Source organism: Sminthopsis crassicaudata, chromosome 1, assembly GCF_048593235.1.
Source record: "Sminthopsis crassicaudata isolate SCR6 chromosome 1, ASM4859323v1, whole genome shotgun sequence".
Classification (NCBI taxonomy): Eukaryota; Metazoa; Chordata; class Mammalia; order Dasyuromorphia; family Dasyuridae; genus Sminthopsis; species Sminthopsis crassicaudata.
In genome coordinates this window covers 461271658-461415836 of record NC_133617.1, presented here as the reverse complement: position 1 = coordinate 461415836, position 144179 = coordinate 461271658, and positions in this window count along the sequence as shown.

The following is a 144179-nucleotide window of genomic DNA, read 5'->3' as shown; positions in this document are numbered from 1 at the left end:
TGCCCCTTTATATATATATATATATATATATGTGTGTGTGTGTGTGTGTGTGTGTGTGTGTAAAATTATCAAATTTTTATCTCTCCCATTCCATCTCTCCACAGAAAAGGAAAAAGAAATATGCACAATCAAAAAAACCCTGCCTTGACCATATCCAAAAATGTATGTTTTGTTCCACATTTTAAGCACATTTTCATGACCTTTCTTCTCCCATTAAGCAAAGTTAGCAATTTGATTTTACAGGTATCAAGAGAAAGAGTATAATTGTTGCTTAGTATCATAGTCAATGTTAATATATGTAATGGACAATATAAAAATCTCTCCTCTGCTTTCACGCACATACACACACACACATACACACACACAGACAATTTAACTAAAACAACATATATAAGAAAATGGAAGGGTTGAAATTTTCCAAGAAGCTAAGTGATATAATACTGATTTTGGAAAAATGTATTTCTCTAAGGAAGGCCCAAGTTAAAATCTAATCACTTTCAGATTTACACACTTTCTAGTTCTGTGATGCTGGACAAGTCATTTGACTTCTGTTTCCTTCAGTTTTCTCCTCTGTAAAATGTGAAAATAAATTGAAGAGGGATAATTTAAGAATTATTATATTCCCCAAAGCAATAATCAAAGAAAGAGCCTAGGCACTATGTTTCAATGAAATCATAAAGGAGAAGAGCTCCAATTAGAAGCAGAAGGAAAAATAGAAACAGAAAGAATTCACTGAACATCTCATAAAAGAAATAAAAAAATGAAAACTTCCAGAAATATTATAGCCAAATTCCAGAACTCCCAAATCAAAGAGAAAATATTTTGAGTAGCCAGAAATATTTCAAATAGTATGGAGCCACATTCAGTATTATACAAGTAAAGGGCTTGGCTATTCCAGGAGGAAATAGCATTACAATCAAGAATCACCTACCCAGGAAAACCCATAATCATATGGGAAGGAAAATGAATATTTAATAAAATAGAGGACTTTTAAGTATTGCTAATGAAAAGACCTCTGACAAATATAAATTTGCATTTTAAGTACAAAATTAAAAAAAATACAAAAATTAAACATGAAAGAGAAAGCATAACAGACTCAATAAGATTAAAATGTTTATATTCTTGTATGGGAAGATGATACATGTAACTCCTAAAATTTTTATTATTATTAGGGAAGTTAGAAGGGCTCTACAAATAGACTAAAAGCACAGAAATAAGTTGATTATGTTAGGATGATATTAAAAAATGGATGGGTAAGAAAGAGGGATTACCAGGTAGAATGGGAAAGAGAAAGGAAGAATGGGGAAATAATCCCACATAAAAGAGAAATATCAGGAAGAGATTTTATAGTGGAGAGGAAAATAGGGGGAAGGGCAGGAAATGTATCAACTTCATGTTCACCTGAATTGGTTCCAAGAGATGAGAATCAATCTCTCCCTCTCTCTCCCTCTCTCTCCCTCTCTCTCTCTCTCTCTCTCTCTCTCTCTCTCTCTCTCTCTCTCTCTCTCTCTCTCTCTCTCTCTCTCTCTCTCTCTCTCTCTCTCTCTCTCTGTCTTTCTCTCTCTCTTACACACACACACTCAATTGGATATAAAAAAACAGGAGGTGAAGAAATAACAAGAGGGTCACTAAAAGAAAAGGAAGATTAGGGAGGGAATATTAAAAGCAAAACAGAGTTCTGAAGAAGGACAAGGTTTAAAAAAAGAAAAAAGATGAACAGAAAAAATAAGATGGAGAGAAAGGCAGTTAATAATCACAACTGTTAATGTGAATAGTATGAATTCATCCATAAAATGGAAGTGGATAAAAGAATAGATTAGAAATTGGAACAGATTAATTGTGCATGCCACTAAAAAAGCTAGAAAATCATTAAGCTAAAAATCCTCAATTAAACATCAAAGTGGAAATCCTGAAAATCAAAGGAGAGACAAATGAAATTGATAGTATAAAAATAAGAGTGAATCTATGAATGAAGATAAAATTAAAGCAATTATTAGAAATTAAAACCAATAAAACCAATAATCTGAATGAAATGGATGAATATTTTAAAAATATCAATTTCCCAGATTAACAGAAGAGAAAATGGAATACTTAAATAACCTGATCTTAGAAAAAGAAATTGAATAAGGCATAAATGAGATTCCTAAAAAATATCTGAGGATCAGATAGATTTATAAGTGAACTCATCCAAAGAATTAAGGATAATTAATAATAAGGACAATCCTGATACTATATAAACTGTTTTGGAAAAAAAAATAAGTGGAGTCCTATCAAATTTCTGTTATGCTGGAACTCTGCCTTCCCAGAAATCAGCCGGAGTCAGGATAATCAAAAGTCTTTATTCTTGGTCTTTTGCAGTTGAGGTCAGGGGATTAGATATTTCTTCTCTCTCCACCACCAGGAGAATGTCTCAATTTCCTTCTCCTACTCCACCCATTCATGTCACTTCCCCTCCTTTGTCCATACCCAATGATCCAGCCAGCACAGAATAGCTGGGGAGGGTCATTCTTCAAACATGTTAATAGAGAATTGTCCAATTGGCAATTAGTCTCATGTGCTCCATTATCCAAATGCATTTGCTCAGTTCTAGCCCTTTACATCTCCTGCTTTCTTTTGTTTTAGAACACAGGTGGTCACACCATCCCTGACTTCTCAGGGAGGTGAGAACCCCAAAAAGGAGGTGATCACGCCCCCCCCCCCCCGACATCTCAGGAAGGGAGGTGCAAAGCACCAAAGGGAAGTAGAGACAAGTATGCACAAACCCATCAGCATGGGAGGTATTACACAAGCACATAGCAATAACGCAGAGGCTATTAGTGATGACTCTCCCCACAGTCAGTGCAGGCTCGAAGTGGTGTAACAAACATGAATTATACATGCAGGTAGTGATATAACAAATAATATAAATCAACACGGTCTTGTAAAAGTTTTCCAGAAGTCCTAGAAGGAGGGTATGTAAACATCAGTCACACATACGCTTTCTTCAGCAACCAGGAGATAGTCCAAAACCAATCTACTGTCCATTGCTTCATGTGTCAGGGAATCCAATGATCCCCACAAGTTTTTGAAGTCCTACAACAGTCTTTTTATATGTTAGGGAATCCAATGATTCATACAGGTTTTAAAGTCCTACAACAGTCTTATGATGCCTCAGAGAATCCAATGATTCCTAAGGACTTTCAAGTCCTACAATAGTCTTATCACATCTCAGAGAATCCAATGATTCCTGAGGGTTTTCAAGTCCTACAATAGTCTTATCATGTCTCAGAGAATCCAATGATTCCTGAGGGTTTTCAAGTCCTACAATAGTCTTATCACATATCAGAGAATCCAATGATTCCTGAGGGTTTTCAAGCAACAATTTTTGATGTCCATGGGTCAAACTCCATAACTGCCAGGTTCTTTCAGTGGTGGGCACAGTCAGCAATGGAACCACCCAATGTTTCTTGAGTCTTCTCCTTCATTTCATGGGTCTGATCCATCTCTCTCCAATGGACAAGATGAATATGGCTCATTGGCACCCATCTGATTCTTTCTCCATTTGTAGAGATACAAGTAAACCCTCTCCCCCAAGCAGTTAACCTATCTGGTCCCTTCCATTCACCACTTTCTGGGTCTCTCCACATCACTTGGCGATTATCTAAAGACAGTGGAGCTGCTCACACTGGACACTGCCCTTCCGGTGAGTTATAAAACCTGTCTGCTGGAGCCAGTTCATCTTTGTCAAAAATTAAAAAATTAATGGTATAGAGAACTAAATTTAGAAGTTCTCTAGGGTTACCCGTGGCTCCCCCTTTCTTTTGTTTTTGGAGGAGTGTCTTAATATCTCTGTTTCTTCTCTCTACTATTGCCTGCCCTTGAGGATTAAAGGGTATGCCCGTGGTGTGTAAAATCTTATACTGTGCACAAAAGTGTGCAAAATGTTTAGAAGTATATGCAGGTCCATTGTCTGTTTTTATTGCTTGTGGCACACCCATAATTGCAAATGCTTGTATAAGGAATTCAGTGACCATTCAGGCTATCTCTTTTGCTGCTGGCATTGCAAAAGTGAATCCTGAAAAGGTATCTACCAAAATGTGGATAAAGGATAGACAACTAAAAGATTTATAATGGGTTGCATCCATTTGCCAAATTTCATTAGGTCTCAAACCATGTGGGTTCTTCCCTGGAGGGAGTGTAGGAGCATGGAAAGGAAGGCAAGCTGTACAGGCTTTTACTATGCTCCTAGCTTCTTCTCTTGTTATTCCAAACTGCAAACGTAAAGCTCGGGCAGCCTGATGATATTTAGAATGAGACTCTTGTGCTTCTTGAAATAAAGGAGTACTGGCCAGCATGGTTAGAAGGCTATCTGCCTTTGAATTACCATCAAAAATAGGACCTGGAAGTCCACTATGGGAATGGACATGCAAAATATAAATCTTACCTGGATGCTTTCTCACTCACTCTTGAAGTTCCTTAAAGAACTGATATATATTGGAGGCTACAAATTTTATTTGGGCTGTGGCAATTCTTTGTACCACACTTACTGAATAGGCCAAATCATTTATGTCTCCCAGATAATAAGCAAGAGCTAGAATGATTGCAAACAATTCATTCTGCTGAGTAGACTGAAAAGGAGTTCTGATTACTCTATAGTTAAGTCATGAGAGTATACAGCACAAATATTATGTTTGGATTCATCTATAAAGATAGTTGGTCCTTTAAGAGGAACTTTAGAAACCTTTTCTTCAAGAATCCATTGCCAATTATCTACCAGTCTGGTTATCTTTAATGGAGACCCGTGTGTAAAATTTGGAGCCATGGCTAATAAAATTTGCCACTCTGGGATGGTTTCACAGCACACATTATCTTGTGCATTAGTATAAAAGGTGTATATTTTGTCAGGTCTTATCCCAGATAATTGTACTGCTCTCTTAATGGCCTTTAATAAAATTCTAGCCACAAACACTGGGTAAGGAATAAGGCTTTGTTCTGGTTGTGCTGGGAGGTTCACCCACTCTATCACACTGTCTCCTTGATGAAGGACTGCTGTGGGTGCCTCTTGTGTAGCAAAAACTGATATTTCCAAGGGTTTTTGAGTGACTCTTTCAACCACATTGGATAAAGCCAGTTCAACTTGTCTCAAAGCCTCTTGAGCCTCTTTTGTAAGCTGGTGTGGTGAATTTAAAGCACTGTCTGCCCTTAAAATGTCATATAATGATTGCAATTGACAGGTAGTCAAGCCTAGCACAGGCTGTATCCATTGGATATCTCCTCAGTTTCTGGAAGTCATTTAAGGTGTTTAGTTTCTCTGTTCTTAAAGAGAGTTTTTGTACTGTAAGCACCTTAGGATATAGTTCATATCCTAAATATTGAAAAGGAGCTATGTGCAATTTATAATTCCTTAGTGTTTCTATGGTTTTTTGTAGACATGCTTCTAACATTTGTTCCTCAGGTGCACATCCCAATATATCATCCATGTAATGTAATAACATTACTTTTGGAAATGCTTTTCTTACTGGAGTAAGAGCAGCAGCAACATACATGTGACACATAGTGGGACTGTTTTTCATTCCCTGTGGCAAAACTGTCCATTCATATCTTTTATAAGGCTTAGCTAAGTTAACTCTGGGCACTGTTATGATATAACTATCATTTTAACAATTACACCAAGGTGAACAAAAACAGAAAAAAGAAAATTATACGCCAATTTCTTTAATGAATATTGATGAAAACATTTAAAATAAAATACAATCAAGGTGATAATAGTAATATACCATAAAGCTCATATACTATGGCCAGAATGGATTTATAGTAGGAATGCATTGTTGGTTCAATATTATGAAAACTATCAATGTAATCAATCATATCAATAATGAAAAAAACAAAATCATGTGATTATATCAATAAATGCAGAAAAAGCCTTTGGCAAAATGTAATATCCATTCCTATTAAAATAACAGAAAGCAAAAATATAAATTGAGTCTTTGCTGAAATGATAAATTATGTCTATCTAACCAAGAATAATATATAATAGAAATAAAATAAAAGCCTTCCAAGTAAGATCAGAGATGATGTTAGGATGTTTATCATTACCACTACTATTTAATATTGTATTAGAAATGTCAACTACAGCAAGAAGACAAGAAAAATTAATTAATAAAAATAGGTAATGAGGAAACAAAACTTATATTTTGAAGATATGATATTCTTAGAGAACCCTACCTAAATAATTAATTAAAAATTAGTTAAAAGAACAAATATATATATATATATAGCCAGCAAAACTGAACAAGAAGAGATTGAAAGAGAAATTCCATTTTAAATAACTGTAAGCATTATAAAATACTTGAGTCTACCTGTGAAGACAAACCTAGGGACTACATAAACAGAATTATAAAATACTTTCAAACAAATAAAGACAAATCTTAACAATGGAAGAAAAATTAATTGGATAAAGTTATCAATATAATAAATATAGTAAAAATTATAATCCACCTAAATTAATTTGCTTATTCAGTGTTATACTAATCAACTACCAAAGAATAAATTACAGAACTAGAAAAATATTATAAAAATTAATCTTAAAGAATAAAATTTCATAAATATCAAAGGAATTGGTGGGAAAAAATTTAAAAGAAGGTAGTAGTATCAGATTTCAAACTCCATTACAAGGCGATAATCAATAAAACAATCTGATACTGGCTAAAGACATAGAGCAGTGGAATAATGGAATGCATTAAGTACCCAACACAGTAATAAATGATCATAGTAATCTAGTGTTTGATAAACTTTAATATCCAAGTTACTGAGGCAAGAATTCACCAACTGACAAAAATGGCTAAGAACACTGGGAAGCAGTTGTCAGAAACTATGCATAAACCAAAATCTCATGTCATATACCAAAATAATGTAAAATAATGTTAAAATGAATAGTGATTTAGATATAAAGGGCGATATCATAAATAAGTTAGGAGAATAACAACAAAAATAACCTGTCAGATATATGAACAAAAGAAAACTTTATTACCAAAAACAGAGAGGATCATAAAATTTAAAATGAATAATTTTGGTTATGTGAAATTAATTTTTTTGCACAAACAAAGCCAAAGCAAAAAAAAAAAAGCAGGAAACTAGGAAAAAATTATAGAAAGTTTCTCTGATAAAAACTTTATTTCTCAAATATTTGGGGAATTGAACCAAATTTAGACAAATAAGAGCTATTTCCCAACTGATAAATGTTCAGATGATGATAATCAAACAGCTTTCAGAACAGATGAAAGCTATTAACAGTAATATGAAAAAGTTCTCTAAATCACTATTGATGAAAGAAATTCAAATTACAGTAACTCTCATTTGTTAACTCAGTTATATCAGATTATCTAACATGAAAGAAAAGGAACATGATAAATGCTGGAGGGAGAATATGAAAAAATAGGTAGAATAATGCAGTTTGTAAATTTGTAAACTTATCCAGTCATTCTAGACCTATGCCCAAAGGCTATTTGATTCAACTATTAGGTCTGTATCCCATATAGGTCAATAAAAAGGGAAAAGAACATACACAGACATATGTATATATATATATATATGTGCGTATGTGTGCATGTATAGCAACTCTTTTTGTGATGAAAAAGAATTGGAAATTGAAAGGATGTCACCTATGGGGAATGTCTGAACAAGCTGTGATATATGATTGTGATAGAATAATATTGTTCCATAAGAAATGATGATGGAATGTTTTCAGAAAAAATTGGAAAGACAAGAACTGATGCAAAGTGAAGTAAGCAGAATCAGAATATTGAAAATAGTAGCAGCAATATTTAATGATGATCAACTGTGAAAAATTTAGCTAGATCCAAAAGAATTCTAAACGACCCATGATAAAAAATGCTATCTACCTCTAGAGGAAAAATTGATTAACTCTGAGTTTAGATCATGCATGATTTCCCCTATTTTGTTTCATGCTTTTTATTATTTTTATTCAATATTGCTAATATGTAAATATCTTTTGCATGACTTTACATGCATAAATAATATCTTGTTTGCCTTTTTAATAGGTGAGTGAGGAGTGGGAGGAGGAAAAAGAATTTGTATTTCAAAATAAAAAAATGTTTAAAATAGAAAAAAGCATTCTACCATCTCTAGGGTAACTTGGAGCTAAATTGTTGATAGTCTGATATAGAAGAAATTAAGAGTGTCCAGATTTTTAAAATGCTTTAAAGTTAATTTTCATTCATATTTCACACGAGTATAATTTATGTCACTGGTCTTAGGTTTAAAAGTTGCTTGTGATGCCTACGTTTCCTCAAATTCTCATTCTTCACAGTTTTTCAAACATCATTGGATATGTCATTAATTATGTGTTAATTAGTTTTATATTCTAATATGTAATTTGGCTGAACATGGTGATTTTAACTCAACCAGAGCAGTCAGTGCACTTCTCTGATCTTCCCATTTATCTTTTATATCAATTATTAGTTACTTTATCCATCTTTTCTAGTCAAAAGATAATTATTTGTGGCAGGAAAATAAACAACATTATGGCTGAATATTTCCCTTTTCTTTTTATTATTAGCTATAATCATCACAATGACATTGATCAGTAATCTTATCCCCACTGTGTTCTCTATCCTTTCAATAAGCTCAATTTTTTTTCTTCTTATCTTTCCTTGAAAACATTAGTTTCCTCTGAGCTTGGGATCTTTTGTTCATTTGTTTTTATTTAGAAAAATCAAGCCATGCTTGTGTGCTGCTCTTCTTTTTGTTTCCATCTTTATATATTTATATATATATATATATATAATATATAATATATAAATATATATAATATATAATAATATATATAATATATATTATTATATATAATATATATATATTATATATTATATAATATTAATTTATTATATAATATATAATTATATATTATATAATTAATTATATATATTATATAATATATAATTATATATTATATAATATTAATTAATTATATATATTATATAATATATAATATATATATAATATATATATAATATATAATAATATATATAATATATATATAATATATAATATATATATATATAATATATAAATATATTTTATATATATATTCTGATGATTCATAATTATTTTTAAGTCGATATGATGTGAATTCTCATAATGGACTAGGAACTGTAAGATCATAGAATTAGAATTTCAAGGGACTCCAGAAACCATTGAGCCTAACCTTTCATCTAATAATTGAGGAAACTGAGACAAAGAGCAGCCAAAATTGGTGTAAAAAAAAAAAAACTATACTCCTAAATTAATTATTCTCCAATCCCAACTCTGTGTCCTAGCTCCCCTCCATCTTTTATGTAATATTATCTTCACTTGTGAGTGTATTATCAGGTTTGGCTGTAACTATTTTATATATGGATTGCTTAGTTGTGATTCTCTGAAAGCCTGAATATATAATCTTTTAGGATTTCAGAGAAGTCCATAGATGCCATTTCAAAATAACTAGTAGAGAAGGTAAAAGGCTTTAATGTACTTAATAGCCTATCATATTAAATAGCATTGCTGTTATGTGTTCTAAATGCCAAACAACAAATTACATCTTAGTATATTTGCTCTAGTCTAAGTATGATAAATTCATGCCTTTGATGTGTGAAAGAAAATGCAGCTAATGCACTGTACATAAAGAATTTAAACTAAAGAATCACTTTGCCTATTAGGATAGAAATAGAAATTAGTATAGCTAATTATGTTATTTGCCAGTGAAAGTTTTTGAACAGTGTAGATTAGAAAGCAGATTAAACCCAGTTAGAAATGGGCTGTTTTGGACATATGTAAAAGTCATCTTTGGAGAGGAATACCTGAACATGATACATTGTCTGATACCTGCGCAAACTGAATGTCTTGTGGCATCCCACATTTTTTTACCTCAAATGTTAAAAGAAAAGATTAGAAATTCATTTCTTCTGACTCTGCAACATGTTTTATGCAAAGAATTTATAATTCATTTCAGAATTAGAAAGATCCTTAGAATTTGCTAAGTCCAATATCACCATATTATAAATGACTAAACTGTCACCTGAGTGAATAGGCTTGTTCCAGATCATACATGTTTAAGTAGCAGTTTCAGAATGGGAATTCAGATTCTATGACCCCAAGTTCAGCAATTTTTCTATCACATCAAAGAGGCTAAGAAATATATGTGTGTGTGTGTGTATGTGTGTGTGTGTATATATATATATATATATATATATATATATATATATATATATATATATGCACATATACATATACAGGGTCTCTCAAATCTTTAATAGCTTAAAAACACATATAAAGTGTTCAATTCTTTGTCAATATTAAAGTGCTATGTAAATGTGAGATTATTATTATTGATAACAATGACAGTAATAATAACTGTTATTATTGGTATTATTATTGGATTATCCAGAGATACATAAAGGGCTACACTTGTAGTGTGTCTAATATAACTGAAGATTTTTGTCCTACCTATACCCTCTTTAGCTTTGTTTTCTATTAGTCTGTCCAAACTTAATCTTTGAAAAAGGCAATCACATTCTATTTTCTTAGTTCCATGGTTATAGCTGAACTTAAGTTGTCCTGTATTCAGATGCTTTTTAAATGACTTGCACAAGGTTACATGGATATTATAAACACAAATCAAAAAATAGAAGCCCAGCAAGAACTCCTATGTTTGGATCCATGATAACATCATTGAAGCAAAGTAAAGGAGTCTATTGCCATAGAAGAATGCGAAGACACTGATGAGCTAAACCATCATTTATCTTCTCCACAGTATTGATCAATCAGGCAATTGATTCTGTGATCTAGTAGTTCAGTGATACCACTATGAATCAGAAATTCTTGGGCTGTCATGGAAAAACATTGTAGAAACATTAAACTGATGATAAACTGGAAATAACATGAGTACATAGTGAACAGGAATAAATTGATCATTTTCTGAGGGTGAAATGCTTATTCCTCAAGAGAGTTAGCATATATCATACAGTGTAGCACTGAGCAGTGAAAATCATGTTGTACTTAGAGTAAAGGGACCTGAATTCAAATCCTGACTCTGTTACTTAACCTCAGAATCACCTTAGGAAGTCTCAGCTTCTTCAACTGTAAAATGAAGAATTTGAGCTAAATAACACTCAAAGTCCTTTTTTTTCTCTAAATCTATGATCTCATGATAATAGTTTGTCAAATTTCCAGACAAATTACTCATACTTAGCTGTCCCTACTAACCATTAAATGATCACAGAGGAACCCACCTTTTACTTTGTGTGATAGAAAGTACGTAAAGATGAATAGCTATTGTGGGTCTTCTAATTTTTATGTCTTCTTTTTTAACTACTGATTTGAAATTTACCAAAGTTCTAAGATAATCTCTGGGTGAAATCCAATTGGGATTTCCTGAGCCAGTCTTAGAACAGACTCCCTTGGATCTGCTTCTAGTAGAATCAATCCCTGGCCAGAATTAAGATGGTCTTGGATTATAGAGTGGTGTAATAATATATTTCCCCTTTTTAACCTCTAGCATAGGAATAACCATTCAGGTATACTGACTGCTAAGTGGATGGAGTAATGCTTAGTCTTCTTTTTTCAATTTATGTATGGTGCTAAATCATTTAAAAGTTCTTTTTACAGAACATGAAAGAAGCCTAAAAGTGACAGGTGTAAGGTGTTTCAGATTTACATTGATATTCTCCACAGAGTGGCAGATTTGGCCATTGATTTTCTGGCTATTTCTCAAGATAGTCATTATGATGACATGAATCCAGAGTGATTAGTCTGTTTTGCCACCTCCTTTAATTTACATAATTTGCTCTGTGGGCAGCATGCTTAGAATTTTCACAAATAAGATGAAAGATGATGATTGTAGTGCACATTTTCTTTAAGCCTGTGGTGCTTTTCATTTGACTGTAAGAAAAATGACTATTTCTGTGAACCAGCTCTCATTTTCTATCTCGATTGCCTACAGAGTTCTTAAGAAGAACTAGGGCAGCCCTCCAGAAAATTCAGGGAGAAAAAAATCCACAAAACATTTCCTCGATGATTTAGCTGTAACAGTAAAGGTGGAGTGTAGTGTGAAGAGCTGTTCAACCATTCCTATGTCTCCCTTAGTCTCTCCCCCCTGTAACTCATTATTGTCATATCTAGATGGGTTTCTCTGTTTTCTAATGTAAGTTGTCCTTCTTTACTATCAGAAGTTGTGTTAAAATGATCTACAATGTGATATTTTTTTAAGTTTTAAGAATTTAAACTTAAATACTACTCTGGTAACATCTATCTCTTTTCATAGTTCACACTGAAGTAATATCAGTAGTAAAATATATATGCATCAAATGTCATGAAACCATGAAAAGAAAAGTTAATTATAGGAGGAAATAAACAATAAAACTATATGAATAGAGTGTTTTTAATTTATCCATCAGACATAATTCTAACCATGAAATAATAAAAAAAATAAAGGAAATGAATAATAAGAAAAGTTAGATATGCCAGACCTCTAGGAAAATGAATGAGAATGGAAAGGAGTATTCCTTTTTCTCAGATGTAAATGGTACTTTTATAAAAGTTGATCATATCAAAGGATATGAACAGACAATTTTCAGATGATGAAATTAAAACTATTTCCACTCATATGAAAGAGTGTTCCAAATCACTATTGATCAGAGAAATGCAAATTAAGACAACTCTGAGGTATCATTACACACCTGTCAGATTGGCTAAGATGACAGGAACAAATAACGATGAATGTTGGAGGGGCTGTGGGAAAACTGGGACACTGATGCATTGTTGGTGGAGTTGTGAAAGAATCCAACCATTCTGGAGAGCAATCTGGAATTATGCCCAAAAAGTTATCAAAATGTGCATACCCTTTGACCCAGCCATACTACTACTGGGCTTATACCCCAAGGAACTACTAAAGAAGGGAAAGGGTCCTGTAAGTGCCAAAATGTTTGTGGCAGCCCTTTTCATAGTGGTTAGAAGCTGGAAGATGAATGGATGTCCATCAATTGGAGAATGGTTGGGTAAACTATGGTATATGAATGTTATGGAATATTATTGTTCTATAAGAAATGACCAACAGGAGAAATACAGAGAGGCTTGGAGAGACTTACATCAACTGATGCTGAGTGAAACGAGCAGAACCAGAAGATCATTATACACTTCAACAATTATACTGTATGAGGATGTATGCTGATGGAAGTGGATTTCTTCAACATAGAGAAGAGCTAATCCAATTCCAATTGATTAATGATGGACAGAACCAGCTACATCCAGAAAAGGAACACTGGGAAATGAATGTAAACTGTTATTTTTACCTTCTGAATCCAATTCTTCCTGTGCAACAAAAAATTCGGTTCTACACACATATATTGTATCTAGAATATACTGTAATATATTTAACATATATAAGACTGCTTGCCATCTGGGGGAGGGGGTTGGGGGAGGAAGGGAAAAAATCTGAATAGAAGTAAGTGCAAGGGATAATGTTGTAAAAAATTACCCATGCATATGTACTGTCAAAAAATGTTATAATTATAAAATAAAATAAAAATCAAAAAAAAAAAAGTTGATCATATATGTAGAGGCAAGAAACTGGAAACTGAGTGATGCCCAACAGTTGGAGAATGGCTAAATAAGTTATGGTATATGAATGTTATGGAATATTATTATTCTATAAGAAAAACTTAGCAGGATAATTTCAGAGAGGCCTGGAGAGACTTGCATGAACTGATGCTAAGTTAAATGAGCAGAACCAGAAGATCATTATACACGGCAACAGCAAGATTATACAATGATTAATTCTGATGGATGTGACTCTTCTCAACAATGAGATGATTCAAGCCAGTTTTAATGATTTTATGATAATGAGAGCCATCTACATCCTAAGAGAGGGCTGTAGGAACTGAGTATGGATCACAACATAGCATTTTCACTTCTTTTGTGGTTGTTTGCTTGAATTTAATTTCTTTCTCATTTTAACCCTTTTTGATCTGATTTTTCTTTTGCAGCAAGATAATTGTATAAATATGTATGCTTATACTGGATTTACATATGTTTTTACTATGCTTTAAAAAAAGTTTATCATATATCAGGGCATAAAAATACCACGAACAAATGCACAAAAATGCAGAACTATTTAATATATATTTTTCAGGCTACATACAATAAAAACTTATATATATAAGGATCTTTGAAGCATAGATGAAAATTAAGTACAAATAAAATAATCTAATGCTAAAAAAAATAAAACAAAGAACAAATTATAGGAAAAACTAATCATCTTATTGAAGTGAATATCAACAGTGAAACACCATACAAAAATTTATGGAATGCAGTTAAAACAGTATTTAAGGATAAAATGTTATCTCTAAATGTCTTTATCAATAGAAGATAAAAAAGCAAATCAAGGATTTGGATAGGCAACTAAAAAACAACAAACAAATCTAGAAAAACAACAAACTAAAGCCTCCAATTAAATACCAAAATAGAAAACTTTAAAATCATAAGAGGTCAATAAAATAGAAAGAAAAAAAATGAACTAATAAAACCAAAAGGTATTTTTATGAAATTGCAATAAAATAAATAAACCCTAGATTAATTTGATTTTAAAAAGAAAGAAAAGCAAATTACCAGTATCAAACAAAAGAAAACAGTTTATATGCCACCAATGAAGATGGAATTAAAACAATAATTAGCAGCCATTTCAATTGCATTCCAAAAAATCTGACAAATTAATGAATATTTATAAAACACAAATTAGCCTAATTAAAAGAATTATAAATATTTAAACCATTTTACCTTAAGAAAAGAAATTGAATGAGTCATAATGAGTTCCCTAAGAGGAAAAAAAAATCAAACCTGTGACCAAATGAATTTACAAGTGAATTCTACTAAACATTTGAAGAATAATTAACTGTATACAACACAAACTATTTGAAAATATAAGACAGGAAGTCTATCAAATTCCTTCTTTTACACAAATATGGTTTTGATACCTAAGCCAGAGAGAACAAAATCAAAGAAAGAAAACTAAAGACCAATTTCTCTAATGAACACTGAAGCAAAAAATTAAATAAAATGTTAGCAAGGAGATTACAGAAATATATTAGAAAGCTTATGCACAATGACCAAGTGGAATTTATACCAGAAACTCAAAATTGCTTCAATGACAGGAAAACTGCCTAAGCATAATTGATAACAAAAACAACAAATCACATGATTATATCAATAGATGTAGAACAAATATTTGATAAAATATACTATGCATTTTTTCTTTTTGTTTTTAAATAATAGCTTTTTATTTTCAAAATATGTGCAAAAATAGTTTTCAACATTCACCCTTGCAAAACCTTGTGTTCCAAATTTTTCTGCCTTCCTTACCCTCACTCCTCCCCTAAATAGCAAGTAATCTAATATATGTTAATCATGCTACTCATTTCTAAAAACACTAGGAAGCATAAGAGTAAATTAAGCCTTTCTCAAAATGATAAGTAGCATCTATTTATAACCAAGAGCTAGTATGATATGAAATTGTGATAAATTGGAAGACTTCTCAATAAGATTGGGGACGAAGTCAGGATGTACACTATCACCATTATTATTAATATTGTATTAGAAATGCTAACCAAAGTAGTAAGACAAGAAAAATAAATTAAAGAAAAAAGAAAAAGTAATGAGGAAACAAAACTATCACTTTTTATAGATAATATAATGGTAGACTTAGAGAACCCTAAAGAATCAACTAAAAACTATTTGAAACAATGTACAACTTTAGCAAAAGTGTCAGATGATAAATTAAATAAATATATTAAATTATTTAAATATTATTTAATATTAACATATTTAAATAAATATACTTTACATAAATATAAATGAATTATGGACATTTCTATATATTACTAGCAAAATTCATTAGGAAGGGAAAGAGAAATTCCATTTAAAATAACTGCAGAAAATATAAAATATTTGAGCTTCTGTATGCCAAGACAGATATAGGAACTATACAAACATGATAGCAAAACATTTTTCATATAAATAAAGGTATAAACAATTGAAAAAAATTTAATTCTTCAAGCATAGATCAATTTGGTATTTTTTGGTACCATACCAATAAAACTACCAAAGAATTGTTTATAGAGCTAGAAAAAAATTAACAAAAATACATTTGTAAGAATAAAAGGCCAAGAACATTAAGGGAATAAAAAAATTTGAAAGAAGGTACCTTATCTATCAGTACCAGATTTCAAACCCTACCAAGTGGTAATCAACAAAACAATCTAGTACTGTGTAAGAATGAAAATGTTTAATCAATAAAATAGAGTAAGTGCACAACATACATACCTGATCATATTAGCCTAATGTTTGATAAACCTCAAAATCTATGATAGTGGGGAAACGATTTCCCATTTGATAAAAATTGCTGGGGAAATTGGAAAGCAGTTTAGCAGAAACGAGGCATAAACCACCATCTCACATGATATGCCAAAGAAACTTCAAAATAGGTACATTATTAGACAAAGAGTTATAAGCAAATTAAAAGAACATGGAAAAAATATTGTCAGATCTGTGGATAAAAAAATTAAAAACAAAACAAGATATAAATAGGATCACAGGAAGCAAAAAAGATAATTTTGATTATAGCATATTAAAATATTTGCACAAATAAAACCAATGCAGCCAAAATCAGAAGTAAAGAAGGATGTTTTACAGAAATTTTCTCTAAAAATATATAAGGAATTGAGTCAAGTTTATAAAAATAAGAACCATCCCTTAAATGGTTAAGGGATAAAAACAGACAATATTTAGATGAATAAATGAAAGCTATCCAAAGTAACATAAGATAGTCTAAAAAACTAATAATTGGAGAAATGTAAATTAAAACAATTCTGAAGTACTACCTCATATGCATAATATTGACTAAGATGGTAAGAAGAAAAATGACAAATATTGGAGGGGAAATGGAAAAAATAGGTACATTACATCATGGTTGAGCTGTGAACTGATACAATCATTGGAAAACAATTTGGAACTGTGATCAAATAAGTATAAATATACACACACACATTCATACACACACACATATTCATTATCTGCAGAAATCCTTTACCCCAGAAATACAACAATTTGATCCATAAGATCAAAGAAGAAACCAAAGAAGAAGCAAAAGGGCTGATATAAATAAAAATATTTTATTATATTATATTTTTGTGGTGGTAAAGAATTGGAAACTGAGGAAATCCTGAAAGATTTAGGGACTCTGATCAATAAAATGATCAATGGCAATTCCAAAAGACCCATGATGAAAAACTGTCCATATGAAGAACTGATAAATATTGAATACACATCAAAGTGTATTTTTTTCTTTGTTTTTCTCTCATTTTTTTCCAACATGGCTAATGTAGAAATATATTGAATGATTTCATATACATAATGGACATTATATTTCTTTTCTTCTGAGGAAAAAGAGAATTGGAGCTTAAAACAATAATAAAAAGCAACAATAACAAAAAAACAAACACTGAACCATAGCTTTGGATGACTTTCAAAAGTCAGGAGATAAGACCTAAACAGAATTAATTTCCAAACTGGTTGAATATTAAAAAAAAAAAGCATAGATCTATAGCAAAAGAAACTGTAGTAAAAGAAGCTGAGAGAGAAACATAAAGCCTAATCAAACACCAAAAAGAAAGATCCAGCATTCAAGATTACTTGACTGATTAAGACATGCATGAGATGTGTTGGCTTAGAAATTACATTGCTGGAATCTCCACCATATACCTGAAGATGATATCTACTTTGTTCTCCTTAATTACTTTATGAAAAGCTAATATCTCTCTAGTGACTTGGGATGGGTGAGTTGATTATATTTTTAAAGTTTATTTCATCTATTTAAGCAATGGTAAGGAGCATTTACTAAATGCCAAATTTCGCAAGAAGCATCTGAGTGGGAAACATTGCCAGAGAAGCAGAGGAGTTAGATATAATATTGAAATGTTTTGCCAGAACTACTGTCTCTCAAAGTAAATACAAAGATGAAAAGAATTGATGTTGATATTTTGAAAAATAGAGAAGAGGCATTTATTCTGGGAAATCCATCTGGTAAAAAGTCACTAGTAGAATTTAGGGACAAAAAGAATGGCAAAACAATTCTGATCACTGTATTATCACTTTAATACTGTTACACAACTTTGGGGTCTGTAGTCTGTGAGAATGTCAGCAACACTGCATTTTTTCTAACACTTCATAACCAGTTAGACCATACAACATCACTCCTAATTCTTGTGGCAACTACTTCTCCACAAGTTTCACTCTCAAAATCTTTCTGTCTACTTGTGACCTTCATTTCTCCCCTTCAATATGTTTTCTGTATATGTCATAATGATTTTTATTCTTTCACTTTGAGTTTTGCCATGCTTAACTGAATTTATTTTTAAAGATCAACCATCTCAAAGTTTTAGTCTTTTTTTCATTTACTCTAGGGACTTATCAATACCCGTAAAGGATTATCTGGTGCAAATGCATCATTTTCAGTTTGTTATTTGTCTCCTCTCTGTGATTAGGATTGTTAATTTTAAAGACTAGTTCCTTTATGTAATATTGTCCATAGTTGGATATTGTCTCTAATAAAGTAACATTCAAGGAAGATATTTCCTTCCCTCTTTTAAAGATATAGTTAATTCACCTTGCAAAATAGGTTTACTGAACAAAATTTTGTCCATTCCTTTTTAATGGGGGTACTGACAAATCATGGGGAGGAGGAGATAGCTATAGATTATCTCTGGTATTAAAGATATTTTTTCTATGTGGCTAGATTTTATTGGCCAAAATTTTATGACCAGCCTTTCATGGGAATATATATACACACATAAAAGCAAGGGGTCTGGACTTTTCTTTTTTTATGAATCATGCTGACCATTTATCAATTTGGGAATGACTTGTATTCTTACAAATTTGACATGGTTCTTTATATATTTTAAAAATGAGAACCTGTAAAGATTTTCTCCAAGCTTTGTACTTCCTTTTAATCTTGTTTCTATTGGTTTTGTTTGTGCAAAACCTTTTTAATTTAAAGTAATCAAAGTTGTCCATTGTGCCTTTTATAATGCTCTCTAGTTCTTTGGTCCTAAATTCATCTCTTCTTTGGAGATCTGCTAGGTAAGTTATCCCTTGTTCTTCTAATTTGTTTATGGTATCATCCTGTATGTAATAGGATTGGTTGCTATATTTTGTCAAAAGTTTTTTTTATTTGAAATCATCATATGATTTTTGTTGGTTTTGTTATTGATATAGTTGATTATGGTAACAATTTTCTGAATATTGAACCAGTTCTGCATTGTTGGTATAGATCTCATTTGGTTAAAATGTCCACTGAGAAGTTGTTGTATTCTCTTTGCTAATATGTTATTTACATTTTTTTGCATCAATATTCATTAGGGAGATTGGTCTGTAATTTTCTTTCTCTGTTTTGGCTTTTCCTGGTTTAGGTATCAGTGCCATATTTGTATCATGGAAGGAATTTAGCAATTTATTCCTTTATATATTTTTCCAAATAGTTTACATAATATTGTAATTAATTGTTCTTTAAATGTTTGGTAGAGTTCATTATGAATCCATCTGGTCCTGGAGATGTTTTCTTAAGGAGTTCATTAATGACTTATTCAATTTCTTTTTCCATATAAGTATTTTATTTCCTCTTCTGTTAACCTGGGCAATTTATATTTTTGTAAATATACATCCATTTCAGTTAGCTTGTCAGACTTTCTGCCATAGAGTTGGGCAAAATAACTCTCTAATTATAGCCTTAATTTCTTTTTCATTTTTGATGCTGGTGATTTTTTTCTTTTCTTTTTCTGATCAAATTAACCAAAGTTTATTTATTTATTTTTTCATAAAACCAACTCTTAGTTTTATTTATTAGTTCAATAGTTTTCTTAGTTTCTATTTTATTAATCTCTCCTTTGAGTTTTAAATTTTCTAATTTGGTATTTAATTGAGGGTTTTAAATTTGTTCTTTTTATAGCTTTTTAGTTGCAGGCCTAATTTATTGATTTCTCTTTCTCTTATTGAAGCAGCTATTTAGAGATATAAAATTTCCCCTAAGAACTGCTTTGGCTATATCCCATAGGTTTGGATAAAATTATGCATTGTTTCTGTAGTTTGTTGTTTGACTTTTTGGAATTAGTTTACTTAATTTTCAGTTGGTTTTTAGTCTATTTTCCCTGGCTCTTTATTGAATATAATTTTTATTACATTGTGGTCTGAAAAGGAAGCATTTAGTATTTCTGCCTTTTTGCGTTTGTAGGTGTCATGTACTGCTGAGAAAAAGGTGTATTCTTTTTTGAACCTATTCTATTTTCTTTAGAGGTCTAGCATATCTAGCTTTTATAGGATTCTATTAACCTTCTTAGTTTCTTTGTTTATTTTGTAGTTAGAGTTGTCTGATTCTGAGAGGGGAAGGTTGAGGTCCTCCCTAATAGTCTGTTTTTGCTGTCTGTTTCTTCCTGTAACTGACTTGAAATTTATTTTTAGGAATTGGTCTGCTCTACTACTTGTTGGAAACACATTTAGTATCGTACTACTTCATTATGTATGGTACCCTTTATCAAGATGTACTTTCCCTCTTTATCTCTTTTAATAAGATCTATTTTTACTTTTGCTTTATCTGAGATTAGAATTGCTACCCTTGCTTTTTTCATTTCATCTGAATCATAATATATTCTGTTCCAGCCTTTTATCTTTACTTTGTATGTGTCTCTCTGTGTCAAATGTGTTTCTTATAACAATATATTATAGGATTCTGTTTTTTAATTCACTTTGCTGTTTGTTTCCATGTTATGGAAGAGTTCATCCTATTTACATTCACAGTTATGATTACTAGCTATGATTTTCCCTCCATCCTATTTTCTCCTCTGTCTATACTTTTGGTCTCTCTTTCTACACTGTCTTTAGCCCTGTCATCTGTTAGCTGACAGCCCTGTTAGCACTATCTTATTTTTTATCAATCTTTCCCCCCTTTTCTTACCTTTTCCCCCAGTGTTTCTGCCCTCCCTTCTATCCTGTCCCTCCCTTTCTTTTCCTCTTTCTTCTCCTACTCCTTTATAGAATTAGATAAATTTCTATACCCAACTGAATGATTGTTATTCCCTCTTAGAGCAAAAACTGTAAAATCAAGCTTCAGACAGTGCTCATCCTCCTCTCTTTTTTCTCCTCAATTGTAATAGGTCTTTTGCACCTGTTGTCCCATTATATCTTTCCTTTCCTCTTTTTCCAGTACAGACCTTTTCCCACCCCTTAATATCTTTCTCTTTCATGTCATCACATCAGCGTCCACTCACAACCACATCTTCAGTCCGTGTGATGCCTCCCTCTTTCTGCCCCAGTAACAGATACAGTTCTCAAGAGTTGTTTTCTATCTAGGGATGTAAACCGTTTTATATATATATATATATATATATATATATATATATATATATATATATATATATATATATATATATATATATATATATATATATATATATATACATATATATATATATATACATATATATACATATATGTATATGTATATATATATATGTATATATATATATATGTATATATATATATATTTTTTTTTTTCCCCTCTGTTTACTTTTCTATGCTTTTCTTGTTTGAAGATAAAATTTTCTGTTTAGTTCTGGTTTTTTCAATAGAAATGACTGAAAGTCTCTTACTTTACTGAGGCTCCCCATCTGCTCCTGTGAAAGATCATGCTGAGTTTGGTTGTGTAGTTAATTCTTGCTTGTAAATCCTGTTCCTTGGCCTTCTGGAATATGGTATTCTAGGCCCATGCCAGATCCTGGGAAATCCTGACTGTTGCTCCCTAATATTTGAATTGTTTTTGTCTGGCAGATTGCAGTATTTTTTCCTTGAGACTAGTTTTGGAGTTTTGCAACAATGTTCCTTGGACTTTTCCTTGTGGGATCTTTTCCCAGAGGTGATTGATGGATTATTTTAATGAGTATTTCCCCTTATGTTTCTAGATTATTGGGGCAGTTTTCCTTAGAATGCTATCCAGGCTCTTTTTTTTTTTGGTCATGACCTTCAGATAGTCCAGTAATTTTTAAATTGTCTCTTATGGCTCTAGTTTCCACATCAGCTCTTTTGCCAATGAGATATTTCACATTTTCTTCCATTTTAAAATTCTTTTTAGTTTGACTGATTCTTGCTGTCTCACAAGCTTAGCTTCCATTTGCTCTCTTTTAGTTTTTAAAAGTATAAGGATTTTTAAAAGATTTAAAAATTTAAAAAATGTTTAAAAGATCTTTTAAGAGTCAGTTCAATTAGTTAAGGCAAAAATCAAATTGGAAAAATACAAATCCTAATAAGATATATAGAAAGCCTCAAATTTGTCATTGCCTTTTACTTTCCTTAAGTGAAAATAGTTATCTCTTCTCAATGCCATGACAAAAGAACTCTATATTAGTGATTTATGGAAGGAGAATATTAGAATTGATAGCCCATTAGATTTGTATGTAAAATTATAGGCAGACATTTTTAGGAAAGGTAACTTTCCCTCTCAGTTTCATCAGTTCTTAAAGACTCTTAGTTATTAGGGTTTAGGGAATAGTTAGAGAAAGGATGGGGAATGTCATAATCTTTTAAATTCAAAATAAAGAAATAGAGCAAAAGGGACTTTGCAAATTTGCCAAACATAAGATAGCACATCAACCAAGTTAACTGTGAAGCCAGAGACAATACATTTTTTCTTTCCCTTTGGTGATAGTGCCCTACTCCTTTGTAATCCCGCTCTCTTCTTCTTTACTTTTAGATTGATCAATAATAAAACCAAAAATCTCTCCAAAACAAACCCAAATATGTCTGCCTTTTATTTTTCTTAAGTGAAATTAGTCATGCCAATTAGATATGGATCCACACTTAACACCATATATCAAGATAAGATCAAAATGGGTCCATGATTTAGGCATAAAGAGTGAGATAATAAATAGATTAGAGAAACAGAAAATAGTCTACCTCTCAGACCTGTGGAGAAGGAAGGAATTTATGACCAGAGGAGAACTAGAGATCATTATTGATCACAAAATAGAAGATTTTGATTACATCAAACTAAAAAGTTTCTGTACAAACAATACTAATGCAAACAAGATTAGAAGGGAAGTAACAAATTGGGAAAATATTTTTAAAAGTAAAGGTTCTGACAAAGGTCTCATTTCCAAAATATATAGAGAACTGACACTAATTTATAAGAAATCAAACCATTCTCCAATTGATAAATGGTCAAAGGATATGAACAGACAATTCTCAGATGATGAAATTGAAACTATATCCACTCATATGAAAGAGTGTTCCAAATCACTGCTGATCAGAGAAATGCAAATTAAGACCACTCTGAGATACCACTACACACCTGCCAGATTAGCTAGGATGACAGGAACAAATAATGATGAATGTTGGAGGGGATGTGGGAAAACTGGGACACTGATACATTGTTGGTGGAGTTGTGAAAGAATCCAGCCATTCTGGAGAGCAATTTGGAACTATGCCCAAAAAGTTATCAAACTTTGACCCAGCATTGCTGTTATTGGGATTATATCCCAAAGAAATACTAAAGAGCGGAAAGGGACCTGTATGTGCCAAAATGTTTGTGGCAGCTCTTTTTGTTGTATCTAGAAACTGGAAGATGAATGGATGTCCATCAATTGGAGAATGGTTGGGTAAATTATGGTATATGAAGGTTATGGAATATTATTGCTCTGTAAGAAATGACCAGCAGGAGGAATACAGAGAGGCTTGGAGAGACTTACATCAACTGATGCTGAGTAAAATGAACAGAACCAGAAGATCACTATACACTTCAACAACAATACTGTATGAGGATGTATTCTGATGGAAGTGGATATCTTCAACATAAAGAAGATCCAACTCACTTCCAGTTGATCAATGATTGACAGAAATAACTACACCCAGAGAAGGAACACTGGGAAGTGGATGTAAATTGTTAGCACTACTGTCTATCTACCCAGGTTACTTATACCTTCGAAAGCTAATACTTAATGTGCAACAAGAAAATGGTATTTACACATATATATTGTATCTAGGTTATATTGTAACATATGTAAAATGTATGGAATTACCTGTCATCGGGGGGAAGGAGTGGAGGGAGGGAGGGGATAATTTGGAAAAATGAATACAAGGGATAATGTTATAAAAAAAATTAGTCATGCCTTTAAAATGTCATGACAAAAGAGTTCTTAATGATTTATGGAAGGAAAATGTTGGAACTGATAGCCTTTAGATTTGTATATGAAATTATAGACAAATATTCTTAGGAAAGGACCTGCTATCCAGACATATAATCTGATAAGACAAAGTATATTGGCTTCAGGAGAATTTGGTTTTGATTTTGGTTCTTCCATTAACTAGATTTTTAGTTTTAGGCAAGTCTTGTCACTTTTGTGGGCCTTGATTTATGAAATGAAATCTAGTTAATGTCTAGGATTGAGCCATAATTCATAGTTTAATTGGAGAAGAACATAGTTTCACTACAGGCTCAATTGTACTAAGAAGAGATTTTCATATCTCCAAAAAGTCTATCCATTTTCTTCTCCCCTTTCCAGGGTTAAGGGAAGCAGGTAGGCCCTAGGAAAGGGGTGCCAACATGATGAGAATCTAGGGATTGTGATTGGGCTTCATTATGCTATGCAAGATAAAGTTGCAATGAATATAAGGTGACCTCTCTCCTTTTACCCCCTTCCACCTTTGGGAAAATTCCATTTACACTCTACTATTTGTAAATCATTTCTAAAATCATCTATCATGATGTAATCTAGTCCACACTCTTCATTTTGTAGATAAGAAAATTGAGCCCTAGTGAAAAGCCCAAAGTCTCAAGGTGAATTCATGTAGTAGTTCTAACATTTCAGGATTAAATGAAGCAGATAAGACAGGCATGCAACAAAATAGAAATAGAGTGTGATTTCAGCAATAGAAGACAATTGAGTCTAATAAATGTCTCAAGAAGTTGTTTGTTTCTCATCCCATGACACTCCAATGGTATTACACTCTACAGTGAAATGCTTCAAGTACAGCTCTTCCCAATCAACCATAAATGCAAAGGGGTTTTAACATGACAGGTATCAAGTGAGATCATTTTTCAGTGTCAGAGAATGTTTTTGATCAGAAAAATTCTATAGCATGCCAAGAGATTACCATGCCTCAGAGAGGCATTGAGAACAGAATGAAGCTTATGACCGGCTGTTTTATCAAATACTATCAATGTTTGTTTTGCTTTCCATAGGGTATTTCTTCACATGATGGACAACCTCTCTGTTGCCCGGTACATTGTTTTTTTCTGACAGACTTCTATCATCATCTCTTGCCATTTAAAGAAAAGAAAGAGTAAGTTAGTTGTTTTTGTTATTCACTGTTAAATACCATGCCCTAAAGAGAAGCAAAGAATACTTTGGACAAATGCATACACTTTTTAGTAGACAAAAAAATATGAGCTGACCTAAGGGATTATATTAAGTGGACCACACTAATTAGCTTGAATTGAAAAATTAAATCCGGACTTCCGGCTAAGATGGCGGCGTGGAGGCAGACAGCTGCTTGAGCTCCTCGCTTTCTCTCAGAACTTACTTCATGACAAGCCTCTGACTTAATGCTTGACCCAGAAAGAAATCCACAAATTATCACCAAGAGAAGACATCCTTGAAAGTCGCCAGAAAAGGTCTGTGTTTGTTCGGGGGAGGGTCAATCAGACTGGGCGCAGACTGAGGGCAGACAGCCAGAGCAAGACAGGCAGCTCACACAGCTCAGACCGGAGGGGGAGGGGTGTGATCTCTGCAGTTTCTGCGAAAGGGCTTTTACCCCAGTGTGGATGCTCCGTCTTGGCAGCAAGCCAGGAGCAGCAGAGAGGGTGTAAACACCGGAGGTGAAGATTAAAACCCCAGAAAGCCAGCGTCTCTCAGAGCCCGGCCACCCCCAACCCCCACCTGGACTGACTCGGTGCGTTCTCGGAGCCTCAGAGCGCAGACTCAGTACAGTCATTGCTGTTCTGTTAGTGGCTCTCTGCTGCCCTATCCCCAGTCTGTAGAGGAAGCCCATTAATAACATCCAGCCCTATCCCCCGCAAAACAGACCAATTGCTTCTCTTGTCAGTTTGTTTTCTTTGATTCTGACAAAATGAATAAAAAATTCAAAAGGGCTCTAACCATTGACAGCTTTTGTGTGGAGAGGGAGCAGACTTCAAATGCTGAGGAGACTAGGAACAGACTGTCCCCAGATGTATCCCCTGGGAGGGATATAAGCTGCTCCTCAATACAAAAGAACCTCATAGAGGAAATCAAAAAGGCTCTCACAAGAGAGCTGGAAGAGAAATGGGAAAAGGAAAGGGAAGCTTGGCAAGAGAGCCTGGAGAAGTCATCCCATGCATTCAAAGACAGAATGGATAAAGAAATCAAATCATTGAGAAACAAGATTAGTGAGCTGGAAAAGGTAAACAACTCCAAGGAAAACAGGATTAGTGAGCTGGAAAAAGAAATCAGCTCTCTAAAAAATAAAATGGATAAAATGGAAAAAAATTCCATAGAAGATAAAAACTCAATTGGACAATTACAAAGAGATATAAAAAAAGTGAGTGAAGAAAATACATCATTGAAAATTAGACTGGAACAAGTAGAAATGAATGACTCAAGGAGAAACCAAGAGGGAGTCAAGCAAAACCAGAGAAATGAAACAATTGAAAAGACTGTCAAGTACCTTACCAGAAAGACAACAGACCTGGAAAACAGATCCAGGAGAGACAATTTGAGAATAATCGGACTCCCTGAAAAATGGGAGGAAAAAAAGAGCTTGGACACCATTTTCGAGGAAATTATCAAAGAGAACTGCCCAGACGTTTTGGAAACAGAGGGTAAAATAGACATTGAGAAAATTCATCGATCACCTACTGAAAGGGACCCTAAAATCAAAACGCCAAGAAATATAGTGGCCAAGTTCAAGAACCATCAGACAAAGGAAAAGATATTGGAAGCTGCTAGAAAAAAACAATTCAGATATGGAGGATCCACAATAAGGATAACACAGGATCTAGCAGCGTCCACATTAAAAGAACGCAGGGCCTGGAACATGATATTCCGAAAGGCTAAGGAACTTGGTATGCAGCCAAGAATAACTTACCCAGCAAGAATGAGCATCGTTTTCCAGGGAAGAAGATGGACATTTAACGAAATAAATGAATTCCATCTATTTTTGCTGAAAAAACCAGACCTACATAAGAGGTTTGATCTTCAAATACAGAACTCAAGAGACTTCTAAAAAAGGTAAAAAGAAATCTTGAGAACTATACTTCTGTCAAAAAAATATGTAAAGAACATATGTACAATTTGTCTTAGAAAATAGAGGTGGAAAGGAGATTATATCATAAAAAAGTACAAAGTGGTGGTACTACATCTCATGAAGAGGCAAAGGTAACCTATTATATCTGAGAGAAAGAAAGGAGGGAGATGAACATAGCGTGTATCAATAGACATATTCGATTTATGGTGAAACTTCTTCCACTTCATTGAAAAGTGAAAGGGAAGGAGTAAGCTAAGGGGAAGGGAATACAGTAATTTCGAGGAAAAGGGGTAAAATAAGGGGAGGATCTTTAAGGTGGGGGAGGGATCCTAAAAAGAGAGGGCTGTGAAAAGCAAGTGGTGTTTACCAGTTTAATACTGGATAGGAGGGTAAAAGGGAAGGAAAGGGGAAAAGCATAAGCAGGGGTTAATAGGATGGCAAGCAATATAGAATTAGTCCTTCTAACCATAAATGTGAATGGGGCAAACTGCCTCATAAAGAGGAAGCAGTTAGCAGACTGGATTAAAAGTCAGAATCCTACTATATGTTGTTTACAGGAAACACACCTGAAACAGGATGAGACATTCAAACTAAAAGTAAAAGGGTGGAGCAGAATCTATTATGCTTCAGGCAAAACCAAAAAAGCAGGAGTAGCCATCCTCATCTCAGATCAAGCAAAAACAAAAATTGATCTAATTAAAAGAGATAAGGAAGGGCATTATATCCTGCTAAAGGGAAGCATCAATAGTGAAGCAGTATCAATATTAAACATGTATGCACCAAGTGGTGCAGCATCTAAATTCTTAAAAGAGAAATTAAGAGAGCTGCAAGAGGAAATAGATAGCAAAACTATAATAGCGGGAGATCTCAACCTTGCACTCTCAGAATTAGATAAATCAAACCACAAAATAAATAAGAAAGAAGTCAAAGAGGTAAATAGAATACTAGAAAAGTTTGATATGATAGATCTTTGGCGAAAGCTAAATGGAGACAGAAAGGAATATACTTTCTTCTCAGCAGTTCATGGAACCTATACAAAAATTGATCATATACTAGGGCATAAAAACCTCAAAATCAAATGCAGTAAGGCAGAAATAGTAAATGCATCCTTTTCAGACCATAATGCAATCAAAATAACATTTAATAAAAAGCCAGGGGAAAATAGACCAAAAAATAATTGGAAACTAAATAATCTTATACTAAAGAATGATTGGGTAAAACAGCAAATCATAGACATAATTAATAACTTCACCCAAGAAAATGACAATAATGAGACATCATACCAAAATGTGTGGGATACAGCCAAAGCAGTAATTAGGGGAAGTTTTATATCTCTACAGGCCTACCTGCATAAAATAGAGAAAGAGAGGGCCAACGAATTGGGTTTACAACTAAAATTGCTAGAAAAGGAACAAATTAAAAACCCCCAGACAAACACAAAACTTGAAATTCAAAAAATAAAAGGTGAGATTAATAAAATTGAAAGTAAAAAAACTATTGAATTAATTAATAAAACTAAGAGTTGGTTTTATGAAAAAACCAACAAAATAGACAAACCCTTAGTAAACCTGATTAAAAAAAGGAAAGAGAAAAAGCAAATTGATAGTCTTGAAAATGAAAAGGGTGAACTCACCACTAATGAAGAGGAAATTAGAACAATAGTTAGGAGCTACTTTGCTCAACTTTATGCCGATAAATTCGATAACTTAAATGAAATGGAAGAATACCTTCAAAAATATAGCTTGCCCAGATTAACAGAGGAAGAAGTAAGTAGTTTAAATAGTCCCATCTCAGAAAAAGAAATAGACCAAGCTATTAACCAACTTCCTAAGAAAAAGTCCCCAGGACCAGATGGATTTACAGGTGAATTCTACCAAACATTTAAAGAACAACTAACTCCAATGCTATGTAAACTATTTGAAAAAATAGGGATTGAAGGAGTCCTACCAAATTCCTTCTATGACACAGACATGGTACTGATACCTAAACCAGGTAGATCGAAAACTGAGAAAGAAAACTATAGACCAATTTCCTTAATGAATATTGATGCTAAAATCTTAAATAAGATATTAGCAAATAGACTTCAGAAAATCATCCCCAGGATAATACACTATGACCAAGTGGGATTTATACCAGGAATGCAGGGATGGTTTAATATTAGGAAAACTATTAGTATAATTGACCATATTAATAATCAAATTAATAAAAACCATATGATCATCTCAATAGATGCAGAAAAGGCATTTGATAAAATCCAACATCCATTCCTACTAAAAACACTTGAGAGTATAGGAATAAATGGACTATTCCTTAAAATAATAAGGAGCATATATTTAAAACCTTCAGTAAACATCATATGTAATGGTGATAAACTAGAACCTTTCCCTGTAAGATCAGGAGTGAAACAAGGTTGCCCACTATCACCATTACTATTCAATATAGTACTAGAAACTCTAGCCTTGGCAATAAGAGCCGAGAAAGAGATCCAAGGAATTAGAGTAGGAAATGAAGAAATCAAATTGTCACTTTTCGCAGATGACATGATGGTATACTTAGAGAACCCCAAAGACTCTGCTAAAAAGCTATTAGAAATAATTCAGAATTTTAGCAAAGTCGCAGGATACAAAATAAATCCACATAAATCCTCAGGATTTTTATACATTACCAACACAATCCAACAGCAAGAGATACAAAGAGAAATTCCATTCAAAATAACAGTCGATAGTATCAAATATTTGGGAATATATCTACCAAAGGAGAGTCAGGAATTATATGAGCAAAATTACAAAACACTTGCCACAAAAATAAAGTCAGATTTAAATAATTGGAAAGACATTCAATGTTCTTGGATAGGCCGAGCGAATATAATAAAGATGACAATACTCCCCAAACTAATCTATTTATTTAGTGCTATACCAATCAGACTCCCAAGAAACTATTTTAATGACCTAGAAAAAATAACAACAAAATTCATATGGAAGAATAAAAGGTCGAGAATTGCAAGGGAACTAATGAAAAAAAAGTCAGAGGAAGGTGGTCTAAGTGTACCTGATTTAAAGCTATATTATAAAGCAACAGTCACCAAAACCATTTGGTATTGGCTAAGAAATAGACTAGTTGATCAGTGGCATAGGTTAGGTTCACAGGACAAGATAGTGAATAAAAATAGCAATCTAATCTTTGACAAACCCAAAGATCCCAAATTTTGGGATAAGAATTCATTATTTAACAAAAACTGCTGGGAAAACTGGAAATTAGTATGGCAGAAACTAGGCATGGACCCACATTTAACACCACATACTAAGATTAGATCAAAATGGGTCCAAGATTTAGGCATAAAGAACGAAATCATAAATAAATTGGAGGAACATGGGATGGTTTACCTCTCAGACTTGTGGAGGAGGAAGGAGTTTGTGTCCAAGGGAGAACTAGAGACCATTATTGATCACAAAATAGAACATTTTGATTACACCAAATTAAAAAGTTTCTGCACAAACAAAACTAATGCAAACAAGATTAGAAGGGAAGTAACAAATTGGGAAAAAATTTTTACAGTTAAAGGTTCTGATAAAGGCCTCATCTCCAAAATATACAGAGAATTGACTTTAATCTATAAGAAATCAAGCCATTCTCCAATTGATAAATGGTCAAAGGATATGAACAGACAATTTTCAGATGATGAAATTAAAACTATTTCCACTCATATGAAAGAGTGTTCCAAATCACTATTGATCAGAGAAATGCAAATTAAGACAACTCTGAGGTATCATTACACACCTGTCAGATTGGCTAAAATGACAGGAACAAATAACGATGAATGTTGGAGGGGCTGTGGGAAAACTGGGACACTGATGCATTGTTGGTGGAGTTGTGAAAGAATCCAACCATTCTGGAGAGCAATCTGGAATTATGCCCAAAAAGTTATCAAAATGTGCATACCCTTTGACCCAGCCATACTACTACTGGGCTTATACCCCAAGGAACTACTAGAGAAGGGAAAGGGTCCTGTATGTGCCAAAATGTTTGTGGCAGCCCTTTTCATAGTGGCTAGAAGCTGGAAGATGAATGGATGTCCATCAATTGGAGAATGGTTGGGTAAACTATGGTATATGAATGTTATGGAATATTACTGTTCTATAAGAAATGACCAACAGGAGAAATACAGTGAGGCTTGGAGAGACTTACATCAACTGATGCTGAGTGAAACGAGCAGAACCAGAAGATCATTATACACTTCAACAATGATACTGTACGAGGATGTATGCTGATGGAAGTGGATTTCTTCAACATAGAGAAGAGCTAATCCAATTCCAATTGATTAATGATGGACAGAACCAGCTACATCCAGAAAAGGACTGGGAAATGAATGTAAACTGTTATTTTTACCTTCTGAATCCAATTCTTCCTGTGCAACAAAAAATTCGGTTCTACACACATATATTGTATCTAAATTATACTGTAATATATTTAACATATATAAGACTGCTTGCCATCAGGGGGAGGGGGTTGGGGGAGGAAGGGAAAAAATCTGAATAGAAGTAAGTGCAAGGGATAATGTTGTAAAAAATTACCCATGCATATGTACTGTCAAAAAATGTTATAATTATAAAATAAAATAAAAAATTAAAAAAAAAAAAAAAAAAAAAAAAAAAGAAAAATTAAATCCAGTTGTAGTATTAACCAGATTTCCAAAAAAGGAAAATGTATCAAACAATGCAAAATTTGACAATTTCAAATCCTTTATACGGTTGAGATCTCCTAAATAATATTCTTTAGCTGTTATGAAATCTTGCTGGACTTTAATTGTCTCATGCATAAAAAACAAAGAAAAGATAGAACTAGGGGATTTTTCAGATCCTTTTTGTGTGTACTTATGCACACACACACGTGTGTGTGTGTTTGTGTATGTTTGTGCATGCACTTACACAAGTAGATTCTGTCCCTGGATTCTTCTTCCATAGTCCTCTCTATCTGCTCAATGAATTGGTTCAGCCATTAGGGCTGGTAACTTGTGTAGAGGTCTTACAAAGTTGCCAGTGGTACTGAGAGGTTATGTGACTCATTCTGTGTCACACAGCTAGTGTATGTTAGATTAGATCTTGAACCTATATTTTTTTCTGATTCTATTGCTAGTGCTCTCTATCCACTAAACCACAATGCCTCTCATATTTAGTTTAGTCATCCGTAAAATGGAGTTAATAATACTTCAGTCTGTTATTCAAATAAGGAAAATCATGGGAAAAAAATCTTTGCAAATAACTGAAAAATAACTCACTTCTTTATTTTCAGTAATTTTTTTTACAAAATATTTAAATATAGTTTTCTTATTTGGTTTTCACTTTTTATAATCCTGTGAAGGAGGCACTACATATTTTATTATTCTACTTATACAGATAAGGAAACCCATGCATAGGGGAGTTGATGTAATCATACAAATGCCAGAGGCAGGTTTCAACTCAGGTTTTGCCTAACTCTAAGTTCTGTTTTTTACATTATATACCATGATATGAAAATTAAAGATACTGTTGTTTCTGCTGCTCCTATCTATATATCTATACTAATATATATATATATATATATATATATATATATATATATATATAATATAATATAATAATAGTATATATCTATACTAATATGATCAAAAGCTCTTGAACTAGATGGGAGGATAGATTTAGAAAAATATATTGTTGGGGCAGCTAGTTGGTGTAGTGGATAGAGCACCAGCCTTAAAATTAGGAGGACCCGAGTTCAAATCTGATCTCAGACACTTAACACCTCCTACTTGTGTGACCCTGGGCAGGTCACTTAATCCCAATAGCCTCAGTAAAAAAAAAAAAAAAATATATATATATATATATATATATATATATATATATATATATATATAGAGAGAGAGAGAGAGAGAGAGAGAGAGAGAGAGAGAGAGAGAGAGAGAGAGAGAGAGAGAGATCTTGAACCTCCCACAAGCTTTTGTGTGTCAACATATCCAAATAAGATTTTACAAATAACAACATTAAATAAACATTGTATATGTATTTCCACTCAGAGTGCTTTGTTGCTAGTAGAAGTTGAATTGGCCATGCCGTAAAATATGCTCAGAGTTGCCAAAATCCATTTCTAGTTGATCACAGGAGAGCTTTGGAACCTTCTTAAAGACCTTCTTAAAATCTTGTTTTACAGGTATCCCCTTATTGATTTCAGAACTGGAAGACTTGATGATTAAAAGGGAGAAATTCTTCCCCTAACACTCTTCTTTTTATATCAGGACTGGTTTCAAACCTTTTTCTGAGAGGATTTTATCTTCTATCCCAGTCTCCATGTGGCTTTGAATATATAGCATCTAATGCACATGATCTGTATAAGAAAGCTTGGCCCTTGTTTTGGGTTTTATCTCTTTTTTTGTTCTTTCCTGGTCTCAGATAAATTATTATCTAACCAAAGATGGACATATTGAGACTTGATGACTTTGTGAGTTCAGAAGGCTTAGAATTTCTAGGCTCCATCAAGTTAGCAGTGAATGGTGGTGTATAAGAAGATCTAGGCAATTAATCTTGTGCTTTTGGGGGAAGATATTGTCAAAAAGTTGAATGTTTATTAGCAGCTATGTAACTTGGAATTGTTTAGATAGTTCAGAGGTGAGGTAAAATGTAAAATATCTAATTAATGCTCCTGCAAAATAATTTACAGTATAAAGAGCTCCAGCATATCTTAGCTATTATATATATATATATATATATATATAGTTTGAATCCTCTTTATTTTCACTTATTATTTTTTTGCCAAATGTGTGCTTTGAGCTCCAGCATATCTTAGCTATTATATATATATATATATATATATATATATATATATATATATATATATATATATAGTTTGAATCCTCTTTATTTTCATTTATTATTTTTTTGCTAAATGTGTGCTTGTGGGAAGCTTTTAAGTTGAGTTTTTTTTTAGTATGTAGGAAATAAATATGTTTCTTACCTAATTCATATTATATATTAAATACTTTTTTACTGCTCTATTTTGTATAAACTCTAGATATGAGACATAAACATAAAGTCTAAGTAAATTTATCATGTAGCACTGGAATGTGGGTTTAACAAGTCTAAGAGAATGAGAAGAGGGAGCCTAGCCCATCTTAGGCTAGACATCCCAACACTAAAGTGGATTTAATACATTTGCTTGGGTCAAGTCATCAAGGACTTTTTAGTGAAAGGGGCAGGGTAGTACCATAACCCAATCTCTGTGAATCTACCAGCTGTTCTTTGTTAAATAAAATTAAATCATTTCAGGGGGGTTCCTATAATTGGTAACTTATTTGTGAATTAAGACAATTTCCCAAGAAAGAAGAAATCAGATAAAGGAAAAAAGAAGATGAACAAATCCTGATCCTTTGAAATAATCAGTCTGATTTGACATCAGATGACTTGTATGACCCAATGAGGCAGAGCTGCATTGATATTTATCATTATGAAAGTCTGTTTTCCAAATTGAGAAGAAGAGAAAAAGGTTTAATTTGAATTTGAAATGTTTTTTGGCCATACCTACTTAAGTATTAGAGCTGAACTGGACTGAGGAGTGGAATTGTAATGCTACTAGTTAAAAAATAGAGCCATATTGCCTTAGCTCTGTGCTATTGCATGAAGGCTGCTGAGAATGGTACCTTAATCAGGCAGAGAATGGAAAAGAAGAAGGAATTTCCCCATGAGGAAAGAAAAAGAATCAATAAATTCTTAAAACAGAAGGCTTTACAGTGCATATCAATGTCTAATTTTATAAAAAAAAACTTCAGTGTGAATAATCATGCTGAGACTATACCAAGTTGAACAATTCATTATTGGAAGAAATCAACTGAGTTTACTTTGCATTTATGATTATATTCTTGGGAGCATTATTGATTTTTAAACCACTGATAGGTGCAAAATAATATCAATTATTGGGTTTAAATGTCACACTTCAAACTGGTATCAATATGTACCCATAAAATCTGCATCATAAACAGTCAGGGAATTTCAAATTTCTCTTAACGAGACATTTATTTCTCAGTAGCATGTTTGTTGAAAAACATTAATGACTTTTTTATAGTTCTATGCACTTTGGAAGTTCATAGTTGGATAAACGGTAATGGATAATGCCAAGGGCACACTTATTTTCATACTAGGGCCCAGCAGGAAAAGTCAAGGTATACTTTTCCATTAGAAAGGACAGAAGGCCACCTTCCACATTCTTTCTCAGCACAGACACTCTATGTGGTACTACTTTGCAGGCTAATTGGCTGCTGTAAAATGCTGTGGCTCATTACCTTAATAAATGAGTATAGGGAGGACATGTGTTACACAGTCAGAACAAGAGCTATGGTAAAACTAGGAATAACTATTTACTTAATTTGTTATTGTTTGTACAGTTGTTCTGTGGATTTTAAAATGTGCGCTTCTAGAGGGCAGGGACTAAATCTGATTGTTGTTTTTTTGGGGGGCAGGGGATTTGGCCTGTAATATAAACACCTACAACTACACCATTTACATATGAATATTTTATTACTAAGAGAGAGTTGACATGTTGTATTGGTATCCTTGGGATGCCAATAAAACCTGAAGGCTATTTTGCATTGGATAGAATCACTGAGGTATAGATTTTGCATTGGATAGAATCACTTATGAGAAGACCTAGATGAGAATCAAATAGAAAAGACACAAATGAATGGATATGTGATATGCTGTAAGTTTGTGATCTTATAAATCATTGGAATAAATACCCACACTAATGGTATCACAGGTAAAGTGACATCTGAGAAAAGGATAAAAAAGTCTTCAGTCTTTTATATTTTTATCCATTAATTTAACTTGAGTACTCCATTTATTAAAGACTACCTCCATGCCTCTGTCATTTACTCTTTTTGAAGAAATTGTTTACATTTACAAAATAGTTATAACAAAATTTAAACTATATCCTTCCCAGGGTAATAATGAAATATAAGTAAGATCTTGTGCACATAAGAACTTTGCAATCATTAAGTATTGAGAGAAATAGTTATTAATAATTAATGATTTGAGGAGATCCATAGTCCCTTCCCCCCCTTAAAAAGTTGATTCTCTTGAAGGATATTATTGGTAATTGATAATGAGATTAGACTAACTTTCTTATTCAGATCCCATTCATGTGGAGGAGCCATTGTATTTTCTTCAGGTTTAGTTGGGGAAAAATTCTTTGACTAGATTGCTGAAGGCTGGAGGGTACTTAGAATTAAATGACAGTCTAGGTCCAATCCCTTATTGTAGTATTAATTCTGTCATTAATTGTTAACCAATCAGAGTTGATTGTCACTCTTGGGAACACTCATCTTCCTATGGACATATGAGCCATAAACTTGAAACTGTGATTGTTATTGGTCAAAGAGAGAAATAAATCACTATCCTTTTATCAGTAAAAATACAGATATGATTAATAAAATTATTAAATTACACAGAAAATGTCTTTCAATTATTTTTTAAATGACATAATATGATAACAAATATTGGTTTACTTCAATATAAACTTCTATTGGGACGATACCTCCTCCATGGGGGCAGATTAGAACCTTTCAATTATTTGGCAGATAGTTACCATTCTTGAAACATTCCTCAATTTGTGGCCAGTCTAGCAATAAGTCCCTCCAAATAAAGATGGCTTGGGTCTCAAATGGCCTAGAATCCATCTCTAGACCTGTCATTGAAACTTCTCCTGTATATTGGGATCTGTGAGAGCTTGTGTTCTATTAGCCTAGCCTATCACTTTTCTAATGCCTGGATAAAGAATTAAAGGATTTTAGTAAGGGGAAATTGTTAGAATTCTTACAAGGTGCTAAGACAGTGGAATTGATAGAGACAATAATTATATACTTAGTACTTACTAGAGTTCTGCAAGATTCACACCTTTAAGAGAGCACATATAAGGAGGAATTCCCACAATCCCACAGGGGCCCTGAAGCCTACTCTCAGAGGCAGAGTCAGATTCATTCCATTTTCTACCTTTGTGCTGGCTGGAGGCTTTGGATTCAGAGGGAGCTAGAGGCAGAAGCTGGAAGAGACAAAGGACTAGAGACAAGAGCTCTTGGAACCAAGGAGAGAGATAGGCCTCAAAGAAAGCTAACTGGGCTATTTTGAAGGAGACAATAAAAGATTTGGATTTTAACTCCTGGCAGAATTTGAGGTGATTATTGAACTGAACTGAAACTAAGGCTGCCCCCAGAACCTCCCCAAGAAACCTGGTCCCAGAGAACATTATATTTTAGAGAAGAACATTACATTTTGGCACCCAAACGTGGGGCAGACACAATCCTGATCTCAGTGGAAAAGCCTCTGATCCTGATTTCAGTGGAAAAGTCTCCTTGACCCAGAAATTAGGGTGAGTAAAAAAATAAACAAGGAAACTTTGTTAAAGGGCTAAAATAGTATTTCAGCTAAAATGGGACATATGTCCCATACCTGCTTTTCCTCTTTAAGGAAAATGTGTAGAGAGCATTGTCAGACTTATGAAAAGCCAAGGTTTGAGTATAATTTGGGAGCAGATCATTGAACTTTTAGAAATTGTACAGTACACATCTTGTTTCTCTATGGAAAAAGAATTGGATCTAGAGGAATGGAAATTAATAGGAGAGCAATTATGTTAATTCTACAATGAAAATGGACCTGACTCACTTTCCAAAGACACACTTAATACATATAATTTAATACAACTGGCTTTAGGAAATTATATAAGTTATAGACTAAGGAAAAAGAAGAAAGAGCAGGAGGGAGAGGATCCAACTAAACTAGATGAAAAGGATGAAGAATCAGATGAGAATTGAGTTAAGTACAATTCTGAGTGTGGCATTTCACAACAGGAGTATTTCCCATCCTCTGACCTCCCTCCCTCAATTAACCCTTCATAGGTGGAGGGAAAAGGAAGAGGGGGAGAGGAAGTAATGGATTCAGAACCTCCTATGAAGCAGCTTATGACAAGATTACAAAAGGCATTTGTTAAGGCAAAAAATGAAGGACATGATATATCTGATTTAAAAATAAATGCATACCCTGTGATTGAAGGACTTCACCTTTCAGGTCAAAAAAGGAGAAAATACACTCCTTTTGATTTGGAAAAAATTAAGGATTTCAAAAAGGGTTACACTCTTTATGTGGCTACATTGTCTTATGTTAAGATGTTGCTAGATAGTTTGGCTTATGAAATCCTAACCCCTAATGATTGGAAATTCATAGCAAGGACATGTTTAGAACCTGGACAAAACTTACTGTGGCTTTCGGAGTATGAATTATGTAGGATTCAAGCCAGATGCAATAGGCAAACAGGAGTTAATGTACAAGTCACTTTTGACCAACTAGCAGGTGAAGGTCAGTAAAAAGAGAATTCAGAACAGATTAATTACCACACAACAGCTTAGGAACAGATTCCAATTGCTGCTATAAAAGCTTGGGGTTTCTTCCCCAGACAAAAAGATTGAGGGGAAGCCTTTACAAAAATAGAACAAGGTGCCAATGAACCCTTTGCAGATTTTGTGTGTATCACAAGAACCATTGGAGAAAATGCAGCTACAGAAATCATGACCAGACATCCGACTAAGGAAAATGCTAATGAGGTTTGCAGAAGAATTGTATGGGGACTACACAAAGATGCTCCTTTAGAGGAGATTATAAAATGCTGTCCCACAGTGGGCACAAATGCTTATTATACTTAGACTATGATGAACATGGGAAGACAAGATCCCTCTTGGTAACAGACTTCTAGAGAAAGTCATTGATGTTTTCAGTGTGGGAAGATAAGACATCTGAGAGCCCATTGTAGATATAGAGATAGGCTGAGAGAAGACCTAAAACCCCATCTCCAAAATGCCACAAGGGCTTCCACTAGGTCTCAGAATGTAGATTGACCCAGGGAAATGAGAGGCAGGGCCCAGTGGGGCATGATGGCAGCTGAATTTACACCCAGCAAGTCTTTAGAAGCTCAGGAATCTGATGTGATCTATCAGTCAAAAAGCAATCAGATGGCAGAAAGGGATTACATGATCAACCAACAGAGAAGCAATCAAATGGCAGAAAGAGATTACAATTGGGGAGAATACAGCCTTTTTTAACCAACAGGGCAGTGTCCAGTGCAAACAGCTCCAATGTAATCGCCAGGTGAAAAGGAGAGATCTAAAAATGGTAAATAGAAGGGAATTAGATAGGTTAACTGCTTGGAAAAAAGGGTTTGCTTGTATTCCTACAGATGGAGAAGGAAACAGATGAAGAAGGAAACAGATGGATAGCCACAAGCACCTGGAGAGAGACAGAAAAAGAGAAAAATCTGGAAACAAAAGAGAAGACCTAAGAACAAAATCTGCAGGAATCATGGGATTCCCTAAAACAAGATGAAACTATTGAAGGACTTCAAAACTTTCAGGAATCATTGGATTCCTGGCACATGAACTAATGGATAATAGATTCCTTTAGGACTATTTCTAGGACTTATGGACATGTATAATTCCTCATGTTATTTGTTACATCACTATTAGCCGTGTGTTATGTTAATATGTGCTTAAATTTATGTAATTATATGTAATACCTCCCATATTGATGGATTTAAGTATACCTGTTTCAAGTGAGCCCCTTCAGAAATCCTCTAATCTGATTTGATTTCCTATTTCCTTTGGTGTTTTCATCTCCCTTCCTGAGATGTCAGGGAGGGTGTGATCACCTCTTTTTATTATATTTTCACTCCTTTTTTGAGCAGTCAGGGAAGGTGTGATTACCTTCTTCTTTGGGGTTCTTACCTCCTTGAGAAGTCAAGGAGGTTATGACCACCTATGTTCTAAATCAAAAGAAAGTGGGAGATGTTAGAATTCTTACAAGGTGCTAAGACAGTGGAATTGATAGAGACAATAATTATGTACTTAGTACTTACTAGAGTTCTGCTAGAGTTCTGCAAGATTCACACCTTTAAGAGAGCACATATAAGGAAGAGCTCCCATGAGCCCACAGAGGCCCACAAGCCCACTCTCGGAGGCAGAGTCAGATTCATTCCATTTTCCACCTTTATGCTGGCTGGAGGCTTTGGATTCAGAGGGAGCTAGAGGCAGAAGCTGGAAGAGACAAAGGACTAGAGACAAGAGCTCTCAGAACCAATGAGAGATATAAGCCTCAAAGAAAACTAACCAGGCTATTTTGAAGGAGACAACAAAGGATCTGGACTATAATTCCTGGCTGAATTTGAGGTGATTATTGAACTGAACTGAAACTAAGGCTGCCTCCAGAGGCTCCCCAAGAAACCTGCTCCCAGAGAACATTATATTTTAGAGAAGAACATTACAGGAAATGTCATATTATTATTATTATTTTGCTGAGGCAATTGGGCTTAAGTGACTTGCCTAGGGTCACACAGTTAGGATGTGTTAAGTGTCTGAGACCAGATTGAAATTCAGGTCCCCCTGACTCCAGGATTGATGCTCTATCTATTACACCACCTAGCTGCCCCTATTATTTAATCACATGGTATTTTAAGTCTGAAAATTTTGCTATCAAAAGTCATATATTGGGTTATTTTAAAGAAACTCAATATTCTTTTTAAAGAGCATTTATCTCTTGAATATCTTATCCTTATTGATCCAGCAATAAACTATCTTTCTGGGTAAGTTGCCTTTAAAAATAATAATAACAGGTATTGATTCTTTATGCTCTCATTATAATAAAGAAAACATTTCTTTAGTATTCACATGATACATGGCACTATAATGGGAATAGCAGTGGTTTTTGTTAGTCGTATCCTTATAACAATAGAATTTAAAACCTAATTAGGACATAGGTAGACAAAAGATTATGAAATAAAACTTCTACATATATGTCCAATAGAATGTACCTAGAATACAATTTTAATATTTTTGGGGTACTACTGGCAACTAATCTGGGTCTGTTCAATAAGAAGCAGACACAGGGCAAAATCTATGTTCACCCAGATAAGCTAAACATTGCATAGCTTGATACAATATTATGGTTCAGTAGAGTATGAATCTTCAATCTGTCATGGCCCCGAGAATCTCCATGTTCATGACCAGCCTTTCTGTGCCTCCACTGATGCTGCTGCTTCCCATAAAGATCTATCTATCTGCCATCAGGCTCACTCACACTGCCCCAATGCAGAATGCCTTCTGAATCAAACAGGAGGTGGCCCTGGGCATCAGTAGGTTGTGCCAGGGACTCTGGGGTAGTTCCCAGGATACTTATGCTGGTGATCAGGGCTCCAGCATTGGCAGCCAAAGCTTCAGCTATCAGGCACCTCTGGTGGCTTTTTGCTTTGGGGGCCACCACTCTGTACTTCTTCTCAAAGGTCTTGTGACAAATATTGCAAGAAATTTCTAGAAGGAATCTGTACCAGAAGCACAATGAAGAAACAATGCTGGTAAACAAATGGTTTGGGGTCGGAGATGGGGCAAAGAATTATTCACACAACACATTTTTCCCATAACTTTCTTAAGTTTAGACAATAAAATAAAAAGTCAAGTCTTGGTTTGTAACAATTGCTGTTTTATGGAGATAAAAATTCATACACTGAAAACTGAACAAAAAGTTCCTCTAATCTGGTTTGAATTTGCTCTATCATAACCCTGGTTGTTAACATCTCTTTCTCTTTGTGAGGGGTAATTTCCAGCTTGTTGGTCTAAGAATATAGTCAGAGTATGTTTATCCAAATAGAATCTTGTGATGTAGGCCTTGTTTTAGTGGGAAAAAACAAAAACAAAACAAAATACCCTTTTTTGTGCTGTGTTTCAATGAACCCTAATTATATGACTTATTGGAGTTAACCATATAAGCTTCACTGAATTATATATAATCTTAATTCATTGCCATTGATTCAATAGGAATAAAATAATAATATATATTTTAAAATATATATGATATGTATTACATTCCCATGTCTTTTCCCTGTCCATAATTACTCTGTAGACATGCCCCAAGTCCTAAAATTCTAGACTGAATTTGAGGTAATATTCAATCCATCATTTATATCTAGTTTCTCTTAGAAACTAAAAATATCCCCAATGCTGAAGTTAGCACATATCACCAATGCTAGAGTTTTGCAAGAAACCCCATCCAATAATTAGCAAACACATCACTTTTCCAATTTTTTTCCTCTTGGCTTTCTGAAGGATCAAAATTCACAAATCAGCGAGAGAACTTGGGAATTTAAGTTGGCTTCTGCTGCTGCTACTCTTTCCTTTGCAGTTCTTTTGCTTTTTGCAGCAACTTCTGTTCCTGCTCTCTGCTTCTTAGTTCCTTCCTTCCTTCCTTCCTTCCTTCCTTCCTTCCTTCCTTCCTTCCTTCCTTCCTTCCTTCCTTCCTTCCTTCCTTCCTTCCTTCCTTCCTTCCTTCCTTCCTTCCTTCCAATATTTATTTACTTAAAACTAAATACAAAATAAGAAAAAAAAATTGAAAAATAAAGACTAAAAGGAAAAAAAAAGAATCAAAACATTGTCTTATGCCCAGCAAAACATTGGGAGGATTAAAAATCTGTAGCAATAAATTTCCCTTCCAAGAAAGTACATATAATAGGAGAGATTATATTCATGACTGTTTAATTTTCTTTGCTTCTTTGTAGGTTATTCTTTTGTTCTCTGATGTGCATTTTTTACTTTATTCTTTTTTCCCCCTTTCATTTCTATCCCTCCACTTTGGCCCAAGCATGTGTGTATATATATATATATTCATACCCACCTACATATATCTATATACACACATACATATAACTACATGCATACATACACAAGAATAGACAAACATATTTACACATATCTAAATATGCGCCTAAATTAATATTAATAGGATTGACATATAATGCCAATTTTTCTCTTAATTGAATCCTTAAGTTTGATTTTGTTTGAAGACAATAATTACTAGTCCTATTTTTTTTCTAATAGATTCTGCTCCTAATTCTTATAATGTTTGTATAGATCTCTTATTTCCTATCCCTAATTATTCTACTTTAATTCTACTCCTGAACTTGCCTTGCTATTACTTAACCAGGCCCCACCCATGGATTCTACCCTTATTGTTTCCCTCTACCCTTTCCTTCCCTCTCTTTCCCATTAAATTACCCCACCTAGTCTTTAGTAGCAGCAGCAGAAGCCAACTTAAATTCCTAAGTTCTCTCGGTGATTTGTGAATTTTGATCCTTCAGAAAGCCAAGAGGAAACAAATTGGAAAAGAGATGTGTTTGCTAATCATTGGATGGGGTTTCTTGCAAAAACTCTAGCATTGGTGATATGTACTAACTTTAGCACTGGGGATATTTTTAGTTTCTAAGGGAAACTAGATGTAAATGTTGGACTGAATATAAACTCAAATTCAATTTAGAATTTTAGGATTTGGGGCATGTCTACAGAGTAATTATGGACTCCAGAGCTGGGAGAAGTTATAGGAATGTAATACATATAATGAATTTAAATATATATATATATACATATATATATATGTGTATATATATATATATATAATTATTTTATTCCTATTGAATCAATGGCAATATATATGTGTGTGTATGTGTATATATATATGTGTGTGTGTGTATATATATATATATATATATATATATATATATATATGTAATGTTCCCTATTTAACCCATTCCTGATGTGAGTAGGTTTTCAGATCTACAAGCCCTCCTCCTCTATTTGTTGATTCCATGTTGTTTTTTCCTGTGCACTTATTTGTATAGCATAGTTATTAAATTGCCTTTTTCCTAGTCTAGTTTTGCTTTTTAGAATCAGATCATACTCAGCTATGCCCCAATTTTCTTTTGAGCTACTCAGTTACCAATGTGCATCTTAAATATATGATATATATTTTTATGTAAAAACAAAAAGCAAAGCAATTTGCCCTTGGTGAATCCCTTGAAATTAATCTTTGATGTTGGCTCTTATGTATTAAATTTTCTATTAAGTTTGCATTTGGTTAAGACTAAGTACTGAAATTCTCTAAGTTTGTTGAATGTTCATTTTTTTTAAATTCAATATTGTGCTTAGTTTTGTTAGGTATGATATTTCTGAGTGCAGGTGGTTGGAGTGTTTGGTGGATCCTTCTTTACAAGGATTCTTCACCTAGGTAAAGGTTGTAAGGGATGAATTTTTGAGTCCTAAAGCACTAAGATAATGCAGGTGACAAAGTATAGACACAAAAAATTTTAAATTTTTATAGAATATATGTGTATGTATGCATATATATAATATATCTATATCTCCATGTCTCCATATTACATATACACACATTTCATATATATATATATATATATATATATATATACACCTTTGTTAATTCAGTGTAGTTCCCTCTCACTGCCAGTTTTCTAGCACAGGTATAATGGCCACTTATTGGAGATGTAAAAGGATTTTTGTTTAGAAACACATTGAAATAGATGACCATTGTTGAGATATCTTCTAATTTTGCAAGGCAATGACTACATTCAAAAGTAGCAAAAGATTCAATTTGATAGAGGGTTTGACCAAAGCACAATGGGAAACCCAAGAGAGAGCCCTTCTCTGAGTTTTTTTTTTTTTTTCTGTCATGAGAAATTCTGATAGGCATTTGATATATATATATATATACATGATGATAGAGAATAACAACTCTTGGGAACAAGGAAAAATGAGAGAAATGGGAGAAAGAATCACAATGTAGAAAATTACTGGACAGCATTTGCTATAAGCAGTAGGTTATTTCAAAGAGATATTTTCCAATGCAGAGTGCGAGTAGGAATTTACATGGATTTTTGTAATGTGGTAATCCATCAGTTTCTGCTCTCTTTCCCAGGTTTATGCTTTGTAGTCTTGGATCCTTCAGTAAAACTTTCCTTTTACTATTGTGAACTTGAGTCTTATAAAAGAGAAGTCAATTTTCTGAAGAATATATTTTCCAAGAGAAGATATATTTTCTGAAGTACAGAGCTCTATATAATAGTGTAGCTGTTTGTTTGCTATTGTACTTCTTCAATGGAACTACTAGCAAGAATGACAAAAGACTAAGGTTCTGACTTCCAACATGTATTGAGAAGCAGGAGAAGTTTCTAGTGCCCTAATTAGAGTGAACCATTTTTATATTTCTGCCATGGTCAGGAAACTTTAATCTGTTTTGGAAATGCATAATTTTTTTCTTTTTTAGAAGTGAAGGCAAAGAGACAAAGGAAGATTTCTACATTTTTTGAGTTACAAGAGACAGTTAAGTGTTTTTTAAAAAGAAACAACTCATAGGCTTCCAATTTAAAACAAACAAACAAACAAACAAACAAACAAACAAACAAACAGGAACATTATGTAAAAATGACCTGTGCTGGTTGTTTGCTGAGTGGAAAAATGTGACAGAGGAGAAAAGCATGAAAAAGGACATCAGACACTTAGAACTGAGCAACAAATATAGATCTCATCCTGAAGAGAAGGGATCTAAACCACTTGAGGATGGAGGAATTGCAAGTGCTTCAAGGAATAGTGAACATAGTGATGCCTTCAAGTACTTATATAGAAAAGGCCAGATGGAAGATAAATGAGTAAGTGTGGTTAGTGACTTCTTGCTAAAGGGTAGTTTAGCAGCAATATATTTTTTCACTAGAACTACTCATTTATTAGAGAAGGCTTAGTGATAATGATGCCAAAAAAGAAGGAAAAATAACAATGAAATATTATTAAAGTACACAGAAAAAAAGAAAACACAAATAGGAAATTTTATTACTTTGTGTTATATTCCACATGTAATTTAATAATAAAACTAAGCTAAATATGATATTTCACTGCTTTGAATGGAATCCTTTTTTTCTGCTCTACAATATTGCAATGCTTATGATTTTAAAGTTTATAACATAAAATTTTTTGATTTAAAAAAGAAAGGCATTTCTTATTTAAAAGGCAAAAAGATAGGAAGAAGGGAACCAGAGTCTAATTATATATTAAAGAAATCTAGAGACCAAAGGCAAAAAGAATGACAAAGGACATTTGGGGTAAGAATAGTAGAGGTAAGAATAGAAATAATTGTTATAAAAGTAGACATAATACTAGCAACTTGTAAGGGAGAAGAAATAGATAAAGAATTCAGGAAATAGATCACCATCCTGGAATGAAAGCATGATATAGAAGGGATAGTGCTCTTTAATTACCTGGCCATCTGCTGGGGTTCTCCCTTTGCCAAAAACATATTGGAGAATAATTTCTAGGCTCATCTTAATCATAATTTCACATTTCTAAAGACAGAAAGGAACTTCTATTTTCAAATTGATCCTCACCAAAAAGGGAGAATTTAAGTGTAGTTAAGAAATGATGGGAACCCCTAGGTAGGAAATGACCAAACCAATTTAGAATTTGTGATAGAGAAGTGGAGAAAAGTTGGCTATAGTTGGCGATGAATTTGGAATTTGGCAAGAGATTTCAAAAGTTTCAGAGAAATACTAGGTAGACAGGTCTCCATGTCTTAAAATTCCCAAAGGTAAGTTATTTTTTGAAATTTGGAAAACTCTCAATAATGAAATACTAAAGACAAAAATAATTCTGAAGAAGGGAAAAAACAGTGCTCAATCTAAAAGTACTAATGTAGATGCACAGGTAGCATAGAAGATATAAGCTTGAGCAGGTAACAATAGATGAACACAAAGATTTGGTACATTTCTGTAAAACATTTCAAAAGCATTATGCAGCAGGATTCCGTGGTGTATATCCTACGAAACAAAAGGAAGAAGTGAGCCCAAAGTCATGCTAGACTACTCTATTTTTTTTAGACAGGCTTATTAGACTAATAGATCAAAGGAATGCAACAGATAGACTTTACCTACATTTTGTTATATTATTTGTTACTGTCTTTCATATTATTCTTTTAAATAATATGTAGGCTAAACAGAAGTAGTTTCTGTTGTTCAATCATTTTCAGTTATGTCTGACTCTTTATGATCCCATTTGAAGTTTTCTTGGCAAAGATAATAATTTCCTTCTCCAGTTCATTTTACAAATGAAAAAACTGAGGTAACAGGATTAAATGACTTGCCCAGGGTCACACAGCTAATGTCTGAGCTATATTTGATTTCAGGAAAATAGGTCTTCCTAATTCTAGGTCCAACACTCTATACACTACCTAGCTATTCTGAAAAAAAAATTAGATGGCTTCAAAATTGATTGAATTTTTTGGACCCCCAAATTAGTATTAGTGACTCATGCTTAACTTTGAAGATTATCTTTAGTTGATTGCTTCAAGAAGTTATGCTTATACCTTCATGATTTAACACTTTTATCAATGTCTTAAATAACCTTATGGATGGCACACATATCAAATTTATATGGGATCAAAGCTATGACAACAATACATTAGAAGACAGTTACAGAAAAACTAACTAGTATTTATATGGTACTTTTATATTTTCAAAGTGCTTTACAAATGTAATTTCATTTTTATTCTCACAACAATTCTGGGAGATGAGGCAGGTGGATGTTATGTGAATTGTCCAGGATCATATAGCTTCTAAGTATATGAGATTGAATTTGAACTCAATTCTTCCTCATTTCATATCTAATGCTATATTTATTGTGCCATCTAGCTGGTTAATAGCTCACTGAATTAAACTCTGAAGGGATCTTAGCAGCAATATAGATCTAGTCATGCCTGAAAATACTTCTGACTATAACATAACTGATTGTAGTCATCTAATTTCTCATTCAGAGATGTCACCATTCTGCATTGCCTAGCTCCCCTTTTGGATAGCTATAGTTGTAAGGAACGCCATCAGTCCTAAAGTTTTCTCTGCAACTGGCATTGTTCCCAGTATTTTTCCTCCGAGGCTCAAAATAACAAGTCTGAGCTATCTTCCACATGACAGTGTTTCAAATACTTTTATGTAGCCCTCATGTTTCCCTAAAACCTTTTTTCTCCTATTTAAACATCTCCAATGACATCTACCTAAAGCCTATCATCTTAGTTACCTTCCTCTGGACACTCTTTAGCATATCAATGTCCTCCTTGAGCTATGGTACCCAGAAATGAACAGAATATTCCATATGTGTAGCCTGGATGAAAAAAAAATCTGGAGAAGTTTCAAAAGCAGCTTTATAAGTTTAAAGTGGAGAGGATACATAAACAGCTTTTGTTGGGGGTTTTCTTAGAACTCTAATTCTTCCTTCTCCTTAATTTCCCTATTATTATCAAGGGCACTTCTATCCACTTAGTCCCACCCCTCATGTTCACAATCTCACAACCTTAATGTTATCCTTGACTTTTCACTTATACTCAACTCACATGTCTAATATATTGCCAAATCTTATTTTCATGTTCACAATATCTCTCCTATCCTCCCCTTCTCTTCACTCAAAGAGTCATCACTCTGGTCTAGGCTTTTATCATCTTATTCTGGACATTTTCAATAGCCTTCTTGTAGATCTCCCTGTATCAGTTTTCTTTCCAATCTTCATTCAGCTGCCAAAATTATCTTTCTAAAGCATAGAAATTACCTTATCCCTCAATTGTCATCAACTCCAATGGCTCCCTATTACTGGTATGAATACAATCTTCTGCTTGGGTTTCAAAGCTCTCTATAACCTGGCTTCTTATTTTTCCAGTACTCTCCCATATTACTTTTGCCTTATGATTTCTTTTGGCTCTCTCAATACTCAATACTGGACTTTCTGCAGTAGGCCTTCTACTTTCTTTCACAAGATAGTGCTTTCCCTCTGAGGGGAATTGTATATACCTTATATGTACATAGTTGTTTGCATTTTGTCTCTCTGATTAGAATATGAGGTCCTTGAGGACAATGATCATATTTTGCCTTTCTTTGTATCCCCTGTACTTACCACAAGCCTAAACCATAATAAATTTAATAAATATTTATTGCTTAGAGTACAAGCTCAGCATGACTCAAAAGCATGATATAATAATCAAAAATGTTAATATACTACTAACGAATATGAAAAGAATGAATCTCTAAGACTAGGGAAATGATATGTTCTAGACAGATAAGATGGAGAATATATTTTAACTGCTTTACTTTTGATAAAAGGTCTTTGCAGAAGATGATCAAGTAATTGAACTATCTCATTACAACTAACTCATGCCTTCATGGCAAGCTTGAGACCTGTTCTATTAATTCCTCACCCTTAAAGTATTTGAAAGGCTGTCATGTGGAAGAGACTACACTTGCTCTCCTTGGTTTCTGGGAGAAGAACTAGGAATAAGGAGTGAAAGCAATAGAAAGTTTTAAGTTTAATGTAAGTTACAGGAAAAAATTCAGCTAAATATAAGGGGAGGAAAAGCTTTTTAATGATTAGAGATATTCAAAAAGTGGATGAATTTTCATATATAAATAGTGATCTTCAAGCAAAGACCACTTATCAGATATGTTATAAAATTTGGATTAAATTGCATTTAAGGTTCTTGTATATATGACTTTTTTTTTTTTTTTTTTTTGATTTTGTGATACCTAGGCTCTTCAGGTCATAAGTCACATAAGATTTGCATATCAATATAGAGTATTTTATACAATCCTTGTTATATTATGTTATGTCTTAACTCACAAAAAAATGGCTTTTCCTCATTAAATTCTCTGCTCTCTTATTTGTATTCGCCTCTTTTCATTAAAATGAAAATTTCACTGGTCTATAATGAACAGGTTAAGTTTAGAGTAAATCTACAATTCACATGTTTGAGGAAGACAAGAAATGACTGGACACTCTATTACAGATTGTATCCCTACATTATTTTCTTCACATAGACAGCTACTCATAGAGACTGAACATTCAATATTAGAATTGAGTAAAATATGACACCAAAGCAAATGAATAAAGCAGCGTGTTGTGAAATTAACCCCACTCCCCCCCGGTTGTAGAGCTACATAGTTTGCATCTAAATGGTTGATAAGTCATTCCAATGTGAACAGCAGTCAGTAATTGTATTTTGTCATTCTTTGTTCACTGTCTGATGATAAAATATATATATATATATATATATATCCTTTTTATCCTGTGGCTCATTTATTTCTCTAGATAGCCTACACAATAATCCTTAAAGATGAAAGTAAAAATCAAAGAACATCCTTTTGGGCTTCTAGAATTCCCTCTATTCTCAAGTTCTCTGGCTTGGGAAACCCATTCTTCTTTCCTTCATGAAATCTTCTGTAGAGGTACTGTTTTAATGAAGTCTTTTAAAATAACTAAGCTAAATAGGATAAGGTGATAATATTTCAAAGACACATATCTTTATTAGGAGACTTATTGGCCCCAACTATTTTTCCTTTTCTCTTTTCCCTCCATTTATAATTTATTTATATTTTAAAATGCATTTTTAAGAAGATGGAATATTTTTGTATTCAAATATCATTATTTTAGTATTGGTTCAGAGCATGGGGGAGGGGATACAGAATGAGGACATAAAGCATTTAAGATGTTTTAAGTCAACATAAAAATCAGCATATGAAACAAGTATGTGTGTATGTATGTATATTTGTGTGTGTATGTATACACAACAAGGTTAACTGCCAGGAGGAAACTTCTTGTAGTTCTAGTTACTAATTCTAATGATAATAATAATAATATCTAATATTTTTGTCTATGTAAATATTTATATATACACATATATGTATATATTTCCACACATATATATGTATATCTATAATATTTACAACAGTAAATAATGCATATTTATATGTATAACATACATATATACATACATTATTTATACACATATATACACTCATATTTGGATATGTGGGGAAAGCTAGGTGACACAGTAGATAGAATGTCCGTCTTGAAACCAAGAAAACTCATCTTCCTGAGTTTAAATCTAGCCTCAGAATTTTACTAGCTCTATGATCCTGTTTGCTTCAGTCTCCTCATCTGTAAAATGAACCGGGATAGAAAATAGCAAGCTACTCTAGTATTTGCCCCCCAAAACCCAAAAAACCCAAAGGAGATCATAAAGTGGTGGGCATGACTGAAAAGCAATAACAACATTTGTATATTTGTGTATATGTACATATTAAACATTATAAACATTGTTTGCACACATGCAAACACTACTGAATGTACTATTGTTAGAAGGGTGAAAAATCTTACAACTGTATTAGAAGGTTCCATAGCCTTTAGAAGGATGATATATAGCAATTCTTCATAACTCATACATGTTGGGAAGACACATGTGCCCTGTAATGAGGTAGATAAAGAGCTTAATCTTTGTCATTATGAAAATAAGGCTAGCTGTGCTGGACAGCATATTTAATGTGTAGTTCTACATCTTTAGTACCAATGTTTCTATAATAACTGCTAATGACTGCAGTGCTGGCAGAATTACCAAAATAGGAATGAGAACGATATTCCCCTTTGGTTTTTAAAGGAAACTTAGTCCCTAAACTTGAGTGACTGCATTTAAATTGCCTATGTTCGTATTGCGGGAGAAGAGAAGGTTGTTTTTTGCAGCTAAATGACTAACACAGAGTTGGGCATCATCAGCAAGGGCATTGAAGACTAGGGCAGAGGACATTATTCTATACACATACTGAAATGCTAGGTTAACTGATAAAAAGAAAATTCTTACAATACTGGTCACCAATTCGAACCACAATAACATAATATTGTGGGGCTTTTATATATAATACTTCTATGTTTGTAGAAGGCTATATACACATAATACATATGCACACATGCACATACACACATACATACACACACACACACACACACATATATATATATATATATATATATATATATATATATATATATATATATATATATATATATATATATATATATATATATATATATATAAAGTATAAATGGATGGGTACAGAAAGAATGAAACCCTCAAAAAGAATCGAGAGGGAGTAGGAAGCTTTCCTCTGAGCTATGTAGCAGGGTGTGCACATGGAGTGAGAGGAGAGGTGGGGGGGGGGGGATGGAGGAAGAGAGGGAGAGGGAAAAAAGGGGAGAGACCATTTCCAGTACAGTTGTGCCACAGTTCCCTTGATTTAAGACTCATAAAACCCCAAGATATAAAGCAATAAAAGGTAAAACCTATGGGACTGAGAACAAAGGCCACCTGATTGGATTTGAAGTGGAAGAGCTGGTGCCCCTGGGAAGATAAAGTAAGTCAGCTTGGCTCAAGGCCTGGCACTGGATCCCTCCAGCCCCACTTTACCAATCTCCAGAGACAGCTCTTATGAGGACTGACAGTTTCGTGGTTTAGTCATTGTCTCCTAAATTGTTTTCCTGCAACTTTCAGATCCTTTATGGTTGTGATCAGATTATTCTGAACACTCTTTGCTGCTGTTGAAACTGAGAATTACCCTGTACTCATTCAAGTTAAATTTTCAACTATTCTGTAGTTGTCTGGTCTCCATTGAATTAAAATCCATTGTATGTTTTCAGTAATCTTTCTCCCTAGTTTGCTTAGTATCTATGAGCCAGCAAAATCTTATCAGAAATTTTCAGACATTCACTTTAAAATGCTGTACTTCTACCATTCAATCTGTTCACTTCATATCTTTTTAGCAATGTGCCATGATTAATGTTATCCATAATATGTATTTGGGGATCTCAAAGCATTTTAACTTTGCTATGTGGTGGTAGATAGTAGCAGCTCTAAGTCATGACAGGAAGGAAAAGTAAGTTCTAAGAAATGAACTCATATAGAAAAGGAAGTTTACAGGTCCATTTTGATTTAGACAATCACAAGTTAACAGATAAATTAAATTAACACTATTGGTATCCCCCTTTTATATTATCAGTAAACTGAGGGGAGAGAGAGTAAGTAATTTAAGAGCTTGAGACAATTATTACTTCTAAATTTAATTCCTCTAGTCATTGTACCAATTAACTGCCTTTAATAATATAGGATTATTGGGAGGCAGAGCCAAGATGGCAGAGAAGGCACACACTCTTTAAGCTCCACTCTCTTGCCCTCACAACCAGTCTTTGAATTTAGGCTCAAAAATAGTGCTTGACTGGTGAAATTCATGAAGATTAAAGGTGCAACGATTTACTGAAGATAATCTGGAAGACTGCCAGAACAGGTTTGTCTGAGGGGCCAAAATAAACCAGCGTCAGACAGGGAGATAGGAAAGTTTGTTGTCCTGAGAGGGCCAGGGACAGAGGTAGCGTCTGTGACTAGAAGAGCAGTGGAAACGACCCTGCCATAGGCTGACTGCTTTGCCTTGATTGTAAAGCAGGGAACCAGCACTGAGATTAGAGCCAGAGGTACAGGGTACTCTAAAAATGCCAGAATTGTAGGCCCTCCCCCCCAAACCAGAAGTGACTCAGTATAGACCAGTGCAACTGTGCAGCTGCACACTGAAGCATGGCCAGGGCAGCAGCAAATCTACAGAGCAGGGGGTGCATACCCCACAGCTGAGCTGTGCAGACCTGAGTCACTTCCATTGGGGAACTATTTCCCAGAGCACTCCCGTCCTGTCCACTCCTTGTAGCTGGTTGACAGGCCAGCCATACACCTATCTCTGTTCTGCAGAGGAAGCTGGTAACTTCCTGGCCCTGAAGGCAGACTCTAAAGACTTTAAAAAATGAGTAAAAAAAAAATTAAAAGGATGATTGATAGCTTCTATACAGAAAGAGAGCAGGTTTTCAACACTAAGGCGACTAATAGCAGACAGTCTCCAGACAATTGTTGGAACCCAAAACAAAAGGCTGTCCTAGAAGAGACTATTAAAAATCTTAAAAGGGAGCTAGAAGATAAATGGGGAAAGGAAAGAGAAGCTATGCAAGAGAAAAACAACTTCCTGAAAGGTGAACTGGAAAAGTTAAAAAAATCACAGGAAGTGCAGGGAAACAGAATTTGTGAATTGGAAAAGATAAAGAACTCCCAGGAAAGTAGAATTTGTGAATTAGAAAAAGAAAATAACTCATTAAAAAAAATTAGTGAAATGGAAAAAATTCCAAAGCTAATGAAGAAAATAACTCATTAAAAATCAGAACTGAACAAATAGAAATGAATGATTCCCTCAGACATCAAGAATTAGTCAAGCAAAACCAAAAAAATGAAAAAATAGAAAGAAATATCATATATTTACTAGGAAGAACAACAGAACTGGAAAATAGATATAGGAGAAATGATCTGAGGATTATTGGACTTCATGAAAATTATGATAAAAAAAAGAGCCTAGATACTATTTTACAGGAAATCATCAAAGAGAACTGCCCAAAGCATCGAAAGAATTTATCGAACACCTTCTGAAAAAGACCCTAAAAAAACACTCCGTGTAATATTGTGGCCAAATTTCAGAAATATCAAAGGAAAAAATATTACAAGCGGCCAGGAAAAAACAATTCAAATACCAAGGTGCCACAATAAGGGTCACTCAAGATCTGGCTGCCTCTACATTAAAGGATTGAAGGTCCTGGAATCCGATATTCTGAAAGGCAAAAGAACTTGGAGTGCAACCAAAAATAAACTACCCAGCTAAGCTGGGAATTTTCTTCCATGGAAGAAGATAGACATTTAATGAAACAGATGAATTTAATTTGTTTCTAAGGAAAAAACCAGATCTAAACAAAACTTTGATGTCCAACCAAGAGAAGCAGAAAAAGGTAAAAGGATCTCTTGAGAACTATATTTCTGATGTGGATATACATAAAGTCCACATATATAATAATTTGAGTTTACTGATATAACATAAAAAAAGGAAATAGAAACGGAAAGGGGATAGTATCAGAAAAAAGGGAAAAGGGAAGATAAAAAAGGGAAACTACATCCTACAAAGAGGCAAAAAACCTATCAGAGAGGGGGAGGAACATTGTGTGAATCTTATTCTCAACAGAGTTGGCTCAAAGAGCAAATATTTGACATATTTGTTTTATAGAGAATTCTCTCTCATCTCATTAAAAAGTGGGAGAGAAAAAGGGGAAAGGAAAAGAGTAATAAGGGAAAGGTACAAAAAAGGGGAAGGGATCTAAAGGGAGGAGGGAGGGATACTAAAGAGGGAGGGCTGCGTGATGCAAGTGGGGCCCATAAGTTTAATACTTGGGAAGGAGTTCAGGGAGGGCAAGGGGGGAAAAAAAGCATAATCCGGGGATATTATGATGGCAGGAAATACAGAATTAGTAATTTTAACTGTAAATGGGATGAACTCTCCCATTAAGTGGAGGCGGATAGCAGACTGGATCAAAAGTCAGAACCCTACAATATGTTGTTTACAGGATACACATTTAAAGCAGGGATATACATACAGAGTAAAGGTAAGAGGCTGGAGCAGAATCTATTATGCTTCAGGTGAAGTCCAAAAAGCAGGGGTAGCCATCCTCATCTCAGATCAAGCAAAAGCAAAAATTGATCTAATTAAAAAAGATAAGGAAGGAAACTATATCCTGCTAAAGGATAGCATAAACAAAGAAGCAATATCAATACTAAACATATATGCACCAAGTAGTATAGCATCTAACTTCCTAAAGGAGAAGTTAAGAGAGTTGTAAGAAGAAATAGACAGGAAAACTACAACAGTGGGAGATCTCAACCTTGCACTCTCAGAATTGGATAAATCAAACCACAAAACAATTAAGAAAGAAATTAAAGAGGTAAATAGAATATTAGAAAAATTAGGTATGATAGATCTTTAGAGACAGAAAGGAGTACACTTTCTTTATCTTGGTATGTGGTGTTAAATGTGGGTCCATGCCTAATTTCTGCCATACTAATTTTCACTTTTCCCAGCAGTTTTTGTCAAATAATGAATTCTTTTTTTTTTTTTTTTCCTTCTTCTTTTTTCTTTTTTGAGGCTGGGGTTAAGTGACATGCCCAGGGTCACACAGCTAGGCAGTGTTAAGTGTCTGAGACCAGATTTGAACTTGGGTCCTCCTGAATTTAAGGCTGGTGCTCTATCCACTGAGCCACCTAGCTGTGCCCCAAATAATGAATTCTTATCCCCAAAGTTGGAATCTTTGGGTTTGTCAAACACTAGATTACAAAAATTATTGACTATGTTGTCCTGTGAACCTAACTTATTCCACTGATCAACTAGTCTATTTCTTAGCCAATACCAAATGGTTTTGATGAGTGCTGCTTTATAATATAGTTTTAGATCAGGTACAGCTAGGCCATCTTCATTTGATTTTTTTTTTTTTTTCATCGATTCCTTTGAAATTCTCGACCTTTTGTTCTTCCATATGAATTCTGTTGGTATTTTTTCTAGGTCATTAAAATAGTTTCTTGGGAGTCTGATTGGTATAGCACTAAATAAATAGATTAGTTTAGGGAGTATTGTCATCTTTATTATATTCGCTCGGCCTATCCAAGAGCACTTAATATTTTTCCAATTATTTAAATCTGACTTTATTTTTGTGGCAAGTGTTTTGTAATTTTGCTCATATAATTCCTGACTTTCTTTTGGTAGATAGATTCCCAAATATTTTATATATTGACAGTTATTTTGAATGGAATTTCTTTTTGTGTCTCTTGCTGTTGGATTTTGTTGGTAATGTATAATAATGCTGGATTTATTTTGTATCCTGCAACTTTGCTAAAGTTCTAAATTATTTCTAATAGCTTTTTAGCAGAATCTTTGGGTTTCTCTAAGTATATCATCATGTCATCTGCAAAGAATGATAGTTTGGTTTCCTCATTACCTACTCTAATTCCTTTAATCTCTTTCTCGACTCTTATTGCCGAGGCTAGCATTCCTAATACAATATAGAATAGTAATGGTGACAGTGGGTAACCTTGTTTCACTCCTGATCTTACTGGGAAAGGTTCCAGTTTATCACCATTACAGTGATGTTTACTGATGGTTTTAAATATATGCTCCTGATTATTTTAAGGAATAGTCCATTTATTCCTATACTCTCAAGTGTTTTTAGTAGGAATGGATGTTGGATTTTATCAAAAGATTTTTCTGCATCTATTGAGATGATCCATATGGTTTTTGTTAATATGGTTATTGATATAGTCAATTACACTAATAGTTTTCCTAATATTGAACCAGCCCTGCATTCCTGGTATAAATTCCACTTGGTCATAGTGTATTATCTTGGGGATGATTTTCTGTAGTCTTTTTGCTAATATTTTATTTAAGATTTTACCATCAATATTCATTACGGAGACTGGGCTGTAATTTTCTTTCTCTGTTCTCAACCTCCCTATTTTAGATATCAGTACTATGTCTGTGTCATAAAAGGAATTTGGTAGGACTCCTTCAATCCCTATTTTTTTCAAATAGTTTATATACCATTGGAATTAATTGTTCTTTAAATGCTTGGTAGAATTCACATGTTAATCGATCTGGTCCTGGGTATTTTTTCTTAGGGAGTTGGTTAATAGCTTGTTCTATTTCTTTTTCTGAAATGGGACTATTTAGACTATTTACTTCTTCCTCTGTTAATCTGGGCAAGGTATATTTTTGAAGGCATTCTTCCATTTCATTTAATTTATTGAATATATTGGCATAAATTTGGGCAAAGTAACTCTTAATTATCGTTCTAATTTCCTCTTCATTAGTGGGGAGTTCTCCCTTTTCATTTTTAAGACTAACAATTTGATTTTCCTCTTTCCTTTTTTTAATCAGATTTACTAAGGGTTTGTCTATTTTGTTGGTTTTTTCATAGAAACAACTCTTAATTTTATTAATTAATTCCATAGATTTTTTACTTTCAATTTTATTAATCTCTCCTTTTGTTTTTAGGATTTCAAGTTTTGTAGTTGTTTGGGGGTTTTAAATTTGTTCTTTTTCTAGCATTTTTAGTTGTAAGCCCAATTCATTGACTTTCTCTATTTTTTGCAAGTAGGCCTCTAGAGATATAAAATTTCCCCTATATCCCACATCTTTTGTTATGATGTCTCATTATTGTCATTTTCTTGGGTGAAGTTATTAATTATATCCATGATTTTCTGTTTCAACCAATCATTCTTGAGTATGAGATTATTTAGTTTCCAATTTTTTTCGGTCTATTTTCCCCTGGCTTTTTATTGAATGTAATTTTCATTGCATCATGTTCTGAAAAGGATGCATTTACTATTTCTGCCTTATTGAATTTGATTTTGAGGTTTTTATGTCCTAATATATGGTCAATTTTTATATAGGTTCCATGAACTGCTGAGAAGAAAGTATACTTCTTTCTGTCTCCATTTAGTTTTCTCCAAAGATTTATCATATCTAATTTTTCTAGTATTCTATTTACCTCTTTGACTTCTTTCTTATTTATTTTGTGGTTTGATTTATCTAATTCCAAGAGTACAAGGTTGAGATCTCTTACTATTACAATTTTGATGTCTATTTCTTCTTGCAGCTCTCTTAATTTATCTTTTAAGCATTTAGATGCTGCACCACTTGGTGCATATATGCTTAACATTGATACTGCTTCATTATCTATGCTACCCTTTAGCAAGACATAGTGCCCTTCCTTATCTCTTTTAATTAGATCAATTTTTACTTTTGCTTGATCTGAGATGAGGATGGCTACTCCTGCTTTTTTGGCTTCACCTGAAGAATAGTAGTTTCTGCTCCAACATTTTACCTTTATTCTGTATGTATCATCCTGTTTCAGGTGTGTTTCATGTAAACAACATATTTTAGGATTCTGGCTTTTAATCCAGTCTGCTAACTGCTTCTTCTTTATGGGGGAGTTTACCCCATTCATATTTATGGTTAAAATGACTAATTCTGTATTATTTGCCATCATGTTAGCCCATGCTTATACTTTTCTCCTTTCCTTCCCTCTTCCCCAGTATTAAACTTGTGAGCACCTCTTGCTTCTCACAGCCCTCCCTCTTTAGTATACATCTTCTACCTTGAAGTTCCTCCTCCTATTTTACCCTTTTCCTTGCAATTTTTGTATTCCCTTCCTCTTAGCTTACTCCTGCCCTTTTTACTTTTCCTCTCCAATTTTTTTAGTGAAGTGAAAGGAGTTTCACCATAAATTGAATATGTCTATATTTTTCTCTTTAAGCCAATTTTAATGAGAATATGATACACACTATGTTTATCTCCCTCCATTCTTTCTCTGAGATATATTAGGTTACCTTTGCCTCTTTGTGAGATATAATACCATTACTTTCCTTTTTTCTGGTACAATTTCCTTTCCACCTCTAGTTTTTAGAACAAATTATGCATGTGTTCTTTACATATCTTTATGGCAGAAATGTAGTTCTCAAGATTTCTTTTTACCTTTTTAGAAATCTCTTGAATTCTGTATTTGGAGATCAAACTTTTTGTTTAGATCCGGTTTTTCATCAAGAATAGATGGAATTCCTTTATTTCATTGAATGTCCATCTTCTTTCCTGGAAAAAGATGCTCATTTTTGCTGAGTAAGTTATTTTTGGCTGCATACCAAGTTTGTTAGCCTTTTGGAATATCATATTCCAGGCCTTTCAATCTTTTAATGTCGATGCTGCTAGATCCTGGGTAATCCTTATTGTGTCTCCTCTATATTTGAATTGATTTTTTTTTAGCAGCTTGCAATATTTTTTCCTTTGTCTGATAATTCTCGAACTTGGCCACTATATTTCTTGGTGTTTTGATTTTAGGGTCCCTTTCAGTAGGTGATCAATGAATTCTTTCAATGTCTATTTTACCCTCTGTTTCTAAAACATCTGGGCAGTTCGCTTTGATAATTTCCTGGAAAATAGTGTCCAGGCTTTTTTTTTTTCCTCATATTTTTCAGGGAGTCCAATTATTCTTAGATTGTCTCTTCTGGATCTGTTTTCCAGGTCTGTTGTCTTCCCAAGAAGGTACTTGACATTTTTTCCCCATTGTTTCATTTTTTCTGCTTTTGCTCGACTGATTCTTGGTATCTCCTCAAGTCATTCACTTCTATTTGTTCGATTCTGATTTTCAATGACATATTTTCTTCACTCACTTTTTAAATATCTTTTTGTAATTGTCTAATTGAGTTGTTAAGTGAATTGTTTTGTTCTCTGGAATTTTTTTCCATTTCACCAATTTTATTTTTTAGAGAACTATTTTCTTTTTCCAATTCAGTAATTTTGTTTTTCAAGTATTTGATTTCTTTATCGATTCTGTCTTTAAATGTGTGGGATGACTTATCCAGACTCTCTTGCCAAGCTTCCCTTTCCTTTTCCCATTTCTCTTCTAGTTCTCTTGTAAGAGCCTTTTTGATTTCTTCTATGACAGTTTTGTGTATTGAGGAGCAGATTATATCCCCCTTTGGCGATTCTTCTAGGGACAGTCTGTTTTTAGTCTCCTCAGGGTTTAAAGTCTGCTCCATATCCATATAGAAGCTATCAACGGTTAGAATCCTTTTAAATTTTTTTGTTCATTTTGTCAGAGAAGAATCAAAGAAAACAAATTAACAAGAAAAACAAATGGTCTGCTTTTGGGGGGTGGGGTGGGGCTGGATGGTGTTACTGGGCTTCCAGGATAAATTTTTAAATGCATAAAATAAAGTGCAGACATTTTATATCAATAAGAAAACAATTATATTGAAATGCAATCATAATTAAAAATCAAAATATTTTTAAAAGAAATTTATGGATTCTAGGTTGAAGATTAAATCCCTTTATAAAATTAGATGATAATGAATATGTACAGGGTCTTTAGAGGTATTCCACCTGAAAACTGCAGTGGTTTTCAAAATGTGAGCTGGGCTTCTCCAAGGATCCACTCTTTAATGAGTCTTTAGAATAAAAACTATCTTTATTAAAATATTTTATTTTATATATATATATATATTTTATATATATTTATGAAAATATTTTAATTTCTAATATTGCAGATGTAGATAGTTATAACTAGAATGTGATGTTCAATATTTAATAAATAGTATTTCAGGAAAAATGTGCACAGTATACATTTTAAAGTTAAATATACCTCATTAACAATTCTATCTTTACTTTATTAAGTCTAGGAATTAACAAAACAACAAATCAAGCAGCCTTGACTTTTGGCATTTACATTTGTAAGTTATAAATGCTTGCAACTAAAAGTTGAATGATTTACTTTCTCAAGATGGCTCTAGTACATCTCTGGATATAACCCATATAAACAAAGGCTTTATTAGATCATCAGTTTGGGAACTTTTGATACAGTGGATAAAGTGTCATCCTTAGATTCAACAAGATGTGTTCAGGTCTTTGTGACAATTGTTATGTGACCATAGTAAAGTATTAAGTCTTCAATGAATTCTGTAAGACTCTTAAGTTACAGTTGACTCTTTCATCACTTGGAATTTCCCAGTGAACAATTGTAACTGAGCAAATGCACTTGGATAATGGAGCATGTGAAGCTAATTGCCAATTAACATGTTTGAAGGATGACCCTCCCCAGCTATTCTGTGCTGGCTGGATCAGTGGGTGTGAACAAAGATGGGGAAGTTACATGAGTGGGTGGAGTAGGAGGAGGAAATTGATTCATTCTCCTGGTGGTGGAGAGAGAGGAAGAAGGTGTGGCGATTGCTAGATCTAATCCCCTGACCTCAACCACAAAAAATCAAGAATAAAGACTTTTAATTATCCTGACTCCAGCTGATTCTAAGAGATCCAGAGTCCCAACAAACAATAATCACAAGTTTATAGTTATAAGGCTTAAAGGAACCTTAAAAGCCATCTTGCCCAATCCCAATCATTTGCTAGTTATCAGTTCCAGAGAGGTTAAGTGATTGCCCAAAGTAAAAAGTGTGATATTTGAGGGGTGGCATGTGAAGCGAAATCCCCGATTCCAAATCTAGCACTTTCCCCTTTATTTTGTTTGGACTCTATTACAAGTTCAGAAGAAAAAATCAAAATGAGTAATTCTGTTTTAGTAGGGCAAACAGTTCCCCAGTTAATGATGAAGCTCCAAGAGTTCTTTTGCAAGTTGTTTATTTGGAGTTCACACATTTACCCCAATAGAAACAATGTGGGATAATGGTTATCCCACAAAAATATATTTAGCTATATGAAAATATATTAAAAGTATAATTTATAATGTAGTTGGAGCTTATACTATAAAACTTAAGTATCATTTATCAATTTTTAAACGGAAAAAATGCATTCCAAATTCCAGCTTGCAACACTAAGAACACTGTTCTCACCACAGTTGCTGGTTAGGTCATTCCTAAGATATAATACAAAGAAGGGGTAGAGAAATGTCCATATCTAAAGAAGTAGTAATGGAGGGTGGGGAAGGGTTCAAGAAATTGTGTTCAGAGTTGTTCCTGGTCAGGGCAACCATTTGTGGGAAAGGAATATTTACAAATTAAACCAGGTATATAAGATTGGTGGATTTAAATATCTATAATCTCTCCAAAAAGTAGACCTTCTCTTAGTAGGATTTTGGAATGTAAGAGGTAGTGTTCTGATGTGCCGATCTGAAAAGAACAGTGGTAAAGAATAAGAACTAGTATGTAGCAATATCTGTACTGATTATATGAGATGAAATCAAGGTTAATTCAGTTTAAGGCTTTTTATGGCTAGAAAAGTTTTGAAATGGAAAATGTGATGTTAATTCATGAACTAGACACATTTGCATATTTGTGATGAGATCAGAATTCTTATTGCCTTCATGATACCTATATTTAAGGAATTATTTTTAAAAAGCTATACTTGGTTAATGTTTGGCATATTTCAGAATATTTGTAAGTTTTATTAATTTTGTTATAGTTTTCAGCTACAAAGATGTGGATCTCTGTTTTATTTTGGAGTTTCTTATAAGAAGATATTTGGAGTTATGGTACAAAAAACATTTCTTTGAAAATGAAAAGTATTAGATGATTGCTTCTTTCCTTCTTTACATTCATAAATATTAACCACATATAAATTGAGACCATTCACTACTGTCAATTATGAAAAGACAAATTAACATAGGAAGTCAATGTGAGGCAAAGCCTCTGTCTAAATAATTATGAGTGTGTGCAGTTTGTTCTGTTCAGTGGTAGTCAGGCTGGGGAGATTTGATAGGGGTTCACAATGGGCAGGAAGCCTTTGTGCAAGGTAATTATAAAATAGTAGAAGAAGGGTTTTGAATTTTGCAAGAGGCTTTAATGACTCCCAAGACATTAGAATATATTGAGAGAATACATGCATCTTGTTAAGAGCATACAAAGCTAGTGCTACAGCAAAATAATTGTCTGATTAGAATGTATATTGTGGAAGAGCACTTAAAATTCATATTGCATTGTCTGAATGGCCAGTAGAGAGCATACTTTTTTTAGATTTATTTTTTAAAACTTCTTCAAATTGTGCTGAATAGTAGCCAAAGGGATGTCTTTTTTTTTAAGTATTATGAAGAAAGATCACTGACCTTACTGAGAATGTACCCTATAAAAAAAGTCATGGAAGATATTTCCTAGAGGCATTTCATATTAGTTGGAATAAATTAAGCCATGAATGACAAAAAATAATGGAAAAATAAAGTCTGCATTCAGAAAAATATTATTCAGACAAAATACTGAGAAACTATTGATAACACCAGCTGTGATGCTTGGCAGTAAAGCTGAAATATGTAACCTATATATGCTTTTAAAAGGTAACATGGCATTCATTTTGATTCCTTTCACAAAGATGTATGAGGAGATACAGTGCCTATATTATTTCCTAGTTTTAAGTGAAAGTGATGTTTAGAGATTTTTGGGGATGTTAATATATTATTTCCCTATGGTCCTAAAGGGTATCCCAGAGAACTAACATAGTGATAAGTTTCCATATACAAGCCTAAGCAAAACTCAAAAATGCCCTAAATCAAAGGGAAAACAGCTCAATGGGTTAAATCAGAGTACTAAAGAGGGCAAATTTACAGTTTTTTTCTATAGGGTAGACAGTCAGTTGTGAAATATTCTAGGGAGACAGACCTACAGCTTGATTATCTGCCTTATGAAAGTAAATAGAAATAAGAGTGTGAATGGATCACTGTAAACTATTAGGAGATTCCTAATGTCATAATGATAGATTAATACAAGGGATTCAGCATAATGAAATGGAAACTAGGAGATTAGGAATAAGGAAGATTTTTGTTCAGAATTTCTAATATGTTAATTCAATCAACAAACACATATTAAGTGTCAGCTTTGTGCAAGGTATGTTAGGCAAGGATACAGAGATAAAAAAAATGAAATAAGGCATTTAACATTCTATTAAGGGAAATATCACATTCACATGTAAATGCTAGGACTAGAGCCTGGAACTCTGATTACATTAATACATGGAATTTGCAGATAAGGAAAACCCTACCAGTGAAGGTCAGCATCCTCTCTTAGAGAGTGTTCGAGAAGTTACCAGAACCATCTAGAGATTGTGGCTCTCAGATCATGTGTCAGAGAGGAGACAAACCCGGTTTTTCCTGGTTCTCAGGACACTCTCTATCCACTATTTAATACTAATTCTACACATATAAATATATATACAATCCATATAATTAATCAAGGTAATTAAGGCAATGAGCCAGGGATCTAACCATTTTTAATGACTATGACCTTGGATAAATTGTGCAACCTCTCTGAATCTCAAAATGAGAATAATCATATCTTTATTATATGTCAATGAGAGTCTATATGTAAAGTTTTCTATTATCTACTATTAGTACTTTAATTTTTTAATATGTTTGAAATGAGGGAGTAGCAATTCTACTGATATATCACTTCTTCAGCTTAAAAAGATCTGATTATTGTAGCTTGGAAAGTTCCCTTGCTTGGTAATTTCATATAACTCATTAAGTTACCTTCAGAACCTACTGAGTCAAAGGGGCATGACAGCAAAAGAAGGTGTCTGAAATATTAACAGTGAGGAGAGGAAAGAAAAAAAAAAAGGAAGAAAATTTCCAGAATTCAGAGGTGGAATAGGAAGATCTACTTGGATATACCCAACCTTTTACTACCCTGCCCCAATTTAGTCAGCCTTGAACCTATAGCGCTGGCTTAGCAACAGTATTTTTTTCAAGAGTGTAAGAATTCTAATTCATTCATCACCTTTTACTAGTCTTTTTAGTTGTTTTTCAGCATGTCTGAGTCTTCATGACCTAATCTGGAATTTTCTTGTCAAAGGCACTAGAGTGTTTTGCTATTTTCTTTTCCAACTCATTTTCCAGATAAGGAAACAAAGGTAAGTAGGATTAAATAAGTGACTTGTCCAGGATCATCTAGCCAGCAAATGTCTGAGGTCAGATTTCAACTCAGGAAGATGCATCTTTCTGATTCCAGGCCCATCTATTACTCTCAGAACAAGTAAATTCCCATTATATGTTTCTCTTCCTATTCTATAATTATTCAATCACCTATCACATAGGATCTAGCTTCTTCCAGCTAACAGCAACATTTATAAAGAACCTTAAGATTTAAAAAATAGAGTGTTGGCTTTGGAGTTGGAAACATATAGGTTTAATCAAAACTTACCTCTGAAATTTAGCTTTGGGAAGCTAGGGTAAAAGGAGTTAACATTCCTGAGCCTCAGATTCTGCATCTATAAATAAGATTGGCTTAAATCAGTCGTTCTCAATGTGTGATCCAGAGAATCCTCAGGGTTTCTGAAATCCTTTCAGAGAGTCTACATATTAAAAATTAGTTTTTTATTTCTATGGAAATATCTATAAACATAGCGCACATAAAAACTCTTTGAACAGATCTTCATTAATTTTAATAGTATAAAGTTACTGAGAATAAAACCACTGATATAAATGACCTTTGAAGTCCTTCCTCTCCTAAATTTGTGAACCTATGTCTCTTTAATTTTATATATATTGTAAAATAAAAATGAAGCAAATTCCTCTTATAGGATCTAAGGTCCTTAACAGTGGAGCCTGCTTCATTTTTTAAAATCAAGGTTTAATAAGCAATCATTTATTGATTTATATTATTGATAGATTAATTTACATAACTTGAATTTGAGCACTAGTCAAATCTCAGGTAATAGACAGTACCTAGTGATATTCCTTAACACATTGTGGAACCTCAATTATACAGATGGTCAATGAACTGAGGCCAAAATGTAATAAAATAGGTTATATTGTTCTATGCCCATATTTGTTTTTCATTTTTGTTTTTTAACATCCAAGTTTTTATTTATTTGATATTTTTATTTTCCCCAGTTTTTTATATTTACTTTTAAAATTGTGAGTTAAATATTCTCTCCCTTATCCCCACTCCCCAGCCCCAATTAAGAAAGCACATGTGAAGTTATATAAAACATTTCCATAAAAATCATGTGGTGAAAGAAAACATAGATCTCACTCCTTAAAAAACCCTCAAGAAAAATAAAGTTAAAAAAAAAGAAAGAGAAAGATTATGCTTCAATTAGTATTCAGACATAATCAGTTCTTTCTCTGGGTATGGATAGGATTTTTCATCATAAATCCTGCAAAGTAGCCTTGGATCATTGTATTGCCGAGAATAGCAAAGTCATTCACAGCTGATCATTCCAGAACATTTCTATTACTTTGTACACAGTATATTTCGCTTTGCTTGAGTTTTTGGAGGACTTTCCAGGCTTTTGTGATAGCATCATGCTCATCATTTTACATAGAACAATAATATTCTATCATAATCACATGCCAAAATTTATTCACCATTCCCCAATTGATGGGCATCTACTCAATTTTCAATTTTTTGTCTTGAGAATAGAGCTGCTATAAATAATTTTTACATGTAAGTTCTTTACCATTAAAAAAAATCTCTTTTGGGATTCATACCTAGTAGTGGTATTGTTAGGTCAAAGGATATGTATCATTTTATAGTCCTTTGAGCATAGTTAATAAATTTTGATCATTTATCAATTGGAATATACCTATGTTTTTAATATCAACAATCTGGTGGAGTCATTTCACTGCAAATTATGGACTGCTAACATCTCAAGAGAAGCATAATTATAGTTCAAATTAAGAATTTTTGATGTGCTACCGCATAGCACCATCTATGATTTGTGTTTGAGAAGTATAAAATAAAGTTTCAAATATATAGACTAAAAGAGGAACAAGTCAGTCATGTATTGAGAATTAAAGAAGGAAAGAAGAAATAAAAGTAGAAATGAAGAAAGGAAGAGAGAGGAAGCAAGGAAGTATTGAAAAGAAATAATTATTAAGCATCTCCTATGTGTCAAGTATATTACTGAACATTTTCCTTATATTGTATCATTTGATTCCCACAACAACCCTTATTATGCCTAATTTACAGTTGGAGAAATTGAGGGAGTTTGAGGTTAATTGACTTTCCCCAGAGTCACAGAGCTTGTAAATGTCTGAAGCAACATTTGAATTTGGTTTTCTGACTCCAGACCCAGCACTCTATGCCCTGTATACCATAGCTACACAATAGATAGAATACACTGGTATCCATGAAAAAAAACATTTATTGATTCAGAGAAAGACTTTTCTTGTACTGAATAGGTCCTCAATGGGAGATTTATGCAAATTTATGATAGGATGAAAAAGCATTGTGGTCTTTCTACCAGTCTTTACTGGTACTAGTACTGGTACTAGTGTACTTTCTGCCAATTCATTGAAATATGACAATTAGACCTCATCATCATACAGAAGATGCATTGACTTGGCTTGCTAAATATTATAGTGTCATACTATAGCTAGGTAGTGAATAATAAGGTATATCCATTACCTAAGGCAACTATAATAAAATAATTATATCTTGTAAAGGCAGAAAGACTATGATTTTCTCCTGATTTGCATTCTTTAAAGAATATGAATTCTTTCTATCAGAAATTAAATTATATGGTCTTTGAAAATTTCTTATACTTGACTATTCTACATAATGAATACATATGTTAGCCAAATTTTCCCTTCCAAACTTTTGAAATTCCTTTCCAAGCTACATGAAATTTCGTAGAACATGGTATGCTATCCACAATAATGAATTGCTGTTCTCATCTTAAGTTTAATAAAGTTTAGGCTTGTTAGCTAGATCAGATCCTGTATCTGAGCAATGGAGAGTGTCCAAGGCATCATCTTTATGAATGTCTACTAGGAAACCTGGTTTTTAGGGTTCAGCCACATGGGATACACTATGGCAGATTATAGTGGTTAAACCAAAAGGCACAAGATGCTCAACATGAATAGGAGTTTACATACTTTCTTTAATAGAATTATCTTAGATCACAGCAAGTTCCAAAATGTTTTAGCATTGGATATGAAACAAATGTAATAACATATATAAGGCACTTTGAAAATCTTAAAGCTCGATATAATGTTATTGTTGTTTCTAACTTCATTTGTAGGGGACCTAATAGATTTTTAGAGAACTCAGAAAAATTGGTCTTTGTTCTCATTAATGTTTAAACTATCTCTAATAAAGAAACAACATGCGCCATTCCTCTTGGAGAGCTATGGAAAATTCTTGCTTCAAAAAGAACAGTATTTCCCTTTGGAGAATAAAATCAGCCAGAAAGAGTGTGAGAAAAAAAGAGAGAAGCCTAAAAGATTGCCATTCATTGGTCTCTTTCACAGATATAAGACCATATCCCTGAATTATCTGTATGACAAATTTAATTAAAACTCATTGGTAGATCATGTTTTTGTTCATGTTTCTGGAAATATACTAAGTGCAAGTCAAAAAGATTTGATGTGAATCAAGGATCTTTTGTTTAAAAATGTGAAAATAAGGATGTCTCTAATTGCATCAATAAAAACCTCAGCATTATGTAAAGGCCACTCACAGTTTTAATATAACACATTTGAAAGAGATGCTTCATGGTAACCTCTGAAGAGAGAGCTCTATATACTAAATATGCAAATTGTATTTCTTAGAAAAATCCCATTGTAAAAAATAAACATTTTGAATATGCCCTTGAATGAAACTGAAATGGTTCGCCTAAAAATATTGTCATACATTTAAGTTTTACAAAATCCTGGATTAATTTTCACACAAAAATACCTTTTTCCATTGACTTTTCCCCAATTATAGCAATTATAATTCTTTCATCAAAAAAGAATCTTTAATTTTAAGATTTGCTGAACATGTCAGCATTGACATATCTGATCAATGGATCAATTAACTATTGGCAAAGCACCTTCTATAATACAGATCACATGTATATTGTGTTTTATACACATCATTTCATTGTTCATCATAACACCTCAATGAGTAGAGTCTCTAAATTATAGTCTCCATTTTACAGATAAGGGAATTGAGACTGAAAGATAATCCAAGGTGTTGTGGGCCAGAACTCTGTACTTAAAACAAGGATTCTTACAAAGTGTTAAGTCAGTGGAATTGATGAGACAATGGTTATCTAGTTTAGCATGGTGATTAGTAGTTCTCTAAGTTCAGTATGATTGGTTTAATCTTACAATGAAGTATTGTATCTTCCTAGTGATATAATGATTGGTTTATACTCAGTGTAGAGCATATAAACTAGGACTCAGACTGAGCCAGATTCATTCACTTCATCTCACAGCATCCTGGGTGGCCTGGCCTGCCCTTCTGCACTTCCCCCACTGAGACCAAGTCCGGTCTGAAAGGCTCTCCAGAAAGCTGATTGGGGGTCCAGGCAAGGAAACTAAATTGTGAAGGAGATAATAAAGGATTTGAACTTCAACACTTGGATATTCTCGTGGTGATTAATCTGCTGAAAGTAAGGCTGCCCAGAGACCTCCAGAAAACCAACCCAGAACACTACACCAGGGCACATAGCCAATAAAGAATAAAGCCCAAACTGGAAATATAGTCCTCCAGCTCCACATTGATTACTATGATTCAGAATGATGACATCTATTGGTAGTCTTTGAACAGGCAGAAGAGAACTTTGAATAGAAGAAACTTGTGCAAGGGGAACCTTTGAGTAGCCATCCATACTCACACTTACTGCTGTGCTGCAGGGGATATGATTGTATAGGTATATATATTTTTTTATAATTCTCTTTTTCTGGTGAACCTGGTTTTTATTCATTTTTTCATGGTGCTAATTTCTAATGCTTTTTATTAAAAATATATAATATTTTATATATAATATAATATATAATGAAGCCACTGAGCACATAGAGAAATGAATTTGGATTCAGGAAGAATTGATCTTGTGTCTAATACTTGATAACATATCTGATTGTGGAAACAACACTTAATTTATAGCTCCTTAACTTTATTTTCCTCATCTATAAAATAGAGATAAAAATAGTATATAACCAATTTCTCAAGGATTGTTGGGGGATTCAAATGGTTCTCAAAATGTGAAGCATTTTTTAATCTTTGAAGCTCTCAATAAATGTCCTATGTTTAAAGTATTAGGAAGGTTATGTTTTGATTGATTCTACCAAGGAACATTGCATTTAGAGCATCAAGTAGATGTTTTTTATTTTTTCCTTTGCATTACCATGTTTCTTTCTGTGAAAATAAGATTGGTCCAGGGGAAAGAAAGCTTATTTTTTGAGACCAAAAGAACAGAATTATCTAATGATAAGTCCTGATTGTATGGATCTGTTGGGACTAGAATTGAATCCCACATGACCTAGTAAAGTTATTGGCTGTTAACCACTTCTGAGAGCCTGCCTCAGAAAAATCTGTGAACTCATATTGTGAGACCCTATCTGTCTCTAATAGTAAATGCTATTTCAGTAAACGATCAACAAACATTTATTCAATGGCAATAATGTTGGCAATAAGTATTGAGCTAGCTCTTACAGCAATTATATAGTTTAAATAAGACAAAGTCTATGTTTTTGGACTATCCATATTTGTTTTGAGTGCACTCTTTATTGTTATTTTAGTGAACAGTAAGTAGGAGATAATAAGTGTGTATAAAACAATAAAGTATACATACTAATTTATAAATATATGGCCCTTCTCTTATGGAACTTATTCTCTGAGAAAATGCTCAGGGAAGAAGTAGTTTTAACAACTCAGTGGTCTTTCTTTTTTTTTTTTCCTCCACATATATCATACTATCTGATAATGCATTGTGCAAGGCTCTCTGGAAGATACAAAGAATTTTAAACCGTAAACCGTAGTCTTCTCTATGGACATTGAAACAATTAAAATATAATACAGTGTGATGTCAAAGTATATCAATATTTATCTTTTATGGTAAAGATGTGTATGACTATAGGCACAAAACAATGAACAATGTGTCTTTCATACATAATTTGTCTTTTCATACATAATGTGTATGACATAAATGTGTCTTTTCATACATAATGAATTTTTTTTCTTTTTCTTATTTAGAAGCAGTGCTATAAAGAGATCATCAGTCAACCTGAATGTGTCAGGTGAGGGGAAGATGCTTTCATCAGCAAGTTTGGCTTCTGACAGGAATGATTTCTGTCTTTTGTTTGTTGAGAGAGAGAGTCTTAAACACACACACACACACATACACAGAAGAGAGAGAGAGAGAGAGAGAGAGAGAGAGAGAGAGAGAGAGAGAGAGAGAGAGAGCGCTTATTTGAAGATTCAAAGTTAAGATGTGTGCCTTTTCATCCAGAAAGATAATTCAGACTCACACCAGGCACTTATCAGAGGTGAAGGCCTTTATATACAAAAAGGAGAACATTTTCTCACATAATAATGGAAGTACTTGGGGGGAAAAAAAACAATTTCATGCCACAAATTCCTTTTTTTATTTGTGATTTTGTGATTGCACTTGTACTTAAGGTTCTGAAACAGAACGAATCCCAAACCCCTTTTTGATTATGTGGGAGCATGTTAGCAAGGAGAATAAACAAAAAGTATATTAAGGTTTTTTTTTTTTTTGTTTTTTTTTTAAACACTAAACAGTTATCTGTAGCTTCCATTTCCTACTAGGGGATACAGAAATGGTGGGTGGCAAGTTGCATGCTGCAATATATATATATATATATATATATATATATATATATACATATATATATATGTATGTATTGAGAGAACAATTCTGATATTATCTAAGAATGATTTAGGACACAGCATGTCATCCATTTCTAATTCTGTAACAATCTCTATTGTCATTTTTTTTTTTTCTTCTTGTGGCACTTGTAATAGCTATAACTAGGCACACCAGCAGTTATTTTTATTATTAACTTAAAATATTAATCCCTGGAAATGGGTAAATTCTCAGCAGATCAAGTTACAACCTTCTTTATGAACTGCTTGGAAGAGACCAGGCTTGAGGCCAAAGAGTAGTCTTTGTATTGCATTCTATTTCTATAAGAATTTTGACAGCTTTTAGGGTTTATTATTATGACTTGCAGAGATTTCCTGACTTTTTTATTTTGAATTCTTTCATTTTTCTGGATATGAAAATTTGACTGATTTTCATTTTCACCACTCTTTTTTTTTTAACCATATCATTTTTTTTTCACCATAATTTTATTTAAGCTTGATTTAAGGATCAATATTAGAGGCACTGATGAAGTCTCTTTTCTGAATTTGCCACTTTTTTATTACAATATATTACCAGGAATATCATGGAACTTCTATGACTTATAATAAAAATAGTTTTAATTAGTAGTACTTAATTAGTTTATGTAATACCTAATTAGTTTTTATGTAATACCTACTATGTGCCAGCTACTGTGCTTTGCAATTTTTCTTTCAAGTGATCCTTACAACAATCCTGAGAGAGGTGGTATTATCCTCGTTTTATAGAAAAGAAACTTTAGACAAAAAGAGGTTAACTGACTTGCCCAAAGTCAATAAGGAAATTCAGATTTGAACTTGGCCTTCCTGACTCCAGGCCCAGCACACTATTCACTATACCACTTAACTACCTATATATGTCACAGTTTTCACCTAAAAAGCACTATTTCAGTAATTCTTACAACATTTAGTTAAATGGTTAACAAATAGAACTTGAGGGGCAGCTAGGTGGCCCAGTGGATAGAGCACCAGCCCTGAATTCAGGAGGACCCGAGTTCAAATCTGGTCTCAGACACTTAACACTTCCTAGCTGTGTGACCCCGGGAAAGTCACTTAACCCCAGCCTCAGGGGGGGGAAAAAAACAAAAACAAAAACAAAAAAACAGAACTTGGCCATCAATGTGAATACCTGAGACAGACAGTAAAAATGGACAGCAAGTTTGGATATGAATTAAAAAGGAAAGGACCTGGTTTTCCTTCAAGATCTTCTTCAATGATCCAAAAATTCTGCTAGAGGGGCAGCTAGGTGACACAATGAATAGAGCACCAGCCCTGAAGTCAGAAGGACCTGAGTTCAAATATGGATCAGACACTTAATATTTCCTAGCTGTGTGACCTTGGGCAAGTCACTTAACCCCAATTGCCTCAACAACAACAACAAAAAAATCTGTTAGAAACTATGACCTGAGATTAATATCCTATGTGTATTGTGTTATATATATATATATATATATATATATACATATATATATATATACATATATATATATATATATATATATATATATATATATATATGTTTTTTTGTTTTGTTTTGTTTTGTTTTTTTGTTACATGTCTGGAGATATATATATCTCCAGTATATTGTGAACTCAGTTGTCTGTTAAGAATTAAAAATGATTATCATATGAGAGGCAATGTGACATAGTGGATATAAAAATTGAGAGCCAAGGTACCCAAGTTCAAGCCTAAACTCTGATACATACTGGTTATGATTCTAGTCAAAACACTTAGAGCAAAGCCACAAGAATGGTGAAGGACTGAGTCCATGTAATATGAAGAATGATTAAAGGTATTGGGCATGTTTAAACTAAAGAGACAACTTAGACTAAGAGGGATGGTAGCTGTGTTCATATATTTGATGGACTGCCCAATGGAAAATGATAAAAATGTGTTTTGTTTGTCCCCAGAGAGCAGAACTATGAGTGATGGTGGTTAATTATGGAAACAACTCAAGGACTGAGGTTAGGAAAAACTTATCAACAATTAGAACTCTAACAAAGTGGAATGAGTTACCTTGAAAGGGGATGATATCTCCCTCTTTATAGGTCTTCAAGCAGAGGCTGGATGGTGTCTTATCAAGCAAATTGCAATAGATGTAATTGGGTTTTGGTTGCATGTGATGGCTGTGGAAACGTCTTTACACTTTTAAATTCTGTGACACTTTGGGATTGGTTGGAATGGGAATAGATGGTGATATTATGGTGAAGGTGAGGGCTGACACACTGTCAGCCTGAATGCTATGAGGTATTCTTATGATGTTAGGAGAAAATAAGGAAAAATCCCAGCACTCATAGGAAACTATAGATATAGATTTGTTGGTAGGTATGGATGGTTTGTTATTTGGCTCATTGGAAGGAACTTCAAGAGATGATAGATCTATCTGAAATATTCCAGGGCAAAATGGTATAGTGGAAATTGAATTGAACTTGGATTAAATAAATTTGGGTCCTAATATTTTCCATTTGCCCTAGTTTCTGAATCTGTGAAATAAGGAGTTGGATTAGATCTTTAAAGTTAGAAAATATTAATAACTTTAGACTATCAAAAGCTTTTTAGGGATCAGCGTATTCTATATTTTGGAGATGTTTTTAAAAATAGAACATGGTTTGTTAGCTTAGGCGTAGGAATCTAATCTTTTAAGGTCAATCTACACTGAATAAACAGATAATTTTTTTAGATTATCATTTTAAAGTCTTTTAAAAATACTTAGAACGTGCCTGTCTGTTCAGTCATCCCTGGTAATATTGTAACTATGAAAAGACTGTACCTTTTGGTTCTGGTACTTAATAATAGCTTTCTCCAGAAGTGCCTCAATTAGTTATCGTAGACTGGATTTAGGAGACAAAGCTGAATCCCCATTCACCTAAGGAAGGCTGGAAATTGGCATTATTAAGCACTTTTTATGTGCCAGACCTTTTTTTTTTCTTTCTTTTTATTTATAATTTTTTTTCACAGTATATATGCATGAGTAATTTTTAAAATAATATTATCCCTTGTATTCATTTTTCCAGATTATCCTCCCCTCCCTCTATTCCCTCCCCTTGATGACAGGCAATCCCATACATTTTACATATGTTACAATATAACCTAGATACAATATATGTGTGTAAATACCATTTTCTCGTTGCACATTAAGTATTAGATTCCGAAGGTATAAGTAACCTGGGTAGATAGACAGTAGTGCTAACAGTTTACATTCAATTCCCAGTGTTCCTTCTCTGGGTGTAGTTATTTCTGTCCATCATTGATCAACTGGAAGTGAGTTGGATCTTCTTTATGTTGAAGATATCCACTTCCATCAGAATACATCTTCATACAACATTGAAGTGTACAGCGTGTGCCAGACCCTTTGCCAAATACTTTGCAAGTATCTTATATGATCCTCACTACAAGCTTGAAAGGTAAGTACTGTTGAGGAAACTGAGGCAGAGGTTGAGTGATTGCCTGAGGTCACAGAAGCTGTATTTGAAATTAGATCTTGATTCTGGGCCTAATACACTATCTATATTTCTTTTATTTCTTTGATTTTATTTTTATACTAGATAATAGGTGCAAATTATTTCTTTTTAATAAAGTATAGACAGATTAGATTTATTAAAAATACACTTTTAATCCATATTAAAAATATTCATCTTACAAATTGTTTTGCAATCCAAATAACAATAAGTTAGAAAACAAAAACCAATGTAAAATGATTGATTAAAACAATTAAAATCGTATAAGTTTCATATGACTTCAGTTTTACAGTTTTCTTACTGTATCATCATATTAGAAATCTGTTCCTTCAACTGGCTCAGTTGTCAGGAACTTAAAAAAAATACCTTTTTCCTACTAGGTTCATTTCACCTTACTGATCCAATCCACTGTGCCAAATTGACAAGGATTTTGGTAAAAGTTAAGAATGGGAAACAATTTCATAGGGGAATAGTTTATAAGACATATAAAATATTTATTGAGTGAACCATATTGGGGAAAAAAGTCCTTTCAGAGTTTAGGGCCATTTCTGACTCATTCACACACTCTTTAAAAATATATATATTTTAATACACATTGCTTTATGAATCATGTTGAGAAAAAGCACAACGAAAGGGGAAAACCATGGGAGAGAAAAAAAAAGTGAACATAGCCTGCATTTATTTATATTTAATCTCTTTTTCAGATGGTGTTTTCCGTCCAAAGTCTATTGGGATTGCCTTGGATCACTGAACTGCTGAAAAGAACCAAATCTTTATAGTTGATCATCACACTTTCTTGTCATTATGGTGCACAATGTATCCTGGTTCTGCTTGTTTTGCTCAGTATCAGTTGATATAAATCTCATCATTTGTTTTATAGGACAATGATATTCCATTATCTTCATAAACCACAACTTGTTCAGCCATTCCCTTATTGATGGTTCTCTACTTATTTCCCAATTCTTTGCTACTACAAGAAGAGCTGCTACAAATATTTTTGTGCATGTGGGTCCTTTTCCCTCTTTTATGATTTTCTTTGGATACAGACCCAGAAGTGGCACTGCTGGGTCAAAGAGTATAAACAGTTTTATAGCCCTTTGGGCATAGTTTTGTGTGGGATAGATCAAGTGCAAAACCCTCTTCCCCATTAACTAATCAGAGACATCAATTAGGTATGAAGAGAAAACATTTATTTAATCCCTGCAGGGAGAGGCGCAGACACAGTTGAGAGCATCCTACTCCTGCTGCTGGAACCTGGCCAGCTTCCAGCTTGTCCAGGGTTTAAAAGCAAAAGATTCGAGCCCTCTCATTGGATAGACTAAAAGGACGTAACCAATGGTTACCAATGTTGGCTGCCTCCCATAGATCACATCAATTTTTGCAACTTCCTTTATCTTAGGGTTCAAAGTTCATCCCTCCAGAGATCAAATGACCTCTCCAGAGTCCCAGTTCTGGGAACAGGGATCATATGACTCTATACTGAGAAATCCTTCATCCACTCAGTCCCATTCAGTTTCAAATTGCTCTACAAAATGGTTGGATCATTTCATACCACTATGAACAATATATTAATGTCCCAGTTTTCCCAAAACTCCTCCAACATTTATCATTTTCTTTTCCTATCATCTTAGCCAATCTAAGAGGTATGAGTTGGTACATCAGAATTATTTTAATTTGCATTTCACTAATCAGATGTAATTTAGAGCATTTTTTCATATAACTATAGATTGCTTTAGTTTCATCTGAAAATTATCTGTTCATATCCTTTGACTATTTATCAATTGGGGAAAGACTTGTATTCTTATAAATTTGACACAGTTCTTTCTATAGTTTAGAAATGATGCCTTTATCAAAAATACTGGCTGTAAAAATTTTTCCCCCCAGCTTTGTACTTCCCTTTTAATCTTATTTCTGTTGGTTTTGTTTGTGCAAAAACCTTTTAATTTAATGTAATCAAAGTTGTCTATTTTGCCTTTCATAATGTCCTCTACTTCTTTGGTCATAAATTCCTTTCTTTTCTAAAGATTTGGTAAATTATTCCTTGCTCTTCTAATTTGCTCATGGTATCACTTTTTATTCCCAAATCATGTATCCATTTTAACCTTATGAAGGAGTACACACTCTCTTTAAAGGAAGTATATTTTCCTAATAATTTTTTGCTAAGATCATTCCAAGTACTATAGATAGCTCTAGTTTAAGGCTGTGTCTTGCTGTATCTGCCAGCAGCAGATAGTTAGTTGCATGATCTTGAGCAAACAATTTTATCTCTCTGGGGACCAGAGTCCTCCTTATTATTTCATGAATAGATTGAACTAGGTAAATATAAGGCCCCATCCAGTTCAATAATTATATTTCTTATTTGCAATATATTCAAAAGATAATTTTATGATGTTAAATAGGAAAATTTGAGTATGAGCCAAGGAAAATATTTGAAGAAAATTTCAATTTCAAAATCTGTGGGAAGGAACAAGTTAATAAAACAACATCTGAAGTGAAATCATATTTCCCTTTATGAAACCATCCTTTCTAATGATTATTTTAAACTTACTTCTTGTCATAGTATTACTTGTAGAATTGCTCACAATTTGCTCCAAAGACTTCTTAATCTTTTACATGAAAACAAGTCTTTGTCAATTATCATTGTTTATGATGTATGAGTAAATAAACACAATATAAAAGCATAAATGTTATGAAGGAAAATTGATTCATTGTGGAGAATTGAAAGATATTTCTGTGGTCACACCAAATCATCTCTTATTTTGACTTGACAAATGTTTAAGAAATGCAATGACTAATTATGCAAATCAATTTTCTCCAGGCAACTATCTTTAAAATGTTTTTGGCTAGAATACAAGGACTGTTTGGTGTAATTAGGAAAATGACTTAGATTCACAAAAATTCTAAAAAGATTTTATTATATGTTCTTGTTAATTGAACTGTTGCCAGGACTACCCCAATTATATGTGATGTCTCCTATTTTTTGGTCCTCAAAAAGCACCATTTCTGACTAGGGGAGTTCTTATTTTCATTAATCCACCAACAAATCACTCCTTTTGTCATGCTCTTATCCTGGAAGAATGCTCACATTAGGAGAGATAATCTCTGTCTTTTTAAGCAAGCAGTTTGTCCTGATAACCTACTTCTTTCTAAGCCTGAATAATTTGTAATGACTGAAGCAGAAAAGCCAAGAATGCATAATTCAGGGTCTGAAACACTTTAAGATCAATGGTACATTAAAAGAGTGTAGCAAAGTGGGGAATCAGCTGTGTGCTATGTACATTGTGGTTTCCTGAACAAGCATATTGAATTCATTTCATTGCTACTGGTTCATTTTGTGGTTAAGCCTTTCCCTAGGTTGAAAATTTGGGATAATACTATCTCAACTATTATTAAATATTGCAGACATTATCTTTTGAATGGTTGACTTCATTGAAATTCACCTTCAATTTCAGCTGAAGTAAATCTCTCTTTTTTGGGGGGGATAGCTTTCCCTCTCTTGATTGGCAATTGCATATTTATAGGTTTAGACTAAAATAATTGCAAAAGTTCATTACACTTTAGTAGCAACTTCAGGTAACATAGAAGCACAAAGTCAGAGTTTTTCACTTGCAAACTTTGGGGATGTAGTTGGGATAGTTGACTTTTTTTTTTCTTTCTTTCTTTTTTTTTTTCTTACCTCTTATTTCTTACTGATTGAAGGGGAAATAGGAAATTATAGGATTGAATGAATACCAGATCTGGGCAATGTTCCAGAGAAACAGGTAGTTGATTGCATTGTGATCATTGCTCTAAATCTGCTATATGGGTCACATCTAATTGTCTTTTCCCACCTTCCTATATGATCCTCCATCTCACAATTTATTAGTGCCATTAGTAATTAGTGAAGCAGGAACTTTAATCAGTCCATTCTGCCTCCATTGTCAGAACTTTAATCACTCATCTTGTTCCCATAGTTATACACAAAAGTAGGCTGAATACCTTAGACTATCTTGTTTGCATCTCTAAAAAGCTACTTCCTTCTGAAGATAGTCAAATTCATATGCACACCAGGTTATTCCATTAAGAACAATCCTAATTTCTCCCTAACTCCCTAGACCTGATCCTTACTTCCCTTCCCTTTTTCCTTCTTAAAAAGCCATATTTACCCTAAAAACACATGTTGCTTAGCCATATTTGATCTAGCAGTTGAGCCATTTTCACATCAAAAAATAGCATACTCTGTGACTGTAATAAATGCCTCATGTGAATTATTTACATTGCAAACCACTCTCCCATCCTCTATACCTGGATACTTTATGTACCTGATACTTCTTCAATTTGATTTTTTCCACTTTTGCTCCTAGTGATAGTCCTATTTCTCTTTGGGTTATGATGTTAATGTCTAAATGTGGGGCTTCCACTATCATTGATAATGTTCTGCGCAGGGCAGAGAGTTGTAGGAACCCCTTCTGGTCAGTGAAGTTCCTTTGTAAAAGAATTTATGAACCTGAAAAGTTAGACAGGAAAAAAGAAGTTTATTGGCACTGAGAAATCAGCTTTTGCTAGAAGGCTAATTTCCTCAGTAGCAAAGTCCTGACAGAAAAATAAAGGTCTAGCAGAGGAGTCCTGGCAGAAAGATAAACAAGGAGTTTAGAGAAATCCTATCAGAGAGATAAATGGGTGTGTTAACACTGAGAAGAAGGGGTCTCTTCTCAGAGGGCAGCATCCAGGTGCCAAGGAGAGAGACAGGTTTTACAAGGCATAGTCCTGACAGAGAAGTAGGGAAGAAAGATAGAGCAGGGTTAATGCTAAAAAGAGAATGTCTTCTCAGCAGACAGAGGGTCCTCCCAGGCAGCTATGCCAAGAAGACGTCTCTTGGCCTGGCCTGGCCCTGCTTTTTAGGTCCTCTGCAAAGAAATGATCCCTAAAGTTGCTCTTTAAAAGAGATCTGAATTGAATGAGATCCCTTCCCTGTTGTCATTGCCCCTAGGCCTAGATGAGACCACTTAACTGGGAGTGGTCTTAAGCCAATTTTCAGTTCAATAGGGGTCAATAGAAATCTAGATCTCCAACTAAGTGAGATTACTTAAGTTTGAGCTAAGTAGGGAGTGGTCCTGGACTCAACTAGTCCCACCAAGATAACAGAAAGAAACCATTTTATCTTGATTTCCTGGAGGAGGCTTCTTCCAGAGGAGACTTTCAAGGAGAGTTTCTCAAGAGTTCCCCTAAAGTCAGAGTGTAATGCTGGAGAAACTGAGGCAAGATAAAGATTAGAGAGTTTTTAATATTTTATTTGAAATGGAGAGATTTACTGTCCCAGGGTTGAATGAGACTATTATCTCAAAGAATCCAGCTGCAAATGTCAGATACAAGGATTCTTTTATAGGGTAACAAGAACGATGACATAATGGGGGCAGACGCACCTAGGATGGGGATGACAAAATGGGGAGAGGCACCTGATATTCTAATGATGTCTAATATATAAGATCTTTATCCTAGCAAATATTCTGTTGATCAAGTGAGAAGGGTGGTGTTGCAGGATTGAGCATTACAATTAGGAACTGAGGCAGAACAATTTAGGGAAACTGGGTCAGGAAAATTAAAGAAACTGAATCAGGACAATAAAAGGGAACTTTGGCATCACAAAAGGACAGCTTCAGGATTCCCTCCATCATCATTAATGGGGGAATGAAGGGAATATGCATTTATATAGAGCTTACTATATGTCAGATTTTGTGCTAAATGCCTTACAGATATTATCTCATGTAATCCTCACAAGAACCATGTGAGGTTTATGCTATAATCATATCCATTTTACAGTTGAAGAAACTGAGGGAAATCAAGTTTAAGTGACTTGTTCAGGGTCATGTTGCTAGAAAGTTTTTCTCAGGCTACATTTGAATTCAGGTCCTTCTGACTCCAGATTTAGCACTTTATCTACTAACCAGCTATATCTGCTATAAATAGTATAAATAAATAATAGTAACAATATTTTCTCATTATAATCTTGTATCTTTTACAATTTTCTTCTCTTATGTACATTCTTTAATGCCTTTGGGGTTGGTAGTTTTCTTCAAACTGGTTTTTACTTTGTTGTGCTTTTTATTTTATGCAGTATTACTTCTCACAAAAGAAGCAAGGTGATAGAGTAGATAAAATATCTGGCTTAGAGTCAGAAAGACTCATCTTCTTGAGTTCAAATCTGACCTCAGACATTTACTATGTGACATTTACTAGCTGTCTGCCTTTCTTTCCTCATCTGGAAAATGAGCCAGAGAAGGAAATGGCAAAACTACTCCAATATCTTTTCCAAGAAAACAACAAATGGGGTCATGAAGAGTCAGATATGACCAAAAGAGCTGAACAACAACAGCATAACTTCTCACAATCATCCAACAACCTTGCAACTGAACTCTTCCATACTGTATTATTGCCTCCAGTTAGAATGAGAACTACTTAAGACCTGGGACTGCATTGCTCTTCAACTTGTAAATTAGCAAATATTGTGCCACAGTTCTCTTTTAATGTCCTGACCCAGTTTCCCTAATTGTCCTATTCAGTTACTCTGCCTCAGGTTATAACCATTCCCTCTTAATATTTGATAGGATAATCATTCCCACTTAATGTTTGATGGGATAAAAGTCTTTATCCACTTTAGATGACATTAGAATATCAGGAGGTTCCCCAATACTTCCCATTATGTCATCCTAAGTGCCTCCCCCCATTAGGTCATACCCATGCAGGTACCTCCCCCATTGTGTCATTGTTCTTGTTGCCCTATAAAAGAATCTTTCAGGTTTTTTTTTTATTATAATTTCTATTGACAGAACATATGCCTGGGTAATTTTTTACAACATTATCACTTGCACTCACTTCTGTTCCAACTTTTCCCTTCCCTCACTCCACACCCTCCCCTAGATGGCAAGCAGTCTTATACATGTTAATTATGTTATAGTATATCCTAGATACAATCTATGTGTGCAGAACCGAACAGTTCTCTTGTTGCACAGGGAGAATTGGATTTAGAAGGTAAAAATAACCTGGGAAGAAAGAAAAATGCATACAGTTTACACTAATTTTCCAGTGTTCCTTTTCTGGGTGTAGCTGATTCTGTCCATCATTGATCAATTAGATCTTCTCTCTGTTGAAGATATCCACTTTCATCAGAATACATCCTCATGGGGGGCGGAGCCAAGATGGCGGAGAAGATACACGCCACTGTGTAAGCTCCTTTCTTCCCTCACAACCAACTAGATTTAATCAGCCTCAGAAATAGCGCTGGACTGATAGAATCCACAAGGACTGGAAGCACGACTTACCAGCTGAAGAGAATCTGGAGTTTCAGCAGGAAAGGTCAGCTCCCAGGGGAGGAAGAAGAGAGGCCAGCCCAGACAGTGGGGTAGTGGCACACTGCGCCGGTCGTGCTGGGGAGGGCTCTGGGATCAGAGAATCTACTGACATAAAAGAATCTGGCACAGGCTGTTTGCTCTTCTCTGCTTATAATACAGCAGTTCAGAAGAGAAATCTAAGCCACTTTAAAATTTTAAACCAGATTGGATCTTCCCGGATCCCAGGGGTGACTCAGCAGATCTCGGCACTGTGGGTGTGGCCGATGTAGGCAATCCAGGCTTTCACCTGGGGGTAGTTAAGAGATTGATAAGTGGGCGGGGCGGTAACTCATAGTGCTTGGCTTGGCTGGAGGCTGTGGAACAGAAGCCCCAGAGAAGCAGAATCTTTGAACTAGGGACCGCAGTTTCTGGCAGACACTTCCAGTTTGAGTGCAGGGGCTTTTCACGTCACCTGCTTCAGACCTCCACGCCCCACCGGGACGCATAGGCTGGGCTTTGTGTCGCCTTTAATGTTCAGTCTCAAACCTCAGGGAAGGCGCTAGAACACAGCGCCCTCAAAGCACAGCAGTGCTGGTCACCTCTGAGGCACTTCCAGGGAGGGGGTGGGGAACTCTCTCCCAGAGCTCTCTCTTAGCTCAGGCGCAGGGGCCGCTGCATCCATCCGGTCTGGGAGGAAGCTGGTAAAGAAGTAAATAAATAATTTCCTACCCCAGGGACAGACCCCAAAAGATTTTTTAAGTATGACCAAAAAGCCAAGAAAAACCATAGATTCCTTCTACACAGAGAAAGAGCGGGTATCCAACCCTGAGGAAGTTAACAGCAGAGAGTCAGCAGATAACAATCTAAAGGGGAACGATTCCTGCCCCCCATCACATAACTCTCTCCATGAAGAGACTATTAAAAAATTAAGGGAGTTTGAAGAAAAATGGGGAAAGGAAAGAGAAGCTATGAAATTGAAGTTGGAAAAAATAAAGAATTCACAGGAGATGCAGGGAAACAAAATTAGTGAATTAGAAAAGGTAAAAAAATCACAGGAAAGTAGGATTTCTGAATTGGAGAAGATAAAAAAGTCTCAAGAAAATAGGATTTCTGAATTGGAGAAGATAAAAAACTCTCAAGAAAATAGGATTTCTGAATTGGAAAAAGAAAATAATTCTCAAAAAAAATTAGGGAAATGGAAAAAATTCAATAGAGCAAAATAACTCATTTAAAAACGAAACTGGGCATTTACAAAAAGAACTAAAAACTGTGAATGAAGAAAATAACTCCTTAAAATTCAGGATGGAACAAATAGAAAAACAAATTCATTGAGAAACCAAGAATCAGTCAAACAAAACAAAAAAAATGAAAAGCTGGAGAATAACGTCAAATATTTACTGGGAAAATCTATAGACCTGGAAAATAGATCTAGGAGAGATAATCTGCGGATCATTGTGGATATACAGAAAGTCCACATGTATAATTTGATTTTACTGATATAACATAAAAAAGGGAAGTAGTAAGGGAAAGGGGATAGTATTAGAAAAAGGGAAAGGAGAGATAAAAAGAGGGAAACTACATCTCAGGAAGAGGCAAAGATAATTTAGACACCTGAGGGAATTTAGAGAGGGGTAGGAAAATTGTGTGAATCTTACTCTCATCAGAGTAGGCTCAAAGAGTAAATAACTGACATATTTGTTTTTCAGAGAATTCTCTCTCTCCTCATTAAAAGGGGGGAGAGGAAAAGGGAAAAGGAAAAGAGGAATAAGGGAAAGGTACAAGAAAGGGAAAAGGACTTAAAAGGAGGAGGGAGGGATACTAAAAAGGGAGGGCTGCACGTCACAAGTGGGGTCTATAAATTTATTACTGGGGAAGGGGTTCAGGAGGAACAAGGGGAAAGAAAGCATAATCAGGGGATAATATGATGGCAGGAAATACAGAATTAGTCATTTGAACTGTAAATGTGAATGGGATGAACTCTCCCATTAAACGGAGGTTGATAGCAGACTGGAGCAAAAGTTAGAACCCAACAATATGTTGTTTACAGGACACATTTAAAGCAGGGAGATACATACCGAGTAAAGGTAAAAGGTTGGAGCAGAATCTATCATGCTTCAGGTGAAGCCAAAAAAGCAGGGGTAGCCATCTTTATCTCAGATCAAGCAAAAGCAGAAATTGATCTAATTAAAAGAGATAAGGAAGGAAACTATATCCTGCTAAAAGGTAGCATGGACAATGAAGGCATATCAATACTAAATATATATACACCAAGTGGTATAGCATCTAACTTCCTAAAGGAGAAGTTAAGAGAGTTGCAAGAAGAAACAGACAGCAAAACTATAATAGTGGGAGATCTCAACCTTGCACTCTCAGATTTAGACAAATCAAACCACAAAACAAATAAGAAAGAAATTAAAGAGGTAAGTCAAATATTAGGAAAATTAGGTATGATAGATCTTTGGAGAAAACTGAATGGTGACAGAAAGGAGTGTACTTTCTTCTAAGCAGTTCATGGAACTTATACAAAAATTGACCATATATTAGGACATAAAGATCTCAAAATTAAATGCAGGATCACGATGCAATAAAAACCAAGAATTTAGGGGTAATAGATCAAAAAGTAATTGGAAACTAAATAATCTCATCTTTTTTTTTTAATTTTTATTTTATTTTATAATTATAACTTTTTTTTTGACAGTACATATGCATGAGTAATTTTTTACAACATTATCCCTTGCACTTACTTCTGTTCAGATTTTTTCCCTTCCTCCCCCAACCCCCTGCCCCAGATGGAAGGCAGTCTTATACATGTTAAATATAATACAATATATTCTAGATACAGTATATGTGTGTAGAACCGAATTTCTTGTTGCACAGGAAGAATTGGATTCAAAAGGTAAAAATAACAGTTTACACTCATTTTCCAGTGTTCCTTTTCTGGATGTAGCTGATTCTGTCCATCATTAATCAATTGGAATTGGATTAGCTCTTCTCTATGTTGAAGATATCAACTTCCATCAGTATCCTCGTACAGTATCATTGTTGAAGTGTATAATGATCTTCTGGTTCTGCTCGTTTCACTTAGCATCAGTTGATGTAAGTCTCTCCAACCCTCTCTGTATTTCTCCTGTTGGTCATTTCTTACAGAACAATAATATTCCATAACATTCATATACCATAATTTACCCAACCATTCTCCAATTGATGGACATCCATTCAGTTTCCAGCTTCTAGCCAGTATGAAAAGGGCTGCCACAAACATTTTGGCACATACAGGTCCCTTTCCCTTCTTTAGTATTTCCTTGGGATATAAGCCCAGTAGTAGTATGGCTGGGTCAAAGGGTATGCACATTTTGATAACTTTTTGGGCATAATTCCAGATTGTAAATAATCTCATCTTAAAGAATGACTGGGTGAAATAGCAAATTATAGAAACAATTAATAATTTCATCCAAGATAATGACAACGATGAGACATCAAACCAAAATTTGTGGGATGCAGCTGCAGCGGTAACAAGGGGAAATTTTATATCTTTTGAGGCTTACTTGAATAAAATAGAGAAAGAGAAGATCAATGAATTGGGCCTGCAACTTAAAAAGCTAGAAAAAGACCAAACTAAAAACCCCCAACCAAAAACTAAACTTGAAATTCTAAAATTAAAAGGAGAAATCAATAATATTGAAAGTAAAAAAAAAAAAAACTATTGAACTAATAAATAAAACCAAGAGTTGGTTTTATGAAAAAGCCAATAAAATAGATAAACCTTTGGTAAATCTGATCAGAAAAAGGAGAGAGGAAAATCAAAATGTTAGTCTTAAAAATTAAAAGGGGGAACTTTTCACCAATGAAGAGGAAATTAGAGAAATAATGAGTTACTTTGCCCAACTTTATGCTAATAAATTTTATAACTTAAGTGAAATGGATGACTACCTCTAAAAATATAGGCTTCCTAGATTAAAAGAGGAGGAGATAAACTGCTTAAATAGTCCCATTTCATAAAAAGAAATACAACAAACCATTAATCAACTCCTCAGGAAAAGATTCCCAGGACTAGATAGATTTACATGTGAATTCCACCAAACATTTAAAGAACAATTAGCCCCAATGTTATATAAACTTTTTGAAAAAAATAAGGGATGAAGGAGTCCTACCAAACTCCTTTTATGACACAGACATGGAACTGATATCTAAACCAGGTAGGTTGAAAACTGAGAAGGAAAATTAGACCAATCACTTTAATGAATATTGATGCTAAAATCTTAAATAAGATATTAGCAAAAAGACTTCAGATAATCATCCCCAGGATAATACACTATGATCAGGTAGGATTTATACCAGGAATGAAGGGCTGGTTTAATATTAGGAAAACTTATTAGTATAATTGACCATATTTTTTTTATTAATTTTATAATTATAACATTTTTTTGACAGTACACATGCATAGATAATTTTTTTTTTACAATATTATCCCTTGTACTCCCTTCTGTTCCGAATTTTTCACCTCCTTCCCTTCACTCCCTCCCCTAGATGGCAGGCATTCAGCATACATATTAAATATCTTATAGTATATCCTAGGTACAATATATAAGTGCAGAACCGAATTTTTTTGTTGTTGTTGTTGTTGCAAAGGAAGAATTGTATTTGGAAGGTAAAAATAATCTGGGAAGAAAAATAAAATGAGGAAATTAAACTATCTCTCTTTGCAGGTGGTATGATGGTATACTTAGAGAACCCCAGGGATTCTAATAAAAAGTTATTAGAAATAATTCACAATTTTAGCAAAATTGCTGGATACAAAATAAGTTCACATAATCCTCAGCATTTTTATACATCGCCAACAAAATGCAACAGCAACAGATACAAAGAGTAATTCCATTCAAAACATCTGTCGAGAGTATAAAATATTTGGGAATCCATCTATCAAAGAAAAGTCAGAAATTATATTAGCAAAATTACAAAACACTTGCCACAAAAATAAAGTCAGATTTAAATACTTGGAAAGACATTAATTGCTCTTGGATAGGCCAAGTGAATATAATAATACTCCCCCAACTAATCTATTTATTTAGTGCTGTACCAATCAGATTCCCAAGAAACTATTTTAATGACCTAGAAAAAATAACAACAAAATTCATATGGAAGAATAAGAGGTCGAGAATTTCAAGGGAATTAATGAAAAAAAAAAGTCAGATGAAGGTGGTCTAGCTGTACCTGATCTAAATCTATATTATGATGCAACAGTCACCAAAACCATTTGGTATTGGCTAAGAAATAGACTAGTTGATTAGGAAAACAGATTAGGTACACTGGACAAAATAGGGTACAACTATATCAATCTAGTGTTTGACAAACCCAAAGATACCAACATTTAAGATAAGAATTCATTATTTGAAAATAACTGTTGGGAAAACTGGAAATTAGTATGGCAGAAATTAGATACGGACCCACACCTAACACCATATACCAAGATAAGTTCAAAATAGGCCCATGATTTAGGCATAAAGAATGACATCATAAATAGTCTAGAGGAACAGAGGATAGTCTACCTCTCAGACATGTGGAGGAGGAAGGAATTTATGACCAAAGAAGAACTAGAGATCATTACTGATCACAAAATAGATTTTGATTACATCAAATTAAAAAAGCTTTTATACAAACAAAACTAATGCAAACTAGATTAGAAGGGAAGTAACAAACTGGGAAAATATTTTTATAATTAAAGATTCTGATAAAGACCTCATTTCCAAAATATATAGAGAACTGACTCTAATTTATAAGAAATCAAACCATTCTCCAATTCATAACTGGTCAAAGGATATGAACAGACAATTTTCAGATGATGCAATTGAAACTATATCCACTCATATGAAAGAGTATTCCAAATCACTACTGATCAGAGAAATGCAAATTAAGACAACTCTGAGATACCACTACACACCTGTCAGATTGGCTAAAATGACAGGAAGAAAAAATGATGAATGTTGGAGGGGATGTGGGAAAACTGGGATACTGATGCATTGTTGGTGGAGTTGTGAAAGAATCCAGCCATTCTGGAGAGCAATTTGGAACCATGCCCAAAAAACTATCAAACTGTGCATACCCTTTGATCCAGCAGTGCTACTACTGGGCTTATATCCCAAAGAAATACTAAAGAGCGGAAAGGGACCTGTATGTACTAAAATGTTTGTGGCAGCTCTTTTTGTAGTGGCTAGAAACTGGAAAATGAATGAATGTCCACCAATTGGAGAATGGTTGAGTAAATTGTGGTATATGAAGGTTATGGAATATTATTGGTCTGTAAGAAATAACCAGCAGGATGAATACAGAGAGGTTTGGAGAGACTTAAAGGAACTGAAGCTGAGTGAAATGAGCAGAACCAGGAGATCACTATACATTTCAATACCAATACTGTATGAAGATATATTCTGATGGAAGTGGATATCTTCAACATAAAGGAGATCCAATTCACTTCCAGTTGATCAATGATGGACAGAAACAGCTACACCAGAGAAGGAACACTGGGAATTGAATGTAAAGTATTTAAAATACTCTCTTTCAACCCAGGTTACTTATACCTTCGGAATCCAATTCTTACCTTGCAACAAGAAAATTGGATTTACACACATAAATCGTATCTCGGTTATACTGTAACACATTTAATATATATGGGATTGCCTGTCATCTGGGGGAGGGAGTAGAGGGAGGGAGGGGAAAATATGAAAAAATGAATACAAGGGATAATGTTGTAAAAAAAATTACTCGGGGGCGGAGCCAAGATGGCGGAGAAGATACACGCCACTGTGTAAGCTCCTTTCTTCCCTCACAACCAACTAGATTTAATCAGCCTCAGAAATAGCGTTGGACTGATAGAATCCACAAGGACTGGAAGCATGACTTACCAGCTGAAGAGAATCTGGAGTTTCAGCAGAAAAGGTCAGCTCCCAGGGGAGGAAGAAGAGAGGCCAGCCCAGACTGTGGGGTAGTGGCACACTGTGCCGGTCGCGCTGGGGAGGGCTCTGGGATCAGAGAATCCACTGACATAAAAGAATCTGGCACAGGCTGTTAGCTCTTCTCGGCTTATAAAACAGCAGTTCAGAGGAGAAATATAAGCCACTTTAAAATTTAAAACTAGATTGGATCTTCCCGGATCCCAGGGGTGACTCAGCAGATCTCAGCACCAGGACATAGGCAATCCAGGCTTTCGCCTCAGGGTGGTTAAGAGATTGAAGAGTGGGCGGGGCGGTAACTCATAGTGCCTGGCTCTGCTGGCTGGAGGCTGTGGAACAGAAGTCCCAGAGAAGCAGAACCTTTGAACTAGGGACCGCAGTTTCTGGCAGACACTTCCAGTTTGAGTACAGGGGCTTTTCACATCACCTGCTGCATACATCCACGCCCCACCAGGACGCATAGGCTGGGCTTTGTGTCGCCTTTAATGTTCAGTCTCAACCTCAGGGAAGCCACTAAAACACAGCGCCCTCAAAGCACAGCAGTGCTGGTCACCTCTGAGGCATTTCCAGGGAGGGGGTGGGGAACTCCCTTCCAGAGCTCTCTCTTAGCTCAGGCACAGGGGCCGCTGCATCCATCCGGTCTGGGAGGAAGCTGGTAAAGAAATAAATAAATAATTTCCTACCCCAGGGACAAACCCCAAAAGATTTTTTTTTTTTAAATTTTTTATTATATATATATTTTTTATAATATTATCCCTTGTATTCATTTTTCCAAATTACCCCCCCTCCCTCTATTCCCTCCCTCTGATGACAGGCAATCCCATACATTTTTTTTTTAAATTTTTTATTATATATATATATTTTTTTATAATATTATCCCTTGTATTCATTTTTCCAAATTACCCCCCCTCCCTCTATTCCCTCCCCCCGATGACAAGCAATCCCATACATTTTACATGTGTTACAATATAGTCTAGGTACAGTACATGTGTGTGAATATCATTTTCTTGTTGTACAATAAACATTAGAATCCGAAGGTACATGCAACCTGGGCAGACAGATATTAGTGCTAACAATTTACATTCACTTCCCAGTGTTTCTTCTCTGGGTGTAGCTACCTCTTTCCATCATTGATCAACTGGAAGTGAGTTGGATCTTCTTTATGTTGAAGATTTCCACTTCCATCAGAATATATCCTCATACAGTATTGTTGTTGAAGTGTACAGTGATCTTCTGGTTCTGCTCATTTCACTCAGCATCAGTTGATTTAAGTCTCTCCAGGCCTCTCTGTATTCCTCCTGCTGGTCATTTCTTACAGAGCAATAATATTCCATAACCTTCATATACCACAATTTACCCAACCATTCTCCAACTGATGGACATCCATTCACCTTCCAGTTTCTAGCTACAACAAAAAGAGCTGCCACAAACATTTTGGCACATATATGTCTCTTTCCGCTCTTTAGTGTTTCTTTGGGATATAATCCCAGTAGTAGCGCTGCTGGGTCAAAGGGTATGCACAGTTTGATAACTTTTTGGGCATAATTCCAGATTGCTCTCCAGAATGGCTGGATTCTTTCGCAACTCCACCAGCAATGTAGTAGTGTCCCAATTTCCCCACATCCCCTCCAACATTCATCATTATTTGTTCCTGTCATCTTAGCCAATCTGACAGGTGTGTAGTGGTATCTCAGAGTGGTCTTAATATGCATTTCTCTGATCAGTAGCGATTTGGAACACTCTTTCATGTGAGTGGATATAGTTTCAATTTCTTCCTCTGAGAATTGTCTGTTCATATCCTTTGACCATTTATCAATTGGAGAATGGTTCGGTTTCTTATAAATTAGGGTCAGTTCTCTATATATTTTGGAAATGAGACCTTTGTCAGAACCTTTGTTTTTAAAAATATTTTCCCAATTTGTTACTTCCCTTCTAATCTTGTTTGCATTAGTATTATTTGTACAGAAACTTTTTAGTTTGATGTAATCAAAATCTTCTATTTTGTGATCAATGATGATCTCTAGTTCTCCTCTGGTCATAAATTCCTTCCTCCTCCACAAGTCTGAGAGGTAGATTATCCTCTGTTCCTCTAATCTATTTATTATCTCCCTCTTTATGCCTAAATCTTGGACCCATTTTGATCTTATCTTGGTATATGGTGTTAAGTGTGGATCCATATCTAATTTCTGCCATACTAATTTCCAGTTTTCCCAACAGTTTTTTCCGAATAATGAATTTTTATCCCTAATGTTGGAATCTTTGGGTTTGTCAAAGATTAGATTGCTATAGATGTACCCTTTTTTGTCCTTTGTATCTAATCTGTTCCACTGATCTACCGGTCTATTTTGTAGCCAATACCAAATGGTTTTGGTGACTGCTGCTATATAATATAGCTTTAGATCAGGTACACTTAGACCACCTTCCTCTGAGTTTTTTTTCATTAGTTCCCTTGCAATTCTCGACCTTTTATTCTTCCATATGAATTTTGTTGTTATTTTTTCTAGGTCATTGAAATAGTTTCTTGGGAGTCTGATTGGTATAGCACTAAATAAATAGATTAGTTTGGGGAGTATTGTCATCTTTATTTTATTCGCTCGGCCTATCCAAGAGCATTGAATGTCTTTCCAATTATTTAAATCTGATTTTATTTTTGTGGCAAGTGTTTTGTAATTTTTCTCATATAATTCCTGACTTTTCTTTGGTAGATGGATTCCCAAATATTTTATACTCTCAACATTTGTTTGGAATGGAAGTTCTCTTTGTATCTCTTGCTGTTGCATTTTGTTAGTGATATATAAAAATGCCGAGGATTTATGTGGATTTATTTTGTATCCTGCCACTTTGCTGAAATTTTGAATTATTTCTAGTAGCTTTTTAGCAGAGTCTTTGGGGTTCTCTAAGTATACCATCATGTCATCTGCAAAAAGTGATAGTTTAATTTCCTCATTTCCTACTCTAATTTCTTGAATCTCTTTCTCGGCTCTTATTGCCAAGGCTAGCGTTTCTAGTACTATATTGAATAGTAATGGTGATAGTGGGCAACCTTGTTTCACTCCTGATCTTACTGGGAAAGGTTGCAGTTTATTTCTATTGCATATTATGCTTACTGAAGGTCTTAAATATATGCTCCTGATTATTCTAAGGAATAGTCCATTTATTCCTATACTCTCAAGAGTTTTTAGTAGGAATGGATGTTGGATTTTGTCAAATGCTTTTTCTGCATCTATTGAGATGATCATATGGTTCTTATTAATTTGATTATTAATATGGTCAATTATATTAATAGTTTTCCTAATATTAAACCAGCCCTGCATTCCTCGAATAAATCCTACTTGATCATAGTGTATTATCTTGGAGATGATTTTCTGAAGTCTTTTTGCTAATATCTTATTTAAGATTTTAGCATCAATATTTATTAAGGAGATTGGTCTATAATTTTCTTTCTCAGTTTTCGATCTACCTGGTTTAGGTATCAGTACCATGTCTGTGTCATAAAAGGAGTTTGGTAGGACTCCTTCATCCCCTATTTTTTCAAATAATTTATATAACATTGGGGCTAATTGTTCTTTAAATGTTTGGTAGAATTCACATGTGAATCCATCTGGCCCTGGGGATTTTTTCCTGGGGAGTTGATTAATAGCTTGTTCTATTTCTTTTTGTGAAATGGGACTATTTAAGCAATTTATCTCCTCCTCTGTTAATCTAGGGAGCCTATATTTTTGGAGAAAGTCATCCATTTCACTTAAGTTATCAAATTTATTGGCATAAAGTTGGGCAAAGTAACTCCTTATTATTTCTCTAATTTCCTCTTCATTGGTGGAAAGATCCCCCTTTTCATTTGTAAGACTATCAATTTGATTTTCCTCTTTCTTTTTTTTGATCAAATTTACCAAAGGTTTATCTATTTTATTGGCTTTATCATAAAACCAACTCTTGGTTTTATTTATTAATTCAATAGTTTTTTTACGTTCAATTTTATTGATTTCTCCTTTTAATTTTTGTATTTCAAGTTTAATTTTTGGTTGGGGGTTTATAATTTGGTCTTTTTCTAGCCTTTTAAGTTGTAAGCCCAATTTGTTAATCTTCTCTTTCTCTATTTTCTTCAAATAAGCCTCTAAAGATATAAAATTTCCCCTTATTACTGCTTTAGCTGCATCCCACAGATTTTGGTATGATGTCTCATCATTGTCATTATCTTGGGTGAAATTATTAATTGTTTCTATAATTGGCTCTTTCACCCAGTCATTCTTTAAGATGAGATTATTCAGTTTCCAATTACTTTTTGGTCTATTTATCCCTAACTTTTTACTGAATGTAGCTTTTATTGAATTGTGGTCTGAGAAGAAGGCATTTATTATTTCTGCCTTCCTACATTTAATTTTGAGATCTTTATATCCTAATATATGGTCAATTTTTGTATAGGATCCATGAACTGCTGAGAAGAAAGTATATTCCTTTCTATTGCCATTCAGTTTTCTCCAAAGGTCTATCATACCTAGTTTTTCTAATGTTCTATTTACTTTTTTAATTTCTTTCTTGTTTGTTTTGTGGTTTGATTTGTCTAAATCTGAGAGTGCAAGGTTGAGATCTCCCACTATTATACTTTTACTGTCTATTTCTTCTTGCAACTCTCTTAACTTTTCCTTTAGAAACTTAGATGCTATACCACTTGGTGCATATATGTTTAGTATCAATATGGCTTCATTATTTATGCTACCTTTCAGCAGGATATAGTTTCCTTCCTTATCTTTTTTAATGAGATCTACTTCTGCTTTTGCTTGATCTGAGATAAGGATAGCTACCCCTGCTTTTTTGGCTTTACCTGAAGCATAATAGGCTCTGTTCCAACCTTTTACCTTTACTCTGTATGTATCTCCCTGCTTTAAGTGTGTTTCCTGTAAACAACATATTGTAGGGTTCTGATTTTTGATCCAGTCTGCTATCCGTCTCCGTTTGATGGGATCGTTCATCCCATTTACATTTACAGTTAAAATTACTAATTCTGTATTTCCTGCCATCGTATTATCCCCAGATTATGCTTTTTTCCCTTGACCCCTCTGATCCCCCTCCCCGATATTTAATTTACAGACCCCCCCTTGTGACGCGCAAACCTCGCTCTTTTTTTTTTTTTTTTTTTTTTTTTTTTAGGATCCCTCCCCCCTCCCTCCAAGTCCCTTCACTTATTCTCCTTTTCCTTTTCCCTTTTCCTCTCCCCCCTTTTAATGAGGTGAGAGAAAATTCTCTGAAAAACAAATATGTTAATTGTTTACTCTTTGAGCCTCTCCTGATGAGAGTAAGATTCACACAATGATTCTCCCCCTCACTAAGTTCCCTCAGATATGGTGTATTTTCTATGCCTCTTCCTGGGATGTAGTTTCCCTCTTTTTATCATTCCTTCCCCTTTTTCTGAACCGACCTCCTTCCCTTTACTACACCCCCCTTTTTTTCTTTTATATCAGTAAAATCAAATTATCCTTGAGTATTTTTTATATACCCACAACAAAGTTACAGTTCTCAAGGGTTCTGTGTACCTTTTTCTGTTTCTCTTCAGTCTTGTGGATGTAGATCAAATTTTTTGTTTAAGTCTGGTTTTTTTCTTAGAAACATATAGAATTCCTCTGTTTCATTGAATGACCATCTTCTTCCATGAAAAAAGATGCTAAACTTAGCTGGGTAGTTCATTCTTGGTTGCAATCCTTAATCTTTTGCCTTTTGGAATATCAGGTTCCAGGCCCTTCTGTCTTTTAATGTGGAGGCAACCAGATCTTGGGTGACCCTTATTGTGGCACCTTGGTATTTAAATTGTTTTTTTCTAGCTGCTTGCAGGATTTTCTCCTTTGTATGGTAATTCTGCAGCTTTGCCACTATATTCCGTGGTGTTCTTTTTTTAGGGTCTATTTCAGAAGGAGTTCGATGAATTCTTTCCACATCTACTTTCCCTTCTGTTTCTATTATCTCTGGACAGTTCTCTTTGATAATTTCCTGTAAAATAGAATCTAGGCTCTTTTTTTGGTCATAGTTTTCTGGAAGTCCAATAATCCGCAGATTATCTCTCCTAGATCTATTTTCCAGGTCTATAGATTTTCCCAGTAAGTATTTGACGTTGTTCTCCAGCTTCTCATTTTTTTTTTGTTTTGTTTGACTGATTCTTGGGTTCTCTGTGAATCATTCATTTCTACTTGTTCCATCCTGACTTTTAAGGAGTTATTTTCTTCTTTCACAGTTTTTAGTTCTTTTTGTAAATGCCCAATTTCATTTTTTAATGAATTATTTTGCTCTATTGAATTTTTTTCCATTTCCCTAATTTTTTTTTTTTTGAGAATCATTTTCTTTTTCCAATTCAGAAATTCTATTTTCTTGAGACTTTTTTATCTTTTCCATTTCAGAAATCCTACTTTCCTGTGTTTTTTTAACCTTTTCTAATTCATAAATTTTGTTTCCCTGCATCTCCTGTGAATTCTTTATTTTTTCCAACTCCAATTTCAGGATGTTATTCTCTATCATAGCTTCCCTTTCCTTTCCCCATTTTTCTTCAATCTCCCTTAATTTTTTAAGAGTTTCTTCTAGGAGAGAGTTATGTGATGGGGGGCAGGAATCGTTCCCCTTTAGATTGTTATCTGCTGTCTCTCTGCTGTTAACTTCCTCGGGGTTGGAGACCCACTCTTTCTCTGTATAGAAGGAATCTATGGTTTTTCTTGGCTTTTTGCTCATACTTAAAAAATCTTTTGGGGTCTGTCCCTGGGGTAGGAAATTATTTATTTATTTCTTTACCAGCTTCCTCCCAGACCGGATGGATGCAGCGGCTCCTGCGCCTGAGCTAAGATAGAGCTCTGGGAGAGAGTTCCCCACCCCCTCCCTGGAGGTGCCTCAGAGGTGATTAGCACTGCTGTGCTTCGAGGGCCTTGAATAGTAAAGACAGCACAAAGCCCAGCCTATGTGTCCGGGTGGGGAGTGGATGTCTGCAGCAGGTGACGTGAAAAGCCCCTGTGCTCAAACTGCAAGTGTCTGCCAGAAACCACGGTCCCTAGTTCAAAGGTTCCGCTTCTCTGGGACTTCCTGGAGCTGAGTTCCACTCCCTCTAGCTAAGCTAGGCAGTATGTGTTGCCTTGGGCCGTATCCACCCACTTGTCAATCTCTTAACTATTCTCAGGTGGTAGCTGAGGCCACACCCCCTGGTGCCGAGATCTGCTGAGTCACCTCCCGGGTCCGGGGAACATCTAATCTGGGTTTTAAAATATTTTGGCTTTCTCTTCTGAACTGCTAAATAATTAGCAGAAAAGAGCTAACAGCCTGTGCCAGATTCCTTTACCTCAGTGGTTTCTCTGATCCCAGAGCCCTTCCCAGCGTAATGGGCGCAGTATGCGAGCACCCAGCCGTCTGTGCTGGCCTCTCTTCTTCCTCCCCTGGGGACTGACCTTGTCTGTTGAAACTCCAGATTCTCTTCAGCTGGTAAGACGTGCTTCCAGTCCTTGTGGTATCTATCAGTCCTGGGCTAATTCTGAGACTTAATTTATCTAATTGGTTGTGAGGGAGTGAGGACGTTCACAGAGTTGTGTGTTTCTTCTCCGCCATCTTGGCTCCGCCCAAAAGATTTTTTAAGTATGAGCAAGAAGCCCCAAAAAAACCATAGATTCCTTCTACACAGAGAAAGAGCGGGTATCCAACCCCGAGGAAGTTAACAGCAGAGAGTCAGCAGATAACAACCTAAAGGGGAACGATTCCTGCCCCCCATCACATAACTCTCTCCATGAAGAGACTATTAAAAAGTTAAGAGAGTTTGAAGAAAAATGGGAAAAGGAAAGGGAAGCTATGATAGAGAATAACAACGTTCTGAAATTGGAGTTGGAAAAAATAAAGAATTCACAGGAGATGCAGGGAAACAAAATTAGTGAATTAGAAAAGATAAAAAAAATCACAGGAAAATAGGATTTCTGAATGGGAAAAAGAAAATAATTCTCAAAAAAAATTAGGGAAATGGAAAAAAATTCAATAGAGCAAAATAATTCATTTAAAAACGAAATTGGGCATTTATAAAAAGAACTAAAAACTGTGAAAGAAGAAAATAACTCCTTAAAAGTCAGGATGGAACAAATAGAAATGAATGATTCACAGAGAACCCAAGAATCAGTCAAACAAAACAAAAAAAATGAGAAGCTGGAGAACAACGTCAAATACTTACTGGGAAAATCTATAGACCTGGAAAATAGATCTAGGAGAGATAATCTGAGGATCATTGGACTTACAGAAAACTATGACCAAAAAAAGAGCCTAGATTCTATTTTACAGGAAATTATCAAAGAGAACTGTCCAGAGATAATAGAAACAGAGGGGAAAGTAGATGTTGAAAGAATTCATCGAACTCCTTCTGAAATAGACCCTAAAAAAGAACACCACGGAATATTGTGGCTAAGCTGCAGAATTACCACACAAAGGAGAAAATCCTGCAAGCAGCTAGAAAAAAAAACAATTAAAATACCAAGGTGCCACAATAAGGGTCACACAAGATCTGGCTGCCTCCACATTAAAAGATAGAAGGGCCTGGAACCTGATATTCCAAAAGGCAAAAGATTAAGGATTGCAACCAAGAATAAACTACCCAGCTAAGTTTAGCATCTTTTTCCATGGAAGAAGATGGTCATTCAATGAAATAGAGGAATTCCATATGTTTCTAAGAAAAAAACCAGAATTAAACAAAAAATTTGATCTACATCCACAAGACTGAAGAGAAACAGAAAAAGGTACACAAAACCCTTGAGAACTGTAACTCTGTTGTGGGTATATAGAAAGTACACATGGATAATTTGATTATACTGATATAAAAGAAAAAAAAGGAGGGGGTGTAGTAAAGGGAAGGGGGTAGTATCAGAAAAAGGGGAGGGTGTGATAAAAAGAGGGAAACTACATTCCAGGAAGAGGCATAGAAAATACACCATATCTGAGGGAATTTAGAGAGGGGAACAATCATTCATTGGGTAAATCTTACTCTCATCAGAAGAGGCTCAAAGAGTAAATAATTGTCATATTTGTTTTTCATAGAATTCTCTCTCCCCTCATTAAAAGGGGGGGAGAGGAATACGGAAAAGGAAAAGGAGAATAAGGGAAGGGACGTGGAGGGAGAGGGAGGGATATTAAAAAAAAAGGGAGGTAATGAGGAAACCAAATTACCACTCTTTGCTGATGATTTGATGGTATACTTACAGAACCCCAAAGATGCTACTAAAAAGCTATTAGAAATAATCCACACCTTTAGCAAAGTTGCAGGATACAAAATAAACCCACATAAATCATCAGCATTCTTATATGTTAATAACAAAATCCAACAGATAGAGTTACAAAGAGAAATCCCATTTAAAGTAACTACTGATAATATAAAACATTTAGGAATCTATCTGCCAAGGGAAAATCAGAAACTATATGAGCATAACTACAAAACACTTCACACAAATTAAGTTTGAGCTAATCAATTGGAAAAATATTAAGTGCTCTTGAATAGGGCAAACAAATATAATAAAGATGACAATACTACCTAAACTAATCTATTTATTTAGCAGTATACCAATCAGACTCCCAAAAAACTATTTTAATGAGCTAGAAAAAAATAACAAAGTTCATATAGAAAAACAAAAGGTCAAGAATTTCAAGGGAATTAATGAAAAAAAATGAAATGAAGGAGGCCTAGCTGTAACAGTTCTAAAATTACAAAGCAGTGGTTACCAAAACCATTTGGTATTGGCTAAGAAATAGACTAATTGATCAGTGAAATGGGTTAGGTCCAACGGACAAAATAATTAATAACTCTAATAACCTAGTGTTTGACAAACCCAAGGACCCCAGCCTTTGTGATAAGAATTCAATACTTGACAAAAATTGCTGGGAAAATTGAAAATTAATATGGCAGAAACTAGATATTGACCCACATTTAACACCATACACAAAGGTCAGGTCAAAAATTGTTCATGACCTAGGAATAAAGAATGAGATTATAAATAAATTAGAGGAACATAGGATAGTTTACCTCTCAGACCTGTGAAAGAGGAATGAATTTATGTCCAAAGAAGAACTAGAGATCGTTACTGATCATAAAGTAGAAAACTTTGACTACATCAAATTGAAAAGTTTTTGTAGAAACAAAATTAATGCAGATAAGATTAGAAGGAAACAATAAACTGGGAAAACATTTTTACAGTCAAAGGTTCTGATAAAGGTCTCATTGAGAGTATATAGAGAACTGACTCTAATTTATAAGAAATCAAGCCAATCTCCAATTGATAAATGTTCAAAGGATATGAACAGACAATTCTCAGATGAAGAAATTGAAACTATTTCTAGTCATATGAAAAGATGCTCCAAGTCATTATTAATCAGATAAATGCAAATTAAGACAACTCTTAGATACCACTAAACACCTATCAGATTGGCTAGAATGACAGGGAAAGATAATGCAGAATATTGAAGGGAATATGGGAAAAACAGGAACACTGATACATTGTTGGTGGAATTGTGAATACATCCAGCCATTCTGGAGAGCAATTTGGAACTATACTCAAAAAATCATCAAACTGTGCATACCCTTTTGACTCAGCAGTGTTACTACTGGGCTTATATCCTAAAAGAGATCTTAAAGAAGGGAAAGGGACCTGTATGTGCTAGAATGTTTGTGGCAGCCCTCTTTGTGGTGGCCAGAAACTGGAAACTACGTGGATGCCCATCAATAGGAGAATGGCTGAATAAATTGTGGTATATGAATATTATGAAGTATTATTGTTCTGTAAGAAATGACCAACAGGATGATTTCAGAAAGGCCTGGAGAAACTTACCATGAACTGATGCTGAGTGAAATGAGCAGGACCAGGAGATCATTGTACACTTCAACAACAATACTATATGATGATCAATTCTGATAGATGTGGCCATTTTCAACAATGAGATGAACTAAATCAGTTCCAATAGAGCAGTAATGAACTGAACCAGCTACACCCAGCGAAAGAACTCTGGGAGATGACTATGTACCACTACATAGAATTCCCAGTCCCTCTAATTTTGTCTGCCTGCATTTTGGATTTCCTTCACAGGCTAATTGTACAGCAAAACAACTGTTTGAACAGGTATACATATATTGTATTTAATTTATACTTTAACATATTTAATATGTTTTGGTCAACCTGCCATCTGGGGTGGGGGAAGGAGGGGAAAAATTGGAACAAAAGGTTTGGCAATTGTCAATGTTGTAAAATTACCCATGCATATGTCTGATAAATAAAAACTATTAAAATATTAAAAAAAAGAAAAGAAAAGAAAAGGTCTTAGCACTCCAATAAGAAGAAGTGGAGTCAAAAGAGACACCACAAGGCAGGTTAGGGTTAGGAGAGAAGACCATGAGGCATGGAGGAGGGATAAAGGGAAAGGCACCACAAGGCAGAGTACTGGTGATGACTGATGCCAAGGAGGCAATGAATATGACATGACCATAAGCAGATTTTCTACAGAACATTTAACCTCAGATTTCTAACAGAACATAGCAAGGTGAGGCTTCCCAAGACCTCTATAGGGGATGGACCCAGGAGTTTAACATAACTTGGATTTCTTTCTAGGTGATTTCCTGAGAGGATGGAATCATGGATTTAAACTGATCTCTTGCCTTCTCCCTGATCAATTTTTCAGTTTCTTTCTGTCCAACAGACCATGCAGGACCTTATCATTAAAGGTAATATGGAATATACAGGTCTCTGCATAAGGCAGAAACCTTGGAGGACAAGTATTGTCTCCACTGATGAGAATTCACTACATCTAACCCCCAGGTTTCTTACTACACCCTCTACTTGCCAAGGTGATATTTCTTTCCTGCCTTGTATCTCCCACCTAATGAAATCTTCAGCCTTGGGATTATGGTGATTGATGAGAATTTACTATATGTATTTATCCCTAGGCACTTACATTCTGATTTTATACTAGGCCACCCTGTTTTCTACTTCCTATCTTTTTTCATTTACCCTTCTAACTAGAATTCCAGTTCCTCTTCTAAGGCTTCCTAATATGTGAGAGCTCACTGTTTAGACATCCCTGGCCAATTCACCACATCTTACCAAACACACGTTCCTGTCTCAATTTCATCTTCCTATTTCTTAATCTGAGAAAAGATATCAGATGTACTATGTACTTCTTGTACCATCCTGTGACTATATTTTTGTGCTCACCACTCCCTCTTTATGAATACTGAGACTTTTTCTTTTGTATTCCCTCAGAACTGAGTTTACATAGATAAAAATTGTTTTCTATTTTGGATAAAACCCTGAGGGTCTTTCCCTTCCAGAAACTTTTTTTGACTATGTAAAAGAGACCATTCTTTGCCTCATTTCTTATATATTCTTGTACTTTTTTTTTTTTTTTTTTTTTTTTTTGCTGAGGCAATTGAGGTTAAATGACTTACCCAGAGTCACATAGTTAGGAAGGGTTAAATGTCTGAGATCAAATTTGAACTCAGATCCTCCTGACTTCAGGGCTAGTGCGCCATTCATTGTGTCACTTAGTTGCCCCTCTTATTTATTCTTAAACATTGATTGGGCTTTGCCTTAATCAAACTGAGATCTGTTAAAGACTTTAGTTTAAAAAGGCCAAAGCCTCCCATTGTTTCCAGGGCCATCTAGAGTCATCCTGATCTAGATCTTGCCACTGGACCCAGATGGCTCTAAAGGAGAAAGTAAGTCTGGTGACTTGGCATAGACCTCCCTGATTTAAATCTATCTGCATGTGATAGTATCACTTCCCTGAAGTCCACTTTGAGAATGAAGGATAAATAACAACAGTATAATACACATCATTAGTACTTGCTAAATAATTTATTATTCATTTAGATTCATTGTTTCATTCCTTGACAATTTATGAGGTTGAGTATGAGTGCTTAGAATCTGCTGCCAGATTTGATAAAAAATCTGTTCTATGGTTCAATGTTTTGTTAGGCTGAGTACTTGCATTACGGTTGTTGGTTCTTTCCTTTGGAGAGATGACTAGATAAATAAATTGTGATATTCTTTGGTGGTAACTACCAATTAGATTTTCATTTTTTTTAAAGGAGTCATAAGCCACAGATTTATTCTTTTCTTTCTTTCTGAGATTACTTTGAGATTGAATCTGACTTTGTGAATACAGGGTTATGGTTCTGGGTCATGGGCTATACTAATCTAGCTTACTTTTGTTACATGATGTTATCTTTACCATTGAATTCTACATTTTTTTTAAACTCAATGTAACTACTCTTTGATTTTTCTTTTTCTTTTTAGATCACACAACTGAATAAGCAACACATACTGTTGTGATATGGGAGCTACCTATCAGTGGCTGCTGGAGGTCTAACTCAGACCTGTAGAATGAACCTCCAGCAGCCACTGGCAGGTGGCTCTCATATCACAACATATAGTGCCCTGTTATGGGCCAGAACTCTGAAACAAGGATTTTTACAAGGTGTTAAGTCAGTGGAATTGATAAAGACAATGGTTATCTAATTTAGCATGGTGACTAATAGTTCTCTATTTCAATACATGTATTTAGTATTTAATATAGTTCCACAAGATTCACACATGATAATGGAGTTTATAACAGCCAGCAAGGACTGGACGAGATTCATTCCATCTTCAGTCAGATTCCTGGTGGCTGGCCTGGCTTCCTGAATTTTCTCCACTGAAAAGTCCCCTCTGAAGGCCATGAGAAAGGTAGCTTAGCACCAGGCAAAAGAGACAATAAAGACTTTTCGACTTTAACACCTGGCTATTCTTGTGGTGATTATTGAACTGAAGCTAAGGCTGGTCCCAAAACCCAGAAAACCAAAAAGAACACTACATTTTGGCGCTTAAATGTGGGACTAAGGATTTACAATCAGCAGTCCAAAGTGACACATTGTGAGTTCAGTGCAAAGCTTCTGATCCTGATTTCAGTGGAAAAGTCTCTGTGACCAAGAAATTAGGGTAAGTACAAAAATAGACAAGAAGGAAACTTTGTTAAAGGGCTAAACTAGTGCTTCAGCTAAAAAAGGAAAAATGTTTAGAAAGGAGCCTTCTTTTCCACCTCAAGGAAAATGTGTTGAAATCTTGGTTAGACTGATAAAAAATGAAGGTTTAATTGTGATTTGGATGCAGATCATTGAACTCTTTGAAGTAATACAATACACATATTCTTGGTTATCTAAGAACAAAGAATTAGATCCAGATGAGCGGAAATTAGTACAATTGGCTTTAGGAAATTATATAAGTTATAGAATAAGGAAAAAGAAAAAAGTGCAGGAGAGGGAGGATACTGACAAACTCGGTGAAAAGGATGAAGAATTAGAAAAAAAAATGGAGTTAAGTACAGTTCTGATGAAATTAAGGAGAGTGTGCTTCACAGCAGGAGCCATTAGGGCATTCCCCAACCCCTGACCTACCCCCATCAATTAACCTTTCATGGGTGGAGGGTGAAGGAGGAAGGGGAGGGGTAGTGACACCATCAGCACTATCTATGGAGGAGCTTTGTCAACCCTCTATGACATGATTACAAAAGGCATTAATTAAAGCTAAAAAAGCAGGACAGGATATATCTGATTTGATAAATGCATACCCTGTGATTGAAGAGTTTGACTCTTCAGGTCAACAAAGGAGAAGATACGTTCCTTTTGATGTGGAAAAAAATTAAAGATTTAAAAAAGGGTTGTACTCTTTATGGGGCTACGTCATCTTATGTTAAGATGTTATTACAGAATTTGGCTTATGAAATTTTAACCCCTAGTGATTGGAAATCTACATCAAGGACATGTTTGGAACCTGGAAAAAAGTTGTTGTGGTTTTCTGAGTATAGTGAACTCTGTAGGATACAAGCCCAATGAAATAGGCAAACTGGAATCAATACACAAATCACTTTTGACCAACTAGCAGGTAAAGGTAAGTATGCAGACACTTCAGTACAGAATAATTACCCCATAGCAGCATATGAGCAAATTGGTGATGCTGCTATCAAAGCATGGAGCTCCCTCTCGAGAAAAGATTGAGGGGAGGCCTTCATGAAAATAGAGCAAGATCCAAATGAACCTTTTGCTGATTTTGCGGGATATTTGAAGACAGCTGTCATACGAACAATTGGAGAAAATGAAGCTACAGGAATTACGATAAGACAACTTGCTAGAGAAAATGCTAATGAGGTTTGTAGAAGAATTTAGGGTTAATCCTAGTATATTTCTTCTACAAACCTCATTTGTTCGTATGACATCCTTGTATCATCATCATCCTCTTGCATGAAGAGATCCATTCTACAGGTCTGAGCTAGCCACTGGCAGGTGGCTCCCATATCATAATAACATTCATAGTAATACATAGGATAATCTTAATACTTGAGATATTAGGGTCTTCTCTAGTATCTTGTGGACTCTTCAAGTTACATACTCAAGGAAAGGGGACAGAAATCATAATGTGGACAGTCCAGAAATGAGATACTCTTCATCAGTACCATGCTTCCTTGTAAGTCTCATGTTAAGGTTCTGTGGAGGACTTCTAGTCTAAAGGATGGTATAAATAACCTTGATCCTATGGGGGTGACTGAATTAGAATAAAGTTTGCCATTTCTTATGATCATGCCAGCTATTATTAACAATATAATAACAAACAGACAATTTTATTTTATATTATATTAATTATTATATTACATATAATTTTCTATTATATTAATTTAATTTAATTTAATTTAATTTTCTATAGTTCTTTAAGATTTGCATAGTGTTTTAAATTCATCCTGATTTCTAATAGATCCTGGGAAATAGGAGCTATTGTAACCCATATTTTACAGACAAGAAAACTGAAACAAGCAAAGATTAAGAAATTTACCTAGATTCAGACATTAGATTAATATCTAAGTCAGGATTTGAACTCAGGTTTTCCTTACTTTAAGTTAAGTGCTTTCTAACCAATATATCACTTATATTCTACTCTTCCCCAACAACAAGAAAAATAAACACTGGAAAATTGAGCAATCAGATTGAGTTTGACAAATGATGAAATGCCTTAGACTGCCTATATTTCAACTTCTTAATCTTGTCTGATACTCTTGTGATTCTACTTGGTAACTCATCTTTTGCCCCATCTTAGACATTGGATCTCAGTACCATCTTTAGTACTTAGTACCAATATCTTTGTGTAAATCAACAGCTCGGAATTTGTAGAAGTTTTAGCAAGGAAAATGCTACCTCAAATGGACTACAAATATGGAAAAAAGCTTCCAAAATAGACCTGACAAGGACTATTTCCATTCTTTAAGGGCTATACTAAGTTTGGAAAGGCTTCACTCTCTCTCTCACAAGAGAGTTGTTTATCAGGTTATTAATGAACATATGATGAATGTCCATAAAACTGGGGAGAGGTTATGCTCTGCATCCTTAGTGAGTGTACTCACATCCACAAAAATGTGGAGTATCTAAAGAATTGAACTGTCTAATATTTAACTTATAGCAATCTATGGGCTAATTAATTTAGGTGTGAATGCCAAATATGACAATCAAAAATGGAGGAGAAAGAAAAAAAAATCTAGTTAAATAATGCCAATAGACAATTGTGTGTTAGGAAGTTTTGTGGTTAAAATAGGAAATGGCAAAATGCATAACTATTTATCTGTGAGAAAAATGCATATGAAATAACACAACACATTTCTTTTGATAGGAGCTAAGAGATCAAAGAGGAAATAAAGGTTCATGAAATAATGAATAGGAAGTTAGTCAGCTGTGTCTATCCTCTCCAGTGCAGAGAGCAATAACATATTTGAGATATTTTAGGGACTTTTTTTCTCTTGGAAATGGAGAATCAATCCATGTTACTCAAGTTAAGATCTATAATGGGTATGCATTTTTTTAGTGAGCAGCAGGTGAGATCACACTATCTGCTTGAAGATGAAAATAATGAGAGCCAGCAATCCTCATATTTTAAGACATTCACTTGCTTTCCATTAATTGGGAATTGTTAGGAAGACTTCTCCTTTCCATATGTGCATAGAAAAAAATTTGGCTTTTTCTTTTGACTTTTCCAATTACATATATATATATATCCAATATAAAAATTCCAATTATATTTATTCCATATCCATTGTTGGTGAATTTTTTTCTTTTAATAATCTGTGAATCTATGACTGAATGCATCATTTATCAACCAGACTGACATGATACCTCTGGGATATCATAACTGGCAAATTCAGAATTACGATTGTATTGATTTAGCTAACAAGCTAAAAGCAAGTATATTTTAAACATGTGAATTGATGGCAGCTAAACTTCCCACCCGCATCCCATCTCAATATTTCTCTTTGGTAGCTGAATTCTCCAGTCTTGTCCCCACCTTCACATCAACAATTTCCTATATAGGGACTAGAAATAGAGCATTGGAGTTTATTAATTCATTAACAACTGGAGTCTTAGTTCAAATCATGGAGTGAGAATGATTTTTGGATAGGCAGAGATTTGAAATGCCACCTTTAATGGTTATTTAAGAAAAATAATCATGCATATAAATTACTGCTTTACCTCAACATAGTAAAGGTTTGTTATGTAAAGTAGAAAAGCTTACATCAAAAATGTGATATAAATAACTAGTTACAGTCAGTGTAGATCTTTAGGGTTTTCCTTCTATTTTCTTTTTTCTTGCCATTAGGGGAAAAGAAAAAGAAAAACAAAACTCATCTAACAAATAGGCTAGTAAAGAAAAATAAATTCCCACATTGAAAATGTCCAAAATTATAATAAATTTTTTTTTTTTTTTTTTTTTCCCGCTGAAGCAATTAAGGTTAAGTGACTTGCCCAGGTTCATATGATTAGGAAGCATTAAGTGTCTCAGATCAGATTTGAACTCAGGTCTTTCTGACTTTAGGGTTGGTACTGTGCCACCTAGCTGCCACTTTATTATAATAATTCTACTTTTTTTAAAAATTAATTTTATAATTATAAAAATTTTTTTGACAGTATATATGCATGAGCAAATTTTTTTTATAACATTATCGCTTGTAATAATTTTTCCAAATTTTCCCCTTCCTCCCTCTACTCCCTCCCCTAGATGACAGGCAATCCCATACATTTCACATGTATTACAGTATAACCTAGATGCAATATATATGTGTAAATCTAATTTTCTTGTTGCACGTCAAGTATTAGATTCCGAAGGTATAAGTAACCTGGGTAGATAGACAGTAGTGCTAACAGTTTACATTCAATTCCCAGTGTTCCTTCTCTGGGTGTAGTTGTTTCTGTCCATCACTGATCAACTGGAAGTGAGTTGGATCTTCTTTATGTTAAAGATATCCACTTCCATCAGAATACATCCTCATACAGTATTGTTGTTGAAGTGTATAGTGATCTTCTGGTTCTGCTCATTTCACTCAGCATCAGTAGACTTACATGAGTAAGTCTCTCCAAACCTCTCTGTATTCTTCCTGCTGGTCATTTCTTACAGAGCAATAATATTCCATAACCTTCATATACCATAATCTACCCAACCATTCTCCAATTGATGGGCATCCATTCATTTTCCAGTTTCTAGCCACTACAAAAAGAGCTGCCACAAACATTTTGGCACATACAGGTCCCTTTCCCCTCTTTAGTATTTCTTTGGGATATAAGCCCAATATCTACTTTTTTTTTTTTTTTTTTTTTTTAAAGAAGTGAATATGATCGCTAGTTCTCTTGAATGGTCATCATTGTATTATCAGAAGGTTCTTAAGTATTTCAAAATGTTTTTTGTTTTATATATATATATATATATGTATATATATATATATATATATATATATATATATATATATTTGAGTGTGTATACACACATATGCATATATGTGTATCTATATTTATATCTGATCTTCTGTCAGCAGATGGTGCAAATGCAGGACAAAGTAGTGAATTCAAGCTTATAGTACAGAACTGAACTTTATATCTTACAGCTTCCTTCCCTTTAATACCCCACCATAAGCATGTTTTTACATTACATAATTGCCAGAAAACCACTGAGAGTATAGCTAAGACTATGAGATTCCCTTGTGAATTCATTTGTGAAAGCTTATCCTGTTTTTTGTTTCTTTAGATAAAGTATTCTGCAGTTATACCAACCATCATATTCCCAGTAAATAATCCAAGGGAGCTCTGATATGGATCATCAGCTGTGGAAGAGGTCTTGCCACATTCCATAAAATCCTCCAAGTGACCTTGCCTTGCTTCTGTCATTCAAAAGACTTACAGTTGGCTCTTCATAATATTCCAGTGGTTATTTGGGTTAAAGGGGGATTAATTTAATTTAAATGTTAACTTATGTCGATGATATGTTCTTTGAAGGAAATCTCAGTATCTCATCTATCCTTTGTTGTATTGGTGCTGCTACCTCCTGAACATTGTAAATCAACCTTACTTCCTCTATGATTTCATGATGCTTAGGTCCTACAAGATAGGACAATTACATTCATATTTGTTTGACCTGTCTAGTAACACACACAAAACAAATTTGGAAAAAACTACTACTCATTTCTGGCTTCTGCATCCAGCATAATAAATATCACATCTTTACTGAGAGAGGAAGGTTATCCATCAAAACTGGGAACAGAGCCCCAAAACAGACTGATAATTTTTTGACAGCTAAACTTTGAGGTCAAGAAATCTAATCAGGATCATGAGATTTATATATGGAACAGATTTTAGAGATCCTCTAGATCAGGTGAAAGAAATGGGGATATTAAGTTTGGAGAATAGGGGGGCGGAGCCAACATGGTGGAGAAGATACATGCGAATTTCTAAGCTCCTTTCTTCCCTCAATACCAAGTAGTTAAATTAGCCTCAAAAATAACACTGGACTGATAAAAACCACAAGGATTAGAAGCACAATTTACCAGCCAAAGAGATTCTGGAATTTTGAAAGAAAAGGTCGGTTCCGAGGGGAGGAAAAAAAAAGATCAGCACAGACAGTGTTGGATTGGGGCTAGCACACTGTGTCAAACAGGCTGGGGAGAACTCTGGGATCAGAGACACCACTGAGATAGAAGAATCTAGCATAGACTGATAGCTCTACTCTGTTTATAAAATAGAAGATCAGAAGAGAAATCAAAGCCACGCTAAAGCAATAGCCAGAAAATATAATCATCCCAAACCAGAAGCAACCTAACAGATCTCAGCAAGGCTGTGCAGCTGCCTGCTGCTGTCTGGGGCTTTTCCTTGGGGCAGTTAAGAACCTGAACAGAGGGGTACACAGCTCGTGGCACCCTCTAATCCACATAGTGTGGGGCTCAGCCTGAGGCAGTGATATTCTTCTTGTAGTGAAACTCCAACAGCAGCGGAACTCCCATAACAGCAGAACCTTTGCAGCAGGAACTGTGCTTTCCGGGCAGAGACTTCCGGTTTGGGCACAGGGGCTTTTTGCATCAGCTGCTAATATCCACGGCCCCACAGGAGGCTTTGGCTGGGGTTTGTGACGCTTTTACTGATCAGCCTCTAGTCTTAGGGCAGTCGCTAGGCCACATAAGGGGGGTTCTTCACTGGGCACTCCTTGCAACGCAGCCGTGCTAACCATCTCTAAGTCACTTCCTGGGGGGAGGGAAACTCTCTCCCAGAGCTCTATCTTAGTCTAGACACAGGATAGTAGCAACCTATTCCCGGTCTGGGAGGAAGCTGATAAATTTCCTACCCAAAGGGCAGATCTCACACAGAGTGTTAACAATGAGTAAGAAACTGAAGAGAACAATTGACACCTTCTATTCAGAGAAAGAATGGGTATCCAACCCTGAGGAGGCTAAAAGCAGAGAGTCTCCAGATAATACCCTAAAGGGAAATGATACGTGCCACCCATGACATAACTCTCTCCTAAAAGAGACTATTAAAAAGTTAAGAGAGTTTGAAGAAAAATGGGGAAAGGAAAGAGAAGCTATGATAGAGAATAACAACGTCCTGAAATTTGAGTTGTAAAAAATAAAGAATTCACAAGAGGTGCAGGGAAACAAAATTTGTGAATTAGAAAAGGTTAAAAAATGACAGGAAAGTAGGATTTCTGAATTGGAAAAGATAAAAAATTCCCAAGAAAGTAGGATTTGTGATTTGGAAAAAGAAAATAACTCACTAAAAAAAATAATAGTGAAATGGAAAAAAATTCAACAGAGCAAAATAATTCATTTAAAAACTCAATTGGACATATACAAAAAGAACCAAAAAATGTGAATGAAGAAAATAACCCATTAAAATCATGACTGAACAAATAGAATTGAATGATTCATTGAGAAACGAAAAATCAGTCAAAAAAAAAAAAAAACTATGAAAAGCTGGAGAATAACGTCAAATACTTACTGGGAAAATCTACAGGCCTGGAAAATAGAGCTAGGAGAGATAATCTGAGGATCATTAGACTTCCCAAAAATTATAATGAAAAAAAGAACCTAGATTCTTTTTTACAGGAAATCATCAAAGAGAACTGTCCATAGATAATAGAAACAGAAGGGAAAATAGGCATTGAAAGAATTCATTGAACACCTTCTAAAAAAGACCCTAAAAAAAGAACTCCACGGAACATTGTGGCTAAGCTGCAAAACTACCAAACTAAGGAAAAAATATTGCAAGCAGCTAGGAAAAAATAATTCAAATATCAAGGTTCCACAATAAGGATCACTCAAGATCTGGCTGCTTCCACATTAAAGAATAGAAGGGCCTGGAACCTGATATTCCGAAAGGAAAAAGAACTAGGACTGCAACCAAGAATAAACTACCCAGCTAAGTTAAGCATTTTCTTCCATGGAAGAAGATGTACATTTAATGAAACAGAGGAATTCCATTTGTTTCTAAGAAAAAAACTAGACTTAAAAGATTTGATCTACATCCACAAGACACAACAGAAGCAGAAAAAGGTAAAAAGAACTCTTGAGAACTCTATCTCTGTTGTGGATATACAGAAAGTCCACATGGATAATTTGCTTTTACAATATAACTTTAAAAAAAAAGGGGAAAGTAGTAAAGGGAAGAGTATAGTATCAGAAAAAGGGAAAGGAGAGATAAAAAGAGGGAAAATACATCCCAGGAAGAGGCAAAGAAAATTTACCACATCTGAGGGAATTTAGAGAGGGGGAGAAACGTTGTGTCAATCTTACTCTCATCAGAGTAGGCTCAAAGAGGAAATAACTGATATATTTATTTTTCAGAGAATTCTCTCTCACCTCATTACAAGGGGGGAGAGGAAAAAAGAAAACGAAAAGAGGAATAAGGGAAGGGTACAAGAAAGGGGAAGGGAATTATAAGGAGGGGGGAGGGATACTAAAAAAGGAGGGCTGAGCATCACAAGTGGGGTCCATAAATTCGATACTGGGGAAGGGGTTCAGGGAGGACAATGGGAAAAAAAAACATAATCAGGGGATAATATGATGGCAGGAAATACAGAATTAGTAATTTTAACTATAAATGGGAATGGGATGAACTCTCCCATTAAATGGAGGAGGATAGCAGACTGGATCAAAAGTCAGAACCCTACAATATGTTGTTTACAGGAAACACATTTAAAGCAGGGAGATACATACAGAGTAAAAGGTTGGAGCAGAATATATTATGCTTCAGGTGAAGCCAAAAAAACAGGGGTAGCCATCCTTATCTCAGATCAAGTAAAAGGAGAAATTGATCTAATTAAAAGAGATAAGGAAGGAAACTATATCCTGCTAAAAGGTAGCATGGACAATGAAGCCATATCAATATTAAACATATATGCACCAAGTGATGTAGTATTTAAATTCTTAAAAGAGAAATTAAGAGAGTTGCAAGAAGAAATAGACAGCAAAACTATAATAGTGGGAGAGCCCAACCTTGCACTCTCAAAATTAGATAAATCAAACCACAAAACAAATAAGAAAGAAATTAAAGAGGTAAAGAGATCATTAGAAAAACTAGGCATGAGAGATCTTTGGAGAAAAGTGAATGGCATATACTTTTTTCTCAGCAGTCCATGGAACCTATACAAAAATTGATCATACATTGGGACGTAAAGATCTCAAAATTAAATGCAGGAAGGCAGAAATAGTAAATGCCTTCTTCTCAGATCACAATGCAATAAAAACTACATTCAACAAGAAGTTATGGGTAAAAAGACCAAAAATTAATTGGAAACTAAATAATCTCATCTTAAAGAATGATTGGGTGAAACAGCAAAGTATAGAAACAATTAATAATTTCACCCAAGATAATGACAATGGTGAGACATCATACCAAAATTTGTGGGATGTAGCTAAAGCAGTAATCAGTGGAAATTTTATATTTTTAGAGGCTTACTTGAATAAAATAGAGAAAGAGAAGATCAATGAATTGGGCCTGCAACTTAAAAAGCTAGAAAAAGACCAAATTAAAAACCCCCAACCAAAAACTAAAATTGAAATTCTAAAATTAAAAGGAGAAATAAATAATATTGAAAGTAAAAAAAAACTATTGAATTAATAAATCAAACTAAGAGTTGGTTTTATGAAAAAGCCAATAAAATAGATAAACTTTTGGTAAATCTGATCAGAAAAAGGAAAAAGGAAAATCAAATTGTTAGTCTTAAAAAATGAAAAGGGGGATTTTTCCACCAATGAAGAGGAAATTAGGGAAATAATGAGTTACTTTGCCCAGGAATGAAGGGCTGGTTTAATATTAGGAAAACTATTAGTATAATTGACCATATTAATAATCAAATTTTAAAATATATGATCATCTCAATTGATGCAGAAAAAGCATTTGATATACAACGTCCATTCCTACTAAAAACACTTGAGAGTATAGGAATAAATGGACTATTCCTTAAAATAGTCAGGAACATATATTTAAGACCATCAGTAAATACAATATGTAATGGAGATAAACTGGAACCTTTCCCAGTTCAGGAGTGAAACAAGGTTGCCCACTATCACCATTACTACTCAATGTTGTATATGAAATGCTAGCCTTGGCAATGAGTCGAGAAAGAGATTAAAGGAATAATCAAATTATCACTCTTTGCAGATGATATGATGGTACACTTAGAGAACCCCAGAGTTCTTTATGTTTAGCAAAGTTGCTGGATACAAAATAAATCCACATAAATCCTCAGCATTTTTATACATCACCAACAAAATGCAACAGCAAGAGATACAAAGAGAAATCGCGTTCAAAACAAATGTTGAGAGTATAAAATATTTGGGAATCCATCTATCAAAGAAAAGTCAGAAATTATATGAGCAAAATTACAAAACATTTGCCACAAAAATAAAGTCAGATTTAAATACTTGGAAAGACATTAATTGCTCTTGGATAGGCCGAGCGAATATAATAAAGATGACAATACTCCCCAAGTAATCTATTTATATGGTGCTATACCATTTAAACTCCCAAGAATCTATTTTAATGACTAGTTGATCAGTGGAACAGATTAGGTACACAGGACAAAGTAGGGTACAACTATAGCAATCTAGTATTTGACAAACCCAAAGATACCAACTTTTGGGATAAGAATTCATTATTTAAAAAAAAAAAAAAACTGTTGGGAAACCTGGTAATTAGTATGGCAGAAATTAGATATGGATCCACACTTAACACCATATACCAAGATAAGATCAAAATGGGTCTATGATTTAGGCATAAAGAATGAGATCATAAATAGTCTAGAGGAACAGAGGATAGTCTACCTCTCAGACCTGTGGAGGAGGAAGCAATTTATGACCAAAGGAGAACTAGAGATCATTATTGATCACAAAATAGAAGATTTTGATTACATCAAACTAAAAAGCTTTTGTACAAACAAAACTAATGAAAATAAGATTAGAAGGGAAGTAACAAATTGGGAAAATATTTTTACAATTAAAGGTTCTGATAAAGGCCTCATTTCCAAAATATATAGAGAACTGACTCTAATTTATAAGAAATCAAACCATTTTCCAATTGATAAATGGTCAAAGGATATGAACAGACAATTCTCAGATGATAAAATTGAAACTATATCCACTCATATGAAAGAGTGTTCCAAATCATTACTGATCAGAGAAATGCAAATTAAGACAACTCTGAGATACCACTACACACCTGTCAGATTGGCTAAGATGACAGGAACAATGAATGTTGGAGGGGATGTGGGAAAACTGGGATACTGATGCATTGTTGGTGGAGTTGTGAAAGAATCCAGCCATTCTGGAGAGCAATCTGGAACCATGCCCAAAAAGTTATCAAATTGTGCATACCCTTTGACCCAGCAGTACTACTACTGGGCCTATATCCCAAAGTAATACTAAAGAAGGGAAAAGGACCTGTATGTGACAAAATGTTTGTGGCACCTCTTTTTGTAGTGGATAGAAACTGTAAAATGAATGAATGTTCATCAATTGGAGAATGGTTGGATAAATTATTTTATATGAACATTATGGAATATTATTGCTCTGTAAGAAATGAACAGCAGGATGAATACAGTGAGGTTTGGAGAGACTTGCATGAACTGATGCTGAATGAAATGAGCAGAACCAGAAGATCACTATACAAGTGTATTGTATACAATACTGTATAAAGATATATTCTGAGTGAAGTGGATATCTTCAACATAAAGAAGATCCAACTCACTCCCAGTTGATCAATGATGGACAGAAACAACAACACCCATCGAAGGAACACTGGGAATTGAATGTAAACTGTTTGCACTACTTTCTTTCTACCCAGGTTACTTATACCTTCGGAATCCAATTCTTACCGTGCAACAAGAAAATTGGATTTACACACATATATTGTATCTAGGTTATACTGTAACACATTTAACATGTATGGGATTGCCTGTCATCTAGGGGAGGCAGTAGAGAGAGGGAGGGGCAAATTTGGAAAAATGAATACAAGGGATAATGTTGTAAAAAATTACTCATGCATATGTACTGTCAAAAATTATAATTATAAAAATTAATAATAAAAAAAGAATTAAAAAAAAGATTGGAGAATAATTCTTGGAGGATCATGATACCCTTTTAAAGTATGTGAAGGATTATCATGTGGTAGAGAGATTTCATTTGTTCTTAAATCCTCAAATAATGCTCCAAAACCTCAAATAGCATATGTAACCAAGACCAATGTATAGGAATTTGCAAAGAGGAAAATTTAGATTTAATATCACGTTGGGGGGGAAAGGGGAGAGAAATGCCTTAACAGTTAGAAGTTCCAAAAATTGAATGAATTGATTCAAGAGATAATTAATCATGTCATTGAAGGTCTTCAATTAACACATAGAGTTTAAATGATCATTGTTGGATATATGATAGCATGGTCTTCTTTCATATACAGTTTGGACTAGATGGATGCTAAAGTCTCTTTTGAATCTAAAACTTATCACTGTCCAATCCCTTAATTTTAGAGATGAGAAAACAGACCCAGAGAGAAAGAAAAGTTTTAGACTAAACAGTCAAAAAGATTTGGGTTCAAATTCTGTCTTGGATACCTAATATCTGTATGACTCTGGACAAATTTAGTGACTCAATTTCTTCATTTGAAAAGTGAAGAGATTGGATTGGATGCTTTCAGAAGTCTCTAATTTAGGAGGCTAACAGATGAAATTACTTTTCTTCCTACATATAAAGGATAACATGAGGAAAGTACTAGAGGGGAGAATCTATAGATCATCTATAGATGAAGATATGCTATCCTCAAGGGTTAATTAAGTGTCTGTGATTATGAGAAGATGGAAGAAAAATGAATGAAGGAGATCTAAAATAAGGAGTAGTTTTCTATAAAAAGAATAATTTCCCAGGAAACAATTGGAAGCATATGGAAGGGACACAGAATAGGATGGGACCTGGGAATTGAGATGGCATCTCAATCCATCAAAACATTTGTTAAATGCTATTTGGGGCCAACCAATAGAAGTCCAAGCACAAGGAACAAAACAAATTCTAAATGTAAGATCATTAAGATTTTACAATGAGCACCCAATTCTTCACAAATCAGACATCAATTCCAGAAACATTTTCAACTCTCAGTAGAGAAGATCCAACAGCTTGAATGCCCTCGGATTCATACTTCCATAACAAATATGTGAGCTACTCTTATAGATCACCTGTTTCACCATCTGCTAGACCCTGTTTATGTTCCTCCTTCCTATTACCTAATGCTTTCTTTCAATGTCTTTATACCAAAGCATTGTGAGAAATATACTGTTTTCCTACCCAAGACACTGGAGAGGAAAAAAGAATCATAGACTATCAGACCTGAAAGAAATTTAGAAACTCTTTTACTTGAACTCCTCATTTTGAAGATGGAGGAAATGAGGCCCAGAGAGGTTAAGTATCTTCCTGAAGGTAACACATCTGGTAAGTGGTTGAGCTAGTACTCAAACTCCATCTTATGATTCTGAGCTCAGGAAACTTCCAGCTGTGCTAATTAACAAAAAAAGTGTGATAACAGAACAATAGCCTGATTATTTCACTAGTATTTGCAAAATATTGGAATATTGGAAGAATCAGAGCAAGGTATCCAAGGTGGTAGATGATTCCAGTGTGAAAGATTTATGGAAAAAATATGGAAAAGATTCACAAAAGAAGCAAGAGCATGGATAGGTTGTGATCTGACCCTATGGAAGCAGTACCCAGGCTAATGAGATCCTTCATTCTTTGCCATGTCCCCTCATTAGTAATTTCCCCAGACTTTCCTTGCAATTGATTTCTCATTCCATTTATTAACTACACTATTGCTTCTTATTATTATAGTCTACATATATCAGATCAATATTGAAAAAAAAATGAAGAGCTGACATGGAGGTTTTATATCTTACCTAAAAAAGCTCAAGTAAGAAAAAAAGGGATGAAGTTTTCTATTATTCAACATAAAAGAGTTAAAATATAAGAATTTTATTCTCTGAAGAAAACAATGACCATTAACAATACAGAACTTTACAAGATTGAACAGCCAGCAAAATTATCAGTCCATGAAATTAAAGATTGCATTTAGAAAGTGCTCTGTCTAATACTGACAGACATTAATTGAAGAAATAATTGTCCATTCTTTAAAAGACACTCCATCTCTTGAATTATTAAACAGACTACCTCAAAGTCCACAAACTAGCTTTTATGATGATCATATATTCCATTATTTCTCTTCTTTTCCCCAAATTAAGAATAACATAAGGATGGCTGAACTGTGTTTTTAGCATTTAGACATCAGAAATAAATAAATTAAATGACTTTTCCAAAGTCACAAAGTAATACATACAGACCACATTGGGACATAGGACTTCCCAATGGTAAGAACCACCATTCTAGAAACTTTGTTAATTAGCTTACTCTGATTAGAGGTGCTTTATAATATAATTGAATGACTAGAACTATAACTCCCACTTTATACTAGCCCCCCATTTACCTTTATATTCACATTTTCTATGTTCATTTTCTTCCTATAACAGGGCACCTAGAAATTAATAAAATGCTTTAAATGATTGAAAAAGACAGAGTACTGCAGAACCTTAATTTCCCAAATTATATTATATCCCTTTATACAGATCAAGATCATATCAGTTTTTTTTTCTTTAATGCCTTGTCACACTGTTGGCATACAGTTCACTTGTGATCTACTTAAATCTTAAAGTTTTTTCCCTTCAGCATAAACTAATGTCTAACTGTGCCTTTCCAGTCCACAAGCTGAGTTCTAAAATATAAGTGTACAACTTATATTTGTCTCTATGAAATTTCACTCTATTAGGTAACAGTCAAGATGTTTTTGGATACTGACTATGACATACGATATTTTGGTTATCTTTCCCAACTTTGCGTCATTTGAAATTTTTACAAAATTCAACTTCTATATGATTTCATCAGCAGGAAGAGAATGGAAGCAAAAAAAAAGCCACTGGGAAAATAAAGAGAAGCATGATTAGTTTGGGCTGGGCCTGACTCAGGACATTTCCCTAATAATTTAGGATTTTTATTAACACCAGATTAAACACCTGTAGGTTGTCCAAAAAATAATTATTGTGTAAATGAGATTTACTTAGCCATAGCAGGAAGGTTGCTCAAGTAATAAGGGCATCTCATATTGATTTGGCTAAGTGAAGCTCCCTTCTCTTTTTGTCTTATGTGCTCCATTAGCTAAGAATCAGCAAAGAAGCTTAGAGTTTCAAGTTAGTTTTGTATTTAGACAATGAAGAAATGATGTCAACAGTCTAAATCTTTAATTTCCAGGTTGCTGAGGCCTAATTTTAAGGATGATATTAATGTCTTTTAATAAAAAGCTAGCCTAACTTGCATGGGAGATAGGGTTAGGATATTGCATCTACCACAATGTTAAAAGGAACAGAGGCAACAATCATAACCACTTCAGTTTAATAAATTGAATTGGAGTGAAGAGAAGTAGTACATGTATGCCATACACACAAATGAAGCAATTAGAAACATTATCACATAGTAAGGTACCAAATCATGCAGTATAGCTAGAGAACAAAATGAGATAAATCTGAATTCCCAACTTCAGTGTTTAATCAACACTTTGGGAACTTTGGGAGTTCTCTGTCTCTGTAAAAAAAAAAAAAAAGAAGTCAGGATGAATATTTGATACAAATGAGATTTTTATTGGTATTCTCATGAAATTCATTAACAAGAACTTAAGAATAGATTTTCATAGAGAATACAATGAGCTTCTGAGTCTTAGTAAGCAGAGAGCCTCTAAGGGAGAAATTAATGAACAAAGACTGTAACGTGCTCTCCCGGCAGTTACAATTACTAGTCTGTCCTAGACCCACCAGAGTACCTTTGACCACTGTCCTCTGCAGTGTGAACTCTACCCGGCTCGCCTCCTCTGAGGCCTTCTAAGGTCTCTGGCCACAATCTCTTGAATCTATAGCTTAATAACCGGTAGCGCACTCAAGAACAACCACGGGTAATCTTAAAAGCCTTTATTATACCTACTCACATAATGCCCTAACTGATGCCCTGACTTGTTGGTTCCCGAGTGAACACCTGGTCAGAAGACCCACGTGTTCACTACCAAAATCCTTACCTCTGTTGGCTATCCATCTTGGCTTAGCCACCCAGGCTAGGGAGCCAGGGTGAAGAGCGCCAGATTAAAGAGGGCTATTGCTGCCTGCAGTGGGCTTACATAGGGCCTGTGAGGTCACACACACAGCCAATCAGCGAGAGAGTCACCCATTACGAAGCTATCTCAATATGGCCAGGATCCCGCCCAAGGGCAGTCCTAATATCCACAGAAATTACTTCCGGGCCTCAATCTCCCGATGCACTGTGTCCGCCCACTTAAAGGCCCCTTACAAAAGACTATGAGGCAATATCAAAGCTTTTCTTATTTTCCCCTCAGATCACAAAACTTATGCAAAGCTTAAAGAAATATATGTTTAAGGGGAAAAAACAAGATTCTGTTAGTTTAGATGCTTCCCTAAATCAAGCTGAGAGAATCTAGGACATGGATAAGGTAACAAAGAAGAGACAACTAGGAGGCACATTGTTCCTTATACCATTTCAAGACATCAGTCATTCTTTTGAGAATTAAAGGCTATTCTTCTATACTTGAAATAAGAGACTAGTTGGCATAGAAGACTGAGCAGGTGCTAGATGTGGAATTAAGAGGAACTATGTTCAAATGTTATCTTTGATATCAGCTATCTAAGGAACCTTGGGTAAGTTTCAGTTTTCTACTTTGTAAAATGGGAATAACAACAATAATAAAATGACTAACATTTACATAGTACTTTACATTTGCAAAGTATTTACACATATTTCACTTTGAGAATATAGAAGGGAATCATTGTGGAATGATGATGGAGCAAAGGCAGAGACTTCCCTGCGTTCTCCCAATTCTCCTTCTATCAAACATTAAAATAATGCCTTAAAATGAATTCTGAAGCAGCAGAACCAGCAAAAGAAATGAATGAACAATTTTCTAGCCCAAGATAACTTAGAAGGTCATCAGAAAAGATCCATCTCACTGAGGTAAGAGTGTAGTGCATTCCCACACAGGCCCTGTGTTGGTAAGGTGTTGGCAAGGTTGCCCTCATTGTTAAACTGAATCAATTCTGGAGCTCTCAGCTCATAGAAGGTAACAAAGTCAGACAATTAGTCAGAAGGAGATTGCAGGAGACTCTTAACTAATACTGAGGACTCTGTTGCATAATCCCTATACAAGTCCCAGTGCCAGTCCCTTGGGATGAAGATGAGTACCAGCAGGAACAAGGACTTTGAACACAGTTCTAGGGTATAAAAGAGAGCTTATGATCATTAATAGGCCAGAGAATAGACCAGGAAAGCTATAACCACTTCTCCTTAGATCAAAACACCTCAAAAGAACTGAAAACAAATGATCCCCAGAATAAGTTATTAAAACAGCAGCATGAAAAACCTGAAGCTTGGAATAGCATTTATTTCACAAACCCAGCAGTTTACAATTTTAGCATAAAATATAAATCAAGAAATGAGCAAACAACAAAAATAACTTGATCATAGAAAATTATTTTGGACAGGGAAGATTCAAACACAAACCCAAAAGACATCAACGTCAAAACAGTCACATGAAACCTCAAAGAAAATATGAATTGTTTCCAGGACTGAAAAGAATTACTAGAAGAATTCAAAAGGGATTTAAAAATCATATAAGAGAGGTAAATGAAAAATTTGGGGAAAATGGGGATGCAAGAAAACCAGGAAAAAAGTAAAAGCTTGGTAAAGGAGGCACAAAAAACATATTGAAGAAAATAACACCTTAAAAATAGATTAGGCCAAATTGCAAACAAAGTACAAAAATCCAGTGAAGAAAAGATCCTTAGAAGGGAGAATTGGCCAAATGGGGAAAAAAAGGCACAAAAGATCGATGAAGAAAATAATTTCTTAAAAAATAGGAATGGACAAATGGAAGCTAATAACTCCATCAGACAGCAACATAGAATAAAACAAAATCAAAAAATGGGAAAAAAGAAAAGAAAATGTGAAATATTTCATGGGAAAAACAATTGACCTGGAAAATAGAAAGAGACAAAGAGACCAATAGAATGAAAGAGAGAGAGAGAGAGAGAGAGAGAGAGAGAGAGAGAGAGAGAGAGAGAGAGAGAGAGAAAGAGATACAAAGGGGAAAAAAAGGAAGGAGTGAAATACATAGTTTGTAATCATAAATATGAATGTGAATGGGATCCATAAAATGAAAGTGGATTACATAATTTAGTTATAAAGATTGATACCATAAGCAAAATAGGGGAACATGAAATAGTTTATTTATCAGATCTATAAATAAAGGAGGAATTTAGGACCAAACAAGAGATATAGACCATTATGAAATGCAAAATGGATAATGTTTATTATATTACATTTACAAGGTTTTGAACAAACAGAACCAATGAATCTAAAATTTTTTCAAAAATGAGAAAACTAGGGAAAATTATTTTTACAGAAAATTTCACTGATAAAAACCTTATTTCTCACATATATAGGAAATGGAGTCAAATTTAAAAGAATACAGTCCATTCCTCAAATGATGAATAGTCAAAGGATTTGAACTAGGAGTTTCCAAATGAAAAGATTAAAGCTATCTATAGTCATATGAAAAAATGCTTTAAATCACTATTGATTAGAGAAAGTTGCCACATCACACACAACTTGCCACATCACACCCATCAAATTGGCTAATATGGCAATAAAGGAAAATGACAAATTGGAGGGGAATGGGAAAATTGGGACACTAATGTGCTATTGATGGACTTGTGAACTGTTCCAATTATTCTGGAGAGCAATTTGGAACTATGCCCAAAAGATTATAAAACTATGCATGCCATTTGATCTAGGAATAACGGGTCTATTGCCTAAAGAGATTAAAAAAGGTGGGGGGAGAGGATATATAGTGGGTGTGTATACAAAAATATCTGTATCAAAGAACTGGAAATTGAGAAGATGTTTATCAGGGAATGGCTGAACAATTTGCACAATATGATTGTGATGGAATACTATTGTGCTATGTGAAATGATGAGCAAGATGTTTTCAGAAAAAACAACAACAACAACAAAAAAACCAAACAACTTAATAAGATTTATATGAACTGATCCAAACAGAAAGAAGCAAAAGCAGAAGAACTTATACAGAATACAGCAATATTGTATCATGATCACCTGTGAATGATTTAATTATTCTCAGAAATACAATAATCTAAAATAATTCCAAAGGACTTAGAGTGAAAAATGCCAGAGAAAGAACTGATGTAGTCTGAATCCAGATCATGCATACCTTTTTTTAAAACTTTATTTCCTTCAGGTTTTTCTAGTTTTAGTCTATTTTTTTCACAACATGATTAATATGGAAAATATTTTTTCATGACTATATATATATATATATATATATATATATATATAGCCTATGTCAAATTTCTTTCCTTTTCAATGAAGGATGAGGAGAGATAGGTAGGAAGAGAATTTGGAATTCATGATTATAAAAAATGAATGTAAGGATTGTTTTTATATGAAAATGGAAATTATTTTTAAGAAAAAAAATCTCACTTTATTCTTAAAACAGTTGTAGAAGGGAGATGCTGTTATCAATCCCTATTTCATAAATGAAGAAACCCAGGCAGATTTTTCCTGGTGACAATGGGAAATCTATGTTAGAACTATAGACTTGGTCAAGGTCACACAACTAATAAAAAAGAAATACTATTGATCACTTACTCAGTTCTTTTCACTGTGCTTTCTTCCTTCTACCAATCTAGGATAAATAGTTTATCTAATCATTTCAAACTAATCCAAATCAATCCATTACAATGTAATACATTGGAATTCAAAGTAATTCAATTCAGCAGTCTCTTATCAAGCCCCTATTCTTTTTTTTTTTTTTTAATAGTTTTAATTTACCAGATGTATGCATGGGTAATTTTACAACATTGACAATTGTCAAACCTTTTGTTCCAATTTTTCTCCTCCCTCCCCACCCCCAGATGGCAGGTTGACCAATACATGTTAAATATGTTAAAGTATAAGTTAAATACAATATATGTACACATGTCCTAACAGTTGTTTTGCTGTACAAAAAGAATTGGACTTTGAAATAGTGTACAATTAGCCTGTGAAGGAAATCCAAAATGCAGGGATTGGGAAAAAAAAACATGCTCACACTTCACCATCACCAGTGTAATTTTTGTTTTAAAGTGCTTAAATGCTATAGTGATAAAAGCAGACTGAATAGCTAAAAGGATGAAAATTTACATGATAATTTTTATATTGCTTTAAAAAATTCATCTTAGAGGCCAAGAATAAGTGTTCCTATTTATAATTTCTTTTCTCATTACCTATTGTACCTGATCACTCAAGAATGTGACTGAACTGTGGTATATTGACTTTTCCCTTAAGATTTGGCTTTTATGAATCACTTTCTCCATTCTCCTCTCTGCAGTTGTTTTATTATTTACTTATTATAGATCTGAGGGATAACTCTACAGAAATACAAGGACTGCTTAAAGTTTCCTTAAAAATATTTGAACTTTTTTGCATTAGAATATTGATGAACTCACATCATTTTAAAGTTTTCTGACTTCAGACAGGATGGAATTGCCCCCAAAAGAAAGTATCTCACCGGATGTATTAGGTTCTCCTCTGGCAAAACCAAAGAAAATAGTCTCTGTTGTAATCTCAAAAAAACTTCAAGTAGAAAACTAGCAAACTTGTTTTCTTGATTTCTCCAGCTTATTGTGATTCTGCAAAGTCAAATAGCTAGAGTGTACATAACAGGGTGCTTTAAAGACAACATATAAGTTGAAATAACAACTATACAGGCTCACTCCTGCTCCCTATCACTCTCTTGCCAAAAATGACTATGGATCCAGAATCTAGAAGGAGAGGAAAGTTGAACTCATAAATCTTAGCTAAAGCCAGCAACCTAATTTTTAAGGAAACACAAATTGAGCCCTGTGGAAGAATAACTAAGGGCACCAAATAAGCAGACTATAATTACATAAATTAAACATTAAAAAAATCAAAACTCAGATTCATTTAAATGATCAATCTAACTTCCAGAGAACTCATGATGAAACATTAATTTTCTGGGTTTTTGATTGGTGAGAATTCTTCTCATCTATCACCAATGTAGCATACTGTGGTTATCTTCATTTTATGCCTCAGTTTTTATTCCTTTCCTTCATTCCTCCCTCACTCTTCCCTACTCCCACGTTCCAGGATTGAAAACTGTAATTAAATCTTCCTCAAAGAACAAATCAACCATTTCTCTGACAACTTCTCTTATCATCCTGGTGACTTTTCCATTCTCTGACACCTTTATTCTTCCTTCTCCTATCTGTGTCTTCTCTATTAGAAAGTAAACCTCTTAAAGTCTTTTTTTTTTTTTTTTTTTTGCATTTAAATCCAGTATTTAGCACAATACCAGACACAAGTAGCCTTTAATAAACATTTATTATTTTTCAAACCAAAGAAATAGAAACAAAAACATTTGAGGCTCTAAAGAATCAGTCACTTAATAATCAACAAGCATTTATTAAATACTTAACATTGTGCCAAGCATTGTATTATGTTAGGATTCTTAAAAGGTGCTAAGTCACCTTGGATAGAAAAAATAATTATCTAATTTAGCATGGTTCAGTATGATTGATCTGACCGTACAAGGAGATGTTATGGGCCAGAACTTGAAACAAGGTGCTTAGTTCACACCTTTAAAGGAGTTTACACTTTTAAGAGAGCATATATAAGGAGGAGCTGACAAGCTCACTAAAGGAAAAGCCTGCTCTTGGACTTCCGGGAGAATTATCAAGTCCACAGAAATCCACAAGCCCATTCTCTCAGAGGCAGAGTCAGATTCATTTCACTTCCACCTTTGTGCTGGCTGGAGACATTGGGAGGATGAGAGGCTGAAGCTGGCAGAGACAAAGGACTAGCAGCAAGAGCTCTCTGGAGCCAAGGAGAGAGAAAGGCCTCCAGAAAACTAGCTGAGCCCCAAGTGAAGGAGATAAGATTTTGGAAGAGACAATAAAGGTTTTGGACTTTTAACTCCTGGATGCATTTGGGATTATTGAACTGAACTGAAACTAAGGCTGTTTTCAGAAGCCCCCAAGAGATCTGCTCCCAGAGAACGATTACAGTTTAGAGAAAAGAATATCACAGTATTAGGGAGGAGGTATTGGGATAGAAGCCCTAATTTTATTTAATCAATTCCAGAATTTGACATCTGCCAGGTTGCCTTACTTATCTTAGAGGCAGCTAACAGACAGTGGATAGAATACTGAGCCTGGTGTCTGGAAAACCTGAATTCAAATGTAATCTTGGACATTTATTAGTTATGTGACCCTAGGCAAGTCACTTAAATTCTGTTTATCTTGGTTTCCTCAGATGTAAAAATGGAGAAAATAACAACATGCACCTCACAGGATTATTGTGAGCTTTAAATGAGATATTATTTGTAAAGAATTTAGCACAGTGTCTGACATGTTAAGTAATTCCTTATTCTTTTCCTCTTTCCCCACTGCTTTATCATGTGTATTGTGGCTGTAACTGGCTTGTCTTGGAGGAAGGACAAGAGATGAATGTCTTCTGATAATTTGCGACTAATTCCCTCACAGGATCAATAATTTATTTCAAGTTTTATAGACTCAGAATATTTATAAACTTTGTGAGGTAACATGTATACAGTAGACCATAAATCAATCAATCAATAGAGCTATAAATTCATGAGAAAACAATAGGGAATTTATTTCCTTGAATAGCATATAGCTGGGTTATTGTGGTTTATTGATTACTTTCAGCGCTAATGGTACAGCATAGACAAAGAAACAATCTATGCCTTGAGCTTACATCCTGTTCTGTAATCAACATATTTCATTTTCAAGCTGAGAGAGTTTTATGTCAAAAAGAGCATTTGCATATGGTCATTAAAAACTGAACATATCATTAGAATCATAGACTTAAGATTGGAAAAGGACCATATATAGAGAAAAAAACTGAAATACAGTATAGTCAAACAGGTCACACAAGTAATAAGCAGCAGAAACAGGATTGGAAGCAAAGTCCTCAGGTCAGATCTGATAATTTTTCCACTATGGCCTGTTGCCTTTCCATTAATGACAGAAAACAATTAAACAGCATGAAAAACAAAAGTTCTTTAAATATGTTGGTTAATGTTTAATTGCCTAGCTAATAGAATAAAAATTTATTTTCATCAAATTTTGGTTCTTAAAGTGCTTGAAAAGCATTTTAAAGAGAGAGAACTGTAGCATCTAAATTCTGAAACAACCCAACATTTAAGAACAGGTTCAACTCCTTCATTTCATAAATGAGAAAATTGAGCCCCAGTAAGCTTAATTTATTTACTTCATACCACAAAATTTGCTAGGGGCAAAGCTGGACTAGAACTCAGGTGTCTTGACTTTTAGGGACCTTTATTATCTATATTATGCTTTTTCTGTTAAAGTCAAAATTAATTGGCTAGTATTGAGTCAGTTATGTCTCTTTGAGCCAAAAGTTACATAATTGCTGAATGGAGAGAAAACCAAAAGCATTCCCAAGTTTTGAATCATTTCCTTTTTATATTGCCTCAAGGATGCTTAGCTAGTATACATATTCCTTGGAATTCTATTTTACAAAGAACAGATAGAACAGTACACTATATTTGCATTTTTATCTCCTAGAGGAAGTTTCTGTTGTACTAAATTCTGTTTCAGAAAGATTAAATTCTGATGTAAAACAAAAACAAACATATAAAACAAACAAGGAAACAAAAAAACCCTGAGAGATATTTCAGGAAAACTCTGCCTGCAATTTTAGAATTTTTGTTGTCTAGAATCAATCTTGTTTATTGATATTTACTTTAGGGCAAAATCTTTGCAAGAACATTGGAGTTGAACTTAATGGATAAAGGTTTAATATTGCTTTTGGTATGTTATTCTATAGAGACATTTTGAGGTGGCCAATATATGAGGTATTATATATTGAACTATCCTATATATTGCTTTTATCATATTAATTTAGTATAAGCAAAATTGCTTCTTAAAGTTTATGTTACTCTGAATGACTTTGTTTACAAGGCAGAAGTTGTGTTCAAAATTTAGGGCCATTTTTCTAGTCAGATAAGAAAACAATGACGTAATCAAACTGTTTCACATTCTCTTCTCTGAGACATTTACTAAATATTATCATGTACTTTTATGAACATCACGTGTGTGAGCAAATAGATGAAATGCCACTTGTCTAATTCAAATCGATTTCTGAAATACATTTTTCTTAGTTTTAATTTTGAAAAAAAAAAAGAATTTTTGTAATTTACTATAAAAGAATTAATGATAGATCCATGGGACTGAGATGCCAAACCATCTTCCTCATGGGTTCTGTTGTTCTGGAACAACATAGTCTCAGTTCTGAATTAGATCCCTCTTTCTCACAATCTTTGGCTCATTTAGCCCCATATTCCAGCACTCTAAGGAAGATTTACTTAAATATAAGTATTACAATTAGGGAAGAAATAAAAAAGAATATTATTTAAAATGAATTAGTTGTAGAACAATTTTTCCCTTATAAATAAAAAAGTGTTATGAGGCACAAAAAGTCACAAATTAAAAAAAATTTTTTTGATTCTGAACTCAAAATAAAATAAGCATTTTTATTCATAGTATAATAAAAAGATTATGTGTGAAACTGAAGATCCTTAGTGTGAACAACTTTCTTTAAAAAAAAAAAACTATTACACATTAACATATTACTTCAAAGCAGTCCTACATAGTGATGATTTTTTCAGTCTTCCTTCTTTTTTTCTTTTGTCCATTTTTTTAAAGCAAATACTTCAATGACCTTTTTCTTTTCTTTGGGAACATTTCTATTCCTCTTCTTCCTTCCTTAATTTTAGGAAAAAAGAGAAAACCAAGCCCTTGAAAAAGATATGAATAGTCAAGCAAACAATTCTTTCTTGTCTTTGGCCAAAATATATATCATTCCATCACCTTTCCATTAGTCCATGAATGGCATGCTTTAATATCAGTCCTCTGGTATCATCTATAGTCATTGCATTGATCAGAATCTTTAATCTTTCAAAGTTGCTTATATTATAATCAGTGTGTATTGTGTCTGCTGTTGTGTTCTCTTCATTTTATATACACATGTTTATACATATAGATTCATACAAGTGTAATGGGGGTGAGGAGCACAATTAAGCACGTCTCAGATGGCTCCATGTGGAAAAGACAAAAAATAGCTTGCTTATAAGAGAATCTTGATGATACAGAAATTTCTTCAAAAGACTTTGGAGCATGCATGGACATTTTATAACTGTTTCTAGTCATCCAATCATGTGTTGAAACAACTCAGAAGATACACTGATACTCAACTATCCCTTTATGGAGTATAAACTTGTTCTTCCTTGATTGAATTGGGAATGGCAATACCTTTATCTTGTTGTTCATCCTTCATTCTTGAAGATGACCAATGACATCTTGAGGAGGATGTTTTGACTTGCTCATGAATTGGATTTAAATGAGGCAGAGCTGCAAAAAGTCATTAGCCTCACTCTTTCTTCCAGAGTCATCAAAGCCCAGTAATAACAAGACAAAAGTAAAGATGGCTTGATTTGGCTCTCTGTCTTTATCTGGTTGACATCTATATATATTCCTGCCAGCCCCCTTGAAAGATACAGGCTTGCCATCACTGAAAGAATTAGAGAACCAAACAGCAGTCTGAGAGGATGACATTTTCTTTTCCTACTTTTTCTTAGACCAACAGTACTCTACAACAGTAGAGTAGCTATTATTCTATTGTTATTTTCCTTAAAAATCTTGGTATCTTGTTTCTCCAAACGAACTTTGCTATTTTCTGGTAGTTTGGTTGTTATGACACTACATATATAAATTAACTAAGGTAATATTGTAACTTTTATTATACAAACTCAATTTTATTTCTTTTTTCTTATATCTACCTTCAAATTTGAAATTAAAGTGAGTCCAGTACACATGCTGACACAGAACATAGAATTTTGACAAGTTGCTCATAAAATTTTTGTTTCTTTCTTATATAATAAATATTTCAGTTGATATATTGACATTGATTTTACTGGGAACTTTATGAATATTAACAAATGATATTCAGGAAGGCAGACATACCTGAGAGTTTAGCATTACACACATCAGCTTGTGCATAGTCCAAACCAAAGAAGGATTGTACCTACACACTTACTGGCTGCCAGAGTGTCAGAGTGCAATTGCAGATAAAACACACACACACACATACACACACACACAGACACACATACACACACACAATTTATCAAGATCTGCATGCTGAATGCTATTTTATATGCGAAAGTAGGAAAAAGTACAGTTGCACAGTCCTTGTCCTCAAGAAGTTTAAAGTAAGTATCTGATTTGTATTTATTTCATTCAATCTGCTACATAAAAGACAGAGTTTTAGGTACTATAGATCAATGATCACCAAAGTGGGGACCAAGGCCTTTTGGGAGATTAGCATTATACCAGGGAGCTGTGACATGGCTTCAAAAGTTGTGTAAACAACAAATTAAAAATGAAAATATGGATTGGATCATATTTTTCTGGGAAAAATCAATTTGGGCACTTTTCCCTGACATAGCCTCACCTTTCCTTTCCCCATTTCCCCCTAACCTGTTCTTTTCACTTTTTCTCCTTTCCTTCTTTAAACTTTTGGCCTCTCTCTCCCTTTTTGTCCCTTTTAATGTCCTTCTTCAGTTATAACCTTGTTGCTTGATGGACATGTAGAGTAATTGCTTCACAGGTGACATTGCGAAATACTATCCTCCGTACCTATGAATAAACTTACTATTACCCAAAATCGTCCATTAGAGACAATGACAGGTTATTAAGAGCCATACATTGCCCCCTCATTTTTTGTATTGAGTAGGATAGAGTTATATGGTAATAGTGAATATATGTTAAAGTATATTAAAAAGTATATGTGTTGCGGGTTTGCTAGAAACTGAATGTACCTTACCACGCGCTGCTAGCTTCCTCCAGCCTTCGGACGTCTCCGACCCCGCTTCGGAGACAGAAGCGAGGAATAAGCAAACAGAGAGCCAACATGTAGCAGAACTGGTCTTTATTGTCTGCCCGCCAAAATGTCTCCCTGAGCCGTTGCTTTTCCCTACTTTTATACAGGTTCTTCTTGGACCCTCCCCGATTCCTCCCTTTGTGGGCGGGCCAGCTCCTTTAGCAATGCCTAGCCGTTTTTCTCCTTATATGGCCAGGCGGCTCACAGCCCTACTTGTCTAGTGACATGTAGCTCTATTAGTCAACCCGGAACCACATCCTGGAGATGAGTGACATTAGGGCGGCTCCCTTCTGCACAGGGGGCTCAGGTCCAGGTCCATTACATATATGTACATGCATATATTAATGTAGTCTATATGTATAATACACATACCCACATAATTTTGAGTACAAACCCTATATATGTATATGTAAATTTTATGTATATTTGGGATCTATGTTCTAATTTTTTTTTTACTGATAGAACTGCAAATTTAAAAAAAATGATCATTTTGTGGTCTGTAAAAATGTGATCAATGTATTTTTTTCTCTAAAGAGTCAGATAGCATAAATTATGAAATCATCAATGCCATAACTGTATGAAAATATGTCTATTTGTTTGCACAGGCTGCTATTAAGAGGCATACATTCTCTGTTCTTTAGAAACCAGCAATTCATTTGTTTTAAATGTTTACTTCTGATTATTTCCTTGTAGATGTCTCTATATGTAAGTATATATGCTGAAATTGGATCTTATTCTGCTCCTTTGACAACTCCACCAGATACTTACTATACAGTAAGTAGATATATAAAGAGTGATAGAAGATAACAATAAAATAGGAATTAAGAGTGTTAAGGGTGCTATACTATTGCTCTGTAAGAAATAATGAGCTCAATGATTTTTTTTAGAAAAACATGGAAAGATTTGCAGGAAATATTTAAGATTAAAATGAGCAGAGCCCAAAGAACATTGTATACCATAATAGTAATTATTTTAAGGATAGCTTTGAGAGAATGTTATTCTGACTATTATAAATATCAGAATTAATAGTTATAAAGGATATAATCTATGCAGGAAGATGTTATCTACATCAAGAAAAAGAACTGACATTATGTTAGTATGTATAGAATAGCTATGCACACAGATACACACACTTCTACACACCGATTTGTGTCTAATGGTAGCTATCTCTAGAGTAGGGGTGAGGCAGTGGTGGTGGAGGGAGAAAGAAAAAAATAAATACATTTACATAATTTTGTTATATATTTGAAAGGAATAGCAAGTTGTGCATAGCAGATTTGTAGTTTCCTTTGAAATCATCTTTTTTAGTGTATTATGTTATGGGAATACTTGTTTTATTCCACAAATGACATATTAACAACTTAAAAAAGTGTAAAGAGGGATGTAGCACAACTTGTCTAAAATTGCCTTCTAAGTTAATTAAAGCCTCATCTAAAAATTATGTGTTAAATTAGGAGAAGCCTACTAGATCCCTATATAGTAACTTCTCCAGCACCAGTAATGACCCCTCAGTCTCTAAACTATAGATAAGCTCCACACATGCTCAGGAAAATCAGGGAAATCTTGTGATAATTAAATAAGCCTGAGATGGCATTGATAAATTTGAGATAATTTGCTACATTAAAGAGCTAGTCCCCAAGTAACTTAGATAAGAGGCTATTTCCCTCTCCTTTCCTTAGAATTCTATAAGAATGGACCCCCAAAACTCTACCTCTTCAGTATTATCCTCCTTCCTGGTTCGTCTCCTGGGATCTGCAGTAATGTGATGCTATGTACTCTTCTCCCTCTCTCATCTCTTTCCTACACTGTCTCTTTTCCTTTCACCCCATTTCCCAGCCATTTTCCTCTATAGTCTTTGCTTCTTATTAAAGTGTGATAGCTGTATTACGTATTCCCCCTCCCCCCCCCACTACCTTGCTACCAGCATAATCTTTCCTGTTAGACCCATTTTGATCTAATCTTAGTATGTGGTGTTAAATGTGGGTCCATGCCTAGTTTCTGCCATACTAATTTCTAGTTTTCCCAGCAGTTTTTATCAAATAATGAATTCTTATCCCAAAAGTTGGGATGTTTGGGTTTGTCAAACACTAGATTGCTATTTTTATTCACTATCTTGCCCTGTGAACCTAACCTATGCCCCTGATCAACTAGTCTATTTCTTAGCCAGTACCAAATGGTTTTGGTGAGTGCTGCTTTAATAATATAGTTCTAGACCAGGTACAGCTAGACCACCTTCATATAATTTTTTTTTCATTACTTCCCTTGAAATTCTCGACCTTTTGTTGTTCCATATGAATTCTGTTATTTTTTCTAGGTCATTAAAATAGTTTCTTGGGAGTCTGATTGGTATAGACTAAATAAATAGATTAGTTTGGGGAGTATTGTCATCTTTATTATATTCGCTCGGCCTATCCAAGAGCACTTAATGTCTTTCCAATTATTTAAATCTGACTTTATTTTTGTGGCAAGTGTTTCGTAATTTTGCTCATATAATTCCTGACTCTCCTTTGGTAGATATATTCCCAAATATTTTATACTGTCGACCGTTATTTTGAATGAAATTTCTCTTTGTATCTCTTGCTGTTGGATTGTGTTGGTAATATATAAAAATTCTGAGGATTTATGTGGATTTATTTTGTATCCTGCAACTTTGCTAAAATTCTGAATTATTTCTAATAGCTTTTTAGCAGAGTCTTTGGGGTTCTCTAAGTATACCATCATGTCATCTAAAAGTACTTTTTTAATGGATGAAAGGATGGATGGATGAAAGAATAGATGGATGAATAAATGAGAAGAGTCAATGAGTTTAAAGAGTGGCAACTTTCTCTGTGCTAAAATATTGCATATTTTGGGTAAGAGATTAGTGTAGCCTATGGGTATATTCTCTCTTTTCCATCTTTAAAAAAGCAAACCTTCATGAGCCAAATTCTCTTTTGTGATTTTATTTTATTTAGGTTTTCTGCTTTACAAGAAAAAAGTCAATCGAATCCCTCCTTAAGCCCTGAGTATATATTGTTTGGCACATTGCAAATCCTTAATAAATGCCTGTTAATTGATTATAAGTTTTAATATAAACATTGAGTATATATTGTTTGGCATATTGCAAATCCTTAATAAATGCCTGTTAATTGATTGTAAGTTTTAATATAGACATTGAGTACATATTGTTTGGCACATTGCAAATCCTTAATAAATGTCTGTTGATTGATTGTAAGTTTTAATATAGACATTTTTGTCTTATGTGAAAATCAATATTATAAGGGACTTTTACTTTTAAAAGCTTGCGAGAGTGAATACTACTCATATAAAATGTGATTGCAGCTTGATGAAATTTATTCCCTGCGTTGGCTTGGAAATGGAGTACAGTCAATAGAATTAAAGTAGTGTCCCTTTTTTTAGGGGTTATTGTTCCAAGGCAGGAACATGGTGAGAGATTGTGTCAGGGAAAGGTTGACTCTAGGGGTTTTCTCTTCAGCAACTTGCAGCCATGTTCCAAAATATATTCTCCAAGTGGACTTTCCAAGATTGTATATATGGATGGATATATATATATATATATATATATATATATATATATATATATATATATATATATATATATATATAGAGAGAGAGAGAGAGAGAGAGAGAGAGAGAGAGAGAGAGATAGTTATAAATAAAATAGGTAGGTAGAGATATAGATAGATATACACATTATATACACATTTATGTTTATATTTAAAAGAAAGCACACTAAGAATTCAGATAAATCTTTACTGTTTCATTTGATTATCTATATTTATTGAATGGAATTTGTTCTTGCTAGCTCTTTTTTCAGTTGGATAGGGAGGGTAGAAAAGAGAGAAAATAGATTTCTATTAATTAGTGAATGATTTCTCAAATAAAGAGGGATGTGTGTAGATATGTAATATTTTATGAATTTTCAGATGACGTCACTAGATTGTTACTTTTGCCTAATTATTGTGTATAATAAAATGATGGATCTGGGACTTATATTCCATGACATCTAGACCTACTTATGCTTGAATAGAAACCCTCTTCACAAAATCCATGGTAAATGATTTGAAGAATTCCAGTGGTGGGTAATTCACTGCCTACTGAACCTTAATTATTAAAGATTTTCTCCTCTTATAGTAATGATGAGAGTTAGGAAAGGGGGAACCCCTTTTGGATTGGCACAAGGATATTCTAGTGATGGCTCAGAGTCCCCTGTAAAGGAATTTACAGACTCAAAAACCTAGATTGATTAAAAAAAAGTTTATTGTAGGGTTTGGAAGTAAGATTAAAAGGTAGGAAAACACTAGAGCCAGGGTGGCTCCAGTGGGCAGAAATCCTTGACATGACCAGCATAAGGATGCCCTGTTTGGGACCTCTGCCAAAAGTGGACTCCAGAGTTGCCCCTTTTTATAGTGGGGACTCTTGGTGATCTTGAAGGTGGGTGGAGTCCCAGGTTCCTGGCTGGTTTAGGCCAGGATTAGCATTGAATAGAATTCAATGGGTTTTTAAATAAGGAAGAAGCTGTTTGTGGGGGTTGGGGAAACCTGAGCAGATAGTGGGGGACTGGGAAAGCCCAAATTAGCTCAGATCTGGTGGGGGCTGGGCCTGGATATCATTGGAATTCAAAAAGGGTGCTTAAAGGGACCTCAAGGACCTCAACCCCCATCAGTAAGTCTAAATTTGCTTCATGCAAATCCCACAGAGTGCTTCTCATTTTGTCTTTTGGGCCATATAATAGTACTCTAAATATTGAAATCGAACTTCCATCTTCTCTTATTGAGGTTAACCACCCAATTATTTTGACTGCTTTCTCATGGCCCAACTCCATCATCCAATATAGGGTCCAGCTCTCTCACAATCCTTATTATTTCTCTATTCATACTCTAGCTTGTTAATGTTTTTTTTTTTCCTCCAAAAGAAAGGTGCTGTTAGCACCCAGAATTGAACACAATATTCCTATTGTGTTTTAACCATGGTAGGGGTATGATAAAGCTATTGCCGTTCTCATTTTGCAATCTAAGCATTTAAATGAAGCTTAAAATGACATTGACTTTTTTTCTGCCATGGTACATTCTTGACTCCACTAAGACTTCTGGTTGTTTTTCATGTACCTTGACATCTCACCATAGTATCTTAAATTTACTACAACCCTTTTGTTTTTATTTATTTTTTATTAAACCATTTTATTTACAAAACATATGCATGGGTAATTTTTCAACATTGATCCTTGCAAAGCCTTCTGTTTCAAATTTTCCTCTCCTTCCCTCCTACCCCCTCCCCTAGATGGCAGGTAGTCCAGTTCATGTTAAATATGTATACCCTTTTTATTTTACAGATGAGAAAAATAAGATATAAAGAGATTTGCTTATGGTTGCCTTGATTATTAAGTGGCAGAATCTACATTTGAATGTAGGTCCTCCAAAATGAAATTCATTGTCCTTTCCACAATATTATCTCACACACAATTGCTTTTATAAATCAAATGTAGGCCTCCATAGATGTTGCATTTCTTTTTTTTCTCTCTTTCTTTCTTTCTTTCTTTCTTTCTTTCTTTCTTTCTTTCTTTCTTTCTTTCTTTCTTTCTTTCTTTCTTTCTTTCTCTCTTTCTTTCTCTCTTTCTTTCTCTTTCTTTCTTTCTTTCTTTCTTTCTTTCTTTCTCTTTCTTTCTTTCTTTCTCTCTTTCTTTCTTTCTCTCTTTCTTTCTCTCTTTCTTTCTTTCTCTCTCTTTCTTTCTTTTGTTCTTTCTTTCTTTCTTTCTCTCTTTCTTTCTCTTTCTTTCTTTCTCTCTTTCTTTCTTTCTCTCTTTCTTTCTCTCTTTCTTTCTTTCTCTCTCTTTCTTTCTCTCTCTTTCTTTCTTTCTTTTTTTCTTTCTTTCTTTCTTTCTCTCTTTCTTTCTTTCTCTCTCTCTTTCTTTCTCTCTCTCTTTCTATCTTTCTTTCTTTCTTTCTTTCTTTCTTTCTTTCTTTCTTTCTTTCTTTCTTTCTTTCTTTCTTTCTTTCTTTCTTTCTTTCTTTCTTTCTTTCTTTCTTTCTTTCTTTCTTTCTTTCTTTCTTTCTTTCTTTCTTTCTTTCTTTCTTTCTTTCTTTCTTTCTTTGCTGAGGCAATTGGAGTTAAGTAACTTGCCCAGGGTCACACAGCAAGGAAGTGGTAAGTATCTGAAGTCAAATTTGAACTCAGATCCTCTGACTTCAGGCTGGTGCTCTATCTACTTACACTAGCTGCCCTAGATCTTACATTTCTTACTAAAATTTTTTATGCAAATTATTAGTTTCTAATGCTAGGTCCAAAACTTTGTTCACCATCCTATGTCTTCTAAAATATTACTTTCAAAATTTTAATTTACTGTAGGTACCCGGTGTAACAGATTATAAAGAGAAAGGAGGTGATGATACAAAGAATATTAGAACAGAGTCAGGTCATCTGGATTCAAGTCTCAGCATTACTGTTAAGCAGTCTTGGGCCAATTATTTCAGCTGTGAGTGAGTGGGTTGGAGAACTTTTTATAATATCCCTTTTCTATTCTAAGATTTATTCTCCATATACTTATCTCTTCTGGTTTCTAATGTTTTTATTGTTTCTATTGTCCTTCCCTTCCTAGGCATCCTCCAGAATTTCTATCATCTCCTTCATTTTATTTAAAAAAAAAAAAACAAAAACAAAAATAAGAACAAAACCGAAAACTTTTCCCTCTCTATTTCTCTATTATTTTCAAATCTATTTTATCCTTCCATCTCTCTTATTTTATCTGTAGAAGAATTTTTGGTCTTTTGTGACTCCTCTGAGTACTTGGTATCTTTACTTGGTATCTTTTCCTACATCTCTGGAATCAGGCCAATTCTGGAAAACAGGCATCTGTTTAGTTCCTGCAGGAAACACTTTTCTCCCTGTTTTCCTATCTCAAATAAAAAAAATACCTAAATTCTGTGTTGTTCTGGTAAATATATAACAGCCAGCTCTCCAGGGAAAACATACAGGATACATTTCTAAGTTTAGCCTGAATTTTTAATATTTTCTCTATCACTTTCTTATGTCTAGAAATCAACAATAAAACAAAGTTTTATTTGTAGTATTTGTTGATTTCTGAAGTGTAAATGCTCATACTAAAATTTTAACAATAAGCTACTGAGAGCTAGTACAGCTGGCAACTAGCACACCCTTGGTCTAAATTCAATATAAATGTGAGAAACCATGGTATATAACGAGGAATAGCTATATAATAAGAATGGTGAACTGGATGATTCCAAAGCCCTTCTTACTTTTACAACCACAAAATCTATGATAAACAGCATTGACTGCAAGGTTTGGACATGTTTATTCAATTCATCTATTTCTGTGTTTAGACATGTCTTAAAGTGGTCCAAGAGGATATGATGAAGGCTGAGTAGGTAACTGTGATGAACTATTGTAAAATTTTTTGTCAGACTTTTCCATGGGAAAATACAGGAAAGACAGAAAAAGAATTATGGTTATGATGTGTTTCTGGTGTTTCTGTTAAACCTCCATGAAACCTTGCTTCAAAACTGTAGATCTTGTTCTTTTTCTAATATTGTGGCTGGCCTTTTCAGCATCTCTGTGCCCTAGGCCTTTTCCTATGCTATTTCATCATGATTTTGTGTTCCTGAGCTTGACTACTATTCCTCATATCTCTAGTGTACCCAAACCTTGTAGTGGCTTCAAATATAATGATTTCCTATCACCTTGAAGTGATCCTGGATGGTCATTTGATTCTCAGTGAGGCCTCATTACCTGTTAGGATTACTAAGTGAGAACTCAGGTTGTCTGGACAGTGACAAGGTGAGAATTCAGGTTTTCTGGACAATTACAAGGTGAGAACTCAGGTTGACTTGATAGAAGGAGCAAGCTCATTGGCTGAAGTGGTTCTTCCCAGAAGCCCTTGCATTATCCCATGCCCATTCTCTGGGAGGATAAAAAGCAACAGTGGGCCTGGAAAGTGAGTCTACATGGAGAAGGATAAGAGCTGGAGGAGATTCAAGGAGAAGACTTTGCATTACATCTGGCTTGACGGGGCTCTCTGCAGGAAGGGAAGTCACTTCTAAGGACAAGAGTTAACAGCAACTGCCTGGAGACAACGGTTCACTACAGGAAGAAGAATCTGTCTGAAAGATTTGAGTAGACACAGCAGATCTCTTCCCAGAGAGTGATCTGGCAGCTTCTAGAGACGACAGCTCGTTACATTTGGCGCCCAACGTGGGGCAAGGTCTTTTACTTATCCTGACAAGAGGAGCTAGACCAGACCTTCGCAATTTGGCGCCTGAACAGGGACATGAATCAATCAGCAGAGAAGCAATCACATGGCAGAAAGGGATTACCTGATAAGTCAGTCAAAAGGCAATCAGATTGCAAAAATGGATTACACTTGGGGAGAATACAGGCCTTTTAAACCAACAGGGCTGTGCCCAGTGCAAACAACTCCAATGTAATTGTCAGATGATGAGAAGAGATTTAGAAAGTGGTAAATAGAAGGAAATTAGATAGGTTAACTGCCTGGGAGAGAGGGTTTGCTTGTATTTCTTCAGCAGGAGAAGGAATCAGATGGGTGCCAACGAGTCATATTCACCTTGTCCATCAGAGAGAGACAGAAAAAGAGAAAGACCTCAAAATAAAGGAGAAGATCTAAGAAACATCTTACACCGAAAGAGCATGGCTAATAAAAAGACTGTTAAAGAACTTTAAAAACCAGCAGGAATCATTGGACTTCCTCACACAAGATGAGACTAATGGACAATGGACTTATGGACATTTATAAATTTTCAATTTATGATTATTTGATTATGTTATTTGTCATATACTTCTAGCATGTATTATGCTACTATGTTACTATGTGCTTATGTAATTTATGTAATTATGTGTAATACTTCCCATATTGATGGATTTATGTTTCAAGGTCATGACTGTCCTATGTTCTAAATCAAAAGAAAGGGGGAGATGTTAGGATTACTAAGTGAGAACTCAGGTTGTCTGGACAGTGACAAGGTGAGAATTCAGGTTTTCTGGACAATTACAAGGTGAGAACTCAGGTTGACTTGATAGAAGGAGCAAGCTCATTGGCTGAAGTGGTTCTTCCCAGAAGCCCTTGCATTATCCCACGCCCATTCTCTGGGAGGATAAAAAGCAACAGTGGGCCTGGAAAGTGAGTCTACATGGAGAAGGATAAGAGCTGGAGGAGATTCAAGGAGAAGACTTTGCATTACATCTGGCTTGACGGGGCTCTCTGCAGGAAGGGAAGTCACTTCTAAGGACAAGAGTTAACAGCAACTGCCTGGAGACAACGGTTCACTACAGGAAGAAGAATCTGTCTGAAAGATTTGAGTAGACACAGCAGATCTCTTCCCAGAGAGTGATCCGGCAGCTTCTAGAGACGACAGCTCGTTACAATTACCCTTCCTAAATTATATTGGCCAGCATCTCTAGGTATCATTCTTCTTCCGTATTTTTTTTCTAGGCTGCCCTAATCAAAGAGACCTTTTATGTCCTGCTATTGGAAAGAGTGGAAGCTATCACAGACTCCTTGACATTTTTCCTTTAGAGCACTTCTTCAAGATCCAATCTTATTTTGAGTTGTTACTATCGGAACTTCCAGGTAATTGTCAGCAGTGAAATCCTAGCTTTTGTGCATCCCATTTAGGTAGGGGTGGAACTTCTGGCTCATATCAAAGTATTTGGTGACCCCCAAATCTCAAGATGTAGCGTCTTGCTTAGGTTGCCTATGCATAAGGTCAAGCTTCATTTTAGGTCCAGAGGAGAGTCAAAATTGACTGTTCCTATCATCTGATTAATAAAGTGATGCTCTAGGCTAATTCTCATGCACATAAGAGTTTATCAGAAAGAAGAGTCAGAAATCAAAGTGGAAAAACTTAAAACAGCAAACAGCAGGAAATGAACTTGTGTTTACAGAGATTGGACATGGTAAAGCTCCTCTGTTAGGAAATGCTTGAATTTTTATGCTAATTTCCAAGTCAAAGAATTATCACATGCCAAGCTGATATTACTGTTGAACAGAAAGTAGGTAGTAAGGAAGAGAAAGCCTGTGTTTACATTTCCCTTAATAGTATTTCTCTGTTCCCTTTCTGTTAGTTCTTCCATTCTTATTTTCTAGACAGTCACTCATATTCTACTATTCTACTATAAGGAACGAAACAACAGTTCTGCAGAGGAAAAGTAATTATATCTCTCTAAGAGCCAGCATGATGGGAATGAGACAGACAGGCAACACTGCTCCTTTATGGCTCATCTCCCCACAAGCTGAACTTATTATTTCAATGACATGGTACAACTGGAATCTATGGCTTCATGGCTACTGCTCCCCATTCATTCAGTGTAGGCGGCCTGACTGGCAGAGATCCATATGGATGTTGTTCCCTGGCAGGATCTGTTGTTATTTTTTTTTTTCATGTTAGGATTTTATTAAAAAATGCCAAATTGACTTTAATGTGTTCACAATGAGATTTTTATTCCTATCTTTAGTATCCTATTCTCTTAATGGCTTTATATGAAGGAAACCATCAACACAGCCAAAAAATACTACAGAATTCTATAACTTTTTTTTTCGCTTCTCAGTCCCTGCAGTCTTTGGGTATCTAGAGGCAGCATAATATGATAGGAAGTAAATGAATTTTGGAATCAGAGGATCTCTGATGAAATCTTCTCCTGTTTCTTTGGCCCTAAGAAAACATTTGATATCCTCAGGTCTCAATTTCCTTAATTGAAAAAGAGGAGATTGGACTCTGAAGTTCTCTCCAGCTCTAGAGCTATGATCTTAGCTCACATTTGTCTTTTATTTTGACCTCTCTGCCTAGGGCATAGAGTGCTGGGCTGGGCTGAGTAACAATTGGCTAAAACCTTCTTGACATTCACTAGAAGAGAGGCCATGGCCAATTCATTTGACCTTACTTTGGGCTTCAGTTTCCGTCTCTGTAAGAGAAGGGGGCTGGAAGCCAGTTTCTAAGATTCTTTTTAGACCTAAATATGATCCTTTGGTCCAAATCTTGCCTTTGAACTCTGTTTACTAGTTGTGTGACTCTGGATAAGTCACTTAATCTGATTGTACTTCAAGTAACTTCCTAGAGTTATCTAGTAAGTCATTGGCCTCTTAATACCTGCATCAGAGTACCCAAAGGAGTTTGTTCCCACTTCCAAATGGGAGAAGGTGCAGCCAACTTTTTATACTTCACTTTCACTTCCATATATACTTCTCACTTCTTTCCATCAACAACTAATCACCCTTTGAGATCAAAGGTAGCTAGGTGGACCAGTAAATAGAACCCTGAGTCTACTTCAGGAAGACCTAAATTCAAATCTGACCTCAGACATTTATTAGTTGTCTGTTTAATTCAGTCACTTAGCATCTGTTTAATTCAGTTTCTTCAACTGTAAAATGAGGAAAATAATACCTATTTCCCAAGGTTGTCTTAGGGTTAAATGAAATAACATTTGCATAGTGCTTAGCACAGTGCCTGGCAAATAGTAGACATTAAATAACCTCCATCATCTCTCTTAAATCCATTTAAATATATAAATCCTAGATCATTCAGAGGGAGTCATCAATCTTCCTTTCATATCCAATCCTAATCCTTGGAGATTTCTATTTACATGTTGGTGTCCCTCAAATGTATATATATATATATATACATATATATATATATATATATGTATATATATATATACACACATATATATATATATATATATAATAGCTTTTTATTTTCAAAATATATACAAACATAGTTTTCAACATTCTTCTTTGCAAAATCTTGTGTTCCAAATTTTTCTTCCTTCATTAATCCTCCCCTACACAGCAAGTAAGCTATGTCAAACACATACAATTCTTCTATACATATTGCCACATTTATCATGCTGTACAAGAAAAATCACATCAAAAAGGGGAAAAAAGAAAAAGAAAAGAAAAAGCAAGCAAACAATCACAAAAAGTGAAAATACTATACTGTGATCTATACTCAGGCCCCATGGTTCTCTCTGTGGGTGTAGATGGCTCTCTCCATCACACACAAGACCTTCGGAATTGGCCTGATTTATTTCACTGTTGAAAAGAGCCATGTCCATCAGAATTGATCATTGTATAATTTTGTTATTTCTGTATACAATGTTCTCTTGTTCTACTTACTTCATTTTTAGCATCAGTTCATGTAAGTTTCTCTAGGCCTTTCTGAAATCATCCTATTAATCATTAATTAATTAATTAATCATTAATAATATTCCATAACATTCATATACTATAATTTATTCAGCCATTCTCCAACTGATGAGCATCCACTCAGTTTACAATTCTTTGTCACTACAAAAAGGACCATTACAAACATTTTTGCACATGTAGGCCCTTTTCCCTTACTTATGATCTCTTCTTCAAATACTCTTAATAGAAACTACTAGTAATAGCATCTAACATTTATGTAGCCTTCATGCTTTGCCTTAAAAATTTACCAATATTATTTTATTTGGACATCACAACTCTGGAAATGAGATAGTTTAAATATGCCCATTATTCAGATGAGGGAACTGAGGCAAACAGAAGTTAAGTAACTTGCCTTGGATCATCTAGTTAATAGGTGTGTGAGATTGAATTTAAACCAAGCTTTGACTGACTCCAAGTCTAGAACTCTACCAACTGTACCAATAACTTTAATTCCCATGGCTTTATTCTACTGCATCCACTCATAAGGGTGCTCAAATTTTGACTCTCATTTTCATTCACAAGTAATCTACTTTCCATGTTCATAATTTAAATCTTTTTCTTTCTTATTCTAGCACTAGGTGACATGATGGATAGAGTGCTAGGCTAGGTTAGGAAGATTTGAATTCAAATCTAGTAACATGTACTTATTACTTTTGCTACCTTGGATAGGTCATATAATCTGTTTGAGCCTTAGTTTTCTCATCTGTGAAATGGAGGCAAATAAAAGCACCTGTTTTCCAGGATTGTTTTGGGAATCAAATGAAGTAATCATTATAAAGTGCTTTGCAAGTCTAAAAGTTTTATATAAATGGTAGCTATTATAACTAAAAGGGCTTAAGTGATAAAGTAATCATTTTATTTTTATATATCCAACATGCTTTAGCCTTTCAATAAATGATCATAGAATTGAATTAAACTTGACTATGATTGTGGAATTAATTAGTGATACAACCAGGAACAGAACCCAGATCTCCACAGTTTCAAAAGCCAAAGCTCTCCCACTGTTGTTTATTCATTTTTCAATTGCGTCTGAGTCTTTGTGACTCTGGGTTTTTTCCTACAAAGATATTGGAATGGTTTGCCATTTCCTTATTCAGGTCATATTACAGATGAAGAACTGAGGCAAACAGGGTGAAATGATTTGTCTTATGCCCAGTCACTGCTAGTGTCTGAGACCAGATTTGAAGTCAGGAAGATGTCTTCCTGATTCCAAACTCAGAGATCTATCCATTGGGTCA